Below are 143,797 nucleotides of genomic sequence, written 5' to 3'. Positions count from 1 at the left end.
CACCCCATGCCCAGACAAGAGTTCCCCACTGATAAGACTCACAACATCACTGCGACACTGTATCTTAGATACAAAGAATTCAGAGAGAAAACAAATTCAGGAGAAGTGAGAGGAAAGCTGGCAAAGAGAGCACAGAAATTCTATCTCTTTGAAGTACTCTAGCTGGTCACAGACTCAATTACTTTAAATCCACATCACTGTGAAAGCCAAGGAAGGCATTACAGTCATAGAGGGGAGTAATTTTATAATGACATGACTACAGCATTGCTGGTGGAATTCCAGCTCACACAGGAATCCCCAAAGACCCAAAGGAAACACTTCCAGGCACTGTAGAGGGACCTGGATCAGCCCTCCCAGTTATTTGGACACTAACTTCTGTGAAAAGCAGGTACAGGGTTATAGTGGAGCAGGAATACAAACCTGAAGGACACAGTAACCACCATTCTTCTTTTTGGAAAGGATTTTGAGAGCTTCTTCCTCATAGCCAGGAGCTACCACACCATCAGATACCTGTAACACACAGATTTCAGCTTCCATGTGAAAAAAAGAGGGGCTAAAACCGAAAGCTCCACGTGCCATTTCCAGAAAAGCACTGAAGGCACACCTCTTTGGGTCTGTATGTACCATATAACAGAGGCACCATAACAACTTTGGTTTCAATTCTGGAAAGTGGAAACAGTGGAGTGCAGTAAGCTCTTGGCAGGAGTTAGTAAAAAATAGCCACCATCACTTCAGCAGAATGGAACTAATAACTAATATTCCTCTTTGGGGGGGGAAGAAAAATCATGTACAACATCCCCACTTTAAAGCCCTAACAGTAAAGATGGCTTAAAAAAAAACAGATCTTTATTTCAACAGTGACACGTCTAATGAGACAAAAATATTGGCCTAAGAGCTGTTAACAGCCTTAAAATTGAGGAGAGTTGCCATTCATCAGCTCCGTGAAGTGATACACACCTTTCCCATTCTTATGTAGGTGAGGTTTTATTTGTTTCTAAGTAATAGTATACCAAACGTTTTCCTCACAATCCAGTCAAATGTGCTCTGTCATTTGTTTGAAAGTAAGTCTCCAATGTACAAGACAGCCCTTTTCATTGTGACTTCCCCCTCAAAAAAACACTGTAAGCAACATATAATGGGATGAAGGTGTTTGGTAAAGCATGAACTCCCTTGTTTAACTTTGTATGTAAACTAGAGACTTGTGCAATGCAGTAAGCTACGGAGTTCATGTTGAATCCAGCGAAGTAAAAAGTACAGCCTGGAAAGTGGCTGAGCCTACACATAACTTGTATCAACTGGCAGGTAGCAATACACAGCCACATTCCTGCCTTGGGCAAGAGGCTTGCCATCAGCTCTCCAGTCCTATTCTACTTACAGCCCTTTAACCAGTCAGATACTTGTGACAGTAATCAGGGCTCATTTCCCGAGGCCTACTCAGAAGCTGAGGTTTCCAATCACGTCCTTGAAAACAGCATTTCAAGCACTGCTGTTTCACAGGCTCTAGCACACATCCAGGTTTTATCTGGTAGGGAGAAAAGTACATCAAAAGATAGGTGTAAATTCTGCCCTCCGGCTACAGACTTACACAAACAGACCAGTCTTGAGTAAAATGTATCAAATTCAAACAGAATGGCTGTTACAAACCAATGACTTCATCTAGTGCAATTCTCATTTTTACACTCAAAGGCTTTGCTGCTGTTTAACTAACCTCTCTGGAAATGATCTTGGCTGTAGCCACATCGCAGATGTCAGACAGGGCAACGAAATCACCAAAAGAAGACATCCGGTCAGCACCTGAAAAATCCTATCTTCAGCAACTTATCAAACTCTAGCGTAACACAAAGAAAAGTCTGCTCCTACAACATAGTCCATTGCCATGAGAGCTAATAATTTAATCCTACAGCAAAAATAAGAGACCATGTAAGAGCAACAAGGATGAAAAATCCTACCTCAAACACATGCACCCTTCAATATTCCCACAGTTCAGATATTCTTTCTTTTCTACTGCCTTTGTCAGAGCTCCAACTCTGTAATGACTACCTCCATCCCTACAAACAGCAATGCTGTAGCCATGGTGGCAAAAGGACAAGGAAAGGCAAGAGTCATGCAGAAAGATTTTAGATGGGAGATAGTTGGAAAAAAAAAAAGAAAGCTTTTAGCTGCCTATGCTCCCATCTGCCTTCTCCTGCAAGAAACCAGAGCCAGAAAAGTAGCTAAGATTTTTTTTTAATAGACATTCTGTATATTTAATGACATAGCTAAGGTAAACTCGGCTCTCACCACAGATGCTCTGCTACTTAGCAAGGACAATTCTTCTGTCCCTGCCATTCAAAAGGTTTATCTTTCTATCAATCATGCAATGGCTTTCTGGGTGCAACATTCAAAGGTGGTCTTTAAAGGGTGAAAAGTGAACTCAAGCCGATGTGCCCCTTGTCAAATAAGTTTGCTTTGTTATCCCTCATCTGTGCAGATTTTCCAGGAATGCCATGGAAAATGAGAGAATTAGCAAAGTATCTCAGCTGAGAAAGCTACTTTTATTTACTTATTTCCGGGGGGGGGGGCGGGGGTGAGTTGTGAGCGCTGAAGAACAAAAGCATTAAAAGCACCCACCAAATACCAGGCAGAAACATTTCTACTCCAAATAAGTACTCCTGAGCACCCCATCTGCAGTGTAAGGATGAGTGTGGTAACAGCACAGCTGTTTATCCAAATCCTTTAGCCAAAACCTCAAAGATTTATACAAATGTGTGTATACACATATTTAATTAAATAAATTAAATCTACACATCTTCTATATACACCAAGGAACAGAATCCAAAATTATTTTTGGCCTCTTTGAAACAACAGGTCTGCTCACTTGGAAAACAATGCTTGATAGACATTTAATTCAGTCAGTAAGAACCTTATGGAAAAAAAACATACAGAGGAGGAATCCAATGCAAAGGGAAGAGCCTGCCAAGTGCTAAGCATGCTGTTTATATGCTGAGAATTCAGCTCAGCTCCTTGGACACACTAGTTTATTCCTGGACCTCTCACCTCTGCTTCGTGCATAGGCAGATGCCAAGGGTGTTAAAGTCTTGTGGAAGTCGTGCACCATGCAGACTTGCGCCTCCTCTTCGCTGAGAGGTATTCCAACAGCAGCACCTAGTGGGAAACACAAGGAAGGGCACTCAGTCCTGGGACCTCCCTGGAGACTGCCAGGCTAAAGGACACTGATACACCACTGACGGGGCCTGCCAAAAGCTGGAGTATTTTCAAAGACAAAAGCATGGCAACATGAAGCCACCCTACCTGCAGGACTGACATGCTTGAAGGAGGCTGCAGCAGGAATGCCTAATGCCAGCTTGAGTTCCTTCACCAGCTGCCAGGCATTGAGAGCATCACACAGGTTGATGAACCCTGGAGAGCCATTCACCACTGCAAACACAGCACACAAATAGATGCTTTAAAGCAGGCAGACCCCTCTCCCCAGAGTCTGGAGAGCAAGCAGAAGAGATTTCTCCCCCCAGATACCAAAATAGCTATGAATTGTTCTTGTTAAACAAGCTCCTCAGCAACTGGTTAATCCTGAAAAGCCTCAGTGTCTTGTAAGGAACGCACAGGTTTGGGACTGGGAACAAATGTATGCAAATACAATTATCTTCCCTAACTGAAGCTGTTGATATGACCTTGGAGCAAGACACACACTGTCCCTATGCACATTCGCTCTTGTGAAAGGGGAACAAAGAAAGAATATCCCCCCTTATGTTCTTTGAGTTCTTCAACTGGCAGCCATTTGGAAGAAGAGCTCTCTCTTTCTGTGGAAGTCTGCCAGAGCTTGATTTTGATCAAGGTGCATAGCCAGAGTTGTTAGGGAAGAATACAAAACCCACGTCCACTAGCAGGGTAGATTTCTTTACAAATCTAGTATATAAATTTCATATAGTGACTATGGCTCTGATTCAACTAAGTAGTCTGGCACTAACCAATCTTTAAGCACACATTGTCTCTAACTGATGTCAACAGAACCACTCAAAATTTAGGGCAGGTTTGTATGAAAACGCTTGATCTGGTCCTTTCACCAGAAATACATGCCAAGCATGAAGCCCATTTAAAAGTCTACTCTCAAAACCTTTTGCCCTGGCTCTGCAAGAACTGCTTGTACCAACATGCCAACTCAAGAACAAGAACAGCCAGACTTTCTCTCCAAAACAGGGGTATCCCTTAATGCAACAATGCTGTCATGGGTGGCACACCCTACAAAATAGCAGATACACACCAGACATGTCTCAAACTCTTGCGAGTGAGACTTGTACCCCTTCCCTCTGCCATCACCAGCAGAAGCAGCAGTTTAAAACACCAACGTAAAAAAAAAACTCTCCTCAAAACCATCAAATAAACAAATAAATAAATTGATTAAAAAAAAAACAAACCCCATTCAAACCTAGAGAAAACAGCTTGGTTTCTAGACAGAGTAAATGGTGGCAAAAAAAAAATAATGGGAAGACAAGTAAGAAAAACAGGAAGTAGCAAAGCATCTTAAAAGGATAAGGAGATTTTCCTTCACTAAATCCGAATCTGATGTAAAGCAGAAAGTTCATTACATAAATCCGTTCCAATTGTCTTCAGTGTGGACACACCATCCTACACCAATAGGGAATGCAGAGCTACAGCAAGTCTTGCGCAGACAGGCTTTTCTGTCTCACACAGCTCCACCTTTCCGTTGCAAAGCTAGTGCCAGTAATAAAGTAGCTGTTAAGGCACTGCTTGCCATCCTTTGGACTAAAGTACAAGGTGATGTTTCAGTTTTAAAGACAATGAGCAGACATGCCCAAGCACCTCCTTTCCTAGCTATCTCAGAGCTACCTTTTGGCCAGCATGGCCTAGGCCTCACCTGTCATGGGAAGTTTGGATCTCATTGTGTAGAGCTGCGCAGGACTCTGGTGAGGATTCATACCATACCTCAGGGGCAGCTGGGACACCCCCTTGCTGTACTCCTTCCTAAAGTAGTCAGAGATGGCTGCATCATATTGAGCAGTGTGGGTGAAAGCCTGGGGACAGAATGGGGAACATCTGTCAACTTAAAAAGGATTTGGTATTTAAAGGCAATCGAGTCTGGCTTAGCCCTTCACTACAAGCAAATAAAACAAACCTTGAGTGCAAGGCGACGTCTGGTCTCCATGGAAGTGTCTTTGTCCCCTGATGTTGCCATCTCTTTTGCTACTTCAGAGTAGTCTGCAGGGTCACACAAAACTGTCACACGAGCATGGTTCTTGGCAGCTGCCCGCAGCAAGGCAACTCCTCCTGCAAGAGAGGAATGGAGGCATGAAGCACTTCCCTTCTGGATACGGCAACAGCAGCCACATCTGAGGCCAAGAAAGCACATGCACCAATGGATCATTTGTGCCTGATGAATGTGCCTCCCTCTCTCCAGCAAGAGGGGACTGCAACAGTACTCTTCAAAATGCACAAGGCTGGTGAGTTTTACTCTGTCCACTGGTGACTGGCCTTTGGAGACACAGGCAGAGCTGCAGCTGGAGACACAGAGGAAGGAAACAGGTCCCAGGCTGCACTGAGCAGTGGGGCAAGAATGTCTTCAAGCAGAACAACCACATCCTAAGGAAGATGGCTCATCTCCATTTGCCATTTAAGCACCATCCTCTGCAACAATGGGCTGAGGAGGGCTCTATAGGAAGATTTGCTTCTATGCTGCCAAGCAACGGAGGTTCCCAGAGCTCTCTGCAAATATTAACAACTCCTGCCCAGGTCCTCTGTGTAAAATAAAATGCCACACTTCCCCCTTAAATGTGACTCTGCACAACTATTACAACAGTTTAAATCATACGAGATACTAGGCTGTTGCAAAGGAAAAGTAGAAGCTGGCACTGCTACACATCACTCCATAAAATATTTAATAGAGAGCTCTGCTGGGCATCATTTGGACTAAACTACTCCAAGAAAATTCAATCTCAATCCAACCTCATGGTACAGAAGCGTGCCTGTACTGTTGACAAGCTGCCAACTAGAGCTGCTGCACTGAAGGAACAGCAAGCCTTATGGGGTTAATAACTAGCAGAAAGAGCAAAACTGCTGATGATACAGGTGTCCATGCTTCCAAACTCAGGTCCCAACTACTCTTGCATATATGCAGACCAACCCCTTTCCTTGTAACAGCTTCCTGCAGTGAAGTCCTCAGCAATACCCAAAGCTCTTTCAGTGGTAGAGCTTTTCCTCTCCAATGCTCATGGTTTTTATTTTTATTACACTGCCAGATGCTGCAAAAGAGGTATAATCTGCTCTCTGCGTTTAGTAGGAAGCATGCTCCACCTGGTCTTCCCTAGCACAGCCTTCTACAGTACATCACACTGCTTCTGGGCATGCGTGACTTGCCCACCTATGCAGCATGGCTTGCAAACCTGTGCAGCAGCCACTTGCCACTTTAACTGTACATCTGCTTAAAAGCAATGAGGTTTACCCAACTATGCTTTCAGTCTGCCCCTTGCAACTCCTGAGCAACTTAGAAGACTCCCTTTATGGGTATGCAAGGATACCAAACAAAAAGGAAACAACAGAGACCACTTAAAGAGACCAGAACATCTGGTCTGCCTGGAGAATAGATTTGCTCTCCCTTTAACTTACCAATATCAATCTTTTCCACTGCCTCTTGCACAGTTACACCTGGAGAAGATACGGTCTTCACAAAGGGGTAAAGGTTACACACTACAACTCTGAGAATTGAGAGAAAAAGTAGGGTTATTCAAGAAGATACAAAAAATTGCAAATTGGGCTCGGCATTCACAGGCTACCATAGTGTGTTTATGTCTTGTTTCTCTCTTAGATCAGGGACCAGCACAAAATGCTGTAGCCAAGGCTTCTTTCTCCAAAAGACTTAAGAGACAGCAGCATTCAGCCAAAGGCCAAGTGATGGTACATAATGAAATTTGGCTGAACTGTGTGCACTAAACAATATTACAACAGATAAACCATCTTCTGTAAATTGTGGTTCTAAGAGTTTCTTTAAACACCTGGGCCTGTATTTAAATGTTTAGTAACTTTGGTGTACAACTTGAGCCACTTCAAAGGACTTCAAAGTGGACTCTCAGCAGTGCTGAAAATAGGCATCCACGAACTGTTGTAAGAGAGTAAGCACCCAGGGCAAGGTCCATTGCAAACAAAGTACAATCTCATTTTCCACAACTTTTCCTAGAGTAGAAGATGACCTACGTATCACCTTGTGGACTTTTAAAATACCAACAGCATATGAAGCCTGAGTGCACAGCCTGGATCCCATAAAATCTCTGGATCACATGAAAGCAAGAGGGAGAATTGACTTTCCGCTCTCAAGACAAGACTGGACCTTGCTGGAATTAGTTTTTTCATCTGATCTGGAAGACGCTGCAGTCTATTCCAGACAGCATGAAGTAATAACTTGCACTGTCCCATCCTACCAGTGACACATGAACCGCAATGAATGGAGGTACATTTTTTGACCTTCACAATGTTTTTCATCCAAGTGAATTAGTTTACCCTCTTGATCTGAATATATGAAGGTACTGAACTCCCATGCGTGCGCACTATTGGCAGCAAATTGCTGTGATGCATACACTTATGTCCAACTTTCAATATTCCTTTGTTTCCACACTCTGTGATGAACTCAAGGGATGATCAGCTTCCAGTATGGTTTTCAGAACCCTCTATGTCTCTAAATTTCATAGTGTCTTTTATTGTCTGTTCCACCCCAATCCATTCATGCTCCTGACCTGTTGCCAACTATCTGTGGACTTTAACACTGCTAATTCTTTCATCTGTGGAAATCAAGATAAACCAATACCAAGACTTCCTACCTTGATTTGGGAATGTAAATTTTATGCAACCATGCATAAAACACTCTGGCTGAGCATCAGCTCCTTCTGCTTTACATAAGACAATCTAAATACAAATTGTTACTTCAAATGCAAGTGCACTGTAAGTCACTTATGTAAAGGCATGTTACTCCCCCCGGAATCCAGCAGAGCCTGATTTAACATGCAGCATACTCTGAAGAGCTACTGCTGCAGAGCTGTCCTGTGGTTTTAAAGTTCAGGTTTCAAATTCAGCCTGGAAATCCATCTGAGGCATGTCAGTTTTTAAAAGTAATTTTAAAAGCAAAGATGCATTTTGGCCCAATCACCACAGTCAAACTATACCTCCCACCCTTTACTATGCTCCCTTCAGCTACTGTTTCTAAATCAGGAGCTACCCACCAGCACAGAATTGGTTACTCACAATTTCTAGTTAGATGTTGAAACCAGGCAGTTAAAAATAGTCCCAAACTACCCTGCATGAATGTACTGAGCAAACAAATTCTCACAAAACCAGAAGAAAATCTTTGGTATGTTAGTGGACAAACTGTTACTTCAATTCCTCACTTCTGATCACTTGCTCCCACAATGGCTCTTGGAAAGTAAGTTTCCTGTCATCTGTGTGTTTTCTGTTTGTACAAATGCTGCATGTTCCTGGCTGTCTTTTCCTGTCTACTCTTCATTTACATGTTGAAACTCAGCAAACATTATGCAAATATCAAAGGGTATATTTACTAAGCTAGTATTTCAAAACCAGGAATTGTCATGCACCCAGAGCCAAGTTGAGGGGAGATGCACCAGCTCCAAAAGTACTGAAATGAACCATGCAAGAAGTGTAATATGATTCAACCTTGACCAGATGTAGTGCCAACATTCCCAGATAACCAGAAGAAATTAAAATCTCTGCTGCCTGTGGAAACCAGAGTATAACTTTCTTGTTTTAGTTTTAGAATCATAGAATAGTTAAGGTTGGAAAAGACCTTAAGATCATCTAGTTCCAACCCCCCTGCCATGGGCAGGGACATTTCACACTCTCTTACTACAAGTGTTGAAGGCCATAAAAATTATCAGAGGGCTGGAGCACCTCTGCTCTGGAGACAGGCTGAGAGAGCTGGGCTTGTTCAGCCTGGAGAAAAAAAGGCTCTAGGAAGATCTCAGAGCAGCTCCAGTGCCTAAAGGGGCCAACAAAAAATCTGGAGAAGGGCTTTTGACAAGGGTCTGTAGAGACAGGACAATGGGGAATGGTTTTAAGATGAAAGCGGGTATATTCAGATTAGCTATTAGGAAGAATTTTTTCCTTATGAGGGTGGTGAGACACTGGTACAGGCTGCCCAGAGAAGGTGTCCCCATCCCTGGCAGTGTTCAAGGCCAGGTTGGATGGGGCTTGGAGCAACCTGGTCTGGTAGAAGGTGTCCCTGTCCGTGGCAGTGGGTTGGAACTGGATGAGCTTAAAGGTCCCTTCCAATCCAAACCAGTCTGCATCTTCTGACAGATAAAAAGGAGACTACAGATCTTCTGGTGTGTAGATATTAAATCCCTTCTGCTCCCTTTCAGTGGCGCTGACTAGTTTCCAGTGCTCATTTTTGATTACTAATTGATTGCATGATGTCCCCCGGTATTTACCTTACAAGGCTGAAATCCTGTTTGTTCATATCAGCATTATCTTCTGGAATATTGCGAGCCAAGATGCCTAGTTACAAAAAACAGTGTATCTTAACTGAAAAATAATTAAATCATAATCATTTATTTAATTCAACACCTTCCTTCAGACTGTGCTTTTCCTCAGAGATTTTCTATCGCAAATTTTCCGATTCTAGTTCAGACAACAGTCCTCAGCCCCTCCATCCATCCAAGAGAGGACACAGGGTAAACCCAAACTGCCTAGGAATACGGAGTATTACAGCATGCAGAAATCACCGAGTAAAGACTATGCTATCATGTTCCTTATGCTGCACACCAGATTCATCCACAGGTTAAATTCCATGGAGCTCTCTGCCCAAACAGCTCTGAAACTGACTCTGCAAAGAATGTGCAAAGCCATTTACAGAGAAGCCCTGTTACTTATAGCCCTGGGGAGAAAAAGATCTGCTAACTGCATAGATGCCAGCATAGCAACAGAGGAAGTAATTCAGCCACTGTGCACTTCTTTACCTAGTGCTTTTCACCTCTTCTTCTGCCCCTAGAGCAAATCTGTTATTATTCCACACAGACCTTAAAAAATAAAGACATCTGTCAGCCCCTTCTTCCCACCCTCAATTCTCTTTTAGACCGAAAAAAAGAGATTAGCAGCAACATACCAGCATGAACTGCAGGATGAAGGGTTTTCACACGTCCACCTAACATCTCAGGGAACCCTGTCAAGTCTGAAACATCTCTGCACAATGAGAAAACATAGCATGATAATACATGTGCCATTCTGACTTTACCTATAGGTTGAATGGTTATTATTCCCATTGGGACAGTAATCTAGATCTACTGGCAATGTTGGTTTTACTGGAAGGAGATTTAAAAGCTAGGAGTTTTGAAGGCCGTAAGGAGGTGAAATAAACCTAACTTTTTTTTGGTCTATTTGTGAAAAAAAGATAAATCACCAGCTTTCCATCAATGACAGGGGGAGTTTAGAGAGAAAACAAATGCATGATTCCTTTAAACTTCAGTATTTTGTACCTTGTTAAGAACACAACATATGAAAGGTGTATTCCTAAACTGCTAGGAAAAACCTGTGCTGAGTGATAGGCTATGATGCTTCCTTCATGCAGAAGGCTGGGAACTAGCTCTGAGATGAGGCATTAAGACACATCTGATTGTTTTTATTATGGCTGGCATCTGTCAACTAGTTTGTTAAATGCTTCTAGGTATAGAAGCCAAAATGTTGGTTTCATGCTCTCTTACTTTTCACAAATGTTGGTCTTGTGCAAAAGCTACATCTGACAGAAGACAGCTTTCTAATAGTGACCGAAACAAAAAAATTGCATAGGTTTCACTACACACACACCCCTCATGCCAAAGGGGCAACAACTGCTTTTCCCATAAATGGAAATAAAGTTAATGGGTCACACTAAACTAAGCAGTATTTTCTCAAATACACTGAAACACCCCGGATAAGCAAATCCCAACTCAACATGGTTTACAGAGAAAATTAGAAGATGCAGTACATCAGTACTCTGCTTTCCAGCTTAGCCAAAACATTAAAGTTTCACCGCTCCCTGTGACTGTTCATGATGGTAAAGGAACACCAAATTGGAAAGGGAAGGGCAAATGTGACCATTCTTTGCTTCAGGCTTCACTGATAGTACAGCCAAGCAAAGAAGTTGGAGAGACATAAGCAAGTTGGCTGGAGCTGTTTTTTAATCACAGCAAGGAAGAAAGTAGAACAAATTTCCTCAGAATCATGGACCAAAACATGACATTTCTGCAACAGTGGGTGCACAACACTTGAAGGCTCTACCCAAAAAGTTGACCATGGTGCTGGGAAAATTTTATGTAACAAATCATTATTTTGTAATAAATTGTAAATTATTTTGTAACAAATGTTGAAGCTCCAGTGAGTTTCAACATACTCCTAACACATGTCAGTCCTGTCCAACAACCAGGCAAAGTTCACCACGACCTTAAGAGCAGCACTAGGGGCAGATTATGAATGTCAAGAGAACTGACCTTCTCATAGGGAAAAAAGCCAGCCCAAGACAGACAAGGCACCATCGCCCAATAGCTCTCTGTGTGCTGTCCTGTACAGTAACACTCTTTGGCCTCAGTCAACCAAGGTCAACCTTGCTGGTCAAGGTGCTGCTGAAGTTTGCCTTAGGAAAGTGTGGTTTTTTTTGGGGGGAGGGAAGACTTGCTTTCAGAGCAGTTTTCCTTGCAAATGGGAGAAAATTTAAGCAACCTGAGGACTGAAATGAGCATATTTAGTGGAGATGTATAGGAAAATGTCTGTACCTGACAGGCAAGCCAGCATCTCTCAGGGATTTGGCTGTTCCTCCAGAGGCAATCAAACCCAGGCCAAGAGTATTCAGACTCTTTGCAAATTCCACCAGGCTGGTCTTATCAGAAACACTGAGCAAAGCTAACAGGTGGGAAAGGCACAAATATTGTGGGTTTAAACGTGGAGCAGAGAAAGAAAACAACAGGATTAAGAGTCAGAAGCCTTTGCAAGCCCTGTAACTTGGGAATCTTCTCCGATGTGAGGTACTGGGAATAAGGAGCTGACCTCCAGCCCCTCACACACCACAGCGGAGAAGCCCCTTCCACAGACGAGGGCAGGCAGCACAGCCGTCCTCGCATCCTGCCTCAGGGCGAAAGCGCGGGAAGCTGGTCCCTCACAGCCGGCCGCCTCCTCCCCACACAGCGGCGGCCGCCGACCAGCTCCGACCCAAGGCAAGGTATAACCAACCACCCAAAAGGGAAAGGAGCGGCCCCCCAACCCCTCAGGGCACAGGAACTACCGGGTTAGAAGCGGCAAACCCACTCCCAGACGAGCGGCACCCGGCCGCCCCTCGCCTTCCGGGGCTACCCTGTTTAGCTAACTCGGGGGATTACATCTCGGCCCAGCTGGAGAGCAGCTTCCCCTCACCCCCAACCCTCCCCAGCTGCTCCAAGTGCAGCGGGCGGGCGTTCGCGGTTCACCCTGGGCAGCCAAGGCCTCGCCGGCCCCCCGTTACCGAGCTGCTGCCGGGCAGCCATGGCGCCGTCGGTGGGAGCGCGCTGGCGGCGGTGGAGAGAAGACCGAACGGCGGCGGCCCCGCGGGATTTGGGTGCCCGCTGCACCGGGGGGCGGGAGCACTGGGTGGGCTGGTCCCGGATGGGGCGGGGAGTAGAAGGGAGGTGGCGGGGGGTGTGCGGGGCAGTTTGTGGTGTCAGTGATCGGGCAGGCTGCGAGTGCCCCTTGTGAGCTTTGGGCGTAAGGGAAAGGCGTTGGCGGGAAGGCGGAGCTGTGGTGAGGAGGGGGGGCTCTCCATGGCGGGGAACGCTGAAGGGCAGCCCTCTCTCTTCCCTGCCCGGGCTGCCCATGGCCGTGCCTCTGGGCACTAGGTCCCCGTTGGGACAGGGTGCGGGCTGCAAGCGCGGTACAAGCACCTTGAAGTCATGATACAAGTTCTTTTGCGGGCCTCTTCAGCGACAGGCAGCCCAGCTTACTCCGCTGGTGAAAGTGAGGTGCAGGTGAGGCAATGCCTCGTTGCATTAAGGATAGTTTTTCACAGAAATTATTCTTGGAATTTCATCTGTGGAAAATCCACTTGGAGAGCTTACAACCTACTGATGAGCAGGGATAAAGGCAAAACACTTGTTTACCAAGTCCGAGGTAAAAAATTAAGCTTTCAAATAGTAAAAGGGGCTTCTCTTCCCTTTATTTTTTATTTTCCTATGTAAATGGATTAATGGGAGGAGCTTTTGTCCCCCACAAGCCTCCAAATTTTCTGGAACTCTTTGCAAAGGAGTTTCTTCTTGTTTTCGTTTTAGCTTGTGGTTGGCAGGTAATGCTGATAGAACATGTTGGTTTTAACACTGATGGTTAAAATCTCTGCTGTGCCACTGTCCAACAGGGTTAAACTGCAGCAGTGGGACAGCAGCAGCCCGTGCTGCTTCACAGGTAGAGAGCTCTGGAGTTAATTTGCGACACAACCCCTGCTCTTCACAGGTTGCCCAGAGAAGCTGTGTCTGCCCCATCCCTGGCAGTGTTCAAGGCCAGGCTGGACACAGCTTGGAGCGACCTGATCTAGTAGAAGGTGTCCCTGCCCATGGCAGGGGTTGGAACTGGATTTGCTCTGAAGTCTGTTACAACTCAAACTATTCCATGCTTGATTCACCATGCCAGTGTTTACACAAGGTTTCTCCATGCTTGTCCTGTCACTTCAGCAGCATGCACTCAGTGCTGCCATTCCCAGCCAGTAGCATTGCCCAACAAAACAGCAAATATTTTGCAGGTTTCAGGTCCGGCTGGCTGGGACCTGGTTGCCTTTGTGTAACATGTAACATGTCAGGGATGTACATCTGGAGTAGTGGGGCCTGGTATATGGGGTTTAATCGGGCCCTTAAGCAATAAATCCAGCATGGGCAGACCCCTAAGACATCCCCACATACATCTTTCATGGTTTTCATTGTTCATGTAGGTAGTCACAGCACACTTGGAAGCTTCCTGAGCAGGCAAACTGCATTCGGCTCTCCACTTTCATTTAAAAAAAGAATAAATGCATGGAAGTTTCTAGATCTTGTAGACAAGAAGCTGGGAAGTGCAAAACAAGTGCAACTGCAAGGCCCAGAAACTTGGCTGCTTTGATTTCTGAATCTCTGTGGGCTTGGGCAGTATTGTCTGTGTGAAAAAGAGTCAAGCAAGAAATACTAAACACACTGAATAAAGCCAGTATATGTATTACTCTTACTAGCAGCTACTGACAAGCAGTAATAAATTACTGTGCAGAAGTGTGGCTGGGGCCAGATGAAAATATACTGTTAAGTGGTACATGAGCACTATCATTACGAAAATACACACCTTTGTGAGAATAAAAGTTGTACAAAGAGTACAGGTCTGTGCAGCTAAGGTGGGCTTTGGGGATGATTAAAGTATGTGAAAATTAAAAATTTAACTGAGCTCTGCATATTTGTCCAGTGTTGGAGAGCAATTGTGTATTCTGGTCCCTACACATTAGGAGCAGCATTTGGGAAGCAGGGTGTTTTGTGCTACTGCAGGAGCTGCATGCAAACAGGTGGCCCTGTCAGCCTGTGAAGAGAACAGGGCTGCTGGTGTTTTCAGACAGTGGGAGGGACATTATCAACACAAATAGTGGCATTTTCTTTTTTGGCTCATCCAGCAGTTTGCTGTCCCTTAGCCCACGAGACAAGGTTTCTGTTTGCACTGGGGCTTGCGTGGCAGGAGGGCGGTTTGGGTTTACCCTGTGTCCTCTTGGATTGGTGGTCAAGAAGGGGCGTTTTGGCTATATGCTAGAGGGGCATGTGGGTTTAGATCTGTTAGATAGCTCCTGGCTTTGGGATGGCTACACAGGGAAAGCAAACAGTCTGCCTCCTCAAAGGTTTAGTTTTGCTTTATAGAGCTTAACTATTTATCTGGTTTGATGATGTTTAGAAGGTGTTCAGATATTCTGTGCTCTGCTCATGTGCCATCATTTATTCAGTAGGAATGAGGTCTCACTGAAGGTTTTGTCCTGGTGTTTCAAAGCATTGCAGAAGCTCATCTTGAGCCAAGAATGCAGTAATATCATATTGGAAATAATGGGAAGAGGTAAATACTGGAATTACCAAAATTACATTAAGGTTATTGCTAAATCCTCTTAGGGGCCTACATCCAAGAAAGAAAAATCAGGCTTAATTAGCAATGTACTCTGCTGTGTTAATAAGGAAAAGTAAAAAGAAGCTGAATAGAGACATACAGAAGGGTTGACATTCCTGGTTTTGTTGTTGCTAGGACAATACCCTAGGTAGCCTTCTCTTGAGACTGCAAGGAGTAATAACAATGCTTTGTCGCTTGGCTTCAAGTCACTGCTGTAAGTCTGTTGATTTTCTTTCCAGGTAGCACACCAAGAGGAATGTAGAAAAAAAAAACAGGTTAATTTGGCTGTTTATTAATTTGTTAGGGTAGGAATCCAGCTAATCCTGCAGCTGCCTGGGGTCTAGCACTGGGGGGGGCAGTGAATCAAGAAGACCCAGCCAAAATTTAGGAAATCAAAGTGGAAGTCCTTGGTATGTCTGGTTTGGAGCTACCCTGACTTCAGAAATGAGGTGTCATGGGTGGTGAGTGTTCCAGCAGTGGTCTGACCTGGATTTGCTCTACTCCAGTAGATGTGTCTCATTGCAGATATTTAAATGGGAAGGAAGAAAGTGTAAGTGGAGAAGATGTTACCTTGACAAGGGGCACTGCTGTCACCTGCATTGTTCAGGATGCTGTTTGTCAGACACTGGGCCTCAATTTCTCAAGCCTTACAGAGTCCACAGTGTTGCAAGCACTTGTATATACCCCTATGCTCGGTATTACGAGATTACTTACTATAAAGTTGAGTAGTCCTGAAGGGGCATGCTCAAGCAGGCTTCAAATGCCCTGTCTCAAATGTTACACAACAGTAGAGATGGGAGTGGGATTTAATACAGGCTATTTCTCAATGGTTGGTGCTATATTCAGTCTTCTGGTTTATCGGCCTTTTGTTTCCAGGGTTCATGAGAACTGCAGGGTGAAATCTTTTTAGTGCCTTCCAAAAGAAAAAGAGCTGCTAAGTATTGCTCTGTTGAACCTTGTTTAAATGTTACATCACATTGCCCATGCTACTTGCCACCAGTTACCAAATGTCTGAGGTAGCTTCAGCAGCTGAGCTCATGAACAGGCTAGCCAGGAGTATTCCAAAATTACTGAGAGACTCAAGAGCTCTGATGGATTTTGAGTTTCTTTCTCAACCCTTATCATTTTGGAGCAGCTTTTGTTTTACTGTGTTCCTTGGAGGTCCCATTCAAATCACATCTGTGAGGCTGGCATTCTGTCAGCTGTACTTGTAAATCCATGATCAGGGCCTGCATGGCTGCAAAGATGGTGACTGGCATCCTAGCTAAAGTTCAGAGACACCGAAGAGCTTTGCGTGTACAGTTTGACCTGGAGTTTGAAGTTTACATCCCCTGTTCAAGGATCAACATAAGTGGTCAGTTTTCCCAAACCTTTGATACCACTATCTAATGCTTTTCCTGTGAAAGAAGCCGTTTCCTTGTGATAGAATAAATATTACAGGTTTCAAGCTGAGTTATTCTCCTAATGCTCTGGATATGAATGAGACCCAAAGATGCATGAACTGAGCAACAATTTATTTTCTAAATGTTCCCTTTCCTTTCCTCACAGAGGTGTGTTCCCATCCAAGAGTAGAAAGAGTAATAACAGTAGAAAGGAAAGAAATAGTTTCTTCTGTTGTTGAATTGGTATCTACTCTACTGTATGAAACTCCCATGCAGAATGAATCTGAGAGCATAAAACCCTGCATTGGTGGTGAGGCAGCAGCCTGTAATGTGTAAGCAAAGAGGCAAAGTGGTGGTTTATAGGAAGGTTGTGTGCCCTCAGAACAGCCTCAGCTGAGCAGATGGAGACAGTGGTGGTGGTACAGGGTGCAGGTGTAAGAGGAAGATGGTATGTGCAGGGTGTGACTGAACAGGTCTGTTTCTAATTGCAAATACGGGTTTCACAGTGAAAAAAAATCTCATCCACTTTGAGGTTCTTTATGTGCCTCCTTGACCTGTTCATGTGGAAGGAAAAATTTCCATTAAAAAAAACCACAACAAAAGTGAAAAATATTTGAGATTCTCCCTTTCCCTCCCTTCCTCTTCCACCCTCCCCCGTAGTTGTAAAGAAATCACATTATCCTCAACTCATACCAGGCTGGTTTACTTTTGTTTAATCTGACCATTGAGATCACTGACCCTTTCCCGGTGGAGCTGAGTTTATAGTTGTCCCCTTCTCTTTGGACACCTGCATTGGTTTACCCGGTGTCCTTGGGTGAGCAGGAAGGCTGCCAAGCCGTGAAGGGAAGCAGCCCCCACTAGAGTGCGCTAGGGCAGTTCAAATGGAATGGTTTTGTTCTGGCATCACCGTGGAACCATCAAAGATGTCTATGCTCTGCACGACAGAGGAAGTGGAAATCTATGTCATACTTTGACAAGGACAGGAGTCCATCTCAAGGTCCCATTAATGACCTCCTATTGTCATTCATGCATTTCAAAACTGTCCCTAACAAACCTGCCCAGCATCACACAAGAATTTTCTGCCTCAGCCAGTATTTGTATGGAGGCTCCTAGACCTTATCCCTTCTCTTCTATCCTCATTTGCTGCAGGTTTGCTTAGTTAGCCAGCTGGAGCATAATTCCTTTCATGATCTACAGTCTAATACATAAAGATGACAGTGATGCAAATCTTGGCTTTGGATTCAATTTGCATGTTAATTCATTGTCGCTCCCCAGGTACCTGGAATTTGCTCTGACAGGATCTGGGAGATGATGAAATGCTCCCTGGGTGGAGTGTTCTCCTGTCTCCTGAGCCTGGAGGGAGAGGTGACATAGTTTTACTGTCCACCAGGAATCATCTCTTGTGCAGCATGGGAGATCTGCAGCAAAAAGCAAAGCAAAAACAGAAAGCAAAGCAAAAAATGTCATCAAGGAAGAGTTCTTAGTGCACAGTGCAAATAGAGTCAAGGTTGATTATAGAGAGTTGAGGAGGATCTGGAAATCAGTGCAGCCTGGCGAGAGATCGTGTGATAGATTAAGACACCTTCCGCTAGACCAGGTTTCTCCAAGCCCTGTCCAACCTGGCCTTGAACACTGCCAGGGATGGGGCAGCCATAGCTTCTCTGGGCACCCTGTGCCAGTGCCTCACCACCCTCACAGGGAAGAACTTCTGCCTGATACCTCCTCTCAATCTCCCCTCTGGCAGGTTAAAGTCATTCCCCCTTGTCCTATCCCTGCAGGCCCTTGTCCAAAGCCCCTCTCCAGTTTTCTTGCTGGCCCCTTTAGGCACTGAAAGCTGCTCTATGGTCTCCCTGAAGTCTTCTCCAGGCTGAACATGAGATGCTTTTATTCTAATAGCAGATGTTCTTAGTTGTAGCAAATAATCCATTATCAAATTTTGCTGACTTTATATATAGTCGAATTTTAATAACAACAACAAAAAAGAAAACAAAACACCACCAAAAACAGAAGGAAAGACTGAAACATGACTTACTCCTTTTTTCCCTCATAAGTGAGTGGATCAGGTGACTGTATTTTGGCCTTAGAAACATGGATAACATCTTGAAGAAGAACCCTGGGAAAAAATAAACTTGTTTCTTTTCTGTGTTCAAACTCAGTGGCTTTGGATTCCACAGGAATTTCTTGTGCTTTCTGAAAGCTGCTCACCTGAATGCCCTGCATTCATAAACAGCTGCGCCTCCTTCTTTCTATTCTGACCTTCCTTGCTCAGTTTCCAGTCACAACAGGACAGATTCTGGCTTTTCAAAATCATCTCACTGATGTTTTTTTAGTGAGGAATGACTAGAAAAAGAAAGATTTTTTTTCCTCCAGAAAACATCACTAAACTAAATCTTTTTATTTTCACTTCAATCAAAGCCAAGTTTTTCAGCTTTTCATTAAAAATCACATTTTGATTTAAGAAGGCCTTAAAATGAACATTTCCAGAATAAACAATGTTATTTTCCAGATAATATTTTTCAGAAAAACTGGGATTTAATCCTGTAGCTACTCATCCATTAACCAGGATCCCCAGGAAAACTCAGCAGGCTTTGCACAGCTCTGGGCTTGGGAAATACAAGTTCTGCTTCCTGCATGATAATCCTGTGCAAGTCAAGTGAGGGGTGTTTGTGTTTTCCCCCATGGGAAAAAGACGTGTCTGCATCTGGAGTGCAGAAATCTATTGATGAAAAGCCCCGGGCAGGACTGGGTTACATTAATTGTAGGCACAGACTGTGTTCATGTGGCAAATCCACCTGTAAGAGGTAGGGAGCCTTCAGGATGGGGATGACAAATACCAGCCCTCATTAAGCAAAGCAGAGGTAGGTCCTAATTACCCTGGAGCTGCAGTCAGGCTGCATGGGTTCCTGCCAGTGTGCGAGCTGTGTCCTGACTTGCTTGTTGATTCCTGCAGTGAAGCAGTGAAGCAGGTGGCTGGGTCTGACCCATTTGGGATAACAGCAGGATGGAGCATTGGTTTTGCAGCAGTGCATCTCTCCTCCAGACTGGCTTTCCATTGGCTCCATACATTTTAGGCATTGAAACTGCGTCTCTGTGCCCATCTCTACTCAGTGGCTCTTGTTCTGGAGTCACTGGAGCGATCAATCATGCTTAATGGGAATTCCTGCAGAATGCAACTACAAACTTTTAACTGTGTTCTCCAATTTACCTAACTAATGTTTTCTCCAGTCTTGGATTTTAATTACTGGTAATATCATTAATCACATAATTATGGCCTCATCCCATTATCTTACAAGACTTGTGTGACTAATAACAGGACAGGGGAACACTTTTTTTCTGTGCTTTATTGACTAATTTAATGTAGTTGAAAAAAAGCAAACATGCTGGGGATAGAAGTCCCAAAACATAACATTTTATTGACAATGTGCAACATTTAGGTATTTCTGGAGAGCTGGAGAGTAGGATTTTATTTGTTGTTATTTACACTGGTTTTCGCATAAATGCACACTTTGTCAGAACCCAGAAAAAGACCTGCTTGAGTCTGATCATGTCCATTTAAGTTGTCTCACAAGCACACGTCAGCATTATAAGAAACACACAGGGGAAGAATGATTTCTCCAGGGAAAAGACAGTTTAATCATGATGGGTCAGGTAAAAATCTTTTGAATAGACCACGGGGAGTTCTTCCTTTACACATTAACTTCTGCAGAGGGCTGAAATCCCTGTGTCAGGCAGCATCAAATCCCTCTGATGCTATAAAACATTGCAATGAGCACACCCAGATTATGAATTAAGAATGCATGTGATTGAGTCATGTGAAATATTCTTTCTGGATTGTTAGAGGTTTAGTGTTATGGGTTGGGAAAAGGATGGTTAATTCTTCACGTGCTGTCTTTCTGTTCAGTTATGAAGCCCCATCCCTGGCAGTGTTCAAGGCCAGGTTGGAGGGTGCTTGGAGCAACCTGGCCTAGTGGAAAGTGTCCCTGCCCATGGGAGGGGAATGGAACTGAATGAGCTTTAAGGTCCCTTCCAACACAAACCATTCTAGGATTCTATGAAGACATGCTCTACTGTTTTCTTTCCCACAGGCCAATCTACCATTCTGAGTTATTGTGACTGGGCAGAAAGAACCCTGCTTAACAAGGTGCCTCAAAGCTGCTGATCTGATTAAAGCCACCACCTGATTAATTCCTTTCAATCCTTTTCCATCTTCTGATTCCACCTCTTCACTGCTATCAGTATTTATGTTCTCTGTCCAAAGACTCATTGCTACTTGGTTTGCAGCTGGCTTTTGTTGACTGCATGATTTCACTGCAGATCTTTCAATAAATTAGTGGTTTGGATTTGTTTTTTTCTGAGAATGATGAAGCTCTTGTGGTTTGTTTGTTTTTATTGCTTTGTTTTCTTCAGAAAATGAAGCTCTGGTTCAGTTACTGCAGAAAACTGAAAGTTGCAACCAAAAGTTGCTTGAAGGTTGAAAACTAGACGGCAGACATTCAGTGTATGTGGAGTGTTTTTATAAACCTGCCAATTTTCAAGCCACAGAATCCTAAGGGTTGGAAGGGACCTCAAAAGATCATCTAGTCCAACCCTCCTGCAAGAGGAGGGTGACCTAGAGTACATCACACAGGAACTTGTCCAGGCGGGCCTTGAATATCTCCAACGTAGGAGACTCCACAAGCCCCCTGGGCAACCTGTTCCAGTGCTCTGTCACTCTCACAGTAAAGAAATTTTTCCTGATGTTCACATGGAACCTCCTATGCTCCAGTTTACACCCATTGCCCCTTGTCCTATCACTGCACATCACTGAAAAAAACCTAGCTCCATCATCCTGACACTCACCCTTTACATATTTGTAAACATTGATAAGGTCACCCCTCAGTCTCCTCCAAGCTAAAGAGTCCCAGCTCCCTCAGCCTCTCCTCATAAGAGGGATGTTCCACTCCCTTAATCATCTTTGTGGCTCTGCACTGGACTCTTTCAAGCAATTCCCTGTCCTTCTTGAACTGTGGGGCCCAGAACTGGACACAATATTCCAGATGTGGCCTCACCAAGGCAGACTAGAGGGGGAGGAGAACCTCTCTTGACCTACTAACCACACCCTTTCTAATGCACCCTAGGATGCCATTGGCCTTCTTGGCCACAAGGGCACATTGGTGGCTCATGGTCATCCTCCTACCCACCAGGACCCCCAGGTCCCTTTCCCCTTCACTACTGTCCAGCAGGTCAGCTCCAAACCTGTACTGGTACATGGGGTTGTTCTTCCCCAGATGCAAGACTCTACACTTGCCCTTGTTGAATTTCATCACATTCCTCTCTGCCCAACTCTCCAGCCTGTCCAGGTCTCGCTGAATGGCAATACAGCCCTCTGGTGTGTCAGCCACTCCTCCCAGTTTAGTATCATCAGCAAACTTGCTGAGGGTACATTCAGTTCCCTCATCCAGGTCGTTGATGAAAATATTAAACAGCACTGGTCCCAGCACCGACCCCTGAGGGACTCCACTAGTCACAGACCTCCAGCTAGATTCTGCCCCATTGACCACAACTCTCTGCCTTCTTCCTTCTAACCAGTTCTTGATCCACCTCACTACCTGATCATCAAGCCCACACTTCCTTAGCTTATCTATGAGGGTGCTCTGGGAGACAGTATCAAATGCCTTACTGAAATCAAGAAAAACCACATCTACCACCCTACCATCATCCGTCCACCTAGTTACTTGCTCATAGAAGGCTATAAGGTTGGTCAAACATGACTTCCCCTTGGTAAAGCCATGTTGGCTGCTCTTGATGACCCCCTCATCCTTGATATGCCTAGAGATGGTGTCAAGAATAAGTTGTTCCATCACCTTTCCAGGGACGGAGGTAAGGCTGACCTGTCTATAATTACCCGGGTCTTCCTTCTTTCCCTTCTTATAGACCAGCGTGACATTTGCCATCCTCCAATCCTCAGGCACCTCACCTGTTTCCCACGACTTACCAAAGATGATGGAGAGTGGCTCGGCAATGACCTCCGCCAGCTCCCTCAGCACCTGCGGGTGTATTCCATCCGGACCCATCGATTTATAGATGTCCAGATTACTTAACTGATCCCTAACCCAATCCTCATCTACCAAAGCAAACTCCTCCTTTATCCTGACTCCTTCCGGGGCTATAGGAATCTGGGTCCCCTGGGGAGAGTCTGCAGGAGTAAAGACAGAGGCAAAGAAGGCATTCAACACCTCTGCCTCCTTTATATCCTCTGTCTCCAGGGCACCCACCTCATTCAGCAGTGGGCCTATACTGCTTCTTGTGTTAGTTTTATTTGCTATGTATTTGAAGAAGCCCTTTCTCTTGTCCTTGACCTGACTTGCCAGATTAAGTTCCAAGGAGGCCTTAGCTGTCCTAATTGCTTCCCTACATCCTCTAACAGCTGTCCTATATTCCTCCCAAGTGGCCAGCCCCTCCTTCCATAATCCGTAGATTCTCTTTTTCCGTGCGAGTTTACCCAGCAGTTCCTTGTTTAACCATGCTTGTCTCCTGGCTCCCTTACTTGACTTCCTACTCATTGTGACACTCTGATCCTGAGCTTTGAAGAAGTGGTTCTTGAATGCTGACCAACTATCTTGAGCCCCTTTACCACCTAGTACCCTTTGCCATGATACTTCCCTTAGCAATTGATTGAAGAGGCCAAAGTTTGCCCTTCGGAAATCCAGAAATGTGTCCTTGCTAGGTATTCTATTCCTCCCACACAAGATCCTAAACTCCACCACCATCTCATGGTCACTGCAGCCCAGGCTGCCATTGACCGTCACTACTTCAACCAGACCCTCCTTGTTGGTGAGTACCAGATCCAGCAGCGCTCCTCTCCTAGTTGGTTCGTCCACCATTTGCATTAAGAAGTTATCATCAATGCACTGGAGGAACCTCCTAGACTGTGAATGACTGGCTGTGTAAGTCTTCCAGCAAATATTGGGGTAGTTAAGATCCCCCATAAGGACCAAGGCATGTAGTCGTGAGGCTGCTTTCAATTATCTGTAGAAAGCCTCATCGACTCCTTCGTCCTCATGAGGAGGTCTATAATAGACCCCCACAACTGTGCCACCCATACCAGCCTGTCCCTTAATTCGCACCCACAGACTTTCCACTTGGTCCTCATCTGCCCCTGGACAGAACTCAATACATTTAGTCACTCACATAAAGAGCGACTCCACCACCTCGCTTTGCTGATCTATCTTTCCTAAAAAGGACATAGCCATCCATAACCACATTCCAGTCATGTGAGCTGTCCCACCATGTCTCTGTAATTGCCACCAGGTCCTAACCTTTAGACCACACACAGACTTCTAACTCCTCCTGTTTATTCCCCATGCTCCGTGCATTGGTGTACAGGCATTTCAGGGAGCGAGCAGAGAACGCTAGTGGCACCCTTGGAAGGCGGGAGGCCTTCTGGTCTTCATTCATACTAGAACATTGCCCAATAGTTCAAACCCAGCTACAACCCCCTCGCACTTCGAATCTAACCTAGAGCTCTGTGAGTGAGCTCTATTAACTCTTGCCCAGGTACCCTTTTTCCCCTGCAGGACAGAGTTTAAACAACTACACTTTCCCTCAAATGAAACAATAGATTGAGAGTTCTCCCTAGTCTGCCATTCTTCAAGCCCTAGCATGTTTCTCTTGGGCTTGTCCCCAACAGGCCCAGTTATCTCCCCTTCCCCCTTCCTACCTAGTTTAAAGCCCTGTCAATGAGCCCTGCTAACTCCTGCCCCAGAAACCTTCTCCTCCTCTGGGACCGATGTATCCCACCTGCCACCAGCAAACCAGGTGTCTCATATAGCAGCCTGTGATTGAAAAACCCAAACCCCTGCCTTTGGCACCAGTCCCGTAGCCATATATTGATCTGCAGTCTCTTCCTATTTATCTCTTCACCTTTGCTTGTAACAGGTATGGAGGCAAACACCACTTGTGCTCCAGACCCTCTAACCAGCCGTCCCAGGGCCCTGAAGTCTCTCTTCATTGCCCTTGCCCTGCTTGTAATAATTTCATCACTGCCAACCTGAAAAACCAGCAACAGATAGTAGTCAGAGGGCTGCACCAGATCAGAGAGTTTCCTTTTAACATCTCCAATCTGAGCCCCAGGTAGGCAGCAGACTTCCCTGTGGGATGGATCAGGTCGACAAATGGACCCTTCTGTTCCCCTCAGAAGGGAGCCACCCACCACAATTACTCTTCTTTTCTTCTTTGTTGAGGAAGTTCTAAGGCATGGGGGTGAGTGACAAGCCCTAGGTGACTTACTAGATGGATCAACCCCTCCATCACCATTTACCTGGCCCTGTAGTTCCAAGACCTCATACCTGTTACTCAAGGGCAACTGAGAGGAACGAAGAGATTGCGAGGGTTTTCGCTTACCTCTCCGAGGAGGGACCTCCCTCCATACTTCCTTGTCCCTTAAGTTTACTCCTTCTATCTGATGGTAGGAGGGAAGGGGATCTATCACTTGTTCAGCCACTTCCCTCTGCCCTTGCCTTAGGGTGTGGCTCCACCAATCAATTTCACTTTCACACTCTCTGATAGCTCTCAACCTTTCAACATCCTCCCTCAGTTCAACCACCTGCTTTAGCAGGTCATCTATTTGCTGACGCCGCACACAAGCGGTGTTGCTGGCTCTCTCCAATACAAGTGCCAGGCTCAGGCATTCACTGCAGCCAGAGACCTGCACAGCCGCATGTCTGCAGGAAGGCTCAGTCTGGGTACCCACGTTATTCCTAACTACAGGTTTTGATCGAGTGGTGACCATGATCTATCTGGTCGATCGGTCCGTCTACGTCTCTCTGCACAAGCAAGCAGTCCTTCCTTCTCCTGCGATCCAGTCGAGTCCTCTTGATCAGGCGGTCACTCCACTTGCCTGCCTGTGCAAACTGCCTCGACCCGCTCTCTTCGCCGCGCCTCTGGTCACTCGCGCTCCCTGGGCAGGTTTTTAACCGCTCACAGCTGCCGCCGAGCCCCCTGGCTCTGCCCCCGGTGAGTCAGCTGCTCGCGAGAGCTGAGCTGCCGGCTCCTGGGCAAGTCCTGTTGAGGACTTGAGGCTCCCTCCTCAATGGCTTTTGTCGCTCTGAGTTGAGGCTCTTGGACGCTGATCTCTCCCCGCTCCACTCCGGTGTTGCAGGCATCCTCTCTCAATCTACTCACCTCAGCAATTGACGAAAAAAGCCAGTTTCAGTTTCCAAGCCTGACATGAAAGTTTTGAGTGTTTGTGGTAGGCAATACTATGCAAACAATATACATTTCAGATACATGTGCATCCACAAGCCTGTCATTGTTGGCACTGTGAAAATCTTGCTATTTCTCCTGCAAATAATACCATATAATATTATCCATACTAGTTTGATGCCCCAGTTTGAGCTTGCTTTATTTTCCCCTGGTTTTTAGTTGTGTTTAGATGAACCCTTAGTCATAGAATCACAGAATCATAGAATGGTTAGGGTTGGAAGGACTTTCAAAGCTCATCTAGTTCCAACCCCCCTACAATAAACAGGGAAATCTTCAACTAGATCAGGTTGCCCAGAACCACATCCAGCCTGACCTTGAATGTCTCCATGGATGGGACATCCACCACCTCTCTGGGCAACCTGTGCCAGTGTTTTACCAATCTCATCGTTGATTCGGAGAAAACTCCAGGAACAAACTTGCCAACAAAGTTTTCAAGTTGACAAGCAGGTATTCTTTATTGCAGTGCTGGGAGACACGGGGGATAGCTCCCTCTAATGTGGGTCCCCGTATTGCTACACAAGCCATCCTTATATAGTCCCTGGGCACACATACATATTCATGAGGCTACATATGGGTTAGATCATTTTCCAGAAAGTTCCCTGCATGAGTACAGATTTGTGGTGGTGGTCTCTGAGGGTCATTTACTTCTTCCAACAATCTTCATCACTTCTGGCAGCCTTTGAAGCACCTGCAGTAGATGCTTATACCAGCTTGATTGGTTCGTTAGCACCAGAGACATAATAATCCTCCTGTCCTCCTACTTATCAGTTGGTTTAGCTGCAGCCCATGCTGGACACCTGCCATTCCTAAATACTCCTTATCCTTGCATCCTGTTCTTCTAGCCTGTTTTTCTTACATTCATTTTGTACTAAGGTCATAGGGCCTAAAACTGTGTCAACTATAACAGTTTATCTTGTACAAGAATTCTCAGTATGTTCTCTAGCTGTACTCTGCTTCTTTTTTTCTGTGTATCATGCACTTCAGTAACTTTCCATTGTTACTGTTACAAAGCCATCAAACTTAACATTACTTAAAACTGATTCTAAAGGTTTATATATTCCATTTTGTAATTTTATGCCCCTCTTGTCTCATCATAAAGAATTTTTTCCTCACGTCCAGCCTGAATCTCCCCTCTTTTAGTTTAAAACCATCACCTCTTGTCCTGTCACAACAGGCCCTAGTGAAAAGTCTTTCCCATCTTTCTTATAGGCCCTTTTGAGAACGGAAAGGCTACAACAAGGTCTCCCTGGAGTCTTCTCTTCTCCAGGCTGGCCAACCCCAACTCTTAAGCCTGTCTCCATAGCAGAGGTGCTCCAGCCCTCCAAACATTTCTGTGGCCCTTCTCTGGCCCCTGCCATGTCTTTCCTGTACTGAAGACTCCAGAGCTGCACTCAGGACTGCAGGTGGGGTCTCACCATGGCAGAGCAGAGGAGCAGAACCACCTACATTGACCTGCTGGCCATGCTCCTTTGCATGCAGCCCAGTGTAGAACTGGTTGCCTGGGATGCAAGTGCACATTGCCAGTTCACATCCAGTCTTTCATCCACCAGTATCCCCAAGTTCTTCTCCTTAGGGGTACTCTCAATCCCTTCATCCCCCAGCCTCGATTGATACTGTGGTTGCCCTGACCCAGGTACAGGACCCTGCACTTGGCCCCATTGAACCTCATGAAGTTCACATGAGCCCACTTCTTGAGACTGTCCAAGTGCCTCTGGATGGCATCCCATCTTTCAGGCTGTCATCTACACCACTCAGCTTAGTGTCTTTGCAATACTTGTCTTTCCCCCTTGTTATCTCAGACACGATCAACAGTTGTTTGCACAGGATTTTTGTGAACTTCTGCACTCACTGACAATGGGCCAACTTGACTTTTGAAGTTTTCCACTTCAACATCTCCTGCAGCTTGCCATTCCTTAACTTTAATTTCTGTCACTTCTCCTGATTTTCCAGGAAGAAATTCTGATTAGGAAGAAACTGCTGGGCTGTCCATCATGTGATGCCAGTTACAATTTACATGGTGCTTCTCAGCCTGTAAGGCATACATTGTTCTTAACCAACTGCAGTGAGCCACAGGTAGAGGAGCTAAAAACCTGATTTCCATTAACATCCCCCTTGCCATCCTGTCTGACACTACCAAAGTAAGGCAGAGCCATTGTAAGTGCCATGTAACAGCAGACCTGATTAAAACCCTGCAAAGCTCACAAAAGTCCTGTCAGTCAGCTTGCATGTGATTTCAGGTCCTGTTTTCATTTATTTACATTATCACCCATTATGTGAAGAGTGTTTGCTAAACACTGAAGAATAATGGTCCTGTCCCACTAGCTGACAGCAGAAGGGCTGACAAAGGGAAGGAATGCAGTAAAAGTGGTAATTTATGTCTGAGTCATGCTTTCCCAGCCAGCTGTGCTGATAAAAAATGGTCAATATCATGGGAAGGCTGGGAAACAGCAACAACAAAATTACCTTTGTGGGGGAAAAACAAAAAGCCAAAGTATTTAGACCAGTACTTTGATTAAAGATGGCTTATTGTACACAGCACAGGGAAGGAGGGCCCAAAGAGACATTTAGGTTTATCAGATGCAGGCCTGTGTAGGGGAAGATATTTCTGGCGTGGACACATGCACCTAAGACAACATGGAGACAGCAGCAGCAGCGTCTTGCCTGCGGCACAGAAAAAGCTGATAAGGAAGCAGGAAAAAAGAAAGTGCCAGGTGTGAGGGATGAGAATTGATAAATCAGGGCTGGAGTTATAATCTGAGGGCAGGGTGGGGTGGAGTCCTTTGTCTACCTAATGCAGAGGATTCTACAGGAATTGTTTGTGTTTTCATCCACCAGTGTGACTTGCAGTCTGACTTTGCTCCCCTTAGGGACTCCTGTTGATTCATGGGAGCCTTAGAAATACAAGCAAACTTGCTGTGGCAACTGGCTAATTCAATAAGAGCATTGATTTCTGCAGCTGGACAAATAAAGAGTATGAATGCAGTGTAGCTGTCTTCTGTCTCTGAATTCATGTAACAAATGATCACTTATTCAGGTGAGAGGAAGCATTACCCCAGAGAGGGTCTTCCATATAAAAAATTCCCCAGCCTGTGTTAGTCTTTAATGTGCCACATATAGAGCTAGTTCCCATTCACTGGGAACCCTTTGCCTGCATTTTGCTATCTAACCTGTCACTCTTTGTAAAGCACCCTTGGGTTCTTCTTCAACAGCCATGGAACAGTCTGTGGCTTGGCTAGAACACTGACAGTGTTCCTATGGAGATTTAGAGAGTCCCTCTTGGACTGAGACACTTCAATATCTGCAGAAAGGTTGCTTAGAGCCCTGCTTGTCTGTGCTTGGCACAGCTGAGCTGTCTGTGCCTGCTGTTTGTTGTAAAACAAAATCAGTCTCCATGCTCATACTTTTCTTCCTTTAATTCCCCAGCAACTGAAAAGGGTTTCACTCAGCCACACCACAGTGGCACCAGTCTGTTGGTTGTTTCAGCCACTTTAGAAAATGGGAGAAGAAGACTCTCTGCATCATCTCTGTCTTTCCTTCTTGCACAGGTACGTCTTATGGACTTAAAACCAAAAGCCTTAACTGCATCCCGTAGCAGGCACCTGGACACATTTTTCCCAAGGCAGATCTGAAGGTGCCTCATCTCTGCTCTTTGCTGTATGCATCTATGTTGGTTAACAGGACTTAGAAGTTAGTTTCCTGGGTCCTCCTTACCTCACAGAGCAGCCAAGTTAAAGGCATACACACAGGGACAAAGAAGACCTCAGAAAGTGGATGCAGGAGCTGATAGGGTTCAATACAGGTAATGGGAGCACCTCATAGCATCACTTCAGATGTCTGGTGCTACTTTTCCCCTGGGTTCCAAGAGAGCTGACTTTTCCCCCATAGTGGGGAAGATGCTTGGAGCCCCACATCAAAGCCATAAAAAAGGAAATTCTCAAAGCACTCATGGTAGCTGAGAATAGGCCCTGATATTTTCAGGGCTGCTGAGTAGTTGCAGACTTAGTTCATGGCTTCATGACAAGTCAGTGTTTGATGCAGTATGATGACACTTCTTTCATGGGCAACTGGTTTGCCACTCTCCGTTTGCAGACCCCTTTTTCCTGTTGACGCTAGCTTTAATGGTCTTCATGCTGATGGATAAATCTTGAATTAACTGCACCACAGAACCATAGAATCCTAAAGCCACAGACTGGTTTGGGTTGGAAGGGACCTTAAAGCTCATCCAGTTCCAACCCCCTGCCACGGGCAGGGATACCTTCCACTAGACCAGGTTGCTCCAAGCCCTGGCCAACCTGGTCTTGAACACTGCCAGGGATGGAGCAGCCATAGTTTCTCTGGGGAACCTCTGCCAGCGCCTCGCCACCATTCTCACAGTAAAGAACTTTTTCCTCAGATCTCATCTCAGTCTCCCCTCTGTCAGGTTAAAGCCATTCCCCCATGCCCTGTCACTACAGGCCCTTGTCAAAAGCTCCTCTCCAGATTTCTTCTAGGCAGAAGCCCTGGCAGATCAGACTGCAGTGGTCTTAGCTTATTGACAAGACCAGTTTCCAAGGGTGACTAGCCTTGCAGCAGAGAACACATCCTAGTACCCCTGGCTCCTCATTTGCAGATGAGGTGGATGGTGTTTGTGGCTGCCAGCAGAGGTGGGTGCCACGAGTGTGCTGCAGCACTGGCACAGAGGCTTCTTGCTTCTGCTGTGACCTGCTAAAGACAGTCACTTGCAGCACAAGGGCAGGCCAGGCAGTAATATTTAACAGCTACGGCTGTTTGCGTCAGTGTATGAGAGTTGGGGCACTGACCTGAAGAATGTCCCATTTCCACATTGATCCATGGGCTTTGACGTAGTGCAGGCTCACCTCAATAATAAGTGTGATATCATAGAATCATAGAATAATTAGGGTTGGAAAGGACCTTAAGATCATCTAGTTCCAACCCCCCTGCCGTGGGCAGGGACACCTTACGCTAAATCATATCACCCAAGGCCTCGTCCAGCCTGGTCTTGAACACTGCACAGTCTTCCATCTAACAGTCTTCCAGTGCTTAATGGGGCCTACAAGAAATCCGGAGGGGCTTTTTACAAGGACCTGTAGGGACAGAACAAGGGGGAATGGCTTTAACCTGACAGAGGAGAATGAGATGAGATCTGAGGAAAAAGTTCTTCACTGTGAGGGTGCTGAGGCAGTGGCACAGTTTGCCCAGAGAAGCTGTGGCTGCCTTATCCCTGGACAGTGCTCAAGACCAGGTTGGATGGGCCTTGGAGCAACCTGCTGTAGTAGGTGTACCTGCCCGTGGCAGGGGATTGGAACTGGATGAGCTTTAAGTTCCCTTCCAACCCAAACCATTCTATGGCTCGACTCGTGATCCCAACACACTCTGACCTGTCAGAGGTACCATCTCCTATCTTCACCTTGCAATAGTAGGCTTCTCTTTTTTTTTCCCTTTTCTAGTAGCCTTCAACTACAATAGATATGTTCTGAGACACCCCAGAAAACACAATGCAGCTTCTGCCCTTCAGCACAGGAACAGGATTTAAGAGGTGTGATAAGAGTTGTGGAGCATTAACAGAGCAGGATGCTCAGTGCTAGAGGGGAGGAGGGATATTTTGATCAGTCACTGGGATAAACACTAAGCTGCTTTCCAATACATCCTGAGAGAAATTGGCTGTTAGAAAAATGTGTCTATTAAAAGGTCAGATGTTGTCTTGTGTTTTGGACTGACACTTGCATAGGCTGGTAAACGATACATAATGAATACTGTAGTAGGTTAATTTTGCCTAGTTGAGGTCACCATGAACAGCCTATTAGAAAATAACAGTTTTCTCAGAGGATGCAAAATTGCTGGTTGTGATTTCTGCAAATAATACTGAATCTGTAACTCATTTGAGAGCAGCTTCTTGCAGTATTTGGTGGCCAAATTGGGAGTGTTAGCTGGATAGATATCTACTTAGTGTGCTTCTCTTCACTCACCCTAGGAGTGTAACTCTCAGAATCCATTTTCTCATGTGCAATAGGCAGAGACACAACAATAAGTTCAGTTTCACTACCCCCAAAAATTAAAAACTTGTGACATTTTTGCATTAGGTGGTCTTTCGCATGTCCATGTCCCTTTAGAGTTTATGGTTTTCAGCATTTCTTTTCAACTGTGAGAGCCGAAAAGGGATATTTTGCTTTAAGGGAAGACAATACTCTCACTTATATAGGGGAAAAGTGAAATAGCTGAGAGCACAAAACTGCAAATGTTGTTTCAGAATAACACACAGGATTTGCTCCCAGTAAAGTGTCAGTGTTCCTGCAGGAAGCATGGAGTGCTTGCTGAAAAGCTCTGTGAAAAGCAGCACGCTTGTTTAAAAGTTCAGATACACATTTACAGACTTGGAACTTTTTCCCCAGTAGTAAGACAGCTCTACTCTTGTAACTGCTGGTAGTGTCACAGAAGCTTTTTGTTTCCTGGCGAAAAGTAGCAGAGGCAACAGTGGTATGTTCAAGAGAGCTTTGATGAAGAATGTTCAAAAGCATTATTTGTATTCCCTTTCCAAAGCCTGGCCCCTAGAAACCTTCCTTGACATCTTCCATGTATGAAACAGTCCTGCATGAGCTTTGGTGCTCTTCTTCATAAGATTCTTCATGTCCTCCCCTCCTGCATCTTGCCAAACAGCTGAAATATTACCATCAGTGCTTTCTTCTGTGGGTGGATTTGGGTTATTAATTGCTTTAAGCTAACAGGAGATTGAGATGAGCTCTGAGGCAGAAGTTCTTCCCTGTGAGCGTGCTGAGGCGCTGGCACAGGGTGCCCAGAGAAGCTGTGGCTGCCCCACCCCTGGCAGTGTTCATGTCCAAGTTGGATGGGGCTTGGAGCAACCTGCTCTAGTGGAAGGTGTCCCTGCCTGTGGCAGGGGGATGGAACTGGATGAGCTTTAAGGTCCCTTCCAACCCAGACCAGTCTGGGATTCAATTATTAATAAGATGGTCAGGAAGAATGGAACTATTTCACATCTTGTCAAAGCAGCACAAGTAGGGTGCTGCTTTTATGAGACTTGCCATTGCCCCTCCCTTCTCTAGATCACCTCTTTCATAAGCTTGAGCTCCATAAAGTGCTGCAACAGCATGGGAAACAGCTCAGGAAGTGTCATGGTTTAATACCAGCCAGCAAATAAGCCTCATGCAGCCACTTGCTCACTCCCCCCTCATGGGATGGGGGAGAGAATTGGAAGAGTGAGAAAACTTCTCAGTTGAGACAAAAACAGTGTAGTATATAAAGCAAAAGCCACACAAGGAAAGCAAAACAAGGAATTCATTCAGCACTTCCAACCAGCAGAGAGGTGTTCGATCTCCAGGGCTCCATCACATGTAATTGTTACTTGGGGAGACAAATGCCATCATTCCAAGTGTGTCCCCCTTCCTTCTTCTTCCCCCAGCTTTATATGCTGAGCATGATGCCGTATGGTCTGGAATATCACCTTGGTCAGCTGGGATCAGCTGTCCTGGCTGTGTCCCTTCCCATCTTCTTGGGCACACACAGACTACTTGCTGGTGGGGTGAGAGGCAGAAAAGGCCTTTACCTTGTGTAAGCACATCCAGAGATGTTTTCCTTACTGCTGAGTTTCACTGTTTCCAGCACAAAACCAAAACATAGTCCCCTACTAGCTATAATGAAGAAATTAGCTCTATTGCAGCGAAACCAGCACAGAAGTAGTTTACAAACAGCAAAGAGAAAACTCAGGGACAGAATGACAAAGAGAAAGAAGAGTGCTGATAGCAGTTTTAAGCTGAATTCCCACTACCTTCCAAGCAGGCATTCTAGTATGGGTACATTAAGTTCACGTTACTCAACAGCCAGGGCTATTTAGCAATAAAGACTTCTGACACTGAAAGAGACTCCAACCAAATCTTTCCAGCCAGCAGTAAAGCAAGGAGTGCCATACTGAAGATCACTGGGTTGTATTGCTTGTTAAGGCAAGAGGCTTGAAGCTAATTTGTGCAATCGCTGCAGGTGATGTTGTCCTGTGACACCCTCACTGCCATAGATAACTGCCTTGGAGATTAAAATAGAAAACATTAAATGTAGGCCTACAAATGCAGTTCTGTAGCCACAGTAAATTAAATTGTGCACACACACATACGCAGAAAACATGAAGGCTTTTTGAAACTTGATGCAAGCTGCCTTTGGAATGGTTTTATAGCTCTTGATTGTTGTCTGCGGGGAAAAAAAAACCTGCAAGTGATGCTTGTGTGTCATGGAAAATGAGGGGGAAAAACAAGGTTCAATGTGAATGCAAGATACAGAATGTTGTCTGGAAGTCCCCAACTTCCAAAGGAGGGAGGCAGTGCAGGGTTTTCACATTTTTTCATGGAAAAAGGAGAAGATGCCTGACTCCACAGCTTTCCTGAGATTTGAATAATGAAATAGTTCTCACTAATGTTTATATTAAGGTTTGACTTCTGGGGTAGTTTACATTGCTTCCACATCATGCTATGTACCTTCCTGCCATTAAGGAGAAGCCTCTGGCCTCCACAGTCTGATGCCCCAGTCCTGAAGGGAAGCATCACAGGTTTTTCCTCCCATATGTAGGTAGCTGTTTCACTTTACAGTTGTCTGCAGAGTTAAGCATGTGTGTAAATGATTGTAAAAGGGGCTTTGGGTTATTTAAGGGCTATAAATTTTAAGGTGGTTTCTTCTGAGGATTTTGCAGGCAGATGTGTGTTTGCCATAACTTGCTTCTTGTAAAGGCAGGAGAAAAATTGTTGGCTCTGCAATAGCAGGAGTAGTCATACAAGCCAGTGTCTAGATATCACAGACTGCTCAATGTGGATGTTCTTGTGCTGAGAGGAGAATTATTTCCTATGGGAGATGGCTGATCTTTTGTTTGATGATTTCTATTACATGTTATTTGTGCACTCTAGGTTTCTTCCTACAAGTTAAACAGCCTGCACTGGTGAGAAGGTTAATGCCTTGCTATGTCATCTGACCGACACTGGATATTATCGCCACATTTATCCTCTGATTTAACTTCTAGGAAGAAGTTATATCCAAGATAAATGCCACAGTCCCATTTGCTCTCAGAAATCCCAGAAATCTTTGAATTATCAGAATGGCACAAACTGAGGTTTGCTCACCCATTTCTAGTGAGATACATGTATATATATGTATATTATAGTCTATCTTGGAATTCGTTTTGGAAAACAAGGCATCAGTTAGTTCCTTTCAAGGGGTTACATAGGTTAGCGTCTACAGAGACAAGCAGACATCTGATGCTACTTCTGTTTTCTTGAAGGCAATGAATGTTGCTTCCAGTGCATTATCAAATGTCTCATTATTAATTAGAGAATGGGTTTTATAAGTATTTTGACTATAAAAAGCCCCAGTTAATATTGTTACCACTACCTTCCAGCAATGGAGAGGAAGACATTGATGAATCCTCCTTTGATGTCTGTTGAAACAAGCTGAGGGAAAAGGGCAGACCTTTGGACTCTAAATAGTGATACTATCCATAAGTAATAAAGCTCTTCAAGGCCCCTGTAAACAGACTAAGTTCTCCCATAAAGGTATTCATCTTCATGCACCTGCACATGTCCTGTGCTCCTGCCTTACCACTTGAGCAGCTACACTGCATGGCTATAAATTCCTTAGAGAACATATTATGGTGGTAGTTGTAATGACATCCAAAAGGACACACATATGAGGGATGAGTGGAGGATTTTTATAACTTAAAAGTGTTTTCCAGATAGAAATTTAGTTTGGTAGCTGCAAAACCCAGCAAGTCATTTAGGATGTCTTGGGCTTTCGGCCAGGGAGCCCTGAGTATAGTCACCAAACAACCTTGCTAACAGTCAGGGAGATCTGCCAGGCCTGCCAGGCGTCCAGAGCTCCTGGACTAATGGCTCTAGACAACTTGCTTCTCAGCTTTGCAGTGCACAGTAGGACATAGTGCACATAGTAGGACCAATACAACCAGGACCTGTCTGACCTGCTGAGGAGGTCCTGCATGGTGGTTTGCTCTATGCCCACCAAACATGGGGTGTTTTGGGTGTGATTGACTATCTGTGGCTATCCAGAAGGTGCTGGGCTTGCTGTCCCTTAATAAAAAATGGTCCAACAGTACTTGGTTTAACCTGTTTTTCTCTGTTCCATAGCCAAGAAAGCTTCTATGTGATGGCAAAGTTACAATAGAATCATAGAATCAGAGACTGGTTTGGGTTGGAAAGGACCTAAAAGCTTATCTAGTTCCAACCTGCTGCTGTGGACAGGGACACCTTCCACTCTACCATGTCACCCAAATCTCCGTCCAACTGGCCTTGAACACTGCCAGGGATGGAGCATTTGTCACTTCTCTGGGCAACCTGTTCCAGTGCCTCACCACCCTCACAGTAAAGAACTTCTTCCTTATGTCTAACATGAACTTCCCCTGTTTCAGTTAAAGCCCATTTTCCCTTGTGCTGTCGCTACAGTCCCTGATGAATAGCCACTCTCCAGCATCCTTGTAGGACCCCTTCAGAAACTGGAAGGCTGTTATGAGGTCTCCACCAGCTTCTCTTCTCCATGCTGAGCAGCCCCAATTTTCTCAGCTTTCCTTTGTATGGAAGGTGCTCCATCCTTGATCGTCCTCGTGGTCCTCCTCCAGTATCAACTCTAGACTTTGTCTTGCTGCCATTTCTTTGTGAAAAACAAAACTGCAGCAAGCTGTTAGATAAGTCCAGCAGTGACAGCTCTCTCAGGTATATATCTAGAGTGGGGTCTTGCCCATTTGGTCATCCAGGGATGAGTATATCCTAGCTAAAGAGCTCTGTGTGTATCAAGGGCAACTCCCAAGCCAAGGGCAGCTCCCAAGCCAAGGGAACATCATGCAACCACTAGTGATGAGGGCATACTGGTGGCAGGCAGGTGTGTAATTGCAAACCCTGCAATTACCTGGGCCTGCAGTTAAGGCCCAGATACATGGCAGCACGTCTTGACAGCAGTCGCCAGGAAGATGCTGCCTTGCACATCAACCACACTGCTGCCCAGCTCTCCACAGTACAAATGGTGTACCTTGTGCTCAGGCACACACACATTTTGAAATACAGACCATAAACTCAGAGCGTGCCTTTTAATATGCCCTTCTCATCTGCATTGTGCCACCTTCAGTGAATCAGGAGCCTTCGTGAAGGATCAGGCTGTTTTCCTTTTGGAAACGTGCTGTGGGAAAGGAGGGGTGAGCACTCTGTCCCAGGCTGATGACTGAGCCTCAGGTTGAGCCACCCTCCCCAGCCCATTCAGTGAAGATTGCCTATCTCAATTTCACAAACCAGAGAATCAAACCCTCTTTTGGGGCATGTGCCTCTTATCAACGACCTGTGAGGTAAAAGGGTTTTTTAAGTTTTCCTTTGCTATGAATTAAGGAGCTTTCAGAAACAGTCTGTAGGTGAGCAAGCCCTTCTCTGCTTCAAGTCTGAGCTCCTTCATCACTGTGGTGCTTGTATGAGAATATTACAACATGTATTTTTCTTCTTCAGTGAGCAAGTTCCCAGCTGCAGGAGTCTGACAGGCCTTGTGTAACTTGTCACCAGCACTCCCTACACTCATTTAGATCTCAGGGTGTGGTGTTAATTAGGTGATTTTGTAATAGCACCCAGGTGACTTGGGGAGGGAGCGGCACCCCAGAAACCTATTAAATAAGAGTGTCGTGACTTTATATCCTTAGAGTATTCTCAGGTTGCTGTTTGCTTCTAGAAATTGAGTCTGTGGGGTTGCTTGTCCATTCATCCCTGCAGCTTCCAAACCTTTTGCTTGAATTCAGCCAGGTTATGCTGGTGGATAAATGCCACAGAAAGGGTCAGACTTATGGGTATTTTACAGAAATGTACTAGGTAGAAAAGAAAGAATATGTTAAGTGCCTAGACTGAGAATGCTGTGCTTTTCTCAGGTAACAGAAAAGCCATGTGGAAAGGATCATGTATGAGCGCCCCGATTATGGGGGGAAAACATTGCTCAGAACTCGGTTACTAAATCTGAGCAAACCTACTCTAAGTAGGTGTCTTATGATCCTATAATAACCCTAGTTAATGTTTCTTTCCTGTTGCTACTTTTAAGTCCTCTTATCTCAGCAGCTTAGTGATGTCTTCCATTTTACTAGGCTTCTATTTTCTTCAGCATGTGTCAACCAAGTTTCATGAGCTGAAGCTGCTTGGGGCTTTGAAGTGGTCTGCCATCAAGGTATGTGCTTGGCCAAGGACTTCTTAATATCTGTTATCAGATAAAGCCAGTCTTATAGATCCAAAGTCTCGATACTGTTTGGAGCCAAACAAATCTTTTTTCACTAAACAGGTTTTTGGTCTAGCTGGTTGCCTTTTGAACAACCACATCTAGTGGCGCCCTCTGTAAATCTTGAACTTTTGCTTTATCTCTGTTTTGTTGATGTTTAATCAGACTTGCTTTTCGGTGATATCCTTAGATCTGAAATATCAAGCTATTTTTTAACCTTTTGCAGTCAAGGCCATTAAATACTTTCCTAAGAATGTCTTGAAGACAGGCTGAAATAATTAGGGCTCTTCAGCCTGGAGAAGAGAAGCTGCGTGGAGACCCCATAGCAGCCTTTCAGTCCTACAAGGATGCCGAAGAGGGACTCTTCATCAGGGAATGTAGCAATAGCACAAGGGAGAATGCGTTCAAACTGAAACTGGGGAAGTTCAGGTTAGATATAAGGAAGAAGTTCTTTACTGTAAGGGTGGTGAGGCGCTGGCGCAGGTTGCCCAGAGAAGTGGTAAATGTCCATCCCTGGCAGTGTTCAAGGCCATGTTGGACAGAGGGTGACATGGTCTAGTGTGAGGCATCCCTGCCATGGCAGGGGGTTGGAAGTGGATGATCTTAAGGTCCTTTCCAACCCAAACTAGTCTGTGATTCTATGACATTCTTAGGAATGTTTGTTCATCTGCATTCATCAGTACTTTGCTCAAATATGTATTTGGGTCTTTCAGCCCACTATTTCAGGTCCAGTGGAAGGGTGTCTGTTCATCCCCATGGGAGCGTACTTGCTGGCTGGTCCCATTTTTATGTGGGAGAAGAAAGATGAGCATTCTTTTTGAGTGCTGGTGACCACTGATCTGTCCATACTGGCTTCATGTTGTATGTTGCAGTATCTATCAGAATATATGTTCTTAAAGTTATTTCTTCCTACTTTTTCAAGTCAACCAGCTGTGAAGCCAATCTTCCATTTATTATGAAAGAAAAAAATCCTTTTCTGAATCCACGTGACTGAGGGTTTATTTGCCCATTATGTGCAGATGACTATAGTTAATTTTTAACTTAATAAAACTAATCTTTCAGGAAATAGATGTTTCCGTTTCATGCAGAGCAGCAGACTCAAACAGCTGTTTTCACAAGTGCATCTTGCCTCTGCTGTTTCCTTATCCTTGCAATCTGTCTTTAGGTCTTTTAATTTGGAAGTCGGTTTGTTGGAGGTTTTTTGATAGCTTCGCTGACACTCTCATTTGGAAAGCACAGTTGTCCCAGCCTTGGCAATACCCATTGTTCTTTGCAAAGTCAAAGCCATTTTTCACAATGACCTTGCTTTGACCTTATCAGTCTCATCATAAATAGTGTGATCCCTAGGTAGTCCCATCTGTGAGGTGTCCAGGTTCACATAACAGGACATGAGCGTTGCTGTGCAGATTGGAAGTGAGCTGAATGCACAAAGAATGAGAAATAGCAGAAGATTTGGATGCTGATAGCTGTCTAATGTCTTGTTGCAGCCCTTGGCATAAGATCCGGTGTTACCACTGCTGTTAACCTGGACCAAGGGTTAAAGGACATAGAATCATAGAATGATTTGGTTTGGAAAGGACCTTAAGATCATCCAGTTCCAGCCCCCATGCCATGGGCAGGGATGCCTCACACTAGACCATGTCACCCAAGGTTCTGTCCAACCTGGCCTCAAACACTGCCAGGGATGGGGCAGCCACAGTTTCTTTGGTCACCCTGTTCCAGTGCCTTATCACCCTCACAGTAAAGAACTTCTTCCTTATATTTAACCTGATATACTAATGAAACTGCTTCCTTATATTTAACCTGATATGCTAATGAAACTTGTGATGTAACCTGCTTGAGCAAAGTTTGCTTTGAATGGGGCATGCCTGTTGTTGAGTTAGGTAATGCCCATTTGCAAGCCTTGGGATTCAGTGGGTTTGTGGAGATTGAAAGTTGTACCATTGCCTGAGGAATAAGGGTTTTGAGAAGGGGTTTTAGTTAAGGAGGCACTACACATAACTGAGCGCAAGAGACCCCAAGTTAGTGGGCTTGAACACACTCTGAAGAACTATACGTTGCTGGGCTTATTTGATAAACAAGGGGGTGTATAGCTCTGCTGGTGAGTTTCTGCTATACTAGGGAGAGACTAAACTGGGGGTACTATCAGTAGCAGCTACTTCTCACTCAACGGTTACTTGTGCCCACAACTCTTTTCTGACTAACTTTTAATCCTGATTCAGTGCTGTGAGTATTACCAGAGAGATTGTAACTGGTGGAGAAGGGGCAGAGTGAAGCTTGCAAACAATCTGTGGCAAGGTAGGGATGCACATGGAAGCCTCACAAATGAAGTCCTCAGTTGCTGGGTGTGGTGGGAAATGATTCATGGACTTGTAGGTTTGCTAGGACAAGATGAAAGTGACCTTAGGAGCAAATGAGTAGGGTGAAAGGCTGGCTGGTAACACTGCACTTCTGAACATAGGCACCATGGCTTTACAACAAAAAGTTGTATTTCCTTATCCTTCCCTAAATCTGTTCCTGCAGAATGTTGTTGATATAAGAGGAAAAATCGCAGTGATGAGCTCATCTGAAAATCATGTCCCAAATGTTATGGTGCCTTTTAATTCACTTCCAAGAAGCTCTGACATTTTGGAATTGGTGTTTAGCTGCTATCAGAGTATCGCAAAACTCATACTTAGTTTGGGGACTTATTCCTGGAAACAAGGCTGCCCTGTAAAAATAAGCAGTTAATATCCAAGGGCTTTGAGCCAAATATCAGCAACACAGTTCTTGAGCTCTTTGGAGTGAACCCTGTGAGAAAAACATCCTTGTATTCCCAAGCTAATTGATGACTGTGGACCACTGGAGGGAAAAGTCATCCGCAGTCATCAGGAGGAGCTGTTTTGCAAATGCATTGTAATGGAGAGGAGGAAAATCAGTAATAAATTGTGGGAATGTGTTTGCTGGTGGCAGAGTGGTCCTGTGGTGATGCCGTATCATCACAGTGGCTAAAAATACTGCTGCCTGTTTAGAGGGTTCTGATTCTTTTCAAAATGCTGAGGCAGCATTTCTAAAAACCATATCCCATTCAGGTGCCTGGAATTAGCACCCAGGAAATCTGGAGGAATTTACATTTCTAGACTCCTGCCATGCCTTTGGAAGGAATTTGGAGCTACCCAGAGAGTATATGCAGCCTCTCACTGGGAAATGCCATGGGCTGCTCAACAAAAGTCATTTTTATCCTTTAGCAAATGATGTTCCAGTTAACACACGAGTCATGCGCCATTTCAGCATCACTCAGCGCTGCACTGTGTTGCCTAATGCTGTCAAGTCCTTAGGCAACTGCTTCTCTAGTTGTGAGGAAGGCAGCGTTTTAAGTTGGCCCTAGACTTTTACCTTTTACCTTCCTTGGTGCTGCGAGTGCATGTGGTGTTCTTTGATTCCTACTCATTCTGACTTCAGAGCATCCTAAACCCTGGATTTGGTTTGAAGGCCTGTTCTTTGATGGATGGCATGAAAATGAGCAGCCATGGGCTTTGAGCTGAAGGATAATTCTACACTTTGCATGAAGGCTTTTCTTACTCTGTTCTTCACCAGTCTCTGTTCTGGTAGAAATAGTGACACTTGTATTTTGTTGTGCCTTGCTAGTGCATGAAGCCTTAGCAAAATGCTGTCTAACAGGACATGTAAAAATGCACTTACCTTAGAGTGGGTAAGTCTGTGAGTGCCCTACACACTGGACAGGAATGTGGGACCTAAGGCTGCTCACTCAGCAGTCCATGGCTTGGTTTGTGGATAAGAGATCACAGCTGAAGCCTATGCACAGCATCTCAGGTCTCTAAGGACAGCATGTCAAAAATTTGGTCAATATTAGCTTACACAAGCCATGGGGAAAACTCATCTGTTGCACAGTCTGGACTTGCTCCTGAGCTAAGTACAGTAACTAAATACACTGCAAACCCTGTGTAAGGAAAGTACTGTGTTCAGAGTCCTGCCTCTTTATGAGTCACAGCATTATCCCGTCGCTCCCCTTACAGATCTCCTTCAGTTCATTCTGCTTTGCAGGCTTTTCTCTGGCATGGTAGTTCATCTGGTTATGCTGCTTCACCCACTGCTGGTGTGATCTCTCCTCCTCCAGGCCCCTGAGGGCACCTAACCACTGTTCACCTGTGTGCTCTGGAAGCCTCTGCTGCGGGTTAGTTGTAGCATGCACAGTCACTGCAAGATTAGCGTTGTGTTTGGTTTGTTTTTTTTCTGATAGCCAGCAGAAGAGGTTTTCCCTTTCTTGCCTGGCACTGACTTCAAGGGGGTAGATATTCTGCCCTGTCAGATTTGCTGCAGCTACCTCTGTGTTTAAAAGCCAAGCAAAGAGTGTTAATGATCAGATAGCTGTTTACGTTTTATGGTGGTGTGAGCTTTCTGCTGTGTTCGGGCTTGTTTTGGCCAAGTAGCTAGTGAAACATTAACTACAATGCTGGCCATTTCTTCTCATCATCCCAGTGCATTTGATCTGTAGAGAGCCCCCCACATCCCTGTTTTAGCCCTGTGCAGCAGGACAGTGTTCTCTATTCATGGATCCCTCTGTTATGTTGTACAGTGCTGCTGGCCCTGATATAGCAGGACCCATAAGGGCATGTCCTCCTGCAAGCATGTTTCCAGCACTCTTGCAGACTATTCACTCATGGACTTTATCCTCTTCTTCCACGAATTCTGTCATGCATCACTTCCCCATGTTTTCATTTCTTGTAGAGGTAATCCAGCACACTTGGGAAGCATGAGTGCATTCATTTTTAGTGAAGTAAAAACTCCTCTACTTGAAAGAATGCCTCAGAGTTTGTGAATTCTTGGTGCTCTTGGTCTTTTTGGCATGGCAGCTACAGCCCCTGGATGTCCCTGTAAGCCATGGCCACCACTGCATTACATGGGATTTGTTGTGTCTCTATCAACCTGCATTGGATGAAATCACAGTTCAGAGCTCCCTTGAGAGTTTCCTCAGCTTCACAGTCACAGAAGCAGATTCTGCTTTTCTTCCCTGTGATCTGAACCAATGATTTGCCGTATAGCCCAGAAGAAGAAACCAGCTGAGGATTTACTGGGAAAAGGAAGAATTTGGCCTTTCCCTCTTCTCCCCTCCTGCCTATAGGCACATTTACATTTTCACAGGGACATGTCTGCTCTGGCCACTTTGTCCAGGAGTGACAATGTTGCTGCACAGCCTCCTGTGACATCTGCTGGAGTTCTCTAATGAGGAATTAAAAAGCAGAAGAATATAATGGCTTAATACAGTTCTTGTGTTCTCAAACTGGAGTGCTATGGTGTTTAGGGATTTGAGTGCAGGTGCTCTAAAGCCAGCTGGCATTGAGTTATTCTGGTTTTACAGTGGTGAACTTGAACAAATTACTCTTTGGGTACTTCCCAAGAGGAATGTTTGTTGAGTCAGTTCACAAAGGAAGTAAGGATGTGCATTTGCTTGGGAAAATTATTATCCAAATCATAGTGTTCTTTTGAAGCAGTTGTTTGAGTGAATACCAAAGAGAAGCAATCAGACATTTGCCTTAAAGATCTTGGCAAACCAGTAAATGGTGAAATGATAGATTTTTCTCTCTTACCCCCTCAAAGCAGAATTATCTATATTTGGATTTCTTTTTTCAGCTCCAGAAAAGAATTGAATCAAGTTTACAAATGGTGTTTGAACCAAATGCAATGAATCTGGCTGCGCCTCTTACGTGTAGCTGAACTGAAACAGTGTCTTGAGGAGTTGTGCTTGTTCTCAACTCAGACCCAAATGAGATCCCTCACTCTGCTAAGGACTTTGGTAGAAAAATGTGAATGTAGATCTGGGAGGTCAGATGTTTGGGTTCTTTCCATTGCTATGAAAACTACACCAGGGAAGCCTTTTACACTCATTTTAGCTCCAGCTCCACTCCCACCATTGGAATGTTCAATCTACTTAGACTGAAGGTATGTGGGGTAGGGACTACTCCATCTCTGTTGCTATTCCCATCTGTGAAGTAGTTCCTAACCAAGCCAGAGAAGCTGTTTCTCTTGACTGAGTACCATATCTTTCTTCCTCTCTCTTACTCTCACTTACTGCTTCTAGCAACCCTTAGATCAAAGCTTTTCTGCTCCAAGATCACCCTGGATGGCAGGGCTACTGCTTCCGCCTTTGTCCCTGGGTGAAGTTTGACAAGGACTTATTCAAGATGTTTTTCGTTTCTGAGGCACAAACTTTGTTTGTGGCTGGAAGAAATGCCATGGAGGAGAATCTTTTTTGATCTCTTTTATGAAATATGCTGGAGCAGTGAAGTCTTTCATAGCTTACCTAAGCACAATCTCAGTGTTATCAGATGGGGTACTTGAGAGTACATGCTCCTCTCCTGAGGGGACCAGAGCTCTGCTGGATGACCAGAACTCATCAAACAAGTCTGTATCTTGGATTTGTTACAGACCTTTGTGCAATGAGCAGTCCCCTCTGCCATCATTGCTTCCCCCTGTACTTGCAGTTTACTCTTTCCTTTCATCTCTAGCTTTTGTTTTGTTTGGGCTTTTTTTAGGTATATTACCACTAGTTGGAAAAGTTCCATGATCAGTTGAATAATACCAGTGTACAAGCCACACCACTGCTGTGAAATTTTTGTGAGCTCTGATCCTGCAATCCCATTCCCAATGGATTTGATGTGTTGTATTAAATTCCATTAGTGAAAAATCCCAGGACTCATCTCCCAGAGGAAAGGGAAGATGCAGGAACGTGAGCAATTAGATCAGTCCGGGAGTTTCACCTGAATATATTTTTTAACTCTTTCAGTTAATTTACCTGGCCAGGTAGGTTTGAGACATTCAGAATTATTAAAAAGCCCTGATTCCCAATCAGCAATGCCAGGAAGGTGCGTGCTGCAGCCATGGATACTTTCTTCTTCCCAGCTATTCCCTGTGAAACTGGGGAAGTCGAACTGGCCTGGCAAGTGGCCTAACTCTTTGCTGTTGATGACACCTCTCCAGCAGAAGCGGTGTGTGGGCAGGCAAGCAGTTTCATCATGGGGAGGGAGGAGGCATGCATCACCTTTTGTTTAAGCAGAAGCATCTTTTTGGAATGCTATCCATTTTATCGGTTAGGGCTTGAACAAGGAGCATCCAGGAGAGGCTGGATATTGTAATTAACACAAGTGGAGACAGGCTGCTGCGCCTGCCTGCCTGCCTGGAGAAGAAGAACCTGTTGAATTTGCTAGAAGCTATTGCTGTGAGGACAAGAGCTACATTTCCTGGGAGTACAGCAGCCACAAGTGGATGAAGTAGCTGCTTTAGAGCTATGCTGTGGGGAAGAGGAAGAGGCTTGGATATTGGACACTGGATGCCCATTTGGGTTAGAGCCTCTGCTTTTGCTTCTTAAGTCTGGGGAGGAAGAACACGCAGCCCCTTTGCTTTTGGTCAGCTCAGCTAAGGATGGCTGCACTCTCTCAGCACTTGAGGATTCTGCTCTGGAAGAACTGGCTCAGTGTCAAGAGGCAGCCGGTGAGTGTGACAGGGGGAGCCTGGAAATCACAGGAATTGAGGAGCAAGGGGGGCACTGCAGGAGAGGAAGGTCACAGTTTTAAAACAGAAATACTTTGAAGGTGATAGATGCAGAGGGAAGGAAGCGAACGGCATGGAAGTGAAGATGAGCCTTTTTAAGCCAAAGTGATTAGGTCTTGCATGAGGGCTCAGGAGTCTGGATTAAGTATTACAGATGTCACTGTTGATGTCTTGGGCAGCAGTCCCTGCAAACAAAACTATGCCCAAACTCATGGGCAGACCATTTACAGCAATGTCCAGAGATCAATCTGAACTGCAGCAGCACCAGGGAGGAATATGTTCCTTTGGGTGGCATTGTGTGTCCAGACAAAGCCTGGCCAGTAGTTTTGCTCCAGTCTGATTTCAATACAGCTGCACTGTGATGCCATCCTAAACAATGCTGCAGCTTACGGACTTGCATTGCGACAAGTCCTCTTGGTAGTAATCCAAATGAGGTGGGTTTTAAACTTGCTTTGCTTAATGGAAACCTTGGTGGGTGCAGAAAATGCTGACAAGAGAAAAATGGCCATGAAAGGTGTGATCTGAGGATGGAGTGAAAGGCTTCCTATCACCACATGCTTCTGCAAGGTGCATTCTTACCAGTCCTGTCCTGCCTCTTGGTTTTGGAGCCTGATCTAGTTAGGTGCTGAGTTGACCTGACTCCTTATCATCCTCCGTAGGAGCTGTGGATGTGCTGTGCACCTCAGAATATCTTTCACTGCTGTCAAGGATACAGAAGACTTTTTCTGGGATGCAGAGGAATCCCATCAAGTTACCTCTAAGTTCTCAAGAGAAATCCTAACAGCCTTGTTAAAAGCAGAAAAATTGCATCTCTTTCAGCTCTTTTGTCCCCAGAGTCAATGGTAACCTAAGCCCTACCTGTACTTCTGACCTCATGGTCTCACTTGCTTTAATTCTGTTTTCCTGAGGAGCTGAAATATCAATTCTATAGAATTGAAATGCCAATTAAAATCTGGCAAAGTACTGATTATTTTATGGAAGCATTCCCTGCAACCCTCCTTCATTTCCTTCTCTTGCTCCAAGTTAGGGAGCTTGCTTACACTGGAGAGGGTGTGAGGAGGTAAACCCAGATCTCTGCTCCCAGACATCCTGATCTCTCTATTCTCCTGCTTGTGTTTCTTGTTTTCACATGTGTAGTCTGCCTTCATTTACAGACCAGGCTTTTAGAAAGCTTTTTTCTTTATTTTAGCATGCTTGTTTTGTGAGAAAATGTTCTGTTGTGCTGCTCAGTTTCTGATTAGGAGTGAAGGTTGCTCCTGCTGCTGCAGTGGTGTTGGCTGCCCTCACTGGTCTGATGGGTATGGCTGACACCAGTCAGCTCCCCCCTGCAGACTCATGTGCTTTTCTTCTCTGCTTGTCAGCCTTTCCAGAGCTGACAAACACATTTGCTTCTGCCTTTTGCCTTACACTTTATTTCCTCTGTGAGCTTTCTGCAGATCCCCTGGAGAGAGTGCCTCTATCTGTGCGCCATGGGGAGAGCTACAGCTTGCTTGGCTGTCAATATGTTGAAATCAGCTACAGGTCTGCATCCATGGCCAGGGAGTGCCTCAATAGAGGTTACTCCTGCTGAGACAGGAACAGTCATGAGCTTAGGTGGCAACCTTCTCAGGAGCAAGGTTTGGCCTGTGTACCAAGGGGAACTGGGGAAATCAATGCCTCTTGCATCTCTGCCACTTCTAGGCAACGTGGTTGTTTAAACAGAAGGAGGAGGGAGAGTGTGTGCCTGCATCCAGAAATGCTAAGTATGGTCTGAGAAATTAAATCTACTTTTAGCAGCAGAATAATCCAGCAACCAAAGGATTATGCAACCTACCTCACAGAGCTTGATGTCCCAAGAGCCAAACTGAGATTGGTTATGGCTCCATTCAAGTCAACATGTTCCACCTGCAAGCAGTTTGGCCAAAGTGGTTGTCTTGGGTTTTGTGAACTAGAGGTGCCCGTCAATGGGAATGCTGTTATGTTGCAACTCGTGTGCCCAGCTACTAATTCCAAATGAATCAAAGGACAGAGGTACTAAGGGAAGAGCTGTGTGGAAAGTGGGGAGCATAAACCCTGTTTTAGCTTAAAATGGGGAGGTACAAAGATTTCCCCGAGTAGAAACAATCGGCATCATTTCTTGCCCCAAGAATATGACAGATCTCTTGCCCTTCCTTTAGGCATCTTCTGACTAATATCAGATTCTGTGCTGTTACCCTATAATTTTACTTTAGCCTACATGGTACTAAACAAGGAGGATGTGTTAATAATCCTGTTTGCTTGTGAATTAATCAGAGCTAAACAGCATGTTTGGGACTGATTATAGAGAAATCATATGATATAAGAAAAATGAAAATATATTAGTTTCTGTGGTCAGTCTTGTTAGAAGTTGTATATATAAAAACAGTAAAAGTACTGTCTGTGAAAGCTAAAATGTTGCTGAATGTTGAAGGTAGGGTGTGAGGATGGAGGCACGGACCCAGAGGTAGAGTGCAAGCTGGATCATGTAGAGGAGCATCTTCTCTGAAGGGATGTGTGGGGAGGTGCCTTGTGGTTTGATGTTTTTCAGTTGTGTGCTTTTGAGGCATGAATCTTACTCCTAATTCAAAGGCTGTGTCATCTCATCAGGGATGGTAGGGATGGAGTTGCTGTGAAACAACCATCTTTAAGCTGAATTGCTCTCCAGGATTTGTTTGTTTGTCTGTCTGTTTTTATGTTCCAGTGAGTGTTTCAGGAAATGAAAACACTTATGGGCTTGGAATTACATTGGAAAACCAGTTTGGGGTAATATGTGCTGATCTGGAAAAAAAATAGCAATGCAACAGTGAAAAATGGGATGATTTTGAAGAAAGGCATCTTTGCAGCTTCCAAAATTGGCATGAAAATAGCACAGCAATTTTGCAACACACGGTAGTTTGAGCTTAACTACTGGTGGATGGAAAGCTCTATGCAGTAGCCAGCTAGTGCAAAAGCAGTTGCTGATTTAAATAATTGCATTTTCCTAGCTTACAAAACTCCAAGGCATGCACTTTTAAGACTGACTTTGGAGCTTCTGCCTAGGTTGGTTTACTATAGTAGATGATTAACAAGCTATATTTTCTTCATTCTCATCCACTGAGACAGTCAACCCTGTGTCAGAGGCAAGACCTCTATAAATGTTCATGGGTTTTCCAAAATGCTAGGCCAATTTTATAGCATCTCTTCCATCTCAGCTCTAAATAGAAAGGTGCCAGGGATTTGGGCTGCTGGGGTCAGAAGCTCATATGAAGGATCCTGGTGAGTGATTGGTGCTCAAATGTGACTTCTCCAGTTGACTCATTACACAATTCCACAAATACCTTCCTTCCCTCTGCTTTGAGTTGCACTTCTTTTTGATGAATACTATGAAAACATCCTTTCTTTCAGCTCCGCTGTGAGACTCAACTACTGTTTGTGAAGAACAGTGAAACTTTTTGGGGAAAAAAGTGCTGTAGAGTTGCCAATTTACTTGTCAAAACCTTACATTTTGGGGTATAATTCAATCAAAGTCATTTTTACCCATTGTTTGAGCAGCGACAGTCACTGAAAGTGAAAACAACCTTTCACACTTCAGCTCTTTTATCTTGTGACCACTGCTTCCAAAAGTCTTATACATCTCAGTGTGCTTTTGTTATTACATAGCAGTGTCTTAAAGCTGTGTTGTCCTCTTATAATCATCAGCCAAACTGAAGCCCAGAAAGGCTTGTGTTTCTTTCAGACTTGTTATTTGTTCTTAAAATCTTACATAGTCTTTTCTTCCTGCATAGATAATACTTGGGTTTAATTGTATGTATACCAAGACAGGAGTGATTTACAGAGCATCTCATTACTCATTTAGGGCAGCACTTGCACATTCCAGCCAAGTTCTGTGACACATCCATGTGACAAACATAACCAATCTATTTTCATTGCTGTTTTATAGGTATGGTCGTTCATTTTAATTTCCTGGCCTGTGGTTGTTTTCATAATCTTGGCCATTATCCGTCTCAAATTCCCTCCAGAACCACAGCCAAACTGTAAGTAACTGGTTTGTTTTTATGTCTTTGGGATTTCGGTCTCATTTCAATGACTGATGTGTTAATTTGATGTGTTTTGTTACTTTTACAAATTGGGTTCTTTATAGTTTCCAGTGGAGATTTCCTGGAATGCAGAATGCTGTAAATAAAATGTGTGTGTTCCTCTGAGGTTGTTTCTATTTTATTTTTTCCAATTAGCTTTATTATTAGAAAACAACTTCAAAGCACTGTCTCACTGAGAGGCACTCAGTGCTGTTGCTGACAGCAGTATGAATTTACATAATAAATTGATGGACAAGAGGGCAGTTGGTGGAGATCTTCAGTAAAATGAGTAAGGGCATAGGCTTCAAGTGTGATTATGAAGGTAAGGTAACAAACATGAGATTGGTCAACATGAAGGATTTTACCTTGTGTGTGTTACTGGCAAGAAGTACCAATTTAGGCAGCTTGCTACTAAGGCTCAGCTGAAGAGTGGTACCATTTTTGGCTCCTGGGACCTGATGATGTAACTCTGTGAGCACTTTCTAGCAAGTCAAAGAACAGCTTTTTGGGTGGGTGAATATCTGTTGGTGGTTAAATGAGTGAAGAGTTTGCACAAGCTGTTTTGTGCTTGCAAGCCTTACTTCCTGGGTCAAGAGAACACGTCTGCATTTCAGAGCATGGGTGCACCTTGATCTGCTCTAAAACACACTGATTTAGTGAGTGGTCACTGTCATCAGAAGCAGCATGTCCCAGCCCTGGGCACATTTGTTCATGAAGCGATATAGTAAAACAGAGCAAAGAGCTTATCCAAATGGAAGCCTTTTTCCTTTTCACAGTGTTAATTTTGAATTGGGTGAAATCTCTGATTCTGCTGTCTGTGGCCTCAGAAGTGCAGCCTGAAGGAAGGGGAGAGGAGTGAGTAAAAGGGCTGAGACCCTCTTTCCAGTGGTAGCCTGCCTTTGTGTTGGGAGGAATCAATCACTGAGCTACACTCTTCATTCATACACCTCTTCTGCTCAATAGAGGGGTTCCTTGTTGCAGACACCCTAAAAGGTATGCAAGATTCTTGCTTCATGTTGCACAGCTAGCCTGCTGAATCACATCCTTGTGCTGCAACACAAAGCTGTGAAGAGATATTATTGAGAGCCACAGTTTCCCAGCACAGGGTAGGAATAGGACCTCAAAAATTACCATGCACCAGCTGATTGACAGGAGAGACACCAACAGGGACGACCTACATCAGGCTGTTGTCAACTTGATAAGAATAAAGCCCTGACATGGGCAACTTTGGATTTGTATATTTAGGGCAGGGAGACTGCTGCAGGGGGAGAAGAGGCAGTGTCTGGCAGCAGTGAGGGCAAGCAGTTGGCTTCCAGTCTTTGTAGCCATCAAGCGTGTAAAATACAGCTGTGAGGAATCTTCTTCCAGTCTTTGTAGCCATCGTGTGTATAACATGCTGGAAATACTCACCTCAGTGACGTTATACTCTGATTAAAGTCATTGCTTCTGTATAATTTGTGAGAAACGGCCACTGTGAAAAATACTAGATACGCATTTAGGATAGCCCTTGTCCCAGAGTGCTTGCAGCCTAATCTGACTAAAAGTTTGTGTACCTCAGGTTGTAATCAGGGATGGGAAGGCTGCATAAATAACTATCAAAAGTGTCATAGGAAATATTTAATGGAGAAATATCCTTGGTGTCTTAGGGTGGTCTTTTGACTCAAAGCCCATCTCTGTTAGTAAAAGGCCAGTTATATCCTTTGTAAGTTCTCCCAGACTTGAGGGTGCTAAGGCCCTGGAAGAGGGTGCCCAGAGAAACTGGCTGCCCCATCCCCAGCAGTGTTCAAGGCCAGGTTGGATGGGGCTTGGAACAACTGGTCTAATGGAAGGTTTCTGTGCCTGTGGCAGGGGGTTTGAACTGGATGAGCTTTAAGGACCCTTCCAACCCAAACCATTCTGTGGTTCTATGCAATTCCCTTGAACCAGTTGAAGCAGGAAAGACAGGAGGAGGTACTTTGTGAAAGCCCCAGGTCTTGCCAAGTGTGGAAATGGCAGTCCTCCCACGCTGCTCCATTGGTTGTGCTTTCTGCCCCAGATAAATCAAGTAAGAAGAATGTCAAGAGAGCCAGCTGAATGGTAAAATATGATTTTTTTTACTCTACATGGCTATTAGTTTGAATTTATTTTTATTTGGAGCACTTTGGCTCTGGATGATTGCATCTTTGAATTAATGGATTAGAAGGAATGTTCTTAGGAAGAGCAAGTAGCTCTGTCAGTTGTGCTTTGCAGGAAAGGGGGAGATTGGGCAGGATCTTTGGACTCATCCCCTTTTCTTCCATAGGTAGATTCTATTTTGAGACAAGTATCACAAAGTACGCAAGTCTGTCTACCTTAGAAGTGGATAATAGTAACTCTCTATTGAAAGAGATGCTGGAAAATAATGATTGTGATGTATTCTTGTGATCCAGATATTCAGATGCCACCTAAGAATCCCAAGGGGATGGAGAAGAACGTTAACCAGAGCATCAAACAACCAGTTTATGCTGCTTTTCTAGTTAAATAAGGATAGCCTCTTGACTATTAATAAATTAATTTTTTTTTTGACACTTGGAAAAAATGTATCAACTTTTTGCTTGAAAAGCAATAGAGAAAGTATTTGTGAACATTCTTTTCTATTAGAACTTTGGACACATCTAGGAAAACTATTACAGGAGGGGGTTTTCTGTTCATCTTGAACAGGAATAAAATCCACTTTATGCTGAGTTCCAACACCTGCCTTAAAAAACACAACCATTAAGTAGTGATAAGAAGCTGTTTCAGTTCTGCTGTCATGAAATTACTGTAGGTGGACCAAAAAAGTCAAGAAGCCCAGAATCAATGACACGGAGATAGAAGGAACTACTCAAATGCTAAGTTTTGGGACCTTAGTGATAACCCCACAGAAAATCAGAGTCTGTAAGTTTCTCTCATGTATTGAGTGCCACAGAAATATCATGAAATCTATTACTTGCTCAGTTAAAATAGCTCAAATTGAAGACAGTAAGGTCTTCTGAAGGATGTCTAATACACATTCGATATATAGAGAAATTACCAAGCAAATATCAATCAAGAACGAGCAAGTGGCAAGAGCTTCCCACAAGAGCAAGTTGCTTTGAATGATGTGTAGTACCTAGTGCAAGGGGAGCTTGTGCCAGACTAAAGTCCGAAGGGAAATGCCATGTCAATTAAATGTCACCCATCAAGAGGATGCTCAAAGGAAAACTCAGAGCTGAAGAAAACAAGGAGCTGAAATCCATCTGTTATGTAATTTTCTTCACAACTAAAGCATCTAGAGGAAAAAAACACCTCTCTCCTTTCTCCCAGGCATCTGTCTGATGATATATACCCAGGTCAGCAGAGATTGTTGTCAGGAGAAATTGGAAAGATTTCTCTCTCTTTGCATACCCAGTTCCTGTGATGATCTGAGAGTCTAACCAGACAAAATCCCCATCCAACTTACTATGCACATCACAGCTGTGGCTTTTTGACCTTGCTGTTACAGCATCTGTATTTGCTAGGAGGTATTGGGATGTGTCACATACATGTAGAATAAGCTCTGGACTGGAAGCCTGCAGTGTGAAAGCCACTGAACTGGGTTTGATGGTATCTTCCAGTCTTCTGTGCCTCTATCACCTGTTCTCTGCAGTGAGTAGGGATAAAAGTCCCTTTCCATCACTACTGGTTTTTGCAAGGTATGGGAGCTGTATATGAGATACAATCTGTTCCTCAGGTCTCAACCCACTCAGTCTACAGAGAAGCCCAATTACACTCCTGGCTTTAACTAGCACTGTTACACCCTCCCTGCCTGCTTTCTTCCTTTTCTGTTCCCCTTCTTTCCCGTCTTGTGAGTTTTCCTCGTCGTTATCCTCCACAGAAGCTCTTCTGGATGTGATTAGCAGTCCACTCACTCAGAAACCCTACTCTTCAGTGCTAGACACCACTCGGCTCTGCTCCTTTGGCTTTCCAAGGGACAGCCAGTAGGCTCTTAAAGCCATACCTCATTCTGCATAGAAAGAAACTGTGCTCTTGACTCTGGCCTTAAATCCATCAGTTCTGCCAGGGAATTTGTTCCCTGAACATTTTCAGTGAAAAATGTTCTCAGTGTTTCTCAGTGAAACAACTCCTCCCACAACTTCCACCTGGATTTCATCACCATTGTGGATACGCCTGCAGGGTGTATTGCATTCATTCAAAGGTATTTGTGATGGACTCAGTAGCAGTGCTCCACAAGGCTGCTCTTTGCAGCTAATATTTGTGGGGAATATCCTAATAGTTGAGCACTAGAATGTTGGCCAGTACCAGCATAGCTGCTGTGGTCTAGTTTAGAGCCAGAGCTGCATGCACAATTATGTAGGAGCAGCTTCTACATAACTATGTAGGAGCAAATACTCTGCTCTCATTCTTGACTCCAGTGCTCCTGGGAGAGGGCCCAGGAGAGGGGAGTCTCTGAACTACACTTCATCCAGTGTTACTGTGATAGGTAGCTAGGATTTGAACAGGTCCAGAATTGGCTGGGAAAATTAGTATGAATCACAGTGGAGATCTGAGAATCCTTAGGAGAGAGGCTGTGGCTTGTGGTACCTGCAGACACACCTTTTCTATGACTTCTTTGCTGAGGACTGTTGCCATGTTAGAAGTAACTGAGGCATAAATTGCCCTGGTTAGAGCAGTGTCAAAAAAAGGAGGATACTCTATATTGCTTAAAAGGATAAATGCAGATAGCATCTGCTTTCCCATAGCACTGAGGAAGCAGGTAAGGCAGCTGGTTGTGATGGGTGCAAGGTTCTGCCAAGCACATGACAGGCAGTGCCTGTCACTCTCCATCACCCATGCCCCTTTGGCTGTTGCAGCAATGTGGTGGTAGATGAGTTCAGGGGGTCCTGCCCTGGGGGTCTGCATAACTAAGGATGTCAAACCACTTTCAGCTCTGACAATTCCCTGCCTCAATCCCAGCATGTTGCTCTGATGCAGAAACCCCTACATTGACTTTGTCCACAGTTTCTTCCAGGAACAGAGAAAGATCTTGAGCTGGGTTGATTCTCAACGTGAGTGATGGCTGTGTCTGCTAGTACATATGTGAGGGTAGATGGCATGAAGCAAGCTGACCACAGCACTGTTCTTCCTCTGAGATACCATCCTGGAGATGAGAAAGCTCTGAAAAGATGCTTGCACTTTAAAGGATTTTTTTTTCACAGTTGGAGGGACCTGAAATAATTTCTTTTCCTAATAGTATGGAAAAATGAATAGGTTCCCATGCTAATTACAGGGAGTTGAGTTGGTGGCTCAGCTACATAGGCCACTCCATTCATTTGGAGAAGTCATAGGTATTTATGCAAGGCATAATCCATCCCAAGGCTTCAACCTACTCTTTACAAGTACATCAGACTTCCAGATCTCCTTCACCATTTGACTGTGGTGGAGCAGCCCCAGTCCTCGTTTTCCTTTACTTTGCTTCATTTTCCTCCCCTTCTTTTCTGTCAATTTTCTCCCCTTTTCCAAACACACACATCTCCACATCCCTGATGCTTTCTACAGACTCTTCCACCTTGTGAGGGGTGGCTGAAGGACGTTTAGAGTTGGAGCTCCTGAGTTGCCACTGTTGGGGCTTTTTTCCTCCTTACTGAATTACAACAGGGCATTGGGGCAGTCGCTTAATTCTGACTCCCTGAGGCAGTTGAATACCAATGGTGGGACCTAGAAATGCAAACTTATTTTCCAAACATGCTGAACAGTTGAGCTTGGGCTGAAGTGAGCAGTTGTTGATGTGTGTGTTTCTGGAAAGTTCACTTTTGTTTAAAGAATCTAAACCTGGACTCTGGAGACTACATGGAGGCACTCACTATTGACACGTTGGTTTAGTAAACACAGCTTTTGTGCCGTTTTGGGCTTTTTTTTCAAGAGTCTAGATATGGATTTAAGCTTTTAGGTTCCAGGTTCTTGCTGGGAATATCCTGAATCTCTTCTCAGGTCCTGTTTGTGTAGTGCCCTGCTGCTTATTTAGACAAGAGCAAGTTGGCTCTATTGCAACAAGACCAAATTAGCCTTTTCTGCGTTAAATACTGCTTGTAAAAGCCCCGTAGGAAAAGGACTAGTGCACAGTTTCTCTTCTCTCTCTTGGTGTGTTTGTGCTTCAGGCAGTGTAGCATCCCTCCACAATACAGTCAACCTCCAGTGCCATCCCTGCTTATCAGCTTTGTCATTTCACCATCTCAACCCAAATTTGCAATACCTCTTAGGAGGTTTCCTTCTCCCTCCTTTGTTCTTTTGCTTGGTTTGGGGGTTCTTTCTCCTCCCTTTACTTCTCCTACTCCTTTGCAATTTTTATGCTCTCTGATCTTTCTGATATCCCTGATCAGTACACGAAACCAACACAATCACATTCAAGTGCTGATTTTGAATTTATTAAATCAGGGGGTGGGAGGTGAAGGTCTGTGGGAGAGCAGAACTAGCTTTCCTGGTCTTAATAAGCATGGAAGCAGATGCTGTCTGCTCTGGGCTGGTCTTATTTAAAGAGCCTGAATTGCTCAAGGGAAGAATTAGGCAACGAAATGCTTCCACCATTGAGGCCATCAATACAGAGAGGAGTCTCGCAGTGAGTTTTCTGCTGTTTTGATCTCACTGTTGTAGGCAGACAGCTGAGGACATCGTGTTATTGAGACACTAGGGGAAACAACGATGCTGTCGCTGTAAAGATGGAAAATGCAAGCTCTTGAATCTCCCCCAGCCACACTGGGCATCTTGGGGGGAATGGATTTATCTGGGGTCCTGCTGAACTTTCATTTTGAGAAACAGGATGTTGGAACTGGCATATGATTTCTAAATCAGAGTAGGCTGTGAGGTACACAGGGAAACTGATGTATGTGCAAGAGATGCAACATTTTTGTTACATAATTTATACAGGGGAAATAAGAAAATCCCTCATAATTCATATGAGGGAAGGAATATGGCTAAGGGTGAGACTGCTTAAAGCATAATAGGAAGGCAGAGGGGGAATGTGCATTCTCCAGCGACACTGAGACTTGGCCTAACACCAGATTGCCATTACTAGCGTGTGTAGTGGCTGGTTTCACTGTGCTGTGTGCCAGTGTGACTCTGATCCAATAGATACTGAGGCCTTTTGGTGTCTTGCAACTTGGGGGTAAGCTCAGGGAACCTCTTCTTTGAGTGCTGACTGCTCAACAGGTGAAATTGAAGAAGTCAGTGGCAGTTCTGCTGGCTGGCTAAAAAGAGGGTGAAAGAGACTGCCTGCTCTCTCTGGAATGGGTTTAAAAATGGCTTTTATGATATGAAAGGCAACAGTGGAATAGGGAGTGCAACACTGAACCATTAGTTCTGCTCCAGCACTAATGTCTGGAGCATGTCTGAGTAATCCCGTTAAAATCAATAGGACTAATTACTCCTGTGGGCTTTGGAGACACTCCTCAAGATTGGGGCTGTGCTGCCAGGAACTGTAACACTTACTGTCCTCACCTGTTTGTTGCAATAAGTGTGGGGCTAGCATGGGCATTGATCTTGCAGGTGTGAAAAGGGTAGAGGAAAGTCTCAGCTGGCATTTTCCTCCTGGCCCTGCTCCCTCATTCCCATGTAGCTATGGAGGTCCCTTTCTCCAAGGTCACATGTGAGTTTCAGTATACATGAATGTTACAGTGTCACAGCAATTCAATTGCCATGGCAATTAAATATTCTCTTATCACAGATAAGGGATAGGCCAGTCATCTATTTGGGGCTTTAACCTGGTCTAGCAGAAGGTGTCTTTGCCCATGGCAGGATGTTTGGAATTAGATGAGCTTTAAGGTTGCTTCCAACCCAAACTATCCTATGATTCTATTAGGACCATTCCTCATGTGTGTAAAAAATACCCTGCTTCAAAATTGATCTTATCCCATAGATTTGATGGCGGGGTTTAGTGTTTGCAGAGAGATCAAAAGTCCTAACATTATCATAAAGATTTTCTACAAAAAATAGGCAGCTTAATTTGTTACTGATAAACAGATGTGAACCAAGCTGGAAGTGGGCAGATGCACGTAGTTGAAGAGGAACAGTATCGTCATCATGTCATGACACAGGCATGTTTGTCTTTGGCTGTTTAACAAATCAAAGGCATGAAGTTTAAAGTAATGCTGTGTGAGTATGGGAAAGATGAGAAAGGAGGTGAGAAGGTTGTGTGTACACAATATAGTTAAACATTTTGCTTAGAAAGTAGCAGTAAATATTTTCATTCTGTGTTGTGACTTCTTAGACAGACAAATATAAATCACATCCGATAAACTCACTCTGGGTTAGACTCCCTGCTGCTGCTTGGTGATGACTGAGCGAGTGTGTCGGACCACAAAGCGCAGTGTTCCTTCCAACACTCAAATCTTCAAAGGTTAAAGGTTTCTTCAGCTAGAATCTGAAGGGATTGAATCCAAGGGATCATAGAATTATAAAATGGCTTGGGTTAGAAAGGACCTAAAGATCATTTAGTTCCAACCCCTTGCTATGGGCAGGGATGTCTCACACAAGTCCGTGTTACCCAAGGGTCTGTCCAGCCTGGCCTTGAACACTGCCAGGGGTGGAGCATTCACTACTTCTCTGGGCAACCTGTGCCAGCGCCTCACCACCCTTACAGTAAAGAACTTCTTCCTTATATCTAACCTGAACTTCCTCTGTTTCAGTTAAAACCCATCATCCCTTGTCCTATCGCTGCAGTCCCTGATGAAGAGTCCCTCCCCAGCATCCCTGTAGGCCCCCTTCAGATACTGGAAGGCTGCTATGAGGTCTCCACGAAGCCTTCTCTTCTCCAGGCTGAACAGCCCCAGCTTTCTCAGCCTGTCTTTGTATGGGAGGTGCCCCAGCCCTGATCATCCTTGCGGCCTCCTCTGCACTTGCTCCAACAGCTCCATGTCCTCCTTATGTTAATTATATTTGGTAGCCACTGCCAAGTATATTTTTGTGAATGTGTCCAATTCTTTTATAAAGGAATGTCTATTTTTCAGCATACCGCACCCCATGGCAGTGAGTTCCACAACATTTTGGTATTTTATTTATTTATTTATTTGTTTTTAAAAGTCACTTTCTCTCCCTTTTGCCTGCTACCTCATGATCATAATGTGTTTCTTTGTCCTTGTGTTGCAAGGGATGGTCATTTACTCACCCTTTTCATTGCTGATCATGGTTTTATTTATTTCTGTATCAAACCACTCTTTGGCCATCTTTTTCTTTGCTGAAGAGTCACAGTTGTTAAGTCTCTTTGTATGATTGAGCAATGATTGAATGCATTTTCACTTAAACACAATGCTTCCTAATGAAGCCATTTGCTCATTAGTGCCTCTAATTCACCAGTGAGGGAACTGAGATTTGTATGGATTTTTTAAGAACTATGGAAGGACTTAATGCATAAGGTATATGCAGTATCAGAGTGTGTGAGATCTGAAGCCAAGAGAATCTTTTCATGGCCAAGAAGTTGTAATGATATGATACTGAACTATGGGAGGATAGAAAACAGAAAAACTCACTATGCCTTTTTAAATTAATCGTGAAGGAGGAAGAAAATACAATTAATGTACCTACTTTTATTTAAGAAAGCCATTCATAATGGAAATCCCACATCTTTGATAAGGAATAAATGGAATATAGATTTTGTCTGGTTTTGCAGGATAGAGGGCAGAGCAAGGCAGGAAGCCCTGAAACCAGATATACAGTGTGGGCAGAAAAGGGAGAAGGAATGCATGGGTGATCTTTCGAAAGCAAAAGAAATGGTTGGAGTAGCTCCTTTTTATTTAAGGGGATATGTATGTTCAAATGATGGGGCTGCAAAATATCTCTCTTAGTAGCAGAGCTGGGACTGGGGAATTGAGGGAAATGAAGATGCTTAGCAGCACACTGGGTGAGCTGGTTGGTAGTTTACACAGGAGACCACTAGAAAATACTACCTGTTTCCTTTTCTTTGTTCTGATGTGGATAATAATAGCTGCTGTCCTCACAGCACTGATGTCCTTTGGCTCAGGCAGCCTCAGGTTGAAGGGAGTAACACTGGGGTTCATGGTGCTGTGCCTGTATTCTGTTAAAAAAAACAGTAAACAGTTCCTTGAAGTCAGTGCCTGACACCTCTGCAATGAAAGCAGCAAAATCAATGTGGCAACATAGAACATTGTCCAGGTAGATGGAAACACTTCAGTCAATTTCAATTAATCTTATTGATCGTAGTGAAATAGTACTTTTAATATGTCTTATGTGACATTTATTATTACCCTGACATTTTTCATTGTTATTCTACCAAGCACCTTTACTTGAAGGAAAGATGTTTTGCTCATGTTGAAGGAAAGTATGTTGTAATTTACAATATTCAGGAAAGTAAGATAGTTTTCTTCATTTTATTTGGAATTTCACATTTGGAAGCAAATGTGAAAATGCCAGGATTTCCAGTGGCATGCATGTATTATAAGTATCTTGTATTTATTAAGACTACTCTGCGCGCCTTTGCTCTTCTCAGCTCTTGGAGATGTGGTTGGCCTGGCTAGATGATACTTGAGCATGGAGAACCAGCACTTGGCAGCTCTAAGCCCTTGGCCTCTTCTGCCCTTTGGGATTCCTGTCTTGTTTTCTTTAGGTTCAGTGTCCTTCTTTCCATGGTGATAGAAAATCAAAGCTCTCAGTGAGAGGGGACAGCAAAAGCCTCTGCACTTGGGATTCTGCTGCTGGCAAACCCAGGAGTCAGTCTTTACTAACAGAATACAGATCTGGGCTCAGATTTTGTTTGCAGACAAGTCAGTTTGACCAGAAATACGCTGGGGTGACCTCTCAGATATGGGGCAGCTGTGGGTGCACTGATGTCTCCCTCTGGGCTCATAAGCAGTGTAGTGGGACCCTCCGAAGGTAATTGTAGTTTTAGGAAATTCAGAGGTTTAAAGCTAAAGGCAGTGGGGAGAATGACAAATTATGCTGTGTTGTGAATCTGCTCTAGCGTGTGATGTAGGATCATAAAGATGGGGACTATAGGTCTATGTAGATCCCTATTCCTTGGATAGGAATCCTATCTTTCTATCTTCTGCAGCATGTAGGAGGCTGAAGGGATTCCCACCAGTAGAAATATCACAAAAGTCAGTAATGGTGATGTTCTGTTTCAGATTGTGAAACTATCTCCATCAAATCCTGTCCTTTAAAATTTGAGGAGCTTTTGCAAATTCCCTTCAGTAATGTTTCATAGCTAGTGCTTATGTTGTGTACTAATGCAGCTGACGCGCTGGATAAATCCCAGCCAAGGGAGGGACAGGTACTTGCAAGTGTTTCCTAAAGCACTGCAGGGAGTCAGGAGCCAACTTCCTCCCTGGCTGTCTATGCAATGGTGTATGAGGCTGGCACAGGTAATGAATTTACATGTGTGGGCAGAGCAGCCTGTGTGGCTTTGGGGAGTCACATCTCCTTTCCACAAGCAAGGGGATGGAGGATGGAAAGATGGAGCAGGGAGGGCGTTAATCTCTTGACTCACCTTCTCATCAGTAGATTCCTTCCTCTGCAGGATGAGAAGGAGTTACAAGAAAGAACTCTGGGGCTACACCATGTTAGTCTGGGCCTCGGGCTCCTGAATCAGCCATGCTTCCTGCACAGTGCCTTATGCTATGGCTGCTCTGATCTTAGGTATGCTGGACAAAGGCAGCATGGTCAGAAGCTGAGCTTGCTGTGACTGTGCTGCTCAGCTTCTATTAAAGTTGTTGGCCTCTGTGGCCCTTGAAGGACAGGAAGGGCTTAGAGCACAATTCTGTAAACAATGACTGAGGGAACTGGGGTTGTTTAGTCTGGAGAAGTTCAGGAGGGACCTTATTGCTTTCTACAACTGCCTGAAAGGAGGATGGAGCCAGGAGGTGGCTGGTCTCTTCTTCTAAGTATCGAGTGATAGGACAAGAGGAAACAACCTCAAGCTGCTCCAGGGGAGGTTTAGACTGGGTATTCTGAATAATTTATTCCTTGAATTGGTATTTACGCATTGTAACAGGCTGCCCAGGGCAGTGGTGGAGTCGTCGTCCCTGGAAGTGTTCACAAACCATGCAGACGAGGCCCATAGTGACATGATTTAGTGGTGGCCTTGGTAGTGCTGGGGTAAAGGTTGGACTTGATGATCTTAAAGGCCATTTCCAACCTCTTTGTTTCTATAATTCTATGATTTTCAAAGCAGTATGAACAGGGAGACAAGTATTTGGTGGCTCTAATGGTGGTGAGATTGACTGCTTGTCACCTGGGAGTGACAGACCTGTTACACCAGTCTGGCCACCCTGTTCTTGGTTCTGTGCAGCCCGTGTGTGAAGAACGCAGTGTGCACAGTATGTCCCCTTCAGCATAATCAGCTGTCACATGAGAAAGCAGGGGTGGAATTCATCTCCCAGTGGAGTGTGTCTGTGGAAGGGGTGCCTGCATCTGAACCAGGTGTTTAAACTTTATTTGGAGTCAGTGGAGATTTCCTCCATGTAGGCAGCAGAGCTAATGTAACATCAATCAATTTCATCACGATGCATCCTGTGTGTTATTTAAGTGCTTGACACAGAGGATGGTTATGCTGATACTCAGGGTTAAGAACCAACATAGGACTAACTTAGAGCAAATGGGAGGTCAACTCAGACATTTCAGATTTTTCTGCGTCATGGTCTGCTTGAAGAACCTCCTTAATTCTCTAACTTCAGTCAGAGTCCAGGCCTCTTCCAGAAAAGTCCCCTCTTCATTGCCGAGAACATCATGAGGTTACATCGGTTCATGCCTGCAGTGATTCAGTGATGGATCAGGCCCCATGGTTGTACCCAGGTTCCAGCAAACTGCTCAACATCTGATGTGAGTTCGCAAAGCCTCCTTGAATACCTCAATCACATCAGGCCAATGGGGTCTTCACAGGCATCGTGCCACCACCATGAGTAGCAGCACTTCCAAATTATAGGTCATGAATTCCTGTCTCTTTATTTTTCAGGCTGCTGTTCCAAAATAAAAAGCTAAGAAAGAACTGATACCATCACTGTGTTCTTATGCTGTACATAAGAACAAGCATATTGCGAGCATCAGTTGCTTGTGGTACAGCAACTGATTGTTTAATTGTCCATTTTGGTCAAAGTGTACCACCTTTAGGTCCAATTTTATTTTTTTTTTTATTACTACATATATCTCAAGAAAGTGTCTTCCTCTGGATTCGTCAGGATCTCTTTTGTAATTGCCTCTACACATCTCACATTGCTCCAGAGAAGACCAGTGCTCCCCAAGCTCCCAGCCTCATCCTTTCATTCCCCACTCTGCCATCCTGTTACACAGCTTTAGCTGCTCCAGGTCTACTAAGAGACATGGGCTTAGATCCTGGCCCTGGTCATCATTTGTAGATGTTCTTTACCGTGAGGGTGGTGAAGCACTGGCATAGGCTGCCCAAAGAAGTGGTAAATGCTCCAGTGTTGAAGGCCAGGTTGGACAGAGCCTTGGGCAACATACTGTAGTGTGAGGCATCCCTGCCCTTGGCAGGGGGTTGGAAGTGAATGATCTTAAGGTCCTTTCCAACCCAAGCCATTCTATGATTCTGTGTGGATGGCAGTGGAGGGTATAGCTGTTTCTTTCCGGGCTCCTACCTGTCTCATTATGGTTATGTTCTCTATCCTGAACCTCATGGCTTCCCAGGCCTTTGAAGCTTCATTTTGGTAGGGGCACTGATAAAGTGAGGTCTGTTGTGCATTTTTCGACTGGCAAGTAAGTCCATTTCCTGCATGGGAGTGAGGGTGCGGGAGATCAGAAGGAAGATGAGAGGGAAAAAGGCCATTTTGCGGGGTTGCAATTGGTAATCTCAAAGGGCAAAACATCCCAGACAGGGATGTTCCGACAAGGATGCTTCCAGATTAAAGTGCCCTACTCTAAGGTTTTGCTTGTGGGCAGCAGGTTAATTACACTTCAAAACCTGTATAGTGGTGTGTTTTGTCCTTTGGCCCCAACACCTGAAGGACTGCCTGCCTGTAGGGATAAGAAAGATCTTTTGCCCTCCTTGGTGCTCTGTGATTACCAGGAGCTGGCTCAGCCTGCTGTGTAACTTCTGGTGGCCTGGGGGATGCAGTGAGTGTTGGGGGAGCTTCCCACAGCAGGCAGCTTTCTCCTCTGGCAGGGTATCTCCTTTCATTTTCCAGAGCAGTTCTCTGTTGAGGCATCCAAGAGAATCGCAGCACCACTCAAAATGGGTGCCTTTGACTCTGCAGGTCTCAGCAGAGCTCTGTGCCCAACACTCTCTGGCCTGAAGTAGTGGGAACTCGTGCTAAACCATGAGCTTTCACATTCTGATCGAAAAATGCAATGCACACTCATGGGCTGTAACCAGCTGTGCTGAGGAAAGCTCAGGAAAGGCAAGTCTTCTTCAGGGAGACCAACAGTCATGTCCTCATCTGGCACTGCCATTCCCTTTGGGAACATTTCTTGTTTGAGCACTGCTATAATTAATAGATGCAGTACAAATGCAGTATGGTGTCTTTGTTGGAGGGGTTAGAGACAAAGCTGTGCCAGGGTGAGAGTCACAGGTCATCTTTCAAGACTAAAGAGTAAGGTAATCTATTACCACAAGCCTGCCTGTGGGCCTTTTGTATATCTGGCTCCTTCCCATAGTAGAAATAATAGCAATGTCCTTTGCCAGGTAATTTTCCAAATGATTATTTTAAATAATATGTTGCTGTGATCCAGCAGAAGAGGTTTGAGATTTATTAGGATGTTTGTCACTGAGAGGAGAAGCAGCTGGTGAACTCTGCGGGCTGGCAGTGAGCAGCATGGGGCAAGTGGCACATGAACTACTAAAGTCGCTAATTACTCAGGTCCACTCTGTGCTTGCAGAAATGGGAGACAGGGACATACATCTCACCCCACAGTGCTGGCTACCAGCAGCACAGGTCACCAAGCAGATGGTTCAGTAGCTGCTCTGAGACGGCAGGAGACACAGAAGGGGTGATGGTGCTAGATTGCTCCTCTTCCTTCCCTGGACATGTCTGCACAAAGAGCAAAGGAGGTGCTATATCCATTGCCCCTTCCTGTGGTAAAAGCTGAGACAGAGCCCTCTTATCAACCTGGCTTGAAACTGATCCAACAAGGACTTGGAGAACATGCTCTTATGAGTGCTTCAGGTTACTTTGGACGTATGCCTACTTTTATTTTAGTTTTTAAAGGTAGAATTAGGATATAATAAATAGGGTGCTTCTGTCATTTCTGGCCTGTTTCTTGCATTTTTGGAGTGGAGGGGGAAATCTGCAGTTGCTTCAGGGCCAACAGGTATCTTACAAATAGCTTGACTCTTTTTCTTATTAAAAAAAGCGCCTTTCATGGCTTTGGCAGTGTTGAGAAAGTGTTTCTATTGGGATGTGGCAGATAGTGCTGCCAGGGTGGAGTGAAAGAGCCTCACTGAAACTGAGAATCAGTCTGTGGTTTGGGAAGAGAAAATAACACATACTAATAGAAACACATGGCAAAAAAAACCCATGCATGTCCTCATCATAATAATGACATTTTCTTTATCCTCCTTCTTCTAGGTTATCTTGCACCTCGAAACCTTCCTAGTGCAGGCTTCTTCCCATTCCTGCAAACCGTGCTGTGTGATTCAGATGCCAGATGTAAAGGCACACCATACATACCAGAAGATCTACTGCCAAGACTTAATGACATATCATCTCTCAGACTGTAAGGGGATCTAAATATATCTGGGTGTTTCAAGCTGTAAAGCAAAACTTGCTTTGAGGTGGAGGGAGCAGCCATCGATGTCTGTATGTACTGGTGTGTCTGTAACAGAGATCTCAGATACCTGTTATAACACAGATATAGTCTCAGATATCTGAACACTTAGAAATGAGAATATAGGCTTCAACATGGGGCACTTTAAAAATCTTCATACTGGGGACAGCTATCAGTAATGTGTCAATTGATCCAGGCTTGGTAGTAGAATTTTAGTCCCTGAGAGGAAAAATGCTTCTGGTCACCCAGATTAGAGCAAATGCACTTTTGTTTTTTTTGGCATGATTGTGGCTCAGGTCCTTCAGGGTGTGAGTGGGTAAGATCTGCACCAAGAGCAGCCCAGCCTGCTGGTCTGCCACTGTGTCCATCAGCTGAGGATGCTTTGACTGGAAATGGCAAATGTTTCCAAACAGCTCTAGTTCGAGGTACATTTGTTCTGGAGAGACTGCTCTTTCAGTAGGTCCCCCAGGTGCCAGCCAGACTCAGTCTGGTGTCCTCTCTGGAAGCCATCAAACCTACTGGGAAACAGATGGAAATGAAGAAGTTTTTGCCCACGAAAGCATGTAGATTTGCAGCATGGAGCTGGCTGGCCATACTTTGTTGGAATGTCAGTTTGTTGAAGTGTTCAGTGGAGGCATTTTGATTTCATTGATATTTCAGTTGAAGCCAAGTAGCATATGCTTTGATACATGCCAGCCACAGTTGTTTGTATGTCTTTGCTGCCTGGTTCTGCACACACCTGGGGAAAATGCCACTCTGAGTCCTGGTTGTTCATCCAGAGCTGACAATCTGGGCATTTTGCACACAAGGTCCCTGGTTGCTCATCTTTGCTTTCAGGTGAGAGGCTGTTCAATAGTGGCTATGTCAGAGCCTCAAAACCTCCCTTGGCCAGAGCTTGAGAGTCTGAAGAGCTAAAGTAGGTCCCATAGTTTCCACTAGACAGCCCATTAAAAAGGGTGAGGGATCTTGGGGTGGGTTGCTTCTTAAGCGTCCTCTTTAGTGCAGAGGACTGGCATTTCCTGGGACAAGTAAATGGTCAGAATGTCTCCATTGGTTAGAAAGAATCTGGATGACTAAATATATGGATGACTGGAGGTGAATCCTAATCAAATTCAAGGTCACACAGCAGAGGAGCACAGAGCCACATAGAGACTGGATGCCTGGATTCACAGCTCTTCCCTCATTTCCTCATTGCAATAGTTTTTTCTTGGGCATGTTAAACAATGGTTAATTTGGGGTATTGAAATGAAGAAATGGGAACTTCTAGTGCCAAAGCTTGAGATTTTCCATGGGTTTCAATAGCTATAAACTTTCTGGGTTTGGTTTCTGTATAGCTGTTTAGGAAATAACTGTTTTTTCCTGCCAACTGAAAATCAAAGGATTTGGCTAAACTGTAGTTCAAGTCACATGAGTCATTAATAAGCATCTTGACCACTATTGATGCTAGTAGTTGGCTTTGTGAAGTGTCATACAGCTGTGTGTGTATACCTACCCTTGTGTGGTGAATGTTAGCCTTATAAATACACTGTATTCTACAAGAAAAAATCATCAACTATTAAGTAGCTATAGCAAAACTAGCAGGACAGAAGGTACAGCTCTGAATATAAAACCACGGGTGAGTTTGTCACAAAGGCAAACTATTTGAGCAGTGATTTATATCCTCTGTCTCCAGGGCACCCACCTCATTCAGCAGTGGGCCTATACTGCTTCTTGTGTTAGTTTTATTTGCTATGTATTTGAAGAAGCCCTTTCTCTTGTCCTTGACCTGACTTGCCAGATTAAGTTCCAAGGAGGCCTTAGCTGTCCTAATTGCTTCCCTACATCCTCTAACAGCTGTCCTATATTCCTCCCAAGTGGCCAGCCCCTCCTTCCATAATCCATAGATTTTCTTTTTCCGTGCGAGTTTACCCAGCAGTTCCTTGTTTAACCATGCTTGTCTCCTGGCTCCCCTACTTGACTTCCTACTCATTGTGACGCTCTGATCCTGAGCTTTGAAGAAGTGGCTCTTGAATGCTGACCAACTATCTTGAGCCCCTTTACCACCTAGTACCCTTTGCCATGATACTTCCCTTAGCAATTGATTGAAGAGGCCAAAGTTTGCCCTTCGGAAATCCAGAAATGTGTCCTTGCTAGGTATTCTATTCCTCCCACACAAGATCCTAAACTCCACCATCTCATGGTCACTGCAGCCCAGGCTGCCATTGACCGTCACTACTTCAACCAGACCCTCCTTGTTGGTGAGTACCAGATCCAGCAGCGCTCCTCTCCTAGTTGGTTCGTCCACCATTTGCATTAAGAAGTTATCATCAATGCACTGGAGGAACCTCCTAGACTGTGAATGACTGGCTGTATGTTGGTGGAGGGCAGAACAGGACTTGATACAAGGAAGCCTTCTTTCCAGAAGTGGGAATTTAAGATGAGACCAAATGCATATGTTAAGCCTTGTATGTCCTTGGTGTTCCTGAAGAGTAGGCATGAATGTGGTCCCCTCCTGTTTCATGTCTGAGAGCGTTCACCAACATACATGCCATGCTTCTAGAAGGAGCCAGGCTTTTGGACAACCCAGATTTCAACACACCTCCCATGAAATCCAGCTATAGACCCATTCTAAGTCATGCAGTAGTTAAGTGTAAGCTTGATCATAAGAAACTCTGTGAGTTGTTACAGGTGTCTTATTTTCTTTTCTTCCTCCGCAGTAAGCGAAGGAGCTCATCCAGTGCAGCCAAGAACAACCATTCATCACCATGGAGAGCAGAGGTTCCTAAAAGCAATAACGCTTCACTGGGTAGGTTATTTGCTGCTCTGCAAAGTTCTGGTCTTTTTAAGGTTTATCTTTTGAAGGTCTCTGGACAGAGATGCAATTCTTAGAGCACTGCTAAAATGATTTATGTGTTCTCTACAGGAACATGACCATGGCCATGACATTAGTGTAAATTCTTGGGAATAAGTGCAAGTAACTAGAAAACCTTCAGAATTTCCCTAAGAAACCAGGGTTAAATTTCTGCACTTCCCAGGAGCAATGTGAGCTCACAGACTGTTTGGACATTAATGAAAGACCTGGCTGTTTATGGAATATTGCCCTTTTACTGCCCACAAATTGTCCATAAACAGCCTACGATTTGTTTTTAAATGCATTTCTTATTCACACTTACCCAGCAAATAAGTTGTCTTCTGTGCCCCAGCAGATATTTATTGCTGGTGATGCACTCCTCTGATGTGATTTTCTTCCTTGAAGGAACTCTCAGACTTAAATTTTCCATAAAATCATTACAATTATTATTTATTGATGGTAATGGCTACTACTGTCCACAAGCCACCATGATGGATAGTCTTTTCTCTAGGGAACTCACAACCAAAGGAATGATTACAGCTTTGCATTCTGTGACTGTTCTGCCCCAGCCATTCACAGTTCCAATTAGCATTCCTGCCAGTGCACTTGCTCTTTGGTGTACAGGCAGAAAGAAGCAGAACACAAAGGGCACTGAATGCAGAAGTGGGGGGGGAAAAACAATGATCAAAGAACAGTGATGAGAGCTAGCAGCTCATTTTGATGGCCACAGATGGTCAGGGAGGTGCTCAGTTCTACATCTTACTTTTGAAAAATAAAATAAAGATCACAGGTGATAGCCTTTGCTGGTGTAAAATGGCATAGCTCCTTTCATTTCTGTGAGCTGTGTAGTTTTGGGAGTGCAGCTCTGTACAAGCTGGAGACCTGGCAGTGTGCCTCTGTGTAGAGTGGGCAGCAGTGCTACAAATCTGTGTCAGAGCTGTTTCTGAATAACCAGTACCACACACAGGTGCCAAAGGCACCTGGAGAGTTCTTCCTTACAGGGCTATTTGCTTGAGCTTCCTTGGAAGGCTTACCCATGTCTCTTCCTGCACAGGGGAGCTGCAGAACTGGAGAAAAAAGGTGGGAATTAATGTTGAACTGTAAGCACATAGTTAAATGCATTTAATTTTTAGAAGTTCCATAAGGAAATAGTGTAATCCAGGGTTCAATTATGTCAGGAAAAAACCTTAAGTAAGTAATTAGAGGATGCCATTGGCTGTACCATTGGGAACAGATGAATAATGGTGGCCTGCCCAAAGCTGTGGTTGGCTATCTTGTCTCATGGTTTGATGTGGCAAAGAGATTAAAAGACATTAAGTAAAATATAGTGTTTCAAATTGTTATTGCAGCGTTTAGGGATTTGGTATCTCATGGAGAAAAAGCCCTTCAGAATACTTCATTACCATCCAACTTGACTTCCGGCATCAACATGTTCAACAAAATTCTCAATTTTGGGAAGGTAAGTCTGTATTTGCATAAATGCTGAGTGTGAACGTTTATGTATCATATTTAAAGAGTTAGAAGCTCAAAGTACCAACATACAGCCTTCATCGCTTTCAGATCTCCCCTATTATATGAATTAACTTATTTATTTTGGGAAAAGGAAGACAGTTATTGTGGGTGGATTTTAAGCTTTGTAGTAAATTTATTAACCTCTAAGCAGAAACCAGATAAACCGGACACCGTGGGACATAATAGCATGAATTACCAAACAGTCACACGCAATACCCTGAGATATTTTGCTCAAAACTTGTGTGAGTTAGGGTGTTTTGAGTGTGTTTTCTTTCACATAAAATTAAAGATACGATGTTACAGGCTTTGACATTCAATTTGTTATTTACCCACAATACTTCTGCAGTGGCATCAGAGGCAGTGTGTGTTTACTATGTAGGTGTTGACTATCTATAGGAACAACTACTTTTTAACAGAAACTTGGTACCATTTAATGGGCACTAGCATGCTTATGTTTTTGTATTAAGGCTTACGAACATTTATGCACACATTTCTCTCTTCACCTCTTAGTATTCTCTGTGTGTGTGTGCTTGTAATGACAATGCTTTTCGTATGTCAGCACTACTACTTAAAGTCTCATCACTGTGCTTAAAACTGTCCCAAACAGAGTATTGCTTTAAAACTACCTTTAACATGACATCTTATTTTTAGAGCCAGACCCAATATTCAACTGCAGCAAATCTCAAAGTCATTCTGTGTGAGGTGTTTTCACGATATGTAACACATCCTGATCTTGCTGAAGAGAAGATGGTAGCCAATATCCACCAGACATTCTGCTTTACTGACCTATCACTTTTAGAGTCATTTACCCAAGAGTTCAGAAATCAGCTCTCCGAGGTAAGTGGGTCCTTTCCTAATATCTGCCGCTAGTAGCTTTGTTAGTTCACACACATTATTGCAGTGTTTGGAGATAGAATGTGACCCCAGCTGGTAGGAGCTGCTCATCTCTATACCAAAGTGCATGATGAGGCTGAGCTAAATCTTGCCAATGGAATTAGCCCAAAGACCTTGGAATTGAGTACACAGCTCAGACAGGCAAGAACACCTAGCTGTCAGCTAGTGGCCATTAAAGGTTCTCACCATGACTAGGTGTTGTTTCTCCTTATTTGCCCTGCTGCAGCAATAGGTAGATAGAACACAGTGAAGATGTGGAGTAAATAAGAATATTTAAAGCCGGGGAGGCATTAAATTTAATTTGCGTATTACCTCAGCTGTAGAACTTCATCCAGTAACCCCTGCATCTAGTCCAACAATTCATGACTGAAGCAGTGCTTGTCTTTGGGAAAGTTATATAATTAAAAGCAAAGGAATCCTTTAAAGGTAATACCTTCTTTTTTGCCAGGGTGAGGATTGATATTAATTTTTCTTGTATTCCTAGTCTTCGGGCTGTTTGGAACATTGTGCATTGTAGGGCTTGTCTAAACAGAGAATTTATTGTACAATCAGGAATGTGAAGGTAAAGCACAGTCACTCAGTTGTTGCCTGTCACTACAGCCCTTTGAATGTATTGTTTTGTAGAGTTGCATACAAGTGCAGTGCAAGCTGAAAAGTATAAAAAGACCCAATGGCAGAAAGGGTTCTTGTTTTTAAATAATTCCTTGCATTGTTATTTGTTAAGGTGCAACACAACCCACAGTACCAGGCAGCATTTGTCAATGAAATGGTCTCGTTTCTAAACCTCATCTCCCAAGTGCAGAATGACGCCTCCCTGTGGCACCTTCTTTTGCTGGCCCCCGATGTGTTTCAGGGCAGCATGCAACTGCAAGACATAATTGATTTTCTTCAGAATCCAAGCAGGTAAAAATACAGAAAATGCCAGGAGAGGCACTGGAAGTTGGAGGGTTTGTGTATTGACCTGTAAGGACACCACCTCTCATCTTGAAGAAAGGGTGTTGGCTTGAAAGCATCATTTATTTGGGGGATGATAAAGTTCCATATTAATGCATCTCTAATGGTCTCTATGGACAGTAAGCAGTGTTTTGATTGTCAATGACTGTTGTGTCGCTTTTTAAAATGAGAGCTTGCTATGAACTCTTAGTTTCTTCCAGACTGCTTAGAGACACTGTCATGCCCATGTGCAGATAGAAAAGGTGGTGAGTAACAGCCACTGCCTTTGGTTAAAGAAAAGCCCTTCTGTCTGGATAGTTGTTCTGCTAAAGCAAGCAACTGTCCGTTTCTTTCCAGCAAAGCATAGAGCCAAATTCAGATTGCTTTGGAACACCTCAAGCATTTGTAGGGGAGTCATAAGTTCTTTTTTGGTTGGTTGTATTCTTTTTAAATTGATTACCTGATTTATTGATATTTGAGCTTTCAAGATTAGTCCCAGGAAAGCAGAGAAAAGAGGGAGCCTGGTTTTTAGCTTAAAGGGATTTGAATATGTTTGACTTTAAGAAGAAAGTACCAGTTATGTTCTTTCTCAATGGTTATACAAAGCAGATCTATCTTAACTCTATTAATTAACTGTGCTGAAATATTTGACGCTGTATGCAGCTAGATCAATAAAAACTCTTCTAAAATGGGCTTAGCCTTTAAATACCTTTTCTGGTCTGTAGCTGGGGTAAACTCTCACTGATCTCTTGAAGACCTGAGTTACTCAAGAGATTAGGGGTCTCTGTCTCAAATCATCTACTGGCTGTGTTATTGACACTGCTATAAATTATTCTGAATAGACGACTTGTTACAGCAAGCACCTGTCTTCAGACTTTTCTTTTCCTTGAATGCATGAGCAGTTGGGTAAAGATGCCAGTAGAGGTTGTAGACACTTTGCCACTTTGATTATGCCCAGGCACAGAGGGACTCACTTTTCATCACTGGCATATTGCCAAGGCACTTAAAGCCCCGTGCATTTAATACTTAGGTAATTTGCCATACTGCATTGTGGGAACTATTTGTAAGTTTTAATGTCTTTATCCTTGAAAAAGTCAGTACCTGTGTGGCAAGAATTTTGATTTTATTCAGAGATGTTTTGTCCATGCTGTTGTTTCAGTCACAGGATCATTGCATTTGTTTGCATTTACTGGCTTTCGGATCAAACCTGAAGAACCAGCACTGTCTGAGTGCCCAGCAAGAATTAGTATTTACAGTGCTGCTCTGCTTTGCTCTACAGTTATCATAGGCACAACAAAGAGGCACACAGAATTTCACCACCAGAAGTGTGCAGTGCTTTTATGCCTAGCATCTGGCAGTGTTAAGTGCATGAATAAAGAGTTACTGCAACGAGATTGCACAAATAATATGTTTAATGATGCTTACAAAAGCGTATCTTAGCAAGTCTGGCCATGTCTGTTACTAATGTAGTACTGATCTCCTAAAAGAAAATGCTGTCCAGGGAATTTTTTTGTAGTATAGATATGAAGATTCAGAAGAAAAGAACTTTTGCTTATTGTAGCATCCGAATTAACCATGTGATGAACACCAACTGCTGTGAAACAGTGACTTCAAAGTCATGAATTCTATAGAAAGTTTAGGAGCACATTTTGTTGCACACACAAACCTGGTTTACAGACTGAATTCACAAATGCTCCTGTTTGTTGCTTTAAGATAGTTTTTCAGATAAGCAAGTAAGCTGAACTTTTTCTCTAAAGCAAATGTCTGTAAAAGCCCTGCAAGACTGAAAAAAAAGGCCAACACCACCACTTGCTTCCATAGGATCATATAATGGTTTGGGTTAGAAGGGACTGACAGAGGTCATCTAGTCCAACCCTCCTGCATGAGCAGGGGCACCTTCAATTAGATCAGGTTGCCCAGAACCACATCCAGCCTGGTCTTGAATGTCTTCAGGGATGGTGCACCCACCACCTCTTCGGCCATGTCTGCTACCTTCTGATCTGCATGATATGCATCCAATTTTGGCAAGCCTATGCCTCTCTCCTCCTTGGGTCTGCCATTGCTCAACTAAACATGTCATTTATAACTGCAGTTTCTTCCCCCTCTAAAACTCTTACTAACAAGCACAGCTGCAGAATGGAAATGGTGAGCACCAAGTCCATGATACCTGCATGGAAACATTATGTTAAATGAGGAGAAAAGAGTTCCCTGGTGCTCTGTAAGTTGCCACTGAAATCAGCTCAGCTATCTTCTTCGTGTGTCAGCTGCAGAACCTCAGGCAGGGGAGAGATCATGCATTTCACAGTGACCCTGTGCCTGCGGTGAAAAGCTGCTCTTTATACAGGAGAAGCAAAAGAGACTAATAATCACCCTGCAGTTTTCAGTAACCTGCACACAGTGAGCAGACTTTTAAATTACTTCCTCTGTGATACAATATGCCTGATTATCAGCTTATTCTTTCCTAAGACTGAAAAACATTCCTTGCTCCACTGTCAGACTGATTATTACAGTATAAAAGAGGAAAGAAAGAGAACAGGAAATGATAACAGTTATTTGTGATTGCTTCTTATTTCCACAGATGTTGTTCCCTAGGGATCCCTGCTCAACCTGGAGTTTTGTCTGCTTGCCTCTTGGTTTCTCTTAGGAAGAGATTCACAGCAGCAGTGAATCACTGGGCTGGCGTATTACCTGGGTGTTTTCTAAGACCTTTTGTAAGGATTTAAGTGGTTAAAATCTATAGATTTTACATAACCTTTTGAAAAAGTACTCCTAATGAGTACCACACATCTGTTTGTGCTACTATACTACCATGCTTTCCCATCAAAGCCCATTGTATTTGTATTTTGTGCATGATCAAACAAATAGTTAAAAGTCTTGTGTGTCAGGCATCTTAAGAATGCTAGGCTGTACTCCAGCTTGAATACTTGTTTTATTTCTTTTCATAAACCTGGGTGTGTGTTTGTTTTTCCTTTAGCATTCTGCTGGCAGCTGAGAATGTCTCTGCATCACTTGTGACTGATGACAGATTCAAAACTAATCAGAATGGGGTTAGAGATCTTCCATATTCCCTGAGCTGCTTGGAGCAAGGTAAGACTCCTCCATATAGTCATGTCTGTGCTGAAAACCTGTGGTGCTGAGGAGAAGCAAACTCTAGGCTAGTACATAACCATATAGATTGCATACTGTTCAGGGCTCAACATAATGAAATATTCTTTCAACTTTTTACAAATTGAGTAAAATACCTCATTTCAAATGGAGAAGCAAAAAAGCTTTGTTAATACACTGAATGAACATGAGTTTGCAGTCTCAGTGGACATGGGGAGTGGTCATTTTTTATCTTGATTTTTTGGGGGTGAGAGACTGTCAAAATCTGCCTGTAGTTGTGGGCTTTGTCAAATTCACCTCAGTACATCAAGGTAGGGGCTGGGGCTGGAATGTGTAACAAGCAGTATTCATCAGGATTAGCCATTCCTCTAAACCTCTGTCAGCTTATAGCAGAGGCAGAATCTTGATGTCCACCTCTAACTGAGGTTATGTGAAAAGGCAAGGGAATGGTACAGCATCTAGATGCTACAAGGGTCAGATAGGTAAATGCTATCCATTCTCTACTTATTACATGGAGGTTGTGGCAATTGAGGGGAATAAGAAGAAAGATTAATGCAATTCAAGTAAGGAGGACATGGAGATGTGTCTTGTGAGAGGACTGGACACTTGGGGATATCAAGATGAATGTAAAAGGCTATGAGAGACGTAAATGATGCTGCAGACAAAGACTACATGTGAGTAGTAAAAAGTGATTCCCAGATGAAGGGAAAGAAACAAGCTGCATAACTGATGGCAAAATGGTTCTAAGGCAGGAAGAGAGCTCCATTAGCACCCAGATCACAGGGGTATTTTGCTGTTCCTGAGATGGAAAATCATTTCTACAATGGTAGATAGCATCCTGACTTTGTTCGGAAGGCCCATAAGAGTTACACCCCAAAAGAACACCCAAATTTCTAACCAGCATCTTGTGTCTTGTTATAGGAGCCTAACTTCATACATGCATGTTACCCTTGACAGATTTGCAATGCAGCTTTTCTCAGTTTCCAAAGTAATGTGATCTTTACTCTTTACATATTTGTTCTAGATAAAGAAAAAGATTTGGTGACCAGATATATTTGTGATCCCTTTGTTAACTGGAAAGACAATTGGACTTTAGTATCTGAATTGGAGGAAGTTCTGAGGTAAGATATTATCTAAAGGGATATTACTAACAGTATAATTCATATCTATGATCTTTACTCTAAATCACCTTTCATTTCCACTTGCATTGATTTCATATTCACTAAAATGCTTTTTTGTTCCCCTCCAGAAAAATGAAGTCACCAGAGATTGGTGGAAAATACTTCAAGATGTCCATTAATTTGAATGAGTTAGAAGCCATACAAAAGTCTCTACATCCTTTAAAAGGCTTTGAGAAAAAAATGAATAGAAGTGAATTAAAAAGCTTAAATCTATTCAGGAATTTGAAGAATGAAACATTACAGAAATTGTATGCAATTCTTGAACTGGGAATGAATCCAAATCATGATTATAAATTAAAGGAACCATATAATAAGGAAATAATTGATGAAATCTATAACTTCACATCAATGCAATTACAGAGTGACTTTAATGGGACTTCCATTTTCAATATAATGACCCAGTGGAAAGAAATTCAGAGTGCTTTAAAATTAGCTGCAAGGATTTGGAATCCAGTTCTGCTAAATACTTCTAATTCTAGTGCAGTGCACACTAAGGATGCTCTCAAATTTTTGCTCTCCACTAGCGTGCCATCCTCTCTGGAAGACTTCAGAGACAATTTAAATAGAATGCAAGAAGTGTCATCTCTGTTTTCTGGTGATCTCCTAAAGCCTGTGTCCTACAGAAACTTTCCAGACCAACTCCTAGCTCTCCAGAAGCTGTTTTTTATAATGACAGACAAAACCATAGGTTATCAATACCTACTGATGCCTGTGTTTGAGCTGATGCAGAAAGTAGAAAGCTCCATGGGTGAGGCCTGGTGGGATGAGTTGAATGCCTATTGGAGCTTTGGGGAGAAACTGAGATCAATGAAGTGGAATAACACAGGCATCAGAGCCTATGGGCAGTTTTTAGATGTACTAAATAGCCATTTTCAAAAGCTCAATAATAATTCAAATGGTGTTTTCAGTGAGCAAGTGGATCAACTGTCAGAATTTATAACAGCTGTGTTTAAAGAGCTTGGGGAAAACTCTGAAGTAGCCAATATCTCACTAATCACTCAAGCCATACAAAAGACCTTGTACATATTAAAAGACTTACAACTGAATTATAATGTCAGCAAATTAAAATCTATAGATCTTTTCTTTAATTTTGACAATAAAACCTTTGAAAGGTTGTCTGGACTTCTGAGGACAGCAATGAAAATCCTTCGTTATGCAAGTGCCAGGGAAGCTTCCAGTGAAGAAATAATGAACACTGTCTATAAGCTAACACGTCTTCTATTACAGGAGTTCAGCAAGTCTTCCTTACAGCACAATACTGCACTAGAGGCAAACATTTGGCAGTTTCTGCATTTAGCCTTGAGGCCTTTCCTTGAGAACAGCAACAATGGTTATGGGCCATCCCAGAACTGCTCTGCTCAAGACATACTCCACATAACGCTAGAGATGCTGTTTGAAAACACCATTCTAAGTGAGTCATTAGCCAGGAGCCCCTGCAAAGCCCTCTTTGATTCTGTGGTCATGGAGGCTGCAACAGGGCAGAATGACACCTTTGCAGACATGTTCTGGCAGGCCTTAACAAACCTGAAACTGTCTCCCGAGTTCGCTGGTGTCTACAAGAACAGCAGTGGCCACTTTAACAAGGAGCTGTCGTGCATCATCCAGTCTCTGCAGTTTTCTCTGAGCTTTCTTTCTGAATTAAGCATCGTCTCCAATCTGGAAAGCTCTTGGGTAGAAGAGAAGGCGAGAGCTCTGGCTGCTTTCACAGAGGGGCTGCTGCAGAGTGATGCCTCCTGCCCTATCCCAGTCCAGGATGTGCGTGATGTGCTCCCATCTCAGCTTTTGGACATGATCATTCCTCTCATGCTGAATGAAACATTACGGAACTCCCTAAATTTCTCTGACAGCTTAGCAGACTGGCATAGGCTGCCTGTATTTTCCCATCTGTTACTGACTCTTTCCATGAGGAACAGCAGTATGTATGAACTGCTACAGGTGGGCAGAAAAGCTTCTAACCAGTCAGAGTGGGCATATTTCTCAAAGCTATGGCATGCCGCTGGCAATGTGTTGACCACCAAATGGAACCTAACAGAAGTGGATGAATACATGAAACTCCTGGAAGTTATGAGGAAAGCTCTGATTCTTGTGGACTTTGGGGTAGCTCCTGGGAAAATGTTAGTAGATCAGACCTTTCACAATTCTAGTGGTGGAATTAAATCCTCAGATCTGGGTCATTTGTATAGTTCCTTAAACCTCTTTTTCAATTCCACTTCTCCTACAAACAGCACTCTGGACCTAGAAAGAATATTTCCAGAAATACTACCACTCTATGAAGGTGGTGGTGAAGGATTGTTCTACCCTGATCCCTACGGAAAAGAAAATCAAGATATTCTAACCATGGCTGCAGTGATTTGGAATCGAATAATTCTAAACGGAACTCATTTTAATACAGAGAAAGCATGGGAGGCTATCAAAATGATTGTGCTTCATGAAATCTCACTTGAAGACATTGAAAATTATCTCAGCACAAATGAAAAAGTGTTGTCATTATTTTCTGACTTCTTGTTGACCCCTGTAACTTCTGAACATATTGCAGAACAGCTCTTGTCCCTTGAGCAGCTTCTTGCTACCCTGGCAAATGTGAATTCCAGTGACCATTATCTGCTGGTCTCTTCTTTATCTGTGCTAATGGAGAAACTCCAGAGTTCCCCTCATGAAAGGCAGGCAAATGAACTTCGTGCTTTCTTGCATATTGCTAAAGTACTCCAGTCTATGAACTGGGATACTACAGATGACCTCATTTCCCAGTTACTTCTAGACATACTGCAAGATCAGTTCACTACTATGAAAGATTACTCCAGTCTTCCTTTCAGCAAGGAACTGGAGCAGCTGATAAACTTTGCATTCTCCATGTTTGAGCTGTATGGTGAAGACAACTCCAGAGGAACCAATATCTCCACATACTTGCAGGCCATGCAAAGGGGAAGCTTAATTTTAAAAGGTTTGCAGAAAAGCTATAACATCAGTGAGCTTGAAACTATCAACCTATTGTTTGATTTTTACAGTAACTATACGCAGAGTCTGATAGAAATATGGAGAGCAGGAATGGAAGTCCTTCATGATGTCAACTTGAACAAAACGTTTGAAGAAAAAATGGACGTTGTCTATAATTTCTCACATTTGCTGCTGCAGGAGTTCAGCAAGTCTTCCTTACAGCACAATACTGCACTAGAGGCAAACATTTGGCAGTTTCTGCATTTAGCCTTGAGGCCTTTCCTTGAGAGCAGCAACAATGGTTATGGGCCATCCCAGAACTGCTCTGCTCAAGACATACTCCACATAACGCTAGAGATGCTGTTTGAAAACACCATTCTAAGTGAGTCCTTAGCCAGGAGCCCCTGCAAAGCCCTCTTTGATTCTGTGGTCATGGAGGCTGCAACAGGGCAGAATGACACCTTTGCAGACATGTTCTGGCAGGCCTTAACAAACCTGAAACTGTCTCCCGAGTTCGCTGGTGTCTACAAGAACAGCAGTGGCCACTTTAACAAGGAGCTGTCATGCATCATCCAGTCTCTGCAGTTTTCTCTGAGCTTTCTTTCTGAATTAAGCATCGTCTCCAATCTGGAAAGCTCTTGGGTAGAAGAGAAGGCGAGAGCTCTGGCTGCTTTCACAGAGGGGCTGCTGCAGAGTGATGCCTCCTGCCCTATCCCAGTCCAGGATGTGCGTGATGTGCTCCCATCTCAGCTTTTGGACATGATCATTCCTCTCATGCTGGATGAAACATTACGGAACTCCCTAAATTTCTCTGACAGCTTAGCAGGCTGGAACAACCTGTCCAGACTCTTAAGTGTGGCACAGGATGAGCTCCACATGAACGACCTGCTGCAGAGACTTCAAGGCACCTTCAGCCTCACCAAATGGAGTTATTACTCAAGCTTCTGGGATGTGGTTGAAAGTTTCCTAAACACCCAAACAAATCTAACTGAAGCAGCTGTCTTTGCAAAGTTGTTGGAAGCAGTGGTAAATAACTCTGCCAATGATGTGTCAACTCTAGAAATCACAGAAGCCATTCACTACATTCTCAAGAGGCTGAACTTCTCTGATCTGCTAAACGAATTCAATATAAGTTCCAGTTCGGCTTTTCTCTCCAACAAAGCTAGTTTTGACACTGTGATTGATATTGTCACTCAACACTTCATTGTCATGGCAGAAGACCTCTACAACAAGACTGTACCTTGGACTGAGAGTGACCGTTCTCTGTCACCAACCAGTTTGATCACACAGTAAGTTTGGTTTTTGGGTATTGCAATAGCATTTATGGGTAGTGACCACCATCCTCATTCCAGCATGACACGTATGTAATTTTCTTCCAGTGGAGCACCTTAAGCCTGCAATCACCATAATTTAGGAGACTAGCTATAAGGTGGGTTAAATTGAAGAAGAAATTTGTCCTTGAACTGAAAGTACAGCTAAAAGTGGGACTTTCAAAAATCTTCTGGTTTAGGGTGTATCAGTTCACAGTGAAAGCAGAATCCTGTAGGAGGTTTGCTACCAGTGGTAAACTCTTTGGAAACCTCTTCCTTATAGCATAACTCTCTAATTTTTGATTCTCAATCTCCCCTAGGCATTACTTTCCAACTTTTCCTTGTATCCACAGCAAACTTTTCAAGTGTGTTTTCTTATACATATGGTTTGAGAGTGAATGACAGCTTTGGGAGATTAAAGTAAAAAGAGTTGATGAAATGTAACTGGGAGGATACCCACTTAGGAGGTGCCATGGGAGACACATGGCTTCATCTGGAATTCTTATTTACACTGCCAAGGAACAGCATCTACACAGCTGACAGGTTGCTCACTACTGCACCTTGTCTCTGAAAGAGAAGCTGGTTTAAAAGCCTATCTTATTTTTCAGATTTCTGGTTTTAGAATTTGAAAACACCATCTTACAGGTGACAGTGAATAACAGCTATAACCCCTACCTGATGTGTTTAATAAATACCACTGAAGCTGAAGACAGCAAATTGACAGGTAATCATGATTTCATTAATGTTGTGGGGCCTCAGCTGGAATATGTTGTGCCTCTCTTTCCAAAGTGCTTTGTCTAATGATGAGAAGGAATGGTGCTTCACTATTTTGCCTGCTGGCAATTAACTGGAGCTGTGAGACTTCAGGACACAGACTCCTTTTTTTGTTTGAGTTATGTCACATTGTGAATTTAAGTTTTCCATCCAACTCTATCCAGAAGGCATGTCTACTCTTCGTGATGTGATGACAGGCTGCTGACACTCAGATAAAGAAATCTTACAAATAAGAAACCTGTATTCCCTTCACAGCTTTATGTACCTGTAAGATGACAGGAGTTATTTTTGAGAGTTAACATGGTATTTCACATAGATATTCATCGTATGAGCTTATTGTAGAACCTGAGAGGTTTATCTGCTCACAGAATATAGCTACAGCGCGTACTCTGAAGGGCGCCGTCAGAAGTTCTGTTATCAGTGGGGTGTGGATTTCTTTCAGACCAGAGCACCTACTCAGACTGGATCCATTATAATCCAGATTACATCCTAGGTCTTGGTCTGTGATTTCAGAGGCCATGACAATGATTTTTCAGAGGCCATGACATGATTTTGAGCCATGACAATTTGGTGGAAAATATCAATGATCAGTAGGCCTCAGGACAAAAGTGCTGATATTCCCATCTGCAAAGTATCTGCAAGTCTGGTGGTTTTGTCTCTAGTAACTTTTGTTTTCTTCCTTGCACAGAAAACATCACACTACTTTTGAAGCAAACTCATCTGAAAAAGAACTCTTTTATGCAAAATAGTACCTCTGAGAAACATTCATCCATACCAGAGCTCCTGAAGCTAAAAGTGAGTCTGCTTAAAATGCTGACTTGAAGGACATCATGCAGTGATACATGAATGTGCAATGGAGGTTTTGAAAAACAGCATATGGAACAAAAGTTTCTTAAAAGAATAGCTGATAAAAACTAGAACTGAAATTCTCTTTTCTACCTGCTGCCTATATTTAAAGGTCACCATCAAAATGGGCTGAGGATCTTGTCCCTACCAAGTGTACCCCCATTTTTCTGAGAAGGCAGAGGTGTTCCTGTCCTTCCACTTTGTTGGCTAGAATGGCTTCTGGTTTTCACCAGCCATCCCAAAAGGATGAGCACTGCATAGGTTGCCAGTGGCAGCATATTCTTCATAACTCAGTACAACAGTAGTTTTAAAGTTCAGTACACTGAGATTTAGCAAACCATTGTGAAGAGCAGAGATCATTCTGGGATGCCTCAGCTCCATTTGAGGTGTAGGGAGGATTTTTTTGAAGGCACAAATAGCAGTTGGATACCTCTGCCCTGCCAAAAATCAGTGGAATTGTTCATGCCCTACTGGTAGTTTTAAGGATGGTTTAGTTACCACATGTCCAAGTCCCCACATGCTTCCTTTATCCCTAGATGTCTCACAGCACCATAATGGTTTGTGAGATTAAGCACCTAAGCAATAGTGACTCAGGGATTTCCCTCACCAGCCTTGTATTTGGCAATGCCTCATTTGAATAAAATGCTTCTTACACCATGCGTATGTCCATGACTGCAGTAATAACATGCATGCACTTTATTGTGTAAGAAATAGAATTTAGAACTCTTTCTTTTAAAACAAACAAGATAACAGTATGCAATGCTGTTAATATATCTGTAACAATATGACAAGCTGCAGTGTGACAGATACTGATAGGCACAAACCAGAAAACAGTCCTTGCCATGAGACACTGATAATGTAAATACTGATGTCAGACAAGAGGGAAGCCCATAATAACAGAGTAGGAAAAGGACCATAATTTTACACAGGTTGGCAGCTGTGGAAGTCCTGACTTGTAGCCATCTGTATTTCCTATGCTGTAGTACAGCTGACCAGGTGGTATCTGAAAAGTTAAACCTGTTTCATGAGGTAGATTTATTTGGTCTCTGGGAAGATTAATTGGTCAGCAGGTAAGTCCAAATAAACTATTGCTGTGTATGCATTTTGGGCAGGGAAAATGATATGTTAAGGCTTGCAAGGTTTATAGATCCTGTGCAATGTTGCATAGCTGCGTCTTCTACAAACTCATGTAAGAATGACTGTTATAAACTCGAGACGTTTCAAATGAACTAAAAATTTAATATGTATTTTTAATTCTAAAGAAAAATGGGAAGGGACATCTAGACTTTTAAAAATCTGCCTTTTATAATTCTGTCACCTAAATGGTGTTTGTTTTCCTTTTCACAATTTGTTTTGAAGATATCTCACCTCCGGGATTTCACAACAATTCTTTGTGACTATGAGAGCTTTAAGTCAATACAGGACATCTGCCATCTCCCTAATGTTAGTTTTGGAGAACTGTGTGAACAGAGTCAATCTTATGTGCAGCTGCTCCACGCTATTGAACTGAGCAATCAAGTTGTGACCAATGTACTGAATCACAGAAGAATCTCCCAAGAGCTTCAAAATGTACTTATTGGGGATGCCACAAACATCCAGACACAAGTGAAGTGGTGAGGCTCTCACTCTACCTTAAACTGCTTTAGTATTCTGTTCATGAAATGGCTTCTTGTCTCTTTTACATATTCTCAATTTTATTGGTGGTTTTGGTTTTTTCCGACTTAGGTTTCAAGAAAATGTACCAGAAATTGCTTTCTTTCAAGAGATTCCTCAATATATGACTGCTTTGAATTCCATATTGAACATCGCTGAGAATTTAACATACTCTAACAAACAAGGTAGTTTTCTGTATTTACTTTACAATGTGGGCAAACACGATTACTTGTGCCATACTTTCTGCTGAAAATACCAAGGCTTCCTTAGCTGCCAGGGAGAAGAGATATTAATGAAATAACCGTACACCAGGTCCTTGGGATCTTTTATCTAGGGTAATTCTGAAGCCTGTTCTATACCACCCTTTGTTTCCCGCACAGCCCAAATAGTTCTTTGCGCTGCAAGTCCTAAATCTTTGTCTTTGAGCAACTTTTGCCATCACTAGACCTGTCAAGCACAAATCAGACTTCAAAACCTAGGAAATATGACTGTATTTTGAAAGGTTTTGGGTTTTTTATCAGCAGCTATGTACCACACTTCCATACTTAACCTAAAGTCCTTTCTGTGTCTTTAAGATAGCTGTATGTCTGGAGAAAGCAATTACATTAATTGTTCTGTGATTGTTCTTTACAGAAAAGTTAAGAGATGTGTTTAAAAATGTGGACCAGCTCAAAGAAGATCTCAAAACCACAACAGGAATGCCCACAGCCAGTATTGATGTTCTTCTGGAAGCATCTCTCCCAGAAAACAGCAGTCAGGTAAGTCTGTGGTCATCCTTGCACGAGGTCTTGTTGCTTTCTTGCCCTCAGACCATGAAAACCAGAATTTGCTAGTGAATACAGCTAAGCAGATCAGTGCATGCATGACAACACAAAGAGAGGTGGATGATCCCATAGGGATAGACAGCATAGCATGTTATGGATCAAAATGGCCATCAGAAGTGCAATAAGAGCAGTCATGGTCATCAGTCCAGCCATAGGAGACCAATAGCCATATGGTCTCTTTGGCTGTCACGCAGCCAGGCACTGCCTGGTGAGTGATTGCTCTGATCTGCAGCAAGAGGCCAGTTCACTATAGCAGACTAATGAGGACTGAGTGGGATCATTGGTGGGGTCTTCAGTGCTGAGAAATCATTGCAGTCCAGATGGAAAACCACACTTCTAACCATGTGAGAGAACTCAGGATCCAGAAATAGCCTCCCGTAATAAGGGATGAGCTTGCCTTCCTCAGCCTCCTGCACAAATAGAGCTCCAGATGCTTTTGCCCTTCCCAACCATCTTGTCTGGATTGAGCACACTCTTTTCTAAACTTCACATGCATCAGTCGATGGGAAATTGAAGCCACAAAAGCTTTTACTACTGTGCAAGCTGGGCAGTAAAACACAATCTTTAGGATTTGTCCCTTGGAGCAGGAGTAATGGGGTAGGCATTTTCTGGTTCTCAGGGTTGAAATATGACCCTGTGGAAAGAAAAACAGCGAGGCAAGATTAATCCATGCATCCTAGAGTGAGCAGTTTACCCCTTAACAAATCTTTTCTTTCTTTGTGCAAACACAGCTCATTTCTCAGATGCTCCAGCTGGAGTCTTGTAGCGTCCATCCTGCTGACCCACAGCTGCAAACACTAGTGAAGGAGTTCTGCAATCTCTCTCTTTCAGAGAGGACTCGTGAGATGTACATCCTGGGGGTCACTCTGTTGCGACACTTAGACATTTACAATTTCTTATACAAGGTTAGTGCTGGATTTGTAGAGTGCTTTCTGTAGTCTTTGCTGCATGTAGCGGCTGAAAGGTCATAAAATACCATTGCAGTGGCCCGAAGCAATGCTGATTTACAAGCCAAAGATCAGGCTTTGCTCATGCAGTGATTTTTATTGCATATCCATGCTGTGACAGTGCAGATATAAATGAGGATCCCAGCTGGTGTAAACCAGCTAACCTCATTGAAAGGCACCGGACCTACTCTAAATGCCTCCCTATTGTCTATCATTTATATGCTGCACAGCCTCTTGAACATTCCCCTCTGCGTTCAGGCTTCCCAAAAAATAAGGCACTGGGCTAAATGCTTTATTCCTTGGAAAGGGAAGCCCTGGAAAATTTCCTGTAAAATACATGTTCTCAATCTAGTTGGCACTGCCAAGTTAATAAATTATTCAAATATCCCATGCATACAACCATAGAAACAGCATGTAAAAATACTATTTACAGAGAAGTGCATTGAATCCGTGTTTAAAAAACCTACAGAAATGATCCTGGGGAAGAAGATTCATTAACTGAGAATGAATTTGGCTCAGGCCAAAAGTCACTCACAGTGTTTGATATCTATGTTGTGCAAAATGCTACTTCATAGAGGCTCAGATTATGTTCCAGCCAATATGTGGTACACATTTCCCAACTGTAGGTGTTTGGAAACATGCACCGTTCAGGATATGCAATATTCAGGGGAGTGTTTTCAAAAGCACTTGGGGATTTAGGAATACAAATCCCATTCATTTCCTATGGGACATCCATTCCCTAAGCCTCCTTACAGATTTGTAAATCCTACAATCTTTGTCTTGGAATTAACACAATACACGTATGTGCTCACAGATGCCTGCTAATCATAACTGATTTCCTTCCTGCCTCTTGTAGATGTTTTTCCCTAAGGAACTTCAGAAACCCATGGACAAGATGTTAAGCCTTCTGACAAAAGTGAAATATTTCAGAAACCAGGTTGAATCTGATGTTGATCCACTACTACAAACTATTCATTCACTGAAAAAGCTCTGGCAGTCTAGAAACATGCCACTGACTAAGGTACGTGTAGACTGCATGTGCTTTGGAGGCAAAACACCACTGGAACAGTTTCCACAATAATTTCTTACCTTAGAAGCCAAAGGTGTGTTAAATCATAGATTACTGAATCTCTTTTAAAGTAGCGGTGTTCTAAGAATCTCTTTTAAACTTATACATTACCTTCTTGGGAGAGCTTTGATTTGGAGCAGTGGGACTGCCATGTGTTCATCACAGGAGGGACACTAGGTACATGCGCCATGAGAGGGACAGCAAGAACAAAAATACAGAAGACGAAGAACTGCCTTGAGAGGAAGGTAGAGTTCCAACAAAATACTGGCAACAAGCTGTTGCGAAAACAACTGGAGAACTGCCCACTAAAGACTATCCAAAACCACGCAAGTCAACAGCAAGACTTTGCTCTGGCTTTAGTGTGCATTAGATCACGCCCGAAGCCTCAAGACTACCCAGAACACTGGGTACACCCCACATCCTGCTCCGACAGCTGCAGTAACATCAGCTTGCACTTATTTAGTCCAGTACTGCATCCAGTCAATGACAGCACAGATCACGGGAATTGTTTCTGGTAATCACTTTGCCTGGGCATTGTAGAACCGCATGCAGTCATGGGGATAGAGGATGTTCACATTTGTGCCTCAAATTCTGTCTTGTAACCCAGGGTGTATATGTGCTACCAGGCACACATTATGGGCAATTCCTGTACACATATTATAGACAATATTTACATTGGATCTCTTACCTGGAAATGAGTTTACCACCTGTGTCATAGCAGAGGTTAACATAAAAAAAAGAGCATGATTTCCATGAAAAAGCCCCCCCCCTTTTTTTTTTGTAGAGACAAACAAGAAAGCAGTGTAAAATGTCAGTCCTTGCTTTCTAATTCTGTTATTCTTTTTTCTCTCAGAGTGGGATGCTTTTCATGTGCAGGATTTTGTCTTTTTTGCAGGCATTATTTAAACCAAACAACTTGGGAATAACACGTGGCACATTTAAGTCAATGTCAAAAGTTCTCTGCAACCAGGAGATCACACCCCTGTTTTTTGAGTCCTTGCTTCCAGATTTTGGAGACCCTGTAAGCAACAGTTCTTATGTAGAGGATGTCTACGTCCAAAAGATGATGAGGAAATATGGGATTCCACAGGACTCCAGTAAGTCTGGCTTTTCCTTAAGTCAGAAACATTTCAGAGCCAAACTCTACTCTTTCCAGAGAGATACGGTGCTGAGCTGTTCCCCTGTGTGTCTTTGGAGGGCTGTAAGTGCTCATTATTTATGCTAGCAGAAGATCTGGGGGTTTATTTCCATTAATGTTAAAAGGAAAACAATCTATGTAGCAGGGCAGTACTTGACACTGCACTGTTTCCCATTTGTTGATGATCTGGTCTTAGGGCTTGACAGGTCACTGCTTTTTCTTGATGTGTAGTTTTTCCAACCCTGCTGACATTATTAGCTCCTCTGACCTCTGAGTTCACAAAACTCCATTTAACCTTCAAGCAGAGAATCTTGGCTCAAACAGTGAGATTCTTGTTGTCTTGAGTTCAGCAACAGGAGATCTTAGGAGTGGAGTGCTTTTCTTAAGGCATTATATCAGCCAGTGAAGAGGGCCCTGAAGTCATTCACTGGACGCAGCCACAAACTGGGCAGATGGGAAAAAGCACTGGTAGCTTTCTCATGTCTGGTCTATTTGTACTCTGTGCAATTTGTTTGCTTTTGCTCCCTTGCAGCACCATTTTGCTTATCCTTTTATCTGGATTTGGTCAAGACCCCAACTGGAGCTTTAATTTGGTCTTTTTTAAAACCTATGATTTTGGGGAAGATCCTTTACACACCAGATACCGTAGAAACTCGAGCAATTATGGGAAAGGTATGGCTCTTTTTACAGTATATCAGATTATGCCCACTCAAAAAGACTGTAATTTATCACAGGCTTGTTTCTCTGAGAGGCACAAGTCTGTTCTCTGACTGTTTGGAGTATTAGTGAAATTATCTTTTCTGAGTTGCCTTGCTGGTCATATGAGTCATCTTTTGTCTTTGAATGAATCTTAGCTCCAAAAATATTGCTGTTGGTCTAATATTTAATTATTTTCTTTTAAGGCTTTCAGTTTATGAAGTTTCACCCCCATGTTTTCAGCCAATAACAGATGTGTCCCAGGACAAATGCTATAACCAGCATTGTTTGCAAGCAGACCAGTGGCAGAAGAAGAGCTGATATCCAAGACATGCTCCAAATGCCACATATGAGGCCATATTTTTAAGTACTTGCATCCAAATTTAGTTTCTTTAGGGGCATTTTGCCAAACAGATAGGATGCTAAGAAAAATCCTGAGGAAACCAAATCTGGTCTTAGCTGTTTTGTTGACTTATTTATTATTTAAAAGCTGTAAGGTAATGAATAAATGAATCCTTGTATGTTGTGGGCTTTTGTGTAGTCTAATGCAACCTTGGAGCAGATGGCTGATCTAGCCCTGAAGTCCCAAGAGTGGCTGGACAAGTCTTCTGGCATCATGAATTCACTGACTAAGTTAAACCAGACAGTTCCGATGATCAAGGTATGATATCCCACTTGCCCCATCTCTATTACAGGAGTGAATGGGGAGATGAATTTCTTCACTGAAAGTGGGGTTCCAGGGACCTCAGGGACATCGTAGGTCATCTGGGGAGACCTTTCTCAGGCTTTTGACCCGGACTTCACAGTTTCTGTGCCTGCCTGCCTGTTCCTGCAACAGAAATACTCCTGACACACCTTTCCATGCAGACTCTCTTTCCGAAATGATCTGTTTGTAATACGGCCATGCTGAGACCTGCTGGAGGGCTCAGATGAGCAGAGAATGCTCTTCAGTTTGTAAATTAACTTTCTGCTTGATGGAGTGATCCAGCCAGGCAAGACTAGGCAAGAAATGACTTTTTCAGAAAATGAAACAGTATCTATAATAAGCATGTAGGTCTGGGTACACACATAAGAGCTAGAAGCTGCCTTTGTACATCAGTGACTGTAAATAAAATTCCTTTTCCCCCTCCTAAGGAGCCTAGCCTTGCTGGGATACAGAAGGCGGTATGCTGTAATGTTTTGCATACTTGCTTCCTGTTTTCTGCAGTAAAACTTGTCTCCTTTTTTTACAAAAACTATGAAAAGTTGCTCTCTGGAACCCTAAAGCATTAGAAGTTAATTTCAGTGGCTGGAGTTCACTGTCATTTTCATGGCACCGAGAGAAAATCCAGAGTGGACTATGCAAAAGTGAAATAAAATATTCTCCCTGACTGCACTTATTGGTGAAATAATGAACTGTTCAGCCCCCAAAAGAATATGTCTGCTGGTCTCCAAGCTAAATATTTGTTGCCTGTGTGAACAGGACTTAAACCAGACACAAATGAAATTTACTGCACTTCTAGAATAACAAAGATTATCCATGATTTTTCCATGGGACTCATGAAGACTCAATAGACAACATCTCTTGACTCCAAAATAGACAACATCTCAATAGACAACATCTCTTGACTCCAAAAACACTGGTAACTTGGACTAACATTTTCATTGCCAGCATTTCCCCGGCCTGATACACAGAGTGATTATATGGAAAGGTCAGGAAAGGAGTAGGAGGGGATTGTACAAATGCTCAAGTGAGGGCAAGCTGGTCTGTTGTATTTTAGAAATACACTGAATAAGCTCAAAGGGCTTCTGGTCAAACTGATGCTTTTTTTTTCTTTTTGCTTGTTGATAGAACACCCTGAGGAATCCCTTTGTCCAGGTTTTCATCAAGCTGATGGTGGATTTGGATGCAGCTGAACTGCTGGCTCAAATAAACAAACTGGGTAAGTTGGTCTGCATGTGCTGCCTTCTCTGGTCTCCAGAGTCGCCAAGCTGTAGCCATCCTCTGGTACAGCTCTTCTCTGGCCAGTATCAGATGCTGTGGTGCGAGGCAATCTCAGCTGTGATTCAAAAATTTTTTAGGCTATTGGAAAAGACCCTTAGAAAGCCAAAGGGCTTGTATGAAGAGATGTTTCCTGTGAGTGTTGAAGGGATAGTAGGATGGGAATCTCTGCAGCTGAGTGTGGCCACTGGAGGACACTGTTTAGCCATAATTATGACTTCAAATGAGTTACCTGGCACTCTGTTTGAAAATGTGGAGAGCTCAGTTGCATCATATAAGGGTTCAACTTAAAAGTTTTACAGAGCAGAAAAGCAAGGAATCGGATAAAGGTGCCCAGGCTCATAAAGCCAGAGGCGTCATTGCAGGAGATGCTGTGCTGGAATTTGGTGTTCTCTGGTGGTCTTGCACAGGCCTTCGTGGTGAGAGTTGCTGATCTGTGCTGTGGGAATCATCAGCGACTGGCAGTAGTGAATACCAGCACAGCATGGGGATCACAGTCCCTTCCTAGTTGGTCTTAGTGCCCCTACCTGCTTTTTCAATGAGTAGCCATATATGTCAACATAAATCTGAGTTAGGCTAGCAAACCCCAGCATAAACCAAGAGTGTTTGTAGTCTTTTGCAGTCAGAAAGATATTTGCATACTGTTTGTGATGACCCCTTTGTTATTTCATGAGTAGCAGCTTCTGTCTTAACTGCCCCTAAAATCATCATGGTTGCAGCAGCTGTTCCATATTAGTTACACTGCATTATGCAGTCACCTTTTAAAACAGCCAGGAAACAGCAGTGTCTTTATTAAACTGTATTATCAGGTTTAGTACACACATCAGCACAACAGACATAACTTTTCCTTGATGTGCTTTCATAAAGCACATGCTCCCCTGAGACAGAACAGCTCAACAGACAAGTTGATTACATCAAAACCCGTAAGATGTGGGATGAATGGGTAGCATCATATGTGGGTATAAAACTTCAGCAGGTTAGTAGCATCTTCTGATTTGGGATGGCTGTCACATTCCATTGCTGGCATCCTCCCAAAGGCAAACTCACAAGCACAGTACAAAAGATTAGCATAAAATCTGGGTCAACAACATGCCTTCATTGCACTGTTAAGTGCAGAAATGTTTTTTACATTTAATGTTCAGTATAATGGGTTTTTTCCTTCCTGTCTGGTGTCATTGTTAGCGTAAAGAGCAGAATGATGTGATGATTTTTTTTTTTGTGTGTAATGATGCTACTGGTTTTGCTTGTGGATTTGTTTTTTTTCAGATGATATTTTGCTGGAATTGCAGAACAACTCTGACATTGTGGAGCAGCTGAACACACTGGCTACCCTCGCTGTGAATGTGTCCTCCTGTGTCTCGTTTAACCGCATTCAGGCAGTCAAAAACTTAGAGGAAATGGAAAGGGTTGCTAAAGAGCTCTTTCTGAAGAATGAGCTTTTTGCAAGTATGCGACAGTCTTGAATCCTCCTGTAAATTAGCTTGGTATAGGATGGAAGTCCAGCATAAGAAGTTTGGCTTTTCATCAACAGCTCTCACCACACAGCAGTTGATTCTGAGCCAGTGTGCATGGGAATTGCACACTGAGATCTCCTTGTGGCAGCGTTTTACACTCTCCTGTTTATACCTTCTCTTCTCTTACAGTCCACTGTCTGTATAGAAAGCCTTTGGTCAACTGGTGTTTTCTTTTGGTTAATTCTCAGTTTGAATGACACTTCACTGCCCTTAGGAGATCTTCATGACAGCTGCCTTCTTTCAGGCCCCCATGGGAAAAGATCGTTAATCAAGAAAGATATTGTAGAATCATTTAGGTTGGAAAAAACCTTTAAGGTCTCAAGTCCAAATATGAGACAATTCCATTTATCAGAAGGTCATAAAGCTGTTGAGATGTTCCAGCCAAACACTGCAATATTAGATTGGGTTTTCTCAGTCACACTTTTCATATTTGTGGGATCAGATTGCAGCTTCAGATCAAAGAACAGGAATTTGTATTAATTTATATTAACTTACATTAATTTGATGTAGTGACACAAATGTGTCTTAATTTTTAAAGAATGCCCAATTTCGCCTCAATTAGGATTTACTTATAAGTCCTGTGATCTGTTTGGGTTTATACCTCATAACTGAGGAGTAGATAGAAACTTTTTCTTTTCTTGTGACTTCACACCCTGATAATACTTGTCTATTCCCATGAAAGCAGTTTTCTTCCATGATTGTCCTCCATTCCATCATATGCTTTATATATGGAATACTAAGGAAAAACATTCTGTAGGGAAGAACTTCTGTTACCTTTATTTAAACAAACAATTAAATGAAAAAAAGTCCTGTCTGTCAAACTGTATCTACAGCATGCCATTTCCTAACAGGAGCCTGCAAAGCTGCTATATTCACGTCTTCTATATGGACATCTCAGCTCTGCAGGACTTTGTGTGGGCACAAAAATATGTGTATAGGTTTTTATGTCACAGCATCACTGCATGGCCTCTATTGATAGAGTAACTTTGAGCACGTTCACAAGTGCATGTACTGACATACCTAGCAGATATCTGACAGTCCACGTTAACAGCAAGATTTTTCCAAATACAGCCAGTTATTCTGAGAACCTCTGTTTTTTGAATGTTCAGTGGGAAAATATTTAAAAGCTCTTGGAGCTGTATCTCGCACCCAGAATCACTGGTCACATTTGGAAGTATGAGTAGCTGCAGTGATATATTGTTTCCACTTGATAAGCACTCTACCCATCTAAGCATTATTTGTGCAGCAAAGAAATTAGGTGATGGACTGTAATGTAGAAAAGACATATAAAAATGAGGAGTTTCTATGTATCCCTGTGTACTGCTCCCATGGTGTCAGCTCTGAAGGAAAGCCTTTTCCCTTTCTGTTCCAAGGTATAATTTTCAAGCTGCCTTCAAGCCATAGCAGCCCTGGACACTCAGTTTATGGGGACTTGGCCCTCCCTCCTGTGCTCAACTACACCATCCGAATGAGCAGCAGGATCACACAAACCACCAACAGAATCAGGGAGCGCATCTGGACAGTGGGTCCTCACAATTCCACCTCCCAGAGCCAGATTTACAGCCGAGCATTTATTTATATCCAGGACAGCATTGAAAGAGCCATCATTGAATTACAGACTGGCAAGAAGCCAGAGGAAATAGCTGTTCAAGTCCAGGCCATGCCTTACCCTTGCTACAATAAGGATATGTAAGTTCATGTGCCTTTTGTTTTCATGCTTTGTCTAAGCTCATCTTGTCTGACTGGTGGAGTTCACCAGCTGTGCTGGTCTCCTTAATACCATGTTCACATTACATAGAAATAATTTCATTTTGTGTTTTGTTCTTTTGGCTTTTTTTTTTTTTTTGGTTGGTTGGTTGGTTTTTTTGGTTTTGTTTTCTGTTGTTGTTGTTGTTGTTGTTGTTTTCCCAAGGATCTGAACAAAAGAGGAAAGTTTGGACTCTAGCATAAATGATCTATATGTATATGGTCTATATAGTTTGCCTGTCTTTTGTTTTCAGCGCTCTGTATGTACCTGAATTGTCATGGTAACTATAGGTTTTACAGCAAGTAAAATTTGCTGTCCCTGTTTGACTATACATGGTAGAACTAAGGCTTGGCTTGGCAGGACTTGGGTTAAATATGAAGTATTGGCTTGTTCTACATGTGTTTGCATGCTGACAATGCAGCAGAACTTAGAAAATGTATTTATTGGGCAAAAAAGAGTCACTAGGTTTATGTGCTTTGTTCGTGGAGATTGCTATCCAGCTGTGATATTTGTTATTCAGTCCAGTGATTCTAGCTAATGATTAGTGCATAGTGGATAGTTCTCAATACAGGTGCCTCTCAGATGCCGCAAGAAGGAAGATAAAACTGTACCATTCATCTCTGCTATAATGAGGGAGGACAGAGAATCTTTTGATGTGTTGAGTTGCCAGGTTAACAGCCTGTCACACAGAATAGTGCAGCATTATCTTTGTGTGGGCCAGAGTAAGTTTTAAACTGTGGAACAGATCGAAAAGTTTTAGATTATCTTCCTTTCCATTCATTTTTAGTCAGATCTGCAGCTAGTATAAACTGCTTCTCTGTCAAATGCAACAGAGAGAAGCGAATCTCTAACAGATGAGGACCTGCCCCTCTAGCAAGGCAGTTTCTGGTCTGTGTTGGAAAGCTGGCAAGATGGTACTTCCTCAGAGTTATTACCCTGGCAGCAGGTGGTGGCCAGACTGAGTGGAAAGCACCCAGTGAAGGGATTTCAGTGTCTGTCAGAAAGCACTGAAGAATCTTCCGCAAATAGTATTGATAGGTTAGATGGTCACTCCACCCTGACACGAGTGTCTTGTTTGGACCTAAGGTACAGACCAGACATAGGAGCTCTTCCTATTGAAAAGCCTGTGTGTCTACTGCATAAGCTAAAAGATTATCTGGGAGCTATAGCTATAAGAGCTAGAGCAGATCCATTAATCTTCTGTGTCAGCCTGTCACTTAAGAGAGCTGGGGACCTATAACCTCTTCTCAAGAGCAAAGTGCCTGCAAGTACACAGGCAGTAAGCATTCAGACAGTGTCAACTTCTTGCAACAAATATGTGGATTATTGCTGTGAGATAGTTTTGGACAATGATTAACTGTATGCTTGAGGCATACTACAGTGCTTATCTGCTCCTTTTCTTGTTCTTGGGCTGCTGAGAAAAATTACTGCCTTCAGGTTTCCCTCCACACCCCAGGTACAGAGGGACACAAGTTTGCTCAATTATTAAAATAGCTAAAGGCTTTGGATTTGCATACAGTAGTAGTCATAAAATGACTTTATTGCTTGTTATTCCATGGTTATCCTCCTGTAGGGAGAAGAAGGGAATATATATACACCAGTAAAGAGAAGATGTTGGGAAATGATGAATTTTTAGTAGCCTAGAGATCCTGTATAAGGTGGCAGCCAAAAAGACCCCAAACAACAAAGAACTAGTAGAAATGCTTCTTCGTTGTTCTTTCTCAATATGGCTTCAGTTGCATGGAAGCATTTCCAAAAGCTCTGGTTTATGGGAGATTTTCAGCTTTACAGATAAAAAGAAATTAAAAAACCAAATGTAATCGTATTATTTTCTCACTGTGATTGTTGTATATTAAACTTTTCTCAGGAATAACACTGATTACTTTTTTATAAGCCAGGTTTAGAAGTGAGGGAGGAAAGCGTAAGCCCTGTAGATACAGTGAAGTGAATATCCTGCTTATAAAAACTTGCTTTCCATCACAAAAGGAGAAATTTACTGTTTGCCACTGTTGTCTTTTTTTCTGTGCACGTCTGGCACAAGGAAGAAAGTTTCAACTAAAGTGAAGAGCCAAGAATTGTGAAGCCATGCTGTAGGCCTGGATCCCTAATAGCTGTCCTGTGGGGTGATAGGACAGACGCTCTTGAGGGGAAGCGCCTGAATTCAAATTCCAGCACCAGGAAATATGGCCTGATAACAACATTTGGTCGTTATGTCTATTAACAGAACTGGGAATTATGGTTGGCTGCTCATTCCAACTGGAATGCACCCCATAAGGGAGCCAGGAGATGCCACTGACCATGGTAGCTCCTGCTCCTTGTGCTGCTCAGCAAAACTTGCGCAATGCATCTGGAAATCCCTCTGTAATTTAAAAAAAGAAAAAAGAATTTGAACAGTCAGGCATTTTGTGAATGGAAAGTCCAGTGCAAGGGCAAAATAGCCATTTTTGTAATTATTAATTATGCTCCCCATTTTGAAACATAAGCATGTCTTTTCCTGTGCCAAAGTATTATTCTGACAAATATATTCTGTATAAAGCCTTAATCCCCAGAACATTTTGTATTCAGCTAAAGCTTGCATTTGCCTTTTACAGGTTCTTAACCAGTGTGACCTACTCTCTTCCATTTGCTCTGATGGCTGCCTGGGTGCTGTTTATAGCTGATTTTGTTAAAACACTTGTTCAAGAGAAAGATCTGAGGCTTTATGAGGTACGGTGAAACCTTCTGGGGTGTGCAGAATTATAAACAGATTTTCCTTATTAGTGGGTAGCATGTCTCCTGTGCAATATTAAATGGAGCAAAACATGCATTAAGGAAATAATACTCCAAATACCTATTGTTTGACCTGCAGTGTTTGAATTCTGACAGTGTAACCAAACTCAAAACAATAGAAATGCAGGGACTTTGCCCTTCAAATGGTGAGAATATTGCTTTGCAGTTTTGAACACTGGAAATATGGGGACTCCACAAAGTTTTCTGAAGATTTTAAGCTCTCTAAAACTTGACTTTGAGTCGTACCTATTGGGGCAAAGACACAGAAAGTGACTTATTTCCTATCCTTGAAATTATTATACTTAATATTTCAGAAGGTGTTACATATTACATCAGCTCCTCTGAAATGAAGTTTTTCATCTAGCTGCCTATTGGAAAAGAAATGACATTGAGACCTAGGGAATTTGTTATATTAACTCAGGTTTTTGGTCTAAACACTGTCAACAGAGATGAGCAGCAAAGAACTTCTGTAAAACTAAGCTTCAGCAAGCAACAGAAGCTTGAGCAGATTTGTTTTTTATCCAATACCATGGAGACAAATACTGATTCACCAAAATCATTTCCAGTAAAGGGCAGTCTATGAACTGTGATGAGATTAAAAATGAGTGAACCCCAGTGGCTAGCTGACAGCCCTGTTAATTTAGGGAACTCAGTTTCGCTGTCTGTAAGACCCAGGGTGTCAGTAATCTTTTTAGGCGTGCAATAATCTACAAGAAGCCATCAGCACCTGTAGTTTCTTTTGGATTTATAAACAGAAATTGACAGTTTTATGCAAGTCTTATGGTCTTGATCATCAGCTAGTATAAATCAGCTTCCTTAAACCTTAAACCAAAAAAAAAAAATGCTTCCTTATAACCATGGTAGTTTACCTATTGTGTGTTGTCTTGGAGTTGTGTGAGAAGTGGATTGGTTTCAAAGATATTTAAGAGCTTTTACATTCAAACCACTGGACCAATTAGCATTATTTTAAAGAATAACAAAAATGTTTTAGAAAAGTTACAAATCTAAGGCTAAAAGTTGCTCTGGTGCTTTTGGGCTACAGTGCTTCATACTTGCAGATCCAGTCTGTAGCGTTCCTCTGCAATAGACTGCTTTGCAAACCTAGGGCATTGTGGAAATATGTGTGGTTTCTTCTTGGTTATCAATATGCATTTGAGTATGAAAGAGCATGGTTTGGTTGATATTTTTTCTAGAAACTGAAAAAAAAACAGCAGTTCAATATCAGCAGAACGATCTCTTAATGAACACTTGTCATTTGTGATTTTTTTTTCACCCTTCTCTCTGTAGTACATGAAAATGATGGGTGTTAATGCCAGCAGCCATTTCATCGCCTGGTTCATAGAGTGTGCCATCTTCCTTCTAATTACTGTCACCTTCCTCATCATTGTTCTAAAAGTGGGTGACATCCTTCCCAAAACAAATACAGCACTCCTGTTCCTGTACCTTATGGACTACAGCCTGTCCATCACAGCAATGAGCTACTTCATCAGCGTGTTCTTCAATAACACCAATATAGCAGCCTTGGTGGGCAGTCTCGTATACATCCTCACCTTCTTCCCCTTCATCGTGCTTCTTGTCATTGAGAATCATTTGAGCTTCTCTGTGAAGAGCCTGCTGGTAAGCTCTGCTTTTCAGTAACAGGGACCATGTACGTGGAAGCAGACACCTTCAATAAACTTCAGCTCTTATTATAGCTTGTGTCACAAATTGTCATGGTTGGGTGTCTTTCTAAATTCCATCAGTGAATGTTGACAGGTATGACAGGAGAGTTGGCCATGACCTGTTTGAGGGAGACCTGGAATTAGGTGTGTCCCATGACTGAAAGCACTGAAATTCAGAGAGTTCCTACCTGCCACCTGTAGAGTAGTCTGAGCTACGTATCTCACCCTTACAAATTGCAAACCAAACTGAGTTACTTTCAACCAACAAGAAAAACAAGGCTGTCTCATTAAGGAGTTCAGGCTGTGAAAGAGGTCTGGCTCCGCTCATGGCTGTCTCTGCTCATCCTTTAGTTTCATGTATCTCAAATTCCTAGCTATGGAAATAGATGTAAAGTATTGTTTCTTACCAAGGGTAGAAATGGGTAGGTATTAGGTTCCAGAAGCCAGGCTTGTTTTGAATCACCCCATTCAGAAAAGAACAATTATTAGTGCTAGTGGTAAAACTATTAACCACATGGCAGGTAATTCTCAAGCACTGCTGTATTTCAAAAGCCTAAAATAAAGGCCTTTATGAGGGAGGAAGTTGGGTCCTGGTGTGAAGCAAAAGAAAAGCAGGCTCTAAGGAGACATTACAGCCCAGCATCAGAAGTAATGCCCATCATAAGCCTGGTCCAGTGCTTTTTGTGACTGTTGGGGGGGGGGGGGGGGGAATGCTTATTTTTGTGGCTGCTGGACCAAGCTAATGAGGTACCTGACTGCTGTTGACTGACTTAATTTCTCTTTGAGATTAATTCATTAGTTGTCTGTTTTCAATTTTGTTTATTCCACAGAGTCTGTTGTCCCCAACTGCATTCAGTTATGCAAGTCAATACATCGCTCGGTATGAGGCACAGGGCATAGGTATGTTTATTATAGACAAAACTAGGTTTTGACTCCCATGGTTGTGACATTTCATTAACTTATGTAGAGCCTGTTTGTATTTCTGAATTCCTGTTTGCAGGTCTGCAGTGGGACAACATGTATAAGTCCCCAATGATTGGAGACAACACTTCCTTTGGCTGGATGTGCTGGCTCATTCTGATAGACTCTTTCATTTACTTCACCCTGGGATGGTATATAAGGAATGTTTTCCCAGGTAAGGATACAAAACATTGAGGCTGGTACTGTGCCATCTCTTGGAAAACAATGAAGACAACACTGGCTGATACCATGGTTCAGGCAGTATGACAGTCTGCATACACAGGATACCCCTGTTTCTAGATCAAAGGGAGTATGACTTTGTGGATGTCTGACAGTATTAATGAAACTGAGACAGAGAAAGGGAGAATTTGGGCTCCCCTGCTTATCACATGGGTGAGTGGGTCTCCAGAAGAATCTGAAGCCAAGGACATGGGAGGATGTATTTGCAGTCTGATGGGTGAAAATGAGAACAGAACACGTTAGCCTGCGTTTGTCAGTTGAGTGATTTTGTGTTGTGTAACTTATATCTTTTGATTTCAAAAAGTAATTCCTGCCTTGGGCAAGAGCCAGTATATTTGTCTTCTGCTTTTCTTCCCAACCTAATGAAGCAGTCTAGTGGCATACAGAAATCTACCCAGTGGAAAATGTAAAATACTCCTGCTCTCTAGCTATGAAGTTACTCAGAATAACAAATTAGCGAATGCTTCCTATTGTGTCAGTCAGGCAAATTCTCTACCAAGTATCAGTAGTACATGAACAGATCAAGAGGGGAGAGATGTCTGAGGAGTTTCTTTTTGCTATTTTGAGTGTACCCTGATAGTGATACTTCCTGGGAAACAGATATATGAATGAGATTCCTCTTCTTGCAGGTAGATATGGCATGGCTGCTCCCTGGTATTTCCCATTGCTTCCATCTTACTGGATTGAATACAACAGTTACCTCCCCTTCTGGAATGGGAAACAAAGAGGCCTTCTCTTAACCAAGCTGATGTTAAGGAAAGAAGCTACCCTCAACAATAAGATATGTATGTGAATGCTAGATGGGGTAGTGATACTAACACATTTTTAAATGAAGCCAAATTTATAAAAGGTCACCATACTCAGAAAACACATTTCTCTATTGACCCTTATGTGGTAGCACAGGAAAAACTGGAAGCTGTTCCTTACACGAATAGAGATTTGGCTTTTAATTTATATTTTTTCTTCCTGTTTGGTTTGGAAATCCATACGGATTTTCACATGCATATTTGTGTGTGTTGTACTTAAGCAGTTAGTTAAATGCATGTATCTCAGGCATATATCTCAGTCATACGCTTTTGTTTGTGCTAGCAGATAGACGTTTCCACTTGATAAAGGGGATATGTGCTTCTTTGTTCATCTCTTTAAATATTTAGCCTGTAAAATATTGTGAGATCACACATAAAAGCTTCCTGATTCTATCTAACTGAAAATAACTCAGTAGTTTTGCTGTATGTCCTCTAATTTTCTGTGCTTCGTAAAAACTTACTTAGGTGCTGTGAAACATCTGGACATGAGACCTTTTCAAAAGTGATAAATATCTATTGTCAGGAGTTATTAGAAGCTGCAGAGGTAGAAAGGAGAAATCCTAGGGAGCTCAAAATGATATAGATCCTGTGAAATGTCCTCTACATTCCTAGCTGAAAGGCACCTACTTTTGCTGTATTTTGGTTTTAAAAGCCCTGCTTGTGTCTAAGGTGAAAAAAAAGTAGCACAAATATCTGCAGCAGTGCAGTACTGACCATTCCTCTGACCATTCCCTTTGGTGTATCAAAGGTGCATCCCCTCCTCCTGTGGAACCAGAGCCCACTGATCTCACCTTGGGAGTCTCTCTCTGTGGCATAACGAAGGTTTATGGATCCAAAGCTGCAGTGGATAATCTCAGCATCAACTTCTATGAAGGGAATATCACTTCCCTGCTGGGACACAATGGAGCTGGGAAAACTACAACCATGTGAGTATCCTTTAAAGCTGGTGTTTTTTTTATATTGTGGGGCATGATTGGGTGAACTCTCATTCACCCAACTGGTGAGCAAGTGGTGCTGAGCAGTGTTGGGAGACTGAATAAGAGACTTTATCAGGCCAAATTTCTCTGTAGTTCTATCTTACTCATGGATGACCTCATCAGTCCCTTCATCTATTAGAATTAAAGGTTCTTTTCTGCTTAGGAAAATGCTTTTTATCTGTTAGGAACCTGTGATGCACAGCACAGTAACTGTTCTAGCATTTTGTTCTATTGCACTTTGGTGCCTGGGGTTAGGCTTTTCTGAAAGTTGTGGGTAGCTTGTGAACACATCATAGCAGAAGCAATATTAGCAAGACGGCTTAATAAAGATATACTTGAGCTGTACAAACTCATGCATTGGTTGTGCTGGAACGGCAGTGGGTTAATACATTGGCCTTTCAGTCCTTCCAGCCTTGCCATTTGTAAATTATTATTTGTGTTGCTAGATAACAGCACTAAAACAGACATGTAGAACTTGGTTTCTCCAGTGATATTTATGTGCATCACTCTGAAAGCAACATTAAGCTGATAAATAGAAGACTCAGAAGAGCCAAACCTGGTAAAACAGATGTGTGCTCCATTTCAGCTTGTTATCAGTTCATTTCGTAGCCTGTTTGCAAAGTGTAGGCAAAGGTGATATGCAGAAAAGTATAATAGCTTCTTGAAACCTAGTGCAGGCTTCAAATCCTGAGTAAGGTCACAAGTTACTTCTTCTGTTTTTAATGATAGTTAAAAGTCCCAAGAAAGAAAGAAACTCTGGGAAGATGAAGAGCAGTCTGAGACATATCTTCTCCCTTTAGTCCCTGCAGGACAGCACCAAAAATTACCTATAATATGCAAGTAGTTATTCTGAGCAGAGGGCCTATTTGACTCACGTCTATCGGGTATTGCTAGGGAGGTAACTTGCTTGAACTAGATTAAAGCACTGCCCACTGTGAGGTGTCTTGTCTGGAAGTCCTCTCCCATTTCTTGTTAATAATGGCAGTGAAATCTTACACACATCCATGCTCTGATGTGATTAGTAAGATGAAGATGCAGTTTTCAATCCCTGTTGTGGTTAGCAATATGAGGCTGTCTGGATACTGCAGGCAAACCTCAAAGAATGGAGATTAGCTACATTATATGAGTGTCCAGTGATGTGTCAGTGACACTGGATAATGGCCCGTGGGGAAACACACAAAACCAGAAAAGTACTGTTTGTCTTTGGTGGGTCCTCCCTGGAAGGTCCCGCTTTGGCTGATCCCCGGAAAAGTCCTGACCCTGGGAGACCTTTCTCGATATACTTGGCCACTTCTTCCGAAGTAGGCTGGCCTCCTACATCAGAATGAGTGTGCATTTTTGCTAGTATAAAAGCCGGAGCCTCAGGCAATACGAGGAGGAAGAACCTCATACCACCCAGGTCAGCGTTGCCTCTGCAGGGACACCCGCTAAGGTTGAGCGTACCACCTCACACTGTGATGATGTTTCTCAGAGCTGGTTTCCTGATTGTCATTACATGGTCTTTGGGGTTGTTAAGATAACCAAACATCAGAAATATCCTTTACTGTATCTTTTGTTGCTCTATATTTTCCCCGTATTTATAAACTAGTTGAGATTCTTTATTGTGTTTCATTTCTCTCAACCCGGAATCCTCGAACGCTGGAACAAGTGATTAAATTGGAAGTCAAGGGCATTCATGAGTATTGATGCATGCGTTATGCAGTGATCTTAGGAAGAGGAAAGCTGAAGAAGATAAAAGTACATATGAAAAGTAGCCAGAGTTCAGCATGTGAGCTTGGTACTTGCTCTTGAGTTCCTATGAGGGATACAAGGGTGTCCTTTGATGTTAATTGACCACTGCTCTGACAAGTGCAATGGTCAGACATGGACAAGTACATGGTCAGACAGCAGAAGAAGCAGCGATCAGTGGTCCCTTGCTGGAAGAAATGTGATGGTAATGTAAGAAAATATTGAAAGTGATGATAGATACAGGATCGTGTGAAAAACTTAAATATGGCTTTCTCCTTTTTCTGACTTCCTTTTCAATTTTTTTTTTTCCCCTTTCAGATCTATTTTGACTGGGTTGTTCCCTACATCATCAGGTACTATCTTTGTGTATGGCAAAGACATCAGGACTGACCAGGAAGTTATCAGGAAGAATATGGGGGTGTGTATGCAGCACAACGTGCTGTTTAACTACCTCACCACAAAAGAACACCTGCTGCTCTACGGGTACATCAAAGTCCCTCACTGGAGTAAACAGAAGCTCTATGAAGAAGTGAAGAGGTATAAAAATAGGCTGTCAGAATTATTGTGTGGTAGTGCTATCCCCACTGCAAAGCTCAAGTGAATGTTGGAGAAGTGCTGCCAATCCAGCACAGAGTTCAAATAATGCCTTGGTCTGCCTACAGGAATATATAGATATCTGTGGCTGTAAGAAAACAATGCCCCTTCTCCAGGGGGTTTACAGGCTTCTGTGGCTATTCTTTGGAGATGCATTTATAGGCCTCAGGGTCTAGTCCTTGCTGCTTTACAATTTTCCCCAGAAAGAGGTTTAATCAACCAGTCAGAAAGATGATGTCGATTTTATTGGTTTTGTGAAGAAGTGAAGCAGCAGGAACATCTCAGGGAGTTTGGATCTTGGTGTTCTCAGATGATGAGGTTGAGCCTTTAACCTTGATTTGTCAGATGAAAACTTTGAAAGCCTCCTAAAAAAAAAAAATACGTTTTAGATAAAAGTCCCAGCAACTGAGCTTACAGGGTGAATCATCTCCCTGCACTGTGACCATTCAGGAGAGCACTCCATACTTGAGCAGTTTTTCATTTGCAGTTATGGGAGGGGCTTGGGTATTTTCACATTCCCTGCTTTTAAAAGATGCCTGAAAGACAACCTTTGGGGGGTGATTTTTCTTTGTTTCAAAGGACTTTGAAGGAGACTGGCCTGTACAGCCATCGCCACAAGCTAGCTGGCTCCCTGTCTGGGGGGATGAAGAGGAAGTTGTCTATAGCTATTGCTCTCCTGGGTGGATCAAGGGTGGTGATACTAGATGAACCGACCACAGGAGTGGATCCATGCTCTCGGAGAAGTATTTGGGAAATTATCTCCAAGAATAAAAAAGGTACCATCATGAGACAAGATGCTGCCCAGGGGCAAAGGTGATTTGTGTCACTTTTGCATATATGATATCAGTGGCTTTAAACTGTGGAGTTTGAGACCACAGAGAACAAATTCTGGGAGACTGGGATTTTGCAGACTTTCTGAGTGCATCCTGCTTGGTTTCTGTAAATTCAGAATGTCATATGAAAAGTAACTTTACTGTAATACACAGTGTACAATACAGTAACTTCCAGCTTCTCTCTAATGTTGCCTTCCATCCAGTTTCACTACTAATTACAAAAGAGCCCAGTCAATTTCTGCCTAATACTCCCTATCCCCTCAATCAGTCTGATGTAATCACATGTGTTTGTGGTGGCTGACATCAGCTTTGTGTTTTCCAGGCAGAACCATCGTTCTCTCAACACATCACTTAGATGAAGCAGAAGTTCTGAGTGACCGAATCGCCTTCCTAGAGCGTGGAGGGCTCAGATGTTGTGGTTCACCATTCTACCTCAAGGAAATGTTTGGTGATGGATATCACCTGACACTCACAAAAAAGAAGGTTTGTTTATGAGCTGGTCCTAAGTTTTCAGTGTCTTGGGTGGGAAACAATCACTTGTATGACAGGAAAGAAGGAAACATGTCATAGTGTCTCACAGAATTGAAACATGCTGCAAAAGGTTCATCTCTGTGTTAGATGTCTGCAGTGGAATGGTTGTTCCAGTATAATTTCCCTTTTGTGGAATAACTTCTTTATGTAATTGTCTTATGCCTGGGTAAAAGTGGAATGTCTGAAGCCCTTTGTTTTGGCCACACAGATTCAAAAATACACTGTACTGTATCCTTGGGCTGCCAGTAAAATCATTTTCTATATGCTTCGAGCACTGGTACTTGGGTTACAGTGCACTCTACTCCAGCTCGCTCTGCTTGTCCCTTGCTAGAATTTGCACACTTCCCTTCAGAAAAACAGCCTATATGGAGAGTTCCCCAAAACACAGCAATGTGCAGCCCCTCTACACAAAGCCTTGCAGTTCTGATAGGCAAGACAGAGGTCTGAACTTGAATCTCCTGTATTACACGTGCACAATGCAGTCCTCTTTACCCTCCTTTCCCCACTGGGCCTTAGTTCCCTTTTGTGTTGCATGAGCATGGTCATTGCAGCACACACTGCTAGGGGCAGAGGCAGAGCCACTCCTGTTTGCAAGCCTACATGGAGCTGAGCTAGGGTTCTCAGCAGCATTGTCTCTGAGGGGAGCCATCAAGGCTTGTTCAGGGATGCAGGCACATATTGACAGGAGCCGAGTGACAGATCCAAGGACAGTAGGGTACCAAAGAACTATTGAGGATCTGGATGTAAGCATGCTGCTTCTCCGGGAGAGAACATGTGTCCCCACACTTTCCTCAAAGCAGAGGGAGGGTCTCCAGCAGGACCACTGGACCAGCCCCTGTGGCCCTTGGAAAATGGGAATGTCAGTGCTCTGCTTTGTTGAAAAAGAAGTTCCTGAGGGTTAAAAGCAAGGCTGGGTGCAGAGCATGAATTCTGAAGTTCAGAGAAAGAAAGCAGATGGGAAGAGCCCATCTATAGCATCTAGCCTGAGGAAAAATGTTCTGCTTGCAAGGAGGGGAAAATCTGCTCTTGATACAGCATTTATTACAGTGCTGTTGGTAGTCCCAGCACACAGAATAATGTGCAGATACCATAAGAGATAGCCCCCCTTCCAAATTGCTGGCAGTATAGATAGAGAAAATGAAAAAAGATCTGTGTGAAAGGCCCATTTTTCATGGGAAAAGACTGTATTTGTGCTGGCAGCCAAGTTCAGGTATCAGCTTCTTCTCTGCTGTACAACAAACGCTCTAGCTGGTGCAAAGTGGTTGATTCAACCCAATCCTAGTATCCCCATAGACAGAGGGAGCCCAGCAAGGCTTGGTCTGGACCAAGGCAGGCACAGAGCCACACCTCCCTCTTCAAGGGCTAGAAAACCACTTTAATTTACCTTTAATATTTACCTTGAAATGTTGCATACCTGGACTGAGACCACTGTGGATTATGCTCTGGGACAGCATTTGGGCTAAATCCTGCAGTAGGAAGCTTGACCTCACAGCTCTCTCAGTGAACACAGTATTTTCCTCGCTTTTCAGAACATGGTAGAGGAGTGTGACACCACAGCAGTGACCTCCTTGATCCAGTCCCACCTCCCAGAGGCTTATCTCAAGGAAGATATTGGTGGAGAGCTCGTGTATGTGCTTCCCCCCGTCAAGTCCACAGTCTCAGGGGCCTACCAGGCACTTCTCAGAGCTCTTGATACCAGCCTGAGTGATCTCCACCTTGGCTGCTATGGGATTTCAAACACAACAGTAGAAGAGGTATGAGGATCTGCTTGATTTAATGAAATGTTATGGCAATTAACTTCACAGCCCTGTGTAGCTCTGCTTGCTGGGCTAGATGGTGGCATGTTTTGGATGTGAGAGTTGCCAGCAGGGGAAGAGGTGGTTTGGTTGTTCACTGTTACACTTAGAAATATGTGTGTAGATGTATTCACAAATCTATACGTATAATGATGCACAAAGTGTACCACTGTCTCAACTTGCTAACAGTTTTTCGAGCATTTTACCTCGGAAATGAGATACTGGAGTTAAACTAAGGAGAGAGGACAGTGATGTGTTTCTGTTTGAACTAATCTCTTTGTCTCTGTGAATCTGGGTTTGCTACAGATGCAGTCAGCAGGGAGGGAGTTCATCTAAATAATAAACTTCAGCATGGATGCTGTATTGGAGAAATGAATCACCTTAGGCATCTTGGAGTACCACAGGCACCTTTCTGCTCATGGGAAATCTCTGGTCAAATAAACACAAACATTTAGTTGCATCAGAAACAGAGAGTAAATGATAGCAGTGATGACCTTTGTCTTGCAGAAAGGAAGGTGGGACATTGTTACATTTCTTGCTTTTAAGGTGTTTTCTGAAGGCATCAAGAATGAGTTATACAGCATGTGCAGCATGGACAGCAGAACTGTGCAAATTCCCAGCACGGAGGAAGATGGCACTGTCAGAGGCTAGAGGGGAAAATACCCCAGGAAACAGCCCTCCTTGTTTCCTCACTGGTGCCACGCAGGGAGAGCAGTCTGTGTGCTGCTCACTGTGTGAATGTGGAGGGTGCAGAGTTATGTAGGCCTTGAGCTAAAGTGCAGCTTCATTTATGCCTGCTGAGTAGTCATGTAGTAGGTGGTACTAGGACAAGGTAAGCCCAGGGCAGCTGCTAAGTTTTGTTTCCACTGCTGCAGCAGGTGACAAGGAGTTGCACAACAATGATTTTATACTGAAAAAAGTGAATTTCCCTCACAGAGCACAAAGAGAACAGAAAAAGGAGTGTAATTCACAACTGCTGCACCAACTGCAGCTACAAAGTGGAAGAGTGGATTCTGATTATTATTTTGGTAAATGGAGTCATTTGGACCAATTTTCCTTCATATTTTCTTGCTCCATAGGTGTTTCTCAATCTGACAAAAGAGCTAGTGAAGGACCAGAAAGAAGATGCTGCACTGCCCCAACAGCTGCCTGGAGTCAGTGGTCAGATTGGCAGTGATGAGATGTCTATGAGCACAGATATCTTCACAGAAAGAGATGGTACTAAATTATGTCCGGGTTTTATTCCAGATTCGTTGCAGATGCAAACAATGACAGATGGACTGATTTGAGCTCCCCACATCCTTTCTTTGTTGAAAACCACATAAACCACATTTCCCCCAACCAAGGAATCACAGAACAAATCAATCATTAGAAGTACAGCACTTAACAGTTGTTTAGATCCACTCATTCAGAATAGTCTGAATCACAGAATAAATTACAGAGGGGTTTTGTTTGCATCCACCTTCCTTTAAATTGAGCCAGGTTTTAATCTAATCAAATACAGTGTGTGGGTGAAAGAGCAAATGTATACCTCTGAAAGTAATTGCTGTAATTGATGCGAAGGATTATTTCTACATAACTAGTGGAGTTGGAGAGAAACTCTCTGTAACCCCCCTAGCCTGTTGCAAAAGCAGCACAGCTCTGAGCTGGGTCCACCTTTGCCACTTTTTGCTGTGTCCCAGCCATTGCAGTGTGGTAAAACAGCTCAAAGGGCTAGGCAGTGGGATAAATTCATGATCAGAAGAGAATGAGACCAGTATCTCTAAGGGGTTGAGAGCTGCAGAAGCTTGTACAGCCCCCAAATATAAAAATACCTGGCTGAAATGCTTTCTCAGAGCTGGAACATTTTTTGTATATACAGATATACAATTAGGAAGGCATCCAAGGGGCAATGCAGAGGTATTTTTGCACTCACTTCTTAAAGCTGGCCTGCCCTGTATATGTTACTGTAAACAGTAACTCATATGCCTAGAGAAGTATTTTGTGTCACCCCTAATAAGAGCACTGAAAAGGAAATGCTTTGTGTTGTATTTGTATAGGTTAATATTTCATTAAGAAATATAGGTTGCACAGGATTAGGCTTTGCTTTTCGTATGCCACAGCCCTTCCATGCAAAAGATCAACTGGTTTATGTGCCTTGCTTTCGTATTTTATAATTAATTCTCTTACTGATTTGTCTAAGGACCTTCTTTCTAAATGATGACAATTTTCAGTTTGCAAATATAGGAGAATAATATGTTTTTCCTGTAAGTTGCAGCTGGGTAGGCAGGATGTAAACAACTCATTGCATCTGGACACCAGTGTTCCTCTTGCAGTATGAACTCAGTATGAAGTCACTACATGTACGCATTTGAAATAAAACAAAAGCAATGATGTTACGTGAACTCGAGCCAAAATCTAAGTCCTGTCCCAAGCCTGACCATTGTGCATGTTCCAACTTAGTAGTTTTGATTTGCTCTCTGTAATGGAGTGCAGGAAGCTGAATGTACTCCCAGGGTATTATAACCATCAACTCCCTGCATTTCACAAATACTGATCCATGACACAAGACTTTCTTCTTTTGTACCCAGATCAGCTCCTGATTAGATCCAAAAGCTTGCAGGGTTTGCCATTGCTGCTTAAGAAGACATCAGCATTGTTCATTAAGAGATTCCACCATACCCGGCGGGATGTCAAAGGCTTCATTGCTCAGGTCATCCTCCCAGTCCTCTTTGTGATGGCTGCAATGGGGCTTGGGACACTGAGAACTAAGGAGACCGAATATCCCGAACTGATGCTTTCCCCTTCTCTGTATGGCACATCCGACCAGGCAGACTTCTTTGGGTGAGTGGTGGTGTTTGTGATCCTTATAAAAAGCAAGTTTCACCATCAGGATTATTTAGAAGTGCACCCAGTAGAACAGTTACCCAGATGACATGTAGCTATGGGTCTGCGTAATTACGTTACGCAGGCACATGAAGAAATCCTGTTCCTAAGGGATCTCTGCAGGAGATAGCTTGGCTCAGCAATCAGAAAGCTTTAGAAAAACAACTTATTTGGAATTAACTGTGAAATATGTGAGGAATTTTCTTTGTGTTTCCCACTGGAGTCTTCTGTCCTTGTTACAGCCATACTGTCCCATGGGGATTTCTTAATATATATACTCTTCCCTCAATGTGAATAGAGGTCTCCATATCAGTTGCCTTCAGTATTACAACTCTGGGGTGAAATTGTGTCCACCTTGTGAACTGTCTGCATTGCCTTCCTCTCTGTGGGTACAGAACGTGCTTTCCTGTCCAGACCCCGTAGTCTAAGGCACACAGTCAATTTAAAGGACATTCACTTTTTCAGTGCAATTAAGATGCCACCACTGAATTATTTCATTGTGCTTAAAAATGTCATATCCCAAATGATTTTAATTTGTTTCATTCTGATTTCATGGTGTGAACTGCTATCTTTCACCAGTAGTTTCCAGCTTTAAGTCAGAAATAAAAAATGTAGCTCTAAAGCAGTCATGTCTGCTCTTAGGTGTTCTTTCCCAGAACTGCTCATGCTGTTCTACTCTAGTCCTTCTAGATGGGGGAATGAGCCAGAACTGCACATCTGAGTCCTCTATTCCTCATGTTCTCTGCTTCTGCTGATGGAGCTGGGTCAAAAGCAAGAAGCATCTTCTTGAATGACCAAATCCTAAATAGACATCACAGATGAAAGAGCTGATTGAGACAAGACTGGAGACAGTGACTTAAAATTGCAATAGATGCTCTTCCCCTGGAAACAGAATTTTGATTGTCCAAAAGTTCATCAATATCTTGCTTAAACCTAGAGGCAGCAAATAATTAGAGTAGTTGTGCGGCTCTAAGCAATGAGTAGTCTTTTTAAACTTGTGTGACAATCCTCATGTACTGCATGTACTTAAGTGATTTGCAGGGCTGGCACCACAAGTAATCATTTATTTAACATCTTAAATCCTTTTTCATTCAGACAGTTTTTCTCTGCTCAGTGCTAGTGGAAGTAGCTTGAACATTTTCCTGTTTTCTTTTATCTTTGTTAAATCTTAGGAATTTTAATGAAACCACAGATGCTTTAGTTGCTTCCATGCTTGCTTTGCCTGGGACGGATAACACATGCATGAATGAAAGCAATTCGTAAGTAGTTCTTGGGTTTCTTGCATTTGAGTTTTGAATCTGCATAACACTATTAGCCATATGCAGAGAAAAGAAAAAACTATCTATCTCCTGCCTCTCTTCACATTGAATTGCAGACTCTTCCAGCTCATTAGGAGATGCCTAACTGGACTTTTGCAAGCAGGAGCGAGCTTGTGCTGTTCACAGACTTGAGCTGTCGGGGATGCAAGTCAGTTCTGAGCAGGAAGCTGTGTAGTCACAATTGCTGTGAAGCAGACCTCAGCCCTGCTTAGAGCCTGCATGTCTCCCATGCAGCTTGGAGCGAAGGCTTGCATCTGCCAGCACAGAACTAGGAAAACTATGCTGTGCTTTCAGGCTGAAACTGGGACTTCCAACACTGTCCCAGGACTGCGATGCTGGTGTTCTTTGCTTATGTCAAGAAGCGTTCACCACCACAAGTGAACTCATTACTAGGAGTAGTAAGGAAACAGCTTTGGTGGTGGCAGGATGCCAGAACAAGAGCAAGCTATTCTTGCATCTGGGAAGTAGTCCTTACCTCCCCAATAATCCCAATTATAACACTGAGCACACCCAGAAAGTTCTCTGTGTAGCTTTTGTGATCTGTGTCTAAAAGCTGTGCCATGAGGGCTGTTTTGCCTGCAGATAAATTTTCAAGGAACTGGTAGTAAAATCCTGAGCAGACTTGCATGCTCACGTGTGCCATGTACCTGCAGGCAAATATTTATATTGAGTGTTTACAATGACTGCCTAGTCAATACAGTCCATTGCAGGACTCCCGAGTTATTGCAGTAACAACAGTCCTTATTTCTGCGCTGTAAAACAATTTTGGCCTATGCTAACTCCTTACACTGTCTACTGTGGAAATGAGGTACTGTCTGGATTCCTTCTGATCAGCTGAACAAATCCAGGCATGGAGAGCAGTAGTGAGGTCTCTCTGTTGGGGGGCACTGAAGGCAGCGGGAGGATGGGTGTTCCCTGAAGCACCCAGAGCTGACAAGAAGGTCTGCTTCTCTGCTGAAGCTACTCAATGCCATCCCTACTGTCATTAAACATGATAGCAATTAGCATAATTTGCAGACCTGAGCATAGAGAATCTCAGAGGGAAATATGTTCATTTTTAGGCAGTGTTTAAAGGAGGACATGCTTGGCCCATGGATTAGCAGTGGAGACCAGAGAACTGAGTATTCTGCCTGCAACTGCACAGATGGCACCCAGGTAATTTCAATAAACCCAACACTGAGGAGTTTTGGGGGTATACTTGTGAGGCCTTTATAAGTTGGGAGTGGTTTTGTAGGCAGGCATGACACTAAGGAGAACTTGGTGTTCAAATTCCTCCTGTATCTTTTTGGCCTGTTGATTTTGTACATCGGATAACCAGTGTGTGCACTGGTTTGGGGACAGGACAGGAAAGAGCATCTTCAAGAGATTTGCATGCCAATATAGCTGTCTTGCTCCCCATGGTGGGAAAAGGTTTAATGCTTTTGAATGTTGTATGATTGTCCCATTTAGCAGAGGTGAACATGTATTCAAGGGGAAAATTTCATCTTATACAAGTACTGTCATTATATGAAAGCACAGCTATTACTGCCGTTTGATCTTCAGAATTTAACTTTATGCAAAGTCTAGATCCATCAGCTTTTACTCTTTTCCGTATTATAAATAGTGACGATTAATATTGGTGTTATGGTGGTACACACAGAACCAGATATGAGCACTGCTGGGCTTAGTATCTTCACATGCATGTGGGGAAAAGGCAGATTCTGCCCCAAGGATGTTGCACTTTTGCAGTCCAGTTTGAAGCTGAGCTCTCCTCCCTCCAGTGCTCTATTTTCAGGTTTTTTTTCCAGTAAGAAATCAGACTTACAGTGCAGCATGGTGCCATTTGTAAGATAAAGCATGTACTTACTTGAATGTTCCTTGTCATTCCTTAAAATGCATCTATTTTATGTGGTTTTCAGGACATACACTTACTTTCACATCATTAAAAGTATTGGCACCATTAGTCCAGGAAGTCAGGATAATGTTCAAAGCTGATTCTCACCTCTAGCAGGCTGTGCCTGTGCAGGTGTCCCTCAGCACGAAGGAAGCTATTTTTTTGTGTTCTGATGCAAAGTTATGAACAGAAACACAATGGGGGAGGCCAGGGTTTTTGTTATGGATGAGCTGAAAGAAGCAGCCAGAATGCTGTCTGGTAGGACACTTCAACCTTAGGAAGCAGTTGATGTGGCTGACCGTCAGCTTATTAAATTATATATTCAGGGCTAATCAAAGCTTCTCTGAAGCTTGGGAAAACATTCCCAATGACTGGCGGTAAAGCAAAAATGTGGAATGTAACTGCTGTGAAATGCAACATGAGAGTTTGAGGCCACCACAGTTTCCTGCTCTGTGAGTTGTTTTGCCCTCTGCAGTTACCTGTGCAGTCACTGATGCTCTGCTAAGTAAGATCAGCCTTAATTCAGCAAAATCTTCCTACATAGCATGAAGCACATCTCAAGGTCTCTCTGATGTCAGTAGAACTGAAGCATAGATTTAAGGAAAGGTTATTTTTAAGCACTGCACTAAATATGTTCAGGACAGCGTGCAGGGTTGTATGCTTTGTGTCTTTACACGCTGATTTGTGACTCATCAGCTTCTGTAAGAATCAGTTGCAGTGTTGTCATTGCCTGCTCTCAATGTTGTCCTGGTATACTAGTTTTCAGTTAAAACAGATATTAATTGTTGTGTTCGTTTGTCTCCACTCAGACATGTCCACAAACAAACTACACTCCCCCTCACAGAAGGACCTTCTCCACACGGACACTTTATAACCTCACAGGACACAATGTGGAGACCTACATTCTGGCAACCACCAAAGACTTCCTACAGAAACGGTACAGCATAGATCTCTGAACTGCACTGGGAGCAGCCTCTCGTTTGTATCATATCCACTGTGCTTGAAGAGGTGACAGTGCAGTAGGGGTTTAGAAGGACCTCTCTGCTGATGGTTTCTGTGAATCTGGTGAAAGGAGGTAAAATGTCCTGCAATCGTGGAGTTAAAAAGGTTCAAGCAAGTGGTCTGCTCGATCACAGAAGAGATAGCCTAGAGATAATGTGTCAATCACCTGGTATGTTGATGGCTGAATCTGCAGACAAGGCTTTGTCTGACTCAGAAATGCTTAAAAAGGAAAATCTGACACAGCCTGTCATGAAGTAAACCCTGGGGAGAGACATTCCTCTAAGTTTGATTCTCTGAAGAGTCCCAGTGTGTGTTTTACTTAAACAAGTGCATCCGTTCCAGTGAAATTAGAGGCTGAATATTTTCTTGCACCATGGGGCTGTTGGAGCTATTAGTGTGTCTGGACTCTGCAACACAGCTGCACAGCCTGTCTTGGGGCAAAAATAGCCTGTTGTTAAGGTTGTCAAGGAATATGTTCATCTGCCATTGATGTAAACTGAGCTGCTTGTCTTCTGACAGCTGTCATCTTATTCCAATGAGGTAGGGTTAAGAGGCCACACAGCTCCAAAATGTTTCTCAAATGGAGGCTTTCAGCATAGTTTTGTGATAGTGCTGTTGAGTTTCTCTTTCCCTTTTCCCCCCTCCCAAAAAAAGGGCTGTTGCAGCAGTGTTGGCTTGGCCACACACTACATACTGGGTTAAGTTCTTTTCAGTTAAGCTTGAATTAACTGGGGTGACAGTGGCATGCTAGCATGCACCAACCAAAGGGATTAAAGCTTTTGAATGAGGGTAGCAACGCATTTCCTTCTGGTTTTCACTCAGGTATGGTGGCTGGAGCTTTGGACTGCCTTTGACAACGGATCTCCAGTTTGATATCAGACCAGTGCCTCCCAACAGAACACTGACTAAGGTAACTAACTTCTATCTGCTCATCCTAGCTTGGGATGTGTGAGACCCAGGAGAAGTGATGTCAGGTTAAGGGATGTTTCAGAAGATAGAGCTCATAAGCAGGTGTTTTCACCTCTGCAATATCTTACAGCTTCATCTTAGATCTGAAAGCTATAGCTTATATATTTGCTTATCACATGTCAGATTTAATACCTGGAAATCTTGATAGCGTTGGAAGCAGGGCAGACTTCAGTCCTTGCTCTGCTAGGGCAAGCAAAATGAGATCGCTGAGCATGCAGGACCTGGGGATATACAAAGGTGGATGCTGTCAGCTATGTTTAAGCCACTAACCTTAATAGCCTTAATGGCTCTGTCCTTTGGCAGGTAATTTACACCTCCAACCTGGGTGTGCCTGAAGTGGGTGACAGTAAATCCCCCCAAAGTGCATGTCCTGTATCCTGAATTTTCCCCTCAATCCTCAGGGTTTGTTGCAGAGTAGGTAAGAAAAGTTATCAGAAGGCGTTGCTGAATGAGAAGGTGATGACTGGCAACCTTTTCCCCACTGGCTTTCAAGGGATGTCGGACATTTGCTTAGATTTCTTAGGGAAGTCCCCACTGCTGATCTTCATCAGATCTGAGCAGAAGCCAATTTTCTGTACTCTTTATGTCAAATATCCAGCTAGTGCTTCTTTCTGCTCTCCCAGAAGGCAAATGAAGCTGGCGGGACTGCTTGTGCTGAAAGTGAAATGTGCTTTCATACTCATTCAGTACTTGATGTGGTTTAATCATTGGACTTTAACCTGTAGAGCTTATGACTTTAGATAACAACCATGCAATGATTCATTAGTGTAAGCAGAACAACCCAAAAAGGTTATCAGTAACAATTTATCTTCCAAATTGTTTCAATTTCTCAATGTGTGCAGGTGTGGTACAACCCCGAAGGCTATCACAGCCTTCCAGCCTATCTCAACAGCTTGAACAACTTCATTCTTCGAGCTAACTTGCCAAAAAATGAGACTTCCAGATATGGTAAGTGTCCCTTTACATGAGCAGATAATTTCTCCCCTCTGGGGGGAATATCATGGTTCTTTGAAATTGATGACAGCACTTTCCTTGACTATGAGGCCATTTTTTTATTCCCAATTATGCAATTCCTTTAAAAACAGAATTCAAAAAATGAATAAATCACATATCTCATTTGTCTTTGTCAAAGGCTCAGGGGAGCTGGACAGGGAAGGACCCCAGCTCCTATGTAAAACACTTCCTTCATCCAGAAAATGCCAGTGGTTGCTATTTGATTTATTGCCTCTCATCATGGTACTGAAATAGCTTGTCTCTTGGAAGGTGCCATTAGTTATGCATGGAAAGGCTACTTTAGGTCATCTCTGGGGGTGGTTTAGGTTAGTGAATTTTAATATGTCACCCTTCTGCTGAGAGCAGCTCAGGATGTGTGGGCATGTGTATGTTTGTGTTTGGGGTTATCAGTTTCCTTATCTTCTCCTCAGTAATGTAATGCAGCAACCCAAATTCCTGCTGATAAACCAGGACACCCTGTCTTTCCACTTAAGAGTTTAGCCTATGTTAAGGGTGCAGCATGGGCACATAAACAAGTCTATGTATGTATGCCTGTCTCTAGAGATGGGGGGGTGAAGGCAGAAGAGAAAGATTTATGTTGATGCCAATTTGAGAAACCTTATACAGATATTTATGGGATCCGACAAGAGCAGCAAAGTTTTCTTTGACAAATGGTGCCCTCCCAGCCATGTCCTGGTCATGCCTAGCACCCCTCACCTCAGAGGCCTGCTGTTCCAGGTGGCGGTGAAATAGGTGATGGTGTCTCTTTGCTCATAAGACTGTTCCTCACTGGTGTGTCTGAATTGAGCTATAATGGAAAAGGCATCTTGGTCTGAAGCTGAGTGTCATACCATGAATTAAAGAAACAGCAGAATGCCGATTACAAGTCAAAACAGCATGTCTCTTTCCACCTCCACGTATTAATGCACTCAAATGCCCCTCGCAACAAGCTCAGCTGACAACAAGTGAAACCAGTGCCTTGTCCTCACCACCATCCTAAAATGCCCACTAGCTCATGCCTTTTTGATTTGTATCATGCCCTCTGGGTCAGAAGATTTGAGCTCTTTGCTGTGCACTGCAAGGGCATATCACAAAGCTGCAGCCCCTGCCCAGGTGCAGAGTGAGAAGACCTGAGCCAGGCACTTCCAGCTGCAGGAACATCCAAGAGCACCTGAATTACTAAGCAGTGAAACTTCTTGCTGTGTCTCTGTATTCCCAACACATGCTGTAGTGAGAGGAAAGGCAAGAAGTTTGTATGAACAGTCCAAGTTTTCACAGGGAAAGTTTTATATCAGCAAAATAACAATTTTCAGTGGGAAAGAATAGCAACAGTTTTTATTCCATCTGTCCTACTGCCTATGTGTTGTTGAAAAGAAATGCTTAGTAGTAAATGACCAGACAGATAATTCCCCACTTCCCACTAATGATTGAAGCCATCGAATGGGAAAAATAAAATGCATGGATGAGGATAGCTCCCCTGGGGTAGAGTAAATCCAGTCTGAAATACAATTGAACAGACGTTCTGTGCGGTGTGTTCCTGATAGCTAAATCTATTTGTTGTTGTGACAAATAAATGACGGTTTAAGAACCATTGAAATGGCCAGATAAAAATACGTTGTCATTTCAGCAGTTTGAAAGAGGTGCCAGTCCCACTTTAGAGGTTTGACTTAGACTGCATAGATTTAAAAAGATAAAATAGAAAAAGCTTTTTACCGTGTCACTAAGCAAGTCATAATAGCTTTTGACTTTTGTATATCGTGCTTTCTCTTCTCTCAATCCCAACCAACAAAGAAGAGAAAGCATTGAAATGGAAATTTTGACTTCTGGCCTAAGCTTCAGTAAAGGAAAATGGCTTTATAGTGAAGTATTAACAGATTAGACAGATGGTATTTGTCTTTCTCTCTCTCTCTTTTAGAGAAGGGAAACATTTCCTGGCTGTTTGAGTGGCTTTATCAGCAGCCCAAGATTTTAATTCCATTTCTCTCACTGATGACAAGACTGATGTTTGGGTTTTTTTTCCCCTCCAAGATGTATTTCCTGTGAAACCTTCCCCTTCAGATTCATTTCCTCAGTATGCCATTTGTGCAGCAAAACCTTCAGTCTCCTCCTTTTTGGTCCCCACGTCAGAGTGCTCATTCTTAGGAAAAATATCCCAGAGTATTTCTTCCCTATATAACTGTGGAAAGTCAGGCACATGACCGTAGGATCTTAAGTTTTAGAGATGGCATGTTCAAGCACATCCCTCTGGATTTAATAGCAGCAAGAGGTCATCCCACGCTCCCTGAGAACTGCGGCGTTTCCTTAGGTGCCTAAATATGGATAGAGAACCTTGTGTTTAGGCACATAAACATCTTAGCCTAAACCCTTTCTCAAGTGCTAGAGACCGAGGCAGAAATCTTCACTGAAGGATGGAACTGGCCCTTTAGAGCCCACCACGTTCCATGTTTTGTTTCTATAGCACAAACCCATTTTTAAGGGATCCTTTTGGAAAGCATCACATGGGGCTTCCAAATGTAGTAACTAGTTTTTTGCTAGTTCCTTTGGACATCTCAACAGATGCCTGTATTGAGAAAGACGTATGTCACAGGAAGGTAGTAGATGTGGAGGAAGACAACAGGAATGATTTCTTTCTGATGATAAAAGAACAAATGAAGTGAGATCACCAAAGAGCAACTTTAAAATGAAACATATTCCTCAGTTTTGGATGTGTCAGTGTTGAAGAATCTAACCTAAAATACACAGACCTACAAGCAAGTGCCTGATTTCAGGTGTGGGAGTGCTCTACTGAAGCTATTATCAGCCAGGTAGATGCAGAAACAGGACATAGGGCTTGAATTTTAGATCTGCAGTGAAGTCATAGGAAAAAAAAAAGTATGCTGAAAATTTTGCCCAAGATCACACCAAGACGACAGAGCAAAACCCAACTTTTGATCTGCTTTTCTTCTCTACACAGTTTTAGGTGTTACCATATTATCAGGAACTGGTGAAGGAAACTTTAAGTACCCACATCTTCGATTTCTTTTCTTTTTGTTTTTGTAGGTATTTTCTTATCAGCTCACCCATATCCTGGAGGACAGAGTCAAGAACAAGTAATGTAAGAAGGTTTATGTGGCCTGAATTATTTAGCTTCTAAAGGAGCAAACCAGCTTCTTAGAAACTAAAAAACAGCTTAAATTACTGAGTATCTTTTTCTAAATGGTGAAACTGCTCTCCTCCTTGTCTTCATTCCCTCTATGCATGAATATTGTCCTGTTTGCCATCAGAGCTGCTGATTCCTGCTAGGGTTTCTCTGCAGGATCCCGCATGGATGTGGAGGTCACAGATAACGGCATCGCACATTTTTGTGCTTTGGCACAATATTAATAATTACATAATTTTCCTTTTGGCCTTTCCACTCAAGCCTCTGGCACGCTGTTTTGACTCAGTGCTGTCAGTCCTTTTTGCTGGGCATAATTAACATCAGCTTTGCTTCTGAGCTTTAAACAATGCCTCTGCAATGACAGAAATCTGCCACTTGGACTCACATCTTTCTCCTCTTTCTCCTCAGGCTCAACAGCTTACTTGACATCATAGTTTCAATGTCTGTTTTGGTTGGTTACTCTATCACAACGGCAAGCTTTGTGCTCTACATGGTAAAAGAACATCAAACCAAAGCCAAACAATTGCAGCATATTTCAGGCATTGGGATGACAAACTATTGGGTGACTAACTTCGTTTATGATCTGGTAAATAATTCACATTCCTAAATGCACCAAGAGTAGCATTACTCAGCAGGGAAAAAGAAAAAAAAGTGCTTTATTTAAAGTTAGTTGCCTAGACTTCTTAATATTATTACTACCGAGAGTGTTATGTAGTAATTGTTCTCCAAGGCACTGAAGACTATTAAATGTGAACCGCAACACTGGATTTTGCTAAGTGAAGGCATTCCTTCTCTCTGGAGTGTATGCAAAACACTCAGCACATTTATATGAGAGCAACACACCACAGGCCAGAGCTTGATTTCAATTTTAACATGCAAGCAGCGAGCTGCTTTTCAGTTAGCTGGCGGGGCTGGATTAGTTGTCATGCAGACTTTACACATCTCAGTAAGGCTTTGGGGCTTGAGGCTACAGCCATTCTGGAAACCCTGGGAGTACAGGGTGTGACATTTCACAGCTGACACTCTCCTGTTGGGCAAAAATCCATTGCTGGGTTGAATGCTCTCTTTAAGATTATGTACTTAAAGGGTTTAAAGTCAAGGAAAGCTACCAATACAGCTATATGCTTTTGAAGACCTGAGCAAATTCCTTTCTATGGTGCTGCACTGTGCTGCATAGATTTACCACCTTGTTTCTACAGACAGTTGAGCTTTTCAGCACTGTGCTGCGTTACATCCATAGGCATGCCCTTGTTCTCCCTGAAGTTAAGTTTCTTTATGGTAAAGAGCATTAATAGCACTGCTGGAAAGCATCACTGGGCTAAGAGGGTAAATATGCACAGTCTGTAGACTATAGTGCTTTGTGTCTTATGAATTACCTTCGGTGCACAATATTAAAGCCTCACATAAGGATCTGCAAGTATAGACTATCTCTGCTCATGAGCTCTGGCATTGCCAGGTATGCTGTAATGGTGATCAGCTCTACATATCTGACACATTTCTATTGATGCAGTTCTGCAAGTGCCTAAAATCCTGGTGATACCATCAGTTCCTAAAAATATGAAATTTTCAGGGGCATTTGGGTGACCAGCCCCCTTTGATGCAGTGAGGGCTAAGGGCTGAAATCCCTCGGGGAATATGAGCCTCGAATCTTTCTGCAGAGCACAGCTTAAGCTTCTAGGTGTATGGTAATACCGATGCACACTAACAAAGCAGGCAGATACAGTGCTCACCACTAAGTAGCCTGAACTGCCTGCTTATAGGAGCTGCTTTGATAAGACAACAGCACAAATATCTCCTGCCTTGCACAGAGGGCTTGAAAGGGGTCTGAAGGCAGTGTGGCTGCAGCCTGGCTTTGCAGAGCAAGGACGAGGATGAGGCAGGCCTGTGTGTGCTCAGCACTGCGTATTTGTAGATCAGCCTGTGGAAGAATCACCAGAGCCCCAACCACAATCAGTATTCAGTGGCCTGAAACTAATCCAGTGCTCTTGGCAGCTTGATATTTTGCAGTGAATCCCTGCCAGTAAATTCTGTTAAATCCCAAGGCTGGGGAACAGAGGAATCTCTCAAGGCAGACATTTGGTGGGTCCCTGGCTTGACTCAACATTAGAAAGACTAGATTTAAATGGCACAGTGAAGAGGTCTGACTGCAAGGCTAACAGAAACCCCAAAGGGGTATTCTTCATTTACAACCTTTGTTTAGGCACTTTCTGCCCACAGCCCTGACTGTTAAATCTCAGCCTGTGCAAACTAGTTTTGTGAGAATTCATTTGCAAGACTCCCAAAAGCTTCAGGAGGACTGAGACCCCACCTGCATTTGGTTTCCCCCTCAGAAAAGACAAGCCACACTTGTGGGAGCAGGTTCAGACCTGGCATTGTTGCTTCTGCATAGTTCTAAGAAAATGTTTAAAAACTGTCATCCTGATAACATCCTTTTAATATCATTTTGCAGATACTTTTTATGATCCCTATTGGACTCTCAATCGGAGTTATTTCATCCTTCCAGATACCAGCTTTCTGCAACAACAGTAACTTACTGGCAGTATTTCTGCTGCTCTTACTGTTTGGGTGAGTGTGGAGCTTAGTTACTTTGATATCATTGCACAGAGTGAGGAACTGGGTATTGCAGGCTGCTGCAATTTTAGATCCAAGGGAGGAATATGTGGGCTTTTTTCTTCAGTGTTCACTTTACACATGGTGGCTAGCTGCTCCTTTCAGGAGCAGTGAGCTAAACTACTGTTGTCATGCCTACTTTATTCAAAGCAAACTCTAGGGGAAGGTATGTAAATATACAGGGTCACAGTGACAGGCCAAGCTGTAAGCAGATGCTTACTGAACTCTTGAAAAGTTCAAGATAATAGAAGCATTTCAAAATCAGAGAGAGAAAATCAAATCAGCACCACAATTTGCGGAAACCTGGCAAAGCTGTCTCCCTGGCTTTGAGTCCTCTAGGCCCAGTCTGCTTTCAGTCAGGGCTCCATGTTCAAAGTATCTATCATAAGCTTCTCCATATTCTAACAGATACAAAGCCATTTGCCCTTCTTTAAATTCCTTTTGTAAGTTATGTAGGTTAGTCATGTGCTAGAACAGAACTAGTACACTGCCTGATGTATTTAGTTGTTTGCTTTCAATTACTGTAGTATTCTCTGCACTGTTGGCAATTTATAGATACTCAACGTTCTCATGGATGTACCTGCTGGCTGGGTTTTTCAAAGAAACGGGCATGGCCTTTATCGTTTATGTCTGCGTCAACTTGTTCTTTGGCATCAACACCATTATCACTCACTCAGTTGTATTTCTGATCTCCCAGGAAAAGGCCACGGACCAGGTAGGAGCCATACTAATACTCAACCCTTGGTAAAGCAACAGGAGGCTCTTGTTGAGTTTGGTGGCTTTGATCATGTGTGTACTATCTAGTTGGTTTCCAGATATCTGAGGTAGACCAAAGAGAGGATACTAGTCGCAGGACTTAATGGAGCTCCCTAAAGACAGGACATGTCTCAAATATGAATCTTGTTTGTGTATAAATCTGCACTCCTTGCAAAGGAGATGATGGTGACAGAGGGAAGAATACAGAAAAAGAGGTAGAAAACTGCCTGTGCAGAGGAAAGCAGGAGGTGCATGTAAATGTTTGATAGCCAGAGAACACTTTGGGTTGGAAGTGACCTTAAAGCTCATCCAGTTCCAAACCCCTGCCATGGGCAGGGACACCTTCCGCTAGAGCAGGTTGCTCCAAGCCCCTGTGTCCAACCTGGCCTGGAATGCTGCCAGGGATGGGGCAGCCACAGCTTCTCTGGGCACCCTGTGCCAGTGCCTCAGCACCCTCACAGGGAAGAGCTTCTTGCAGCACAAACTGTGGAGAGTAACAACTAGATGTCATGGCCCTGAGTCTGACATGCTGCATTAAGCCCACCACTAGCTGTCTGTCATCTAGATCTGTAATGCAATCATCTTCTCCCTGCAAGGATGACAAATGACTCTGAGGCAGTGATGATTCCCTAAAGTAAAGCCTTCTTTTAAACTGAGATATCCCTGGGAATCACTGTGATACAATGTACACCTTACATTTAGAGTTTTTTTTTATGAAGGGCAGTCACCTCGTAAAACAATAGCTGAGTTGATTTTCCTCTCTAGCTGGACAGTGCTTCTTCAGCAACCTTCTGGATTTCAGGCATGTGCAATTCTGATCATCTTTTAGCCCTCTGTGCCTCAGTGGCAGGGAGTCAGTTTCTTTCCATGCTAATTTACTGCCTCTTCTCTTTGCTGTGTGAGCTAATGCTTTCTTCTGCTAGAAACACACCAAATCTCTGTGTACGAGGGTTCATAAGTGTGAGGCTGTGCACTGGGCTGTTTTGCCATTAATCAGCTAGAAAAGCCCTTCTATGTCTATGAAAGACAAATCACAGATCTTGTGTTTTATGGAGATGCTTGTCCAAGGGAAGCAGCTAGGACAGTGCTCCAGGGGAGTAGGCTGCTACGGCAGCTATTTAGTTTTTGGAGGCACAGGGCAGCTCAGTGGCAGGATTCATCTCTGGTTAATGGGTGGATATGGGGCTGCTGCATGCATAGGGTGAGCAGCTGGAGCGGCAGTGAGGGAGTCTGCAGGGAACTGGCTGCTGTTTACTATGGGTGATCACAACCTCAGGGCTGCCTGTTGACTTTTCTGACCTTGTGCCTGTGAAATGAGCTGTCTCCAGAGCTCTTTGCTCTCAATTTATCTCTGCTCTGAGACACAAGCAAATCCCAATGTAATTGTTACACTTCAATCCCACGGTAAAACCTATGAATTTATTCCAAGAATAAAAGCAGTGACTGACTGTGCTGCCTTTTGTTGTTGTTTTCAGGGCTTGCATGATCTTGCTGAAAACTTGAGGCATGCGTTCCTGCTGTTCCCACAATTTTGTTTCGGCTATGGCTTGATTGAACTGTCACAGGATCAGGCACTGCTAGGCTTCTTAAAAGCCTATGGAGTAGACTACCCTGACAAAACCTTTGAGCTGGACAAGACCACATCCAAGCTGTTTGCCATGTTTATCCAGGGCACTGTGTTTTTTGCCATTCGTCTTACAGTCCATGACAGGATGATTCAGAGGCTCTGGAACAACATACTAGAGTAAGTAACATCTGGAGTCTTGAAATGAAAACAGACCAAGCCGGTGCTCAGTGGTTTAATTCTGGGCTCTCACACCATCATTGTCAATTACAAAGCCCATAAATTTCCAAGACATTTTGCAAACATGGAGCAAGTTTTCTCTGGCAGCAGTCCCATCACCTACAGTAATTAGTGTATTAACTAATAGAGGTGTAGGTTACTGGAGTCTCTTGGTAGTCCTTCCTGGCTTAGACTACAGCCCTTGCTTCAGGGCTCTGGGTTTGGTGGGCAGGTGTTCTGATGGGGAAGAGAGGCAAACATTTGGTACGTTCCTGGCTTGGCTCAACATTAGGCACTTTCTACCCACAGTCCTGAATGTTGAGGCTTAGCCTGTTCTAAGTGGCTTTGTGGGAATTCCTTTGCAAGATTCCCAAAAGCCTCAAGAGGACTGAGACCACCTCCTGCATTTGGTTTCCCTTAGGAAAACCAAGCTGCACTTGTGGGAGCAGATTCAGACCTGGAGTTGTGTAGGAGCAGTCAGTCCATTGACAACCAGTTCTGTTAGAACCTCCCTGTCCCCTCTGGCTTGGGTGCACACAGGCAGGAGTGAAAACAGTCTTGTCACCTGCATTGAGTGTGTCCATGAGGCAGGGCCTGCTCCATCCAGAGTATTTGCTGAGAAAGAGAAAAAAAGTGGGATGAAAATGAATTCTGGTGGTTTTAATCCCCTCGATGGAGCACATACCAAGAGAGAATAGAAACTGCCTGCATGTCTGAGTATTTTTTTACATGCTCTAGGATCTCACAGGACCTTAGCATCTATCCCAGGCACATAGGCCCACTGCTGTCTGCTTGCAGAGGGTAAGGTCCCATCTCTTCCCTTGCCATAGGTTCCTGTTTGACAGAGTACATGGCAAAGCATCACTTCTGCCACCTGCAGCGGAAGAGGACGGGGATGTCCAGGCAGAGAGGAACCGGGTGGAGTCTGGCAAAGCTGACTTTGATGTGGTGCAGCTCCAGAACCTCACAAAGATCTACCACCTTCCTCACAAGCGCATCATGGCTGTGAAAAACATCAGCCTTGGCATTCCTGCTGGGGAGGTAAGCAAGGGGAAAAGGCTGCTTGCATCTTCCACCCTGGGGAGGGAAACCGGAACACATCCACAGTCCCATAGTCATCTTCTGGCCTTGTCCTTGCTGCTGTCCCAGCACAACTATAATGGTTTGTTCTGCTCTGACCTCTTCCTTCTTCATGGATTCTTGGGGTTACTGTAGTGCTGAAAGGGTCCTGGTGACTTTGGGACACGAGTAACAGTATGAAGGCCCTAGAAAGACAAAAAATGGGTGGGATAGTGATAGAGCTGTATTCAGAGGAAAGTGTCTGCTTGCTGTTTGCACAGCACCTAACACAGCCTGGGGCGTCACTGGGAATTAGCATATGGTAAATGAAGGCAGCAGAATTTGTCCAGGTGCAATTATTCATCTAAACTGCATGTGAGACAGTGAGTCAGGGTTATCTGCTTGTATTTTCCCATCAGGGAAAGACAAATCACTTCAGATGAACACCCATTTCCATGAATCAGGACTTTAAGGAAAAAACATTCTTTGGCCATGTCAGTGCAGTTCTGACTCATGAGAAAAGAAGGAAGCACACGGAGCACTTTTGAGATCCAGAGGAAAGTGGAGACCAGATTCTACCTCAGGCTGTTGTTGGGAAGCTTGGAATTAATCCTTGGTACCTGATTTCTTTTAATTATCTGGATCCCACTGAGATGAAAGGACACAGGATGCTGGGCAGGAGGACAGCTGTAGAGACTGTGGTGCTCATCTTTCTGGCAGAGGATTTTTTCCTTCTTGCAAAAGTCACCCTGATGCTGGTGGGGTTTAGGGTGCCAATCCCCATGTGTCAATCAGAGGCTGCGGCCCTGCACTGCAGACTGTGCACAGATACTGTCCCTGCATGGACCCCAAGGTGGGGAAGAGCCTTGGATGGATGCTGTGCATCTGCAGTGAGCCCAGCACATGAGGGTTTTCATATCATCTGGTCTGTACTAATGACATGAAAATAGCAGTAATTATCAGCACAATGGTGATTGCTTATGCAGCACACAACTGTATATCTCCAACCTTAGCAATAAAACATAGATTTTCACATGAGAAACTGAACTGCACTACAGGAAGCTAGTTCTTAATCTTATTAATGTAGTGCATTAGGGAGATTATTTGATAAAAATCTTGTGTTGCATTAAGGTTTTATGAATGTCAGCACAAACCTCACTCACCTCATTCCTATGAATAGCTCTGTTCCTGTCAATGGAAGGCTTTGCACAAATGAGATGATGAGGATTTGGCCTGTCGGATGAGCTCGCTGCAGAAAAGTATCTTGCAGTGAAAGGAATGACTCTCTTAGAGATACATCTGTGATTCTTCACCATATTAAACAATCGGTCCTAATGTAAGCTGCAGTATACTGCACCACAACCAATCTCCATTATAACATTCATGTGCTCTGGGTACCTCTACCTCTCCTGCAGTTCATCTTGCTCCAGGGTCCCAGGTGAAGAAGAGGCAATATACACTGAGCACTCATCTCAGGGCAGTATTTCTGCATTATAAATACAGTGTGGTTTCATTTCTACTTTTCTCTCCCTTATCCCAGTGCTTTGGCTTGCTTGGTGTGAATGGAGCTGGCAAGACAACCATCTTTAAGATGCTGACAGGTGATATTGGAGCATCCAGTGGAAGGTTGCGGGTCCAGGATCATTCTGGGTACGGAGGATGTGGTTTCTGGGGAAGGCGTGTGATCCAGTTTTTAAGGCTGGATGGCGAAAGAAAAGAAATGTAGAAGTCTGAAACAAAACATTCAAAACAGAGCACAGATAAATAATGCAGGGAATTTCATTCTTTGAAGATGGTGTGGTTGCTTCCCTCGGGGTCTGCATTTGGCTGTTGTACCTCTGCTGTTCTCAGTGGTGTTTCTTCCACTTCATTCCATTGCAAATGGGATCCGACTCAGATCCTCAGCTGAGTGTGATCCCACTTCTGAGCTAGTATCTGGAGACCAGTAGGACTTCATCTCAAAATGCTCTTCAACAGGAGTAGAATTGGTGGTAGCTGTGCCATCTGAAGTGCTGGTAATTGGAGAGCTACGTACTAAAAATCATGTCTAACAGACATCACAAGCCTAATTCTTCCTTTGTGGAAGTGAGGGCCTAAAAGTTGAAGGTCTGCAAATTCATAGCATTTTCCTTCAAGGGTTAGGGAAGGGAGTAGGAAGCAGAATAAACAGGTTTTCTCTCTCCTGTCTGATTCTAGAGTGCATTGGCAATTCAGTGCGTTTAAAATGACTTGCCTATTTTCTTACACAGGTCCTTGAATGACATTAGTGAGGCACACTGGTCACTCTTTGGCTACTGTCCTCAAGAAGATGCCTTGGATGACTTGCTGACTGTGGAAGAACACATGTATTACTATGCTAGGCTCCATGGCATCCCAGAGAGAGATATCAAAGGAGTGAGTAACACTGGGGATTGACTTAAAGCATTTTCCAGTTATTGACAACTTTTACATTGATTTAATTAGTCTTTCAGTAAACAGATATGAATGTGGTAATTTATGCCTGGACACTGGTGTGAAAGCAGTACTCTTGCTCCCATAGGTTGTACTCCAGCTTCTCCACCGGCTGAATCTGATGCCCTACAAAGACAGAGTCACCTCTATGTGCAGTTATGGCACCAACAGAAAATTGTCAACTGCTCTGGCTCTCATTGGGAATCCATCAATTTTGCTGCTGGTGAGAAATTGGGTCTTGTTGAAGGAAGGATGAGCAGATTTTTGGGCTGGCAGGGCTAGTCTTTGACAGTCTAGCAAAACCTCCGTGGGCACAGATGCTGCAAGGGCTGGATCAGCTCTGCTCTACAGACAGGCTGAGAGAGCTGGGCTGATTCAGCCTGCAGAAGAGAAGGCTCCAGGGAGACCTTAGAGCAGCTCCAGTGCCTAAAGGGGCTACAAGAAACCTGGAGAGGGGATTTGGACAGGGGACTGTAGGGACAGGACAAGGGGAATGGCTTTAACCTGCCAGAACAGGGGAGACTGAGATGAGCTCTTAGGCAGAAGCTCTTCCCTGTGAGGGTGCTGAGGTGCTGACACAGGGTGCCCAGAGAAGCTGTGGCTGCCCCATCCCTGGCAGTGTTCAAGGCCAGGCTGGACACAGGGGCTTGGAGCAACCTGCTCTAGTGGAAGGTGTCCCTGCCTGTGGCAGGGGTTGGAACTGGATGGGCTTTAAGGTCCCTTCCAACCCAAACCATTCTATGATTCTATGACGCAGTCAAATACATAATGCAATTGAAGGTAATCCTTCTCCCAGATCTGTACCAGTGTACTAGCAAACATAATCCTAATGATGAACCTCAGAAGACCACAAGTGTTAGGAAGATCAGATTTTGAGTGCAAATTTATATTCAGCCCTGTCTTTCCCAATAGGATGAACCAAGCTCTGGAATGGATCCAAATGCTAAACGCCACCTTTGGAAAATCATCAGTGAGGAAGTGCAGAACAAATGCTCTGTGATACTCACATCCCACAGGTAGGGCTGGTTTGGCACTGCCTCCAGTTTCAGTGTCTGCAGAAGGTATGGAGAGACCCCTCCTTCATGCTCCCCACTGATTTCAGGGCACCAAGATCTTACAGGTTTGGGGGTTTGATGTGACTGAATGTGGGTGCCCACAGAGACCCACAACACTTTAGTGGGTAATGTTCTCTGGTCACTAAAATAACTGGTTTTTATACCTTCTCAATGACTGATTAGAATTTCTTGGTTGTTTTTCCAGCATGGAAGAATGTGAAGCCCTCTGTACCAGGCTGGCTATTATGGTGAATGGCAGTTTTCAGTGCATTGGCTCTCTGCAGCATATCAAGAGCAGGTCAGCAAAATGCACCTATTTCACTTGCACTGAACAGCAAATAGTTACTGACTGACAGCTTTGAGGCTCAGAACATGAGCCCTCTGTTAACAGGGCATCAAAAGAACATAATTTTCTGGTTAAAGTTTCTTTCTACACCATAGAAATTCTGTGTTAACTAACGCACTTTCTACTAACTCACAGCTTTTCTTCCCAGACATGTGCTCCCCAAAGTAATCTGTTCACTCCTGAAAATGTAAAATGCATGTTAAGGTTGAGCTTCAATTTTATTAGTTATCACAATAGCTCAGCTTCTTACTATGTTTCTCTCCAGGTTAACAACCCTGGCCCCATTCAAGCTGCACTCGGCCTGCATTTGATTTCCCTAAGGAGGCTGTGTAGCACTCTCAAAGGATTTTCTGTTTCTCTTTTCTACTGTGTTAATTGTGATTTTCTCTTTCCCCTAGGTTTGGAAGAGGATTCACTGTGAAGATGCACTTAAACAGCAACACAGTTTGCACTGAGATGTTGACAGAGTTCATGAAGTCGCACTTTCCAAATACCTGCCTGAAGGTAAACAGGACAAATGCTCTTAGGAGAGGTCCTCTCCATCCCTTAAAATTAACCAAGAGCACCTTGCAAGATAGTAATCTTGTAACATACTGTGCACATAGATTCATGCTCTCAAGAGTAAGATACTCATATACGCACACTTGCCAGTGCTATCAGAAGCATTGTTCAAGGGCTGGAGCACCCAAGTTCCTTGGTGGCTTAAATAACTTGAGCCATACAGCTGCAGTGATCCTATAAAGCAGCTCTGCCTCAGGAATGGTCTCACTGAAGCCTGGTCTGCATGGAGACCCACTTCATATTCAGTGGATAATGAGATTGTTGAGTGCTGCCAGTAATTGGGTAACTGTGAAACCAGAGTAACCAAGTCACAAGTCCCATCCGTTGTCCGTAACCCAGACTTCTAGCTGGAAAATGCTATGGCTACCCTCAGGCTTCCAGTGCTGGGGCTTAGTTATCATCTTCCAGCCACAAACACCACAAAAACTCCCAATGAAGAAACACTGGTCAATACTGGACAACAATATTCTTCAACTTTGGGAGCCAGAAGGAGAGAACACACCCTCTGCCCCTTCATTCTCCCATGGTTAGCTCCTCTTTGCTTGTATCAGCCAGCCAGCCATCAGATCTGTTTGGTGCAACCTCTTAACTTGACCCGACCACTCCTGTTCCCACAGGATCGGCATTTCAACATGGTGGAGTATCACGTTCCAGTCTCTGCAGGAGGGGTAGCTAATATATTTGATCTCCTGGAAGCCAGCAAAGAGGCCTTCAATATCAGGCACTTCTCAGTGAGTCAAACAACATTAGAAGAGGTAAGGAATTAAAGATGTGTGGCCATCCATTTAAAACTGTTAACAGGGGAGCAGACTGATGGTTACACATAATGGACTGCTGCACACAATAGACTATATTTTGAAAGGGATTTCCATCTATATTGCTCCTGAGGATATTTAATCAGTACTACTGTCTCCAGATACCTGTGCTGGCACTACGAATACACACATAAAAAGCTGCCTGCAGCATACAGGATCTGTTCTTCCCTCTGTCACTACTGGTTTCAACATCCTTGTGGGTGTGGATGAAAGGCAGGATTAGGGACCACTCCTGAGTCCAGTGCTAGGCTTTCCATCGGCCCTGGAAATTTGCTTGATTTCACTCTTTCTTGTATTTGGGTTGTAAGTTCATTTAGCATTACTCCAAACAGCTTTGTGGTTAAGTTCCTTCCAATTTCTCTTGGAAAAACATTCCCACTAGCCTAAAAATCTTGCAGGAAACAACGGATGCTGTAAGGACTATCCAGAATAAATCATCCTGTTGAGTATCAGCACTTGATATTTTAGGTCTGTCCCAGAGAGAGGAGCAAAACTGCAGCCCTATAATCCTACAAATGGTTAAACAGAGATCCTCAGTATTGTTTTAGTAAGGGGCAGTGGCTATGAGAAACAGGCAGGCACAGCACAGGAAGCCCCAGTCATGTTCTGTGGGAGGACAGTTTAGTATATGCAAATGTGATGGCAGGTAGTGTTCTAGTGCGAGTGTTTTATGTATTCATTAGATACTGTTCAAACAAAGACTGCTAGGTGTGATTATACATACCTTTCTATATCATATGCAGTTGTGCTTGCATGGATGTCAATTATATAGAGACAGATGCTTTTATAAAGTAATAATGTAGCTGTATTACACTGTGATCAAAAGGAACCACCTCACAGGTATTACCTCACTCGTACTGGTGAAACATGAGCTTCAGGACAGAGTTTTTGTGCAGGAATGTCTCCCTTCACATCCCAGGTGTCTGTTTGGCACTACAGGAGCATGCAGCCATTTCTTTACATTAGCCCATAAAAGCCTAACATTTGCAATCCTCAAATCCAGTGTGAATCCATTCCTGGCCATGCTCTCCCTTGGCTCACAGTCCAATTTATATTCATCCCTAGTATAAGTTCTTTGTGGTGTCACATACTGAATGTTTTCCTTTAAACTTGTAGGTTTTCATCAACTTTGCTAAAGATCAAGCGGATCCTGACAGTGTGGATGCAGGTCCTGATGTGAGAGTGGGCAGCTCTGACACAAGTAGCCAAAATAGCACCATAAGCTCCATCTACTGAAGGGACCCAACCACAGGGTATCATAGAAGCTGGGGAAAAGACCTGACTTGTGGTTCTTCCAGCCCTGTTCTCTATGATTCTGGGATGGTGGGGTTAAAAAGTCCCATTTTCTTAAAGTACTACTTCTTTTTGATATGCACTTATTTTGTTACTAGGAACATGGTAGGCATTTAAGACTGGCATTTGGTTACAAATCAGATTGGTCTTTCCACTGGTTCTTTCTCCCTTCTCCCAGTTCCTGTTTTATGATCACTGCAATGCCTGTGAGGAGTTAGTTGACATCACCTGCTGCTCATGGCATGGAGCAGGGAAGCTGTCAGCACTGTGGGGTGTTTGACAGTAGAGCAGCCCCCATGTCTGAAAGCCCACAATCCACTTGTTGCTCAGCAACATACTTCCTGGGTGACCATGAGCAAGTGGGTAAGTTTTGACAGGTTCCCCACTGGTGAAACAGGGTTCACGGCCTTGCCCCACCTCACAGGGGTGTTGTGAGGACATAGGTGTTATGTACTGAGTCGCATGTGCAGTTGGTGGGGGCCATCTTTGGTAATGACATAAAGCTTATCTGTATGTGTGGGTTATGTCAATACAAATAGAGTTATTTTAAAAGTCAGCACTTCCAGTGGTTTTATTTTGGTCCTGTAGTTTATTCCAGCTCTGTGTAACTCCTCAAGCAAGTGCTGCAGTCCCAGGCAGTTCCTTGCTCTTGGTACCCAATGGCAGATCATGCCACCAACCAGCACCTTTTTCCTTTTGGCTGGTGTCCATGGCTTCTCCATTACAGCAGAAGAATGGCACAAGGAGTGAATACGTTCACTGAATCCTCTCATATGAAGAAGTTTTCTTCATAAGACTGTTTCCCTGAGCAGAGTAAAAGCAACAGGCATCTCCCTTGCTCAGAAAAGCTCCATCTCCCAGGAGGCTCTGCCTCTCTGACTTTTTTCCAGTGACCTTCCTCCTCACCACCTGAGCGGTGGCTGCCCCTGCAACTCTAGAGCTGGGTTTTCCAACATAACAAGGGATAATCAGGTTCTGCTTTAAAGGCTCTGCCTTTGAAGGCTACAAATGAGACCTCTGCCTATCTTTGAGCAGCAGCCGAGTTCAGCGAACCAGCGTGCACATCCTGCTTTTTTCCCTCAGAGTCATTAATAGGTAGAATAGTTTAATATTACTCCTTATTATATCTATCAGTATAAGGCCTCACAGACTGTTTTGGGTCAGGCACTGATGTATGTGGGGCTGTTCAAGCACATAATGAACTTAAACTCTTTGAGCTCAATAAACTTACTGCTGCTGGTAAAAAGAGATTGATGCTAAAGCCAGGTCGTACCTGCCTTGTAAGACCCAGGAAAGGCCCATATGGCACTCGGCTTGGTGCTCTCACACACAGCTCCAGCCACAGGGTTTCTTTATTCTTCCTTACTTTTTTCCCCCTTTTTTTCCTTTCCCCGAAGCTAATTTAAGCTAAAGGAAACGTTAGATGAGAGCTGCAATGACACATTTTTCTCACCCTGACCCTTGGAGCAGTTTTACTAGCTCAGTTCTCATTTGATGCTGAGGCTTGCTGAGAGAGTCACACAAGGAAGAGGTACTTTAAATATGGAGGGTGTCTGGGATTTTACAACAGGATACTGAAGTTCAGAGTTTAGCTCCTGGAAGGAGGTCGCGCCTTCTCCGTGATCTTGGTGTAAGCTTCTTACTGGAGGCAGAAGGAGTTTTGTTATGGATTGGAAGTATTATCAAGCCTTGAATTATGCCTCAACCTGCTGACTGTAATTAAAACTGGAATTCATCTTCTTTCCAGAGCACATTTGACACCTGCAGTTTATAAGTAACTGAAAAAGCTGCCCAGACATTCATTGTAGCTTCTATTATTATGTCTCCAGCTCTGCAAAAGCTTTTTTTTTTTTTTCTCATTTTCATTGCATATCTTATAGAGATCAGAGTATAAAATTACGCTTTTCTCTAATGGAGGGCTTGTGCTCCCTGCAAAGGACTCAGAGCATGAATGCCAATGATTTAAATGCAGCCTTGTAATACCAATCAGAGTATTATTTTATTATGTCGATGGCTTTGCAACTGCCAGCGGAAGATGGATCTTCAGACTCTGTCCAGATGTACTTTCCATTTAATTGAGGGAGACTGATACAAAGCTATTCTTTTGTCCCTTTAGAGCCTACTAATCAAACAAAAAAGAAAAACCCAGGAAGTGATTCATTGGAATACTTCAGTGAGTTGCAGTTTAATTGAGTAAAATAGAGTTTGGGAGGAGGAAAAAAAAAGGCAAAAAGCATCATTTGAGTTTCCACCCAATTCTGGCATTAATAGAAACATCTGCTCCATGCGAAATGTGTCATGGCCATGATATACGCTCCCCATTTTCACTTGCAGGTAAAAATAAAACATCTGCTGTTGCAATTAGGTCTGTAGGTATTGGTCCAAACAAGTCAAACTTTACAGACTTAAGGGAATTTAACTGAAACCTGTGGAGAAGCAGTTACAACTGTTTAGGGGGTTGAAGCATCTGGCAAGGATGTTGTATATAACATCACCAGGGGCTGAATTACCTTTTGTGCCATGTTACAAATATCCATACTCCCTGCAGAGCCTCAGATTCAACCTGTCCCTTTTGGAAGTAGGACACACCGCAGGCTCAACACCAGGGCAAAAAATGTGGAAGTAATAGTGTCCTGTCTCTGAACACCAGCTCCAGGGTTCATAGAATCACAGACTGGTTTGGGTTGGAAGGGACCTTAAAGCCCATCCAGTTCCAACCCCTGCCACAGGCAGGGACACCTTCCACTAGAGCAGGTTGCTCCAAGCCCCTGTGTCCAGCCTGGCCTTGAACACTGCCAGGGATGGGGCAGCCACAGCTTCTCTGGGCACCCTGTGTCAGCACCTCAGCACCCTCACAGGGAAGAGCTTCTGCCTAAGAGCTCATCTCAGTCTCCCCTGTTCTGGCAGGTTAAAGCCATTCCCCTTGTCCTGTCCCTACAGTCCCCTGTCCAAATCCCCTCTCCAGGTTTCTTGTAGCCCCTTTAGGCACTGGAGCTGCTCTAAGGTCTCCCTGGAGCCTTCTCTTCTGCAGGCTGAACCAGCCCAGCTCTCTCAGCCTGTCTGTAGAACAGAGCTGATCCAGCCCTTGCAGCATCTCCATGGCGTCCTCTGTACTTGCTCCAACAGCTCCACGTCCCTCTTGTGCTGTTGCCCCAGAGCTGGACACAGGACTACAGAGGGGGTCTCCCCAGAGCACTGCAGGTGGGGAGAATCCCCTCCCTCAACCTGCTGTTTACACTGCTGGGGGATGCAGCCCAGGACATGATTGGTTTCTGGACTGTGAGCACATATTCCTCACCCCTTTGTCTCTCATAGAAGGATTCATTCTGGTTCCAGAGGCAGCCAAATATTCATAGCCCTGACTCAGAAACAACTGGTCTGTCTCAAAAATAATGAGCAGGTTGTACACACCAGGGAAAGGATGGAGGCACTCATTTGCATACGGTGCTTGCGGTGGTCTTCACCCTGCTGATGTTCAGGTGTAATAGCAGGTGCCCCCCATTGTCAGCCCTCTCTGAATCCCCTCTGAAATTGTTGCTTTCCATGACTCTGGTTTCCCACAACAGGCAGCCAACAAGCCCGGTCCTTTCTTTGGTGTGAGCAGTGAGGGAAGATCATTGCAAACACTGACCCTGGTGTCCCTGGAAGGCCTGGAGAAGTGCTTTGCATACCACTGCACATCACCTCTCCAGGAGTGAGAGATGAATATTGAAGTCTGGGGTGGGCGGAAACAAGCTTTTCATCTCACTTCTTTCATGCAGTCATGCTACAGCCACCCTAATAACCCTTCTTGGAGGCAGCAGGAAGCAGCAGTGCCAGGGACAGCCCTGCCAGCATGATCATGCTGCCCCTATCTGTTAATTGGAACTGTGTGGGCCTCAGCTGAGTTTCATTGAAAGCATCTCTAAAATATCACAGACACAAGGTATACAGAATTGCTAAACAAGTCTGGGGCTAGGGAGTCAAGGAGGAACTTCAGAATTGGTTATGTGGATTTGAGACTGATTCAAATCTGTTCTGTACTTGGAGCTGTAGACTTGGAGGCGACTATTCAAATCTCCATCCTGGCTCTCCTTCATTTATCACTTTATGCTGCTGATGGAAGCATGGTGTTTCTCCAGCCTGATCCTTGCTGAGCTCCGGTCTTGATGCAAATGGCCACTGTGGGCTGGCTTCGCAGGGTGAGAAAAGGTCTGGCAGGGGCAGGAAAGCTGTCCAGTGTTAAGCAGTGTTTTCTCTCAGCCCTGACCACTGTCACAAATACAAATCCAAGGTCTAACCAGATTGTTTTTGTTTTTTTTTGTAAGAGCCACAGGAGTGGTTTGGTTACTGGGTCGGATCAGAAAACATGGTGCCAGGTCAAATGAACATGTCCAGGTAAACATAACCCAGTAGGCAGTAAAGCAAAGGAGCAGGTGATGCTCACAGACCTGCTGCTTGTCTGAGGTCACTCCTGGGATCCAGAAATTTGAAGGATGTGACCTTGTAACAGGCTCAGGATAAGGCCCCAGCCTGTCATAAGGGCTTTGGCTTCCTTACATTGCTGCAGCTTCACTGAAGCTTTTTACAAGCCAAGAAAAATGTGTACTCCTGCTCTTAATAAGGGAAGGATTTTTTTGTGAGCTGGTGGAAGAAGAAAAATGGTTGTTGGATGGCAACAGCACATAGCATGATTTTACTCTTTCTTTTGCAGACAACAGCTGTGATCTTGCATAGCTATAACAAGATATCAACAGTGTATTAACAGCGAGCACAACAGAGAAGAGAAGCAATGGGGAATGACAAAAAAAAAAAAAAAATTCATCAGAATTAGTATTCCATGATAGTATTTAAATGTAAAAAAAAAAAACACAACACTCTAATTAATTTAGTTGTTCAGGGAGAGGGTGGAAATGAGGAAGATGGCACGGAAATAGTAAGAACAACATTAGTAAGGGACACAGCCAGCGCTGACTTACTGTTGGCTCTGCTCCTCACGCTACTTGCATACACAGTGCTGGTAAATGAGATGGGCTCTGCAGCACTAGGGTGCAGCCTGTGCTCAGAGCAGTGTAGGGACATAAGGCCACCCCAAGGGGCATTAACATGGGGCCTGACCCATGTCAGGGTACAATCATTCAGCACTTGAAAGTTGGCACAAGGGCAGAGTCACAGTGGCCATATTTAGCCCAGGGTGAAGAAAACGTTCAGTTTGTGCTTGCAACCTACGGAGCAAAGCTTAAAGCCAGGCACCTTTACACAGTGCTGGGTTCCTGGAGGTACAGCCCCCTACTTTGCTAATGGGGGCTAGAAGAGACTTTTGGAAATAGGCCATTGCCAGGGAGAACAATTCTAACGGCCCTGTGATGGGAGGCCCAAAGCAACATGATCTACCCCAGCCTCCAATTTAATGGAGGTTCTTGAATTTTAAGCAGTGGGTCTTTCACTACAGACAAGCATGTTGAGTAGAAATGAAGCATCGCTTACAGAGAGCTCAGATCTCCACTGACCCCAAAGAAAGAAACAAAAGAATGTAACTTCAGGGCATAGTAACACATACGAGATATAATCCAAGTGTAATAATCCAATATAATGTAATCCAAGGGTAATAATTGAGGTTTTTACCTCCATTAGCAGGTCAAGGTGAACTCTCAGCCTTCTACTATGTCCTAGTTACTAGCTGAAGGGGTTTTACACAGCCTTTGCTTTAACATGCGGTGGCTGTTTCACAACCAGAGCCAAACAAATTGAAGCACATCCAGAATGTAATGGGGAGGAGGAAGGAAGATGATATGCCTCTCCATAACCAGACCCAGCTGGGTTATTCCCATGCAAGACAGCATTGAATTTAAGTTAAAATGATGCCAACCAGACTGAAATGCAATTAAAGGAGTTCCCCTAGGTTTGCACATCCAATTAGTAGAGTACCTTTAATTACACCAGTGCACTTTCAAACAGACACATGCTGAGAGGAGCATCAGCACAGAGCTTGTCTGCTGACCCATATCCATGAGGGCTCCAGAGGGTGCTTGCATCACCAAGTGGTGGTCTGCTCCTCTAGTGGGGGAAGAGCTCCTGGGGTGCCCTAAATCACCTTCTCAAGGATCATTTCTTTGCTGGGTGGCTGCTGCAGGAGCCTGGAGAAGCTCCCAGGTTGAGCTGGGGCCCTTGCCTGAGTTAGGTAACGTAACCCAAAGGGCTGCCTCTTACTTACCTTCAGCCAGCTCTAGGAGTAAGGCAGAGGAGAAACATGGTAGCCATTTTCAGCTTTGTAAGAGCACTTCTATCTAACAAATAATTGCTGGAAAGCAATTAAGATCTAGGAGCTTCTGAAAGGTAAGCGATTTTATAAATTTTGTATGTAAGGTTTCCCTCTTGCAGTGACTGAGCATACCCTGCTCCCAGGAACTCTGGAAGCTAAAACGCTGGAGTTGACTTGATTAAGAAAATCATTAAAAAAAAACAACAATGCAGACATTAAGAAATGCTGGAAACACCGGCATACTTCTAGGTGCTCTTCAACCATCTTGGGGAGTTATGTGAGGTCAAAATACCCTTCTGCCTTTAATCTTGAGCATAATAACATCCTCAAAGCAGCCAGATGATGCTGGTGCAAGTCAGAAGTGCAGTCTTTGGCTCGCAGCCTTAGTCAAATTCCCAGCTGAAGCCCATAGTCAGACTGCTCTGGACTGCAGCAGGCTGTGGGACCTTGCTTCCCCCAAATTCCTTTTTAAAATCCTGTCAAAGAAAGAAAACAAAGCTGAAGGAGAGAGACTCTTTGCCTACTGTACCACCAAGCCTGAGGGCTGGTGTGTGTTGATAACCCAGGGATCCAATTTTAATGCAAAATCCCATCAGCTTGCAGCAGATCAAGCCCCATGATCAATAATGACAGGTGCACAGAAGCAGGTGCTTGGTGCATCTTCATATGCACCTCCTGAAGTGTTTCTTTAAGTACTTTGAATGTCAGTAAGATAAGCAAAAGTTGAGACCATAGGCTTAATCAGATTAACAATTATAATCACTCCCATCCATCACCACAAAGCAGGCTGCGATGCTGCCAGATCCGTTCTGCTTCAGGAACCCGGGAAATCAGAGCTGCACCTGATCAACCAGACAAGGGCAGCTCGAGGCTTGCTGTAGAAAAGGAAAAGAGCGATTGCTCAGGCTGACTTCTTTATTCATTTTGTTATTAGCCTTCAGAGCCTCCCTAGAAATTATGAAAGCTTCTCTGAGAACTGCAGCACTGCAAAGGGAGCATTTTGTTCATGGGCTGATGTTTCAGGCTGCAGTGAGGGTTACTCATGCCAGAGTGGCCCTACGGGCTTCCAACCGTAGGCAGTGAGGCCCTTCCTTTAAACTGCTTTCTGCACCTTCAGCACTTGACCATCCTCATCATAGACTCAGCCAGCAGCTTTTTTTTAACCCTCTAAAACAGCTTTTGCCATACATTGGTGGATGGCAGCAAAGGCAAAGCTTATGTTCATTATAAACCACCGTGGGTGTCTGCCTGAGGGTTGCTGGGTTAAGTGGAGCTTCCTGCTCCTCGGGGTTGGGTTATAAACTGGGATTTGGGAAATTGGGCAGGATTAGGGAATACTAGGGAGTTGCAGCAATGGGGACCTTCACTGGGAGGTTGGGAGCTGAACACTAGACAGTGTACATGCACCTAAGCTAGAAGCCTGTGCCTGGGGAGGATGCTTGGGAACTGTTCTCTCATCACTCAGTTTTAAATTGGGAAAAGCACCTTAAAAACCAGCAATGACAACAGCAAAAACCTAAACCCAAAGAAAAAGCACTCACACCTTCAAAGGTCCTTAGTCCCTATCATCCTGCATCCACTGACAATGGAGGCAGCAGAGCCCAAGGATGCAGTTTCAGACAGGGTTCATATTTTGCACTGTTACAGAAATCCCATGTACCAACATAATCCCATGTGAAGTTACTGGGAGAATGTTAGTGGGGCTTCAGCCCTGCCCTGTGAGAGCAAAAAACCTACACAGCTCCCTGGGAGAGTCTTGATGTTATAGAGGTTAGGTTTCCACAATGAATAATGGGGTGATTTCAGTGCCTGAACTCAGCTTGTATATAACACTAATATAGTGCCCTATTGAACAATACACTACCACTTCTCACGCTTAGTTAAATGACAGAGATAGGTGTCATCCCAGGACTGCTAAGTTTCTGTGTTACTCATCAGTCTCATCCTGACAAATCAAAGCTGCTGTGTTTTATCTTCCTTCCACTCCCATTTTTGAGCTCTGGTTCAAGCAGAAATTATGGGGTGAGATGGCTTGACTCATGTAAGACAGGAGGCCAGCCAATTCCCTGAAATCATCTTAAAAGATGGGAAGCTGTTTTTCCACCCACCCAGGCTATGACATTCGAAGGTGCTCAGCACTGATTTCATGAAAACAGGAGCACTTTCCTGTCCCCAAGGGCCTGTTTGCAGGGTGGATCAGGAAAAGGGGACCTTTTGGGCTTGAATGGCTCAAGGCCAGGGCGAGAGGAGGTCCTGGCAGCAGGATGGAGCAGTGTTAAGTGCAGGGGATGTGCACTGGCTCTGGATGGGAGGTTTTCTGCGATGGTGCTCACAAGCTATCTCACTTGCCTCAGAAGTGAACTGAGAGGAGGGATTATAGGAAAAACAAAGCACATAACCAGGGGTTGGTGCTTATGGCATGGTCCATCAGAGTGGCAGACCCTGACAACTCAGAGGGGAGGGTGCCATGGTGTCGGCTGCCATCATAGTTCTGGCACTCTTCCCTGTGGAGGCTGTGAAGCCAGACCTGCCCTGCAGACCAAGGGGAACCAGCCCCTGCAGCTCTAGGGTCACACTAGCATTTCTCCTGGCAGTTTATAGCCATCCTATTTGTGGATTAAAATGCAGCCGTCAAGGCTGCTTGTACAGGATTTACGACAGTGGCCTCAAAATACACAAGAAAAGGAAAGTTGAACTCTCCTTTGATGTTTGCAAGTGTACACTGCAGACCTGAGCTCAAAACACTGTAAATAAGGATCATTAATCATCAGCTAAGTCGCACGCAGTTGCTGTTAGTTATTATAACAACATAAATCATCAGGAACTGCTACCGTGTTAATTTGGATTTAGTATGGATTAGAATAGAACAAAGAATATACTTACATATTTAAAATGCATATACCCTTAGTTGTAAACATAAAGATGTGGTGGGTTTTTTGTTCCTTAGTTTCCTCCTGCTCAGAAGCAAGTCAGGAAAATGCTCTGGGAGCTCAGCATGTGAGTGTGTGCAATGGTCCAGGCCAAGCCACAGCACATCATAGGGAAGGAGCAATTTGAATTACCTTAAGGGTGCATAACCCACACATTTCATATTCTCCAGAAAGGCCAGATATACTTCTTGCTGATATATATATATATACACACACATATATGTAAATATTCCTTTTTTTTCCTGGTTTGACTTTATTCAAGCTAAAATGGGGCTACACCACTCATACACCACAGCAAGGCCAGCAGAGGCATCAGTCTGACTGTATGCAGCGTTTTAGGTGTAGAGCTCCTGCCAGGGCTGGAAAGGTGGCCCCATCCCTCCCCAGAGAGTATTTCTGAATTCAGTGGGGATGGAGCTTTACCCCACAGGGATCCCCATCTTGGTGTTTGGACACAGCATCTGCCCTGCTCTTGAGAACTTGTGTGTAGCTGAGGAGTCTACTCAAACCTCCCCAAAATGACTTGAATTCTTCAACACCCCAAAAAAGCAATGTATATAGTGGAGCATGTGCTGCCCTTGGCATCTTCCCTTAGAATGAGATGGACACAGAGATTTCGAACTCCTTCACAGACCCATTGTAGCATGTGTGTCACAGTGCCATTGCTGCTGTTGAGCTCTGGTCCACTGCCCCCATTATCCCCTCGGCACAGCCAGGAAACCACACCACAACCTTTAGTGTCACCAGTGGTGCCTTAGCTGGAGGTTAAGATTAAGATTAAGAAACAGGCCCTGATATTTAGAAAACAGAAACCAGAACAATTAGGATTTGGGGATTTAAAAAATTAACTAAAAGGGAAATAAAAAGGAATTTATGTTTTGGGATGGCTCAAAGATTTCCCACAGGTTTGATGCTGCAACAGTACATTTAAAATCAGGCTTGTAAGTTACTGAACAAAAGCAATACTGCACCTGCACCTTGACTCCACTGCCTCCAAGCATCCTGTCGTGGTTTAAACCCAGCCAGACAGCTCGTTCACTTACTCCCCCCCCTTTTCCTCCCTCTTTCTTTCCTTCCCCCCTCCCTTCCCCACTCCCAGAGGGATGGGGAGGAGAATTGAAAGAATGCAACTCCTACGGGTTGAGACAAGAACAGTCCAGCAACCAATGTACAACACAAATCACCACCGCTACCACCAACGACAACAATGGTAAGAGAAAATAACAAGGGAAGAGAATACAGTATCACCTGCCAAGAAACGAGTCCAACCCAGAAGAACCCGTGTCCTTCCAGGTAACTCCCAGTTACATCCCAGCCATGACGTGCTGTGGTATGGAATACCCCTTTGGTTAGTTTGGGTCAGGTGTCCTGTCTCTGCTTCCTCCCGGCTTCCCCTCCTCCCTGGCAGAGCATGAGACTCAAAAAGTCCTTGGTCAGGGTAAACATTACTGAGCAACAACTAAAACCATCAGTGTCATCAGCTCTGTTCCCAGACTGAAAGTCAAAACACAACACTGCACCAGCTACCAAGAAGGAGAAAAATTGACTGCTACTGCTGAACCCGGGACACATGCAATTGCTTTTATTTGCCTGTGTAATTTTTAACCTGTGTTTTGTGCATGCCAGAAGAGCAGACACTGAATTTCTACTAGCACTGAGGCAGAGCTGAGGCTCACATTAATTGAAGTTGGGTTAGATGTAATAACTCTAGTAGTACAATAACGATAGTATAGCAAGACTAATTAGAGTGGCTCAAATAGCAAGAGGGTTCAAGCAACAGCAGCCACTGTATAAACCTGCACCCAGGTTCTTCAAAGGTTTCCTCTGACATGTATCCCACTCAACTCAAGGGCAATCCAACATGTAAAAGCTGCTGCAAAGCTTTGCCTGCATTTCCCTGAGCATCCGAGCTTTCATCACACCGAGCATATGTCTGCCTCTGCCTGCTAGCAGATTGTACCAAATATTTTCCTTTTTGATCGTGGCTGAGCAAACAAACACCATCTGTGGGGCTTGTCGAGGGAAATCCTGGGCTGCTCTGCGCCGATGGGAGAGCAGCCACGTGCATCCATGGGGCCTGACGGTTCTGCCATCCATACCCTGAGACAAGAGCTTTTCTCTGCTCCTCATCTCTGCCCACCCGCCAAGTTAAGACCTGGCATTTTGCAAAAACATCTAAATTTTGGCTTTTGTTACAGAAATGCTGGGCCCCATCAAAGGAGACTGCCTGGCAGTGACCCAGGGTGGGGGGACTGCCCTGAGGTGGTGGTAGGCAAAGAGGGCAAGAAGGCTTTTTATTTTTTGGCTCTATACACACAGGTATTTCTTGGATGTATCCATACCGCCAGGGGCATCTTTGAGCATCTTCCAGCCATGCTCAAATCCCTGGCCTGGGTCTGATGGTGATTCTTGGTCCTGCTTGATCTGCTTAGAGCCAGGGGTCTGGGTGCACAGCTGGTGGGGAATGCAAATTATTCCCTGTTCAAACCTTTGTTCCTTTGGAAGGTAAAAATCCTGGGGGGGCACTGCTTGATATGGAGGGTCTGTGCCATCAATTTGTGCACCTCACATTCTGGGGAGCTGGGGAGTATCAGCAGCTGAAGCACAAGTGTGCACATGGTCCCCACACTTCCTCCCACTTTGCTCTTCTGCTACTTGCCTTTCTGTCAGAAACCCCTCTTCTCCCTGTTCTGAAAAAAAAAAACAGAAGGATAATCTCAATTTTGTAAAATCCCCCGCTCTTTTGACCCAGCCAGGGATTCATTCTCCTGGGGAGTGATGGGCCCAGCAGATGCAGGTGTGAATTATCTGTCACCTTGGCTGCTTTTCAGCTCATGTTTCTGCAGTGCCAGGTCCAGAGCCTGTGCTCTGACCAAATCTTTTGTACATGTGCCCCGTGGATTTAGAAATTCACACGGTGAAAACAGAACTGATGAACCACAGGCTTCTCTGCTGCTGCCTTTAATTAAAAATGCCATGTCTAACACCAGCAGATGTTCCTGTTATCGAGACTCGACTAATAATTTAATGCCGTGTAATGTAATGCTGACTCTGCTGCTTAGTCTGAAAGTGTAATAGACTTTTAAAATTGTTATTATTTCCACTGGGGCTCAAATCCCTCAATATTTGAAATCTTAAAACTTGCTAGTCTAATGGCCCTAACCAATTACTCCACCAAATAATTAGAGCAGCCCTGTGTCTTTCAAGTCAGCACCAAAGCCCACAATGCCTCTGAAGGCCATGGTGAGCTTGCAGGGCTTTGGGCACACAGCAAAACTAGACCCAGAAGGAGCAAAGTAAGCCTGTTAAAGGCTTTGTCTGAGACATTTGGGCAAGGAGGGAATTCAAAGCGTGAGGCTGCTTCTTCTCCCATTTTTTTTCTTTCTTCTACAGAAGCAGATCCATCCTGTTGCTTGTTGTGGGTGCTTCACGCATTGGAGCAGGACACCCTTTCCCGGCAGGGGGCAGTAGTTTTGGAAGGTGCTCCATATTCAGGTGGATGAAAAGACAGGGACCCCCTCTTCACAGATGCTTTGGCTCTTTTAACCCACAGGAAAACAATTGACTTGTGAGAACTAAGGGAACTGCTTCCCCCTGCACACTCCTTCCCTCTGCACAGTGAATCACGTAATGATTGTGAATTTATTGAAGAACAGCTGGAGAACTTTGCCTATGAATAAAGTATCAGGTACCGGTGTATTTACATAAA

The 143,797-nt window shown here is 43.7% G+C and overlaps 2 protein-coding genes across 2 annotated transcripts in view; one reads left to right on the top strand and one right to left on the bottom strand.

The window, feature by feature from the left end:
- ATIC (5-aminoimidazole-4-carboxamide ribonucleotide formyltransferase/IMP cyclohydrolase) overlaps nucleotides 1–12,632 on the bottom strand; it is a 22,754-nt gene extending 10,122 nt beyond the window's left edge. The window contains exons 1-11 of the mRNA XM_062603426.1: nucleotides 12,482–12,632; nucleotides 11,760–11,886; nucleotides 10,118–10,194; nucleotides 9,444–9,510; nucleotides 6,619–6,707; nucleotides 5,132–5,283; nucleotides 4,874–5,030; nucleotides 3,292–3,417; nucleotides 3,037–3,144; nucleotides 1,709–1,794; nucleotides 421–510 (exon numbers count right to left, since the gene is read on the bottom strand). Of these exons, the coding sequence (XP_062459410.1) occupies nucleotides 421–510; nucleotides 1,709–1,794; nucleotides 3,037–3,144; nucleotides 3,292–3,417; nucleotides 4,874–5,030; nucleotides 5,132–5,283; nucleotides 6,619–6,707; nucleotides 9,444–9,510; nucleotides 10,118–10,194; nucleotides 11,760–11,886; nucleotides 12,482–12,503 (1,101 nt within the window). The 5' untranslated portion in view covers nucleotides 12,504–12,632. The remainder of the gene's footprint in view (nucleotides 1–420; nucleotides 511–1,708; nucleotides 1,795–3,036; nucleotides 3,145–3,291; nucleotides 3,418–4,873; nucleotides 5,031–5,131; nucleotides 5,284–6,618; nucleotides 6,708–9,443; nucleotides 9,511–10,117; nucleotides 10,195–11,759; nucleotides 11,887–12,481) is intronic.
- Nucleotides 12,633–45,386: 32,754 nt separating this feature from the next.
- On the top strand, nucleotides 45,387–131,153 carry ABCA12 (ATP binding cassette subfamily A member 12). The gene is made up of 54 exons (XM_062603527.1): nucleotides 45,387–45,455; nucleotides 49,432–49,525; nucleotides 65,047–65,194; nucleotides 67,942–68,030; nucleotides 69,425–69,534; nucleotides 70,239–70,424; nucleotides 71,206–71,384; nucleotides 74,389–74,501; nucleotides 75,544–75,640; nucleotides 75,769–79,923; nucleotides 80,553–80,668; nucleotides 81,407–81,513; nucleotides 82,924–83,177; nucleotides 83,290–83,402; nucleotides 83,851–83,975; nucleotides 84,773–84,946; nucleotides 85,845–86,009; nucleotides 86,953–87,154; nucleotides 87,728–87,867; nucleotides 88,433–88,552; nucleotides 89,723–89,813; nucleotides 91,139–91,318; nucleotides 92,760–93,075; nucleotides 95,725–95,839; nucleotides 97,190–97,519; nucleotides 98,394–98,463; nucleotides 98,564–98,698; nucleotides 99,393–99,548; nucleotides 100,318–100,495; nucleotides 102,593–102,811; nucleotides 103,448–103,644; nucleotides 104,024–104,184; nucleotides 105,762–105,986; nucleotides 107,108–107,246; nucleotides 108,599–108,851; nucleotides 110,066–110,152; nucleotides 111,274–111,367; nucleotides 112,895–113,022; nucleotides 113,910–113,997; nucleotides 114,899–115,004; nucleotides 118,089–118,143; nucleotides 118,597–118,774; nucleotides 120,638–120,753; nucleotides 121,354–121,513; nucleotides 123,030–123,298; nucleotides 124,168–124,378; nucleotides 125,937–126,046; nucleotides 126,646–126,790; nucleotides 126,936–127,070; nucleotides 127,760–127,863; nucleotides 128,108–128,200; nucleotides 128,647–128,752; nucleotides 129,427–129,564; nucleotides 130,741–131,153. Exons 1-54 carry the CDS (start codon nucleotides 45,387–45,389, stop codon nucleotides 130,858–130,860), a joined length of 11,964 nt encoding a protein of 3,987 aa, XP_062459511.1. The 3' UTR covers nucleotides 130,861–131,153.
- Nucleotides 131,154–143,797: the final 12,644 nt, after the last annotated feature.

This window comes from Pezoporus occidentalis, unplaced genomic scaffold (genome assembly GCF_034315485.1).
Source record: "Pezoporus occidentalis ecotype Australia unplaced genomic scaffold, CSIRO_AGI_Poc_V1 ctg118, whole genome shotgun sequence".
NCBI classification, from domain to species: domain Eukaryota; kingdom Metazoa; phylum Chordata; class Aves; order Psittaciformes; family Psittacidae; genus Pezoporus; species Pezoporus occidentalis.
This window is presented reverse-complemented; position numbering and strand designations above follow the sequence as displayed.

Excerpts from the sequence above, each read along its gene's own strand:
- ABCA12 (XM_062603527.1), top strand. The coding sequence starts at position 45,387 with ATGGCTGCACTCTCTCAGCACTTGAGGATTCTGCTCTGGAAGAACTGG. Across the intron at positions 88,553-89,722 it reads AGACAGTTCCGATGATCAAG|AACACCCTGAGGAATCCCTT; the intron begins GTATGATATCCC and ends GCTTGTTGATAG. Across the intron at positions 120,754-121,353 it reads CTGCTGCTCTTACTGTTTGG|ATACTCAACGTTCTCATGGA; the intron begins GTGAGTGTGGAG and ends GGCAATTTATAG.